Here is a 138,388-nt window from a genome sequence, read left to right as displayed (position 1 = left end):
TTAATAATAACAACAATAATTAAAATAGCTGGTGTTTATTGAGAGCTTACTATGGCATTGTGCACAGGTTTCACAGGTAGCCTCTTAGTCTCTGTCTTTTCTTCAACTGGGATGTCACGTACACTCCATGAGAGAGAGGACTTGCACTGTTCACAACTGTGCCTGGAACAGTGCCTGGAACATGGACGGTGCTCACTGAATGAGTGAATGATTGCAAGGCGCTCTGCTGCGGGCCTTACAGTGAGATGCTGAGGAGGTTTTAGGCCCTTTATGTTCTTCAGAGTGTGGCAAACATAATGATATACCTTTTTATTCTTATAGTTAACTGTTCTGCAAATGACTCTAGGCCTTCTTAGAGTGCTTTTTCTTCTCTTTACCATGCTTACCACAGGCAGGGGAAGAAAAGGTGAAACGGAAACTGTGCCCCCTAGAGAAACAGAAACTGATGGCTAAGAGGAATCCTTGAGCTTGTCTTGCAGAGCAACAGATAGGGGAACAGTCTGTTAAAACCCCTCTGCTTGTAACCTGCCTTCACTGATTAAGCTCACTTAAGTTATTTTGTTTTTCTTTCTCTTTTCCTCTCTTTAACTGCCTTCCCTCCCAGCTTCACACAGACCAGTAGTTTTACAGGAATATGGAATCAGCTCCTGCCCAGCGTGAGCTGGCTAAGGCTGGTTGGGACCACCCACCCTCAAACTGGGCCTGTGGAGGTGTCCAGGTGAATGGCCTTTTGACGTCAGAGGGCTGGAAAACTCCACCCTCAGATCGTGCTAAGCGTCTCCATTTTGAATAAACAGAGCATGTAACCCAGAGGGGCCTGCACAGAACACCAATGACCGCACTTTTTCCCTACCTCCAATCACCTTTCCCCATGCCTAAGACCACCCTGCTTATCCCATAAATACCCCAGCCCTCTCACCTTCACGGAGGTGGATCTGAGACCTATTCTCTCATCTTCTTGCGTGGCTGCCTTGTGAGTAAACTCATTTTTGGCTGTAAACCTCAGCTTCTCAGCATTTGGCAAGCTGCTCATCTGGCAAACAGACCTGGTTTGGTAACAAAGGGAGAGGATGGAGGGGAAAGAAAACCTTATCTTGCCATTTATCCATTACCTCATTTAGTTCTTACAACACCTATTTTACAGAAGAGGAACTGAGACAAGTACAGTAGTTGCCAAGGCCTTATGGCAAGTTAACGCCAAGGAGCTTCGGACTCCAGAGCTGTGCACTTACCTGTCACAGTAGCTGGGAGGACAGAGAACACATGTCATTATTTGGATTGTCTCCACTATCCTGCTTACCCCACCTCCAGGGGCAGGGCAGTATTTAGGGCAGTTTCCTTGCTCTTTAAGGGACTCTTTAAAAGCATGCCAAATCCTTTAACAATTAATTCAGAGCAAGAGACTATGTTATTTTATTTCTTGGAACCAACAGTGAACTGGGTTGAGTTCACTATTACTTATGCTTGGCTCAGTGCTTAAGGAGTATCGGGCCTCCTCAAGATAATTTAGGAGCAGGGTTTATGTTATCACCGTTTGACCTGTTTACCTCCTCTGAGGTTTTCAAGCAACAAGGGTCCATTAATGCCTGTTATGTACTTGGTGCTAAGCAAGTCACTGAGTGGGGAGCAGCAGGAAGGATGAACGTTGCATCAGAAATCCTCCTACCCACTCTGACTGCAGTGATGCTTGACAGTTACTGTGGAAAATAACTAAAAAATGATACTACCTAAAATTTTTTATTTTAATTGTATGTATACATGTAAATTAGTAGATGCACACATGAATTCATATAAATACCTATAAATGTAAATTCACTTGCCGTCTTTTCATGTAAGGCTAAGACCTTTGCTTTGATTATGGATTGGCTGATTGGAGTTCTGTATTGTCTTTCTGGAATAAATGACACCCATGGTGAGTCATCTACCATTTCCAATTTGGGTTTCTTTCAAGTGAATCAACAACCTAAAGACAATTTTCAAGTAAGCTGAGTACAGAACACTTCTAGATTTTGGGGATATTTCTCCCTAATCTTTTAGAGTTGTCTTTATCACAATCTGATTTGATAGCGAGGTTTCTGGGTGTGTGAGATTCAACTTTATGAGTCTTTTCAAAGCATTCAAATTAGTTTTTGTAGAAACAGTTCTTTTTTTTTTTCTCTTTACATGCTTTGAGTTTACCTATCAATTAATTAAATTATATAATTATAATAATAACGCTCCTGGTATAGACGGATATGGGAACAGACATATACTTGGCAGGCTGATCTTTGGCAAACTGTGTGACAAAAAAGTTGGGGCTGAAGACTCCATGAAGGTCTGTAAGTAAGCTCAGCTATAAGGAAGCAGTAACCATGAAGAAGCAGATAAAAAGTTAAGCGAGGGAGGGTTAAGGAGCCTATATGCAGAAAGAAGCAGGGTGTCTGGGAATACTGTGATCCAGGAAGAGGAGGGAATAGCCAACTGCTTGAGCCATCTTACTTCCTGATGGCATTCCGGTTCTAAATTGTGTTGTAATACACATGGATTATTTCAGTACCTTCCTTTTTTTCTACGCTCATGAGTGGATCTCTGTCCCTTGAAGCTCAAAGGACAGAAATGGAACAAGGACCCTTACTGAATACTATGTACAGGCCCTGATGGCCGGGGGGCCAACACTGAAGGTTTCCAGTCTGCTCGGCTCTTTGGGCTGCTACTGTTTTTCCTATGTTGTCTTCTGGGTTTCCCTAAGTCCCTTCTCCTCACTCTTGGGGACTCTCTTTCTTCCTGAATCATCAACATTTCTAGCTTTGCTCTGGCTTCTCTTTTTTGCCACTTGCTTCTCATTTTTCATCACGTTTTTCTGCTACTTCTGTTTTTCTCCCACTTAACTCGCCTGGGCTTTTGAGTTTTGACATTTCCGTGGCTGACTTTTATAACCTTCAGAGGTCCTTCTCTCCTGGATGTGCTCTATTGTCTGGGGGAAGAACTGATTGTCTTATGTCTTCTGTAACCTTCAAGGTTTGATTCTTCCCAGAGTGCTCACTCCCAGAGGCTTTTGGAAATATTTTCAGGTTTGCAGCTGTAGTGGAGAATAGGGGGTGCCAGATGTCAGAGTAATATCAGTTGGCTCAATGCATTATTATTATTATTATTAGCAGCAAAGTCTTGCCTTTGGAGTCCTTTGCTTATTTTAAAGTTAGTTTGCTTTCCACTCGCTCAAACTAGTTGAGCACCGGAGGGCAAATGAGCCAAGGTGTTTGTTGTGCTAAATTTCAGGAAAAAATCAACCTGAATTAAAAACTGACCTCAGGTAATGAACAGAATAAATATTGTTATATAATTAAGAACTGACGATAGTGCTGATTCTAATACTATCTAGAAAACACTTGAACATAGTAAGCAAATATTCTATCAGGAAATCTGAGTCCATTTTCTTAAGAGATTGGAAAACCTATCCTTTGACTAGTTTGGGAAGTCCCATGGGTCTTTTACATCTCCGATAAAGCTGGAAATAGGGATTAGCTTGGCCTAATACCCAGAGAAAGTAAAGTGATCCAACATCTTTAAAACACCACTTTCTCCTCTGCATGATTATAGAAAGAAAATACGAAACAAATTGGTTCAGAGCACAGCTTTCCCCCTTTCCCTTGTCCCACTTTAAAGGGTAGAAAAACAGACTTCTCATCCACCCTGGACCTTACTGTGGAGCATTATTACCCTGGAGTGTAAAAGACTTCTGAGCACCAAACAAATAAACATCCAGGAATGCATCCCTTCTGAGAGAGTCACATGAAAGCAAAGCAAAGGGAGCTTTGGGAGGAAATATTGAAGGTGTGGCACTTTGTTTCATTCAGGGGAAAAGGTCATGGTGAGTTTCCAAGTCTCCACCCATGCCTTCATCCCTCCCTCCACCCCTCCCTCCATCCATCCATACATGTAGTTTAGGATTAAAGTTTAGATGTAATTTTTGCCAAGGGATGTGTATTAACATATTTATTTGAAATGATAAAAATTTAAAAATACAGAAAGCCATATCTGAATGAAAGTAAATCTGACTTTGCTAATTAATTTTCAATAAAGACAGCTTTGCCAATTATGTAACATGGTGGACCATTTTCTATAAATTGTATGAGCTAAGCTTGTAGTTTGTTTTTTTTTTTGGGGGCAGAACAACCTGTTTATTGACAATAATGATACTTCCAGGGAATATACTGGAATAACTAAGGTTCAAGGCAATATTCCACACATTCTAGAATGAATTCCATGGAGGAATAAATTGCATCTCACTGACTCAGAAGCTATAAATATTTTTCAAGTAATATCTACACAGGATGTTGAATTACAAAGAACTTTGGAAAACCACTAATCATTCACATTCTTCCCCATATGTCACACAGTGTAAAACTGACGGATCTTTTGTGACCTGATGACATTTGTCTCCATTTCTAAAGGTATTATAATGGAAATGCAGTCTTCTATCATCCTGCTACAGTTGGTATAAATCCACTAGATACTTTTTGTTTCCTGCATTTTATTTATTTTAAGCTTGTAGTTTTAAAATTTTTAAAAGTTAAAATGTTGATTTAAAACATGGTGGAAATTCTACTCTTTACATTTATTTAAACTGATGATATATCTGTCCTCTTAGCGCAGCAGGCAGCGCGTCAGTCTCATAAACTGATGATACATTTTTTAGATGCCAGCTTAAAAATGTGTGAATGGGTATAGAGTTTTCCAAAAATATTTTACCCTGGGGATATCAAAGCCAAAGAAGAGAGTACAATTGCTGTAGAGAATTGTTAAGGGAGCAATGATATTTTAGTTAGAGAAGATGAAGAGAGGCGAGAAATGTTGCTGGTGTGTGTGTGGGGGGATTGTTCCCAAAGAATTCAATGCAGTTGAACAAATGTTGTAATGACTTGCTCTGCGCAGGATAAGGTGCAATGGGCACACAGAAGTGAGTAAATGCTGATGACATTGCTATGTCCTTAAACTAGGTTAATTCTTATTTTTAAAAGTCTATACAATACACCATTTGGGGAGGAGAAGATGCTCTAATGAAATAAAAATAGGGTATCATAACTCCAAAAATGTTGTGAATCTTGCGAGTGAACCATCTTCCTGGTAGAAAGGGTCAGAGCAACAATAGGCAGCACTGCATCAAACTTTTAAAATATGATCTGGCATGTGCAGGATGTTCATGGCAACACTCTGCATGCCATGGCAAACCAGACTAAGTCAAACGTCCTCTCCCGTAGACTGGATATACGCATCCTGTACGTTTAAGCAACCGAATACGTTTACAACAACCATCGAAAGAGTCAACAAACTACAACTACACACAGCAAGATCGAATCTCACAAACACAAGGTTGAGTAACAAAAATGACAACGAAGAGGATGCAGTGTAGGACTCTAAGTCCAGAAACAGGCAAAACGAATCCTCATGGTCAGAAGTCAGTCAGGGTCATAGTTATCCCCGAGGAGGCAGTCGCTGAAAGGGACTTGAGGAGGCTTCTCGGTGCTGACCATGTTCTGTCTCTGGACCTGGCTGGGTATAAAGCTGACTGCTTATGATCTGGGTGTTTTTGTGTATAAATGTTAGGCTTAAAAAATTAGATAAACCAACAAGAAACAACAGTAGTCTGGTGTTAAATCAGTCTTGGATTGCATGGACAGCCTTGCTAGTCTGAAAAATTGGACCTGAAATAGGAAATAGAAATAAAGTTACGCCAGATGGTGGGAAGCCATTTGAATGAGTTTAGGATTTGGGGGTGCACATTCAGAGTTCTGCTGGTACTGTTTCCACCCCATCAGTTGTGAACCATAGTCCTTCTCCTCCTTATCCCATCCCAGCTCAAGGCTCTCAGACCTCTGGCTCTTATTTAAACTGTAAATCTCACACAATGTGGAGCTCACCAGCTAGGTCAGAGGCTCGGCCATAGTCCAATTCTACACAAGCCTTTCCTCAGTTGTCTGCAGTACAAACATCCATTCCCTTCACTTTCCTTCAGAATCTGAATAAATCATGAGATGGCTGGAGAGGAAGCTTCACCAGCCTGAGTGACCTGATGAGAAATCTCTCCCGTGAAACCTGATGGGAGGGACTTAGGAATCTCAGCTCCTAGACACCCAGCGGGTGATTTTACAAGTAGTAGGGGATCATCTTCGTATGACTGGCAGAGCAGGGAAAGAGGGAGAAGCCCGTTCTATGACTCTCACAGGAGGGTTACAACGAGCTATGCGAATGGAACAGCTGGGCACAGGCAGGGCTGAGAATCCCTTTTGAAAAACCGTGGCTGACTTACCTAAGACCCATGCTGCTTCACAGTATTTTGAAAACACTAGAAATCACCTTCCAGCTTTTCCAGAGGTGAAGTCACAAGCTCCCAGCTGGATGCAGCTCCATGACATCAAAGCCGTCCAGCTCGGATGGCACATGTCCCCATCCAGGCTGTGTTTGGGCGGGTCAGCTGGCTTGGAGAAAACAACACGCCTCAACGTGACCGTCCCCACATTCTGCAGACTTGAAAGGGAAATCCTCTGGATTCTGACTGGGCTCCTGGGGCTCAGCCCTGGCTCTGCCCTGAGGCTGCAAGAGGAATATGAACACGGAAAGGGCTGCATGTTGCTGTCATTGCTTCTCCAGGTGATCAGAGACATTTGCAGCCCGAGCTTCTTTGTTCTTCACATCCCCTCTTTGCCTCCGCTGACTGGTGCCTCAGAAACCCAGCCCAGCATTTCCCTCTTTCTCCTCACTCACCCTCACCTCCCTCCCACCTACTTCCACTTTTCATTGTACATTTCAGCAGAGCGCTTCTTAAACCTCACAATTACTCAAAGGTTTGCCCCCAGTATCGCTGTTGCTCTACAAGGATCAATTCCTATCCCTCCCCCACGCCATTCTTTCATGTTGTTCTCTTGCTTTCTCAGATTTTCATTTTCGTGTTCTTTCCCATTTCTACAAAGGCAGGATACAGAGGAAGGCCAGCAGAGGGCAAAGGGCACCAGAGCTGAATCAGGAGAGAGATGAGCATTTTGGTTTCAGTCACTATGTGTGTGACTTCGGGCAAAGAGTACAGAGTCTTCTCTGGGCGTTACTTTTTTCATCTGTAGATGGGGTTGGATCACCCATGGCAGAAATCCAATGCCATGTGTTGTGTCAGTATTGGTGCCATGGGGATGCAAAGAATAAAACTCTGTCCTGGCTCTTACAAACTTACTGAATAACATTACATTTTTTCTGATACACACACACACACACACACACACACACACACACACACAGCTAGAGACTGAATCATAGTAGCTCCTTGCTGTCAGGTGTAACTTAACACCACATTTTATTTTTCAAACTTTGGTGGAATGGAGACAATTCAAGGCTGGTTTTCTTTTGCTGCCACAGATGTCCACATAATTGCTGAATCCTCTTAGTGGAGAAAATGGTCTTTGGCCTTACTCAAGGCAGACAAGCACATGACAGCCAAATCCAGAGAGATGGAGTAGACAAAGCAAATCAGAGATTTATAGAGCGGAGTCTGGCAGAACCAGAAATAGAATTATACTAGGGAAGAGCACTGGGTTATATTTAAATTTTTGCAGAATCCACTTAACCTACTTCCTACTTGATTCCTTATAGCTTCCACTAACCCTCGTCCTCAAAGGGACAATCTTCTTTTGATTAACCAAACCCAGATTCTTCCTGTATTTGCACACAGGCTCCGATAATGATGTGAGCATATTTTGATTACCTTCAAATATCAAGGATTAATTAGAATAAATATTTCTCACTTTCTAAACAATTTACATGGAGATGGGGTTTTGTTTGGGACTAGGGAATGAATGTACACAGGGATTTCTCTATGAATACTCAAAACCCAAGCCAAAGAGACTGTCAAGTTTATTCTGGACTCAATACTGCTATATGACCTAAGGATTAAATTTCTGTCAGAATATGAAACATGTTGCTTTCCATTAGGAAGGAGAAGAAAATAAATATATCTCAGTGCCTGCTGTGTGCTAGGCACTTTATATTGATATATGTTAATTTATTTGATCCTGACCATAAATCCCCAAGGAGATATTTTATTCTCTTTTACAAATGAATAAACATGAAGAGCATACACAGCAGCTATAGAGCCAAAGCCAGAATTGTAACCCACAGTCCAAAGCCACTGTTCCATGTGGTCTTGTCAAACCACATCTCTGCCATCTTCTTTCACCACATTCAATTTAGTTTTAATTCATTTTGTTCCCGGTACTTTGCTAGTGGTGTGGCAAATACAAAAGAACAAGATGAACCCTTTTTTGGAGAGGTTACTAATTTGAGAGAAATTAGAGCCACAGAAATAAAGTGATTAGAGCATACTATGTATATAATCAACGTGTAGGAAGATGTTGCGTTAATGAGTAAATGAAATTCAACCGAGTGAAAGTAGATGGATGTTAAATGAGATCCTATTAGGGAATCCATCCTAGAACAGATATAAAAGGTGTCATGGGAGAGGTGGCACTAGGCACTGAAAGACAAAGTTGGCAAGATGAGCAAGGAGGTGTGGGCTTACTGGTTGGGGTTAAGAAATTCAATCCTCTGCAGTGTTGAGTAGTTCTTTTTTCCTTTGGCTAGACTGTCAGAGATTGAAGGCAAGAATTGAGGCATCTTCTGGTAATTACCATAGTCCAGCACTAGTCACACAGTAAAAATAATTGAATACTAGTTAGTTGGTTCACTCATGCAATGTATGAAAGTATATATACACCTGCAGGTCCTTTAAATTTAAATAAGAACTCGAAGAAGGAAACGTAAATCGTAGGTCATCTCCACCATGACTTTCTCGCTTATTCAGATGATTTTGCAACTGTGTCAGGCTGTATAGTTTATAAAGCATCTTCAAATGTGATGCTTATTTCATCCTCACAGTAGACTTTTGAGTATAGAAGGCAGGGATTAGGTCTCCATTTCACAGCTGAGGAAACCAAGGGTAAGGAATTTCCACATGGTTATAGGGTAGCATGTTGTGGAGCCGAACTAGAGCGTAAGCCTTTCAAATCAATTTTCTTCCATAAAGATCTTACTACATCCAGTGCTGTGTATAAAACTGGAGTTTGGTTTAAAGTAAATTTAACATATATTCTTGAGCATTATGATCTTCCACTTTTATGACCAGACTTAAATAAGCCCGGCAACGTGGCAATTTTAGCTTCTTTTGCTTAATGCTTAAGAGTTTAGATACTGTTGTCAACCTGCCCAGACCTCACCGCTGAAGCTCTATAAGTTTCAGTTTGCCCAACTCTAAGATTGAGATAATAATTATACCTACCTCATAAGCTCTTTGTCAAGGTTGAATGAGGAAACATACAGCAAAGAATGAGCATAGTGCCTCTTTAAATATTAGCAGTAGTACTTCACTACTCCTTTGTAATTTTTTCTTTTTGCCTTTCTTGTAAATCAGTTGCCACAGTTTTGAAACTTCATTGGCTTAACTATTTTTTAAAAAAACTTTATTGAGATATAATTTACATATAATAAAATGTACCCACCAGTAAGATGTCAGAGTTTTAGTTGCTCCATATCCTTACCAATCCTCCTCCTCTTCATTTTAGCTTTTCTAGAGGTTTTGTAATTATATCTCATTGTGGCATTTCCCTGATGGTCAGTGATGTTGAGCATCTTTTCATGTGCTTTTTTGCCATTGGCATGTCTTTTGTGAAGTGAATGCCCAAATCTGTCTATTTTTAATTGATTACTTGTCTTATTATTGAGTGTAAGAGTTCTCTGTATATTCTGGTACTTCATCAGATATATGTATCATGAATATTTTTTCCCAGTCTGTGTCTTGTCTTTTCATTTTCTTAATGGTATTTTCCAAGGAACTTAAAGTTTTAATTTTGATGAAGTCCAATTTGATAAATTTTTCCTTTATGATTTGTATTTTTGTGTCCTATCTAAGAAATCTTTACTTACTCCAAGGTTGCAAAGGCTTTTGCCTAGGGATATCCAATTGTTTCATCGACATTTATTGAAAAGATTATCCTTTCCTCATCAAATTGCTGTGGCACCTTTTCTTTTTTTTATTTTTACTTTTTAAACTTTTTACTTTATATTGGAGTATAGCCGATTAACAATGTTATGATAGTTTCAGGTGCACAGCAAAGGGACTCAGCCGTACATATACATGTATCCATTCTCCCTCAAACTCCCCTCCCATCCAGCTGTGGCACCTTTTAAAAAAAATCTACTGTCTATGTGTGGGCCTATGTCTGGACTCTCCATTGATCTATATGCGTATTGTTCCACTGATACCAGACAGTCTTGATTACTGTAGTGTTATAGTAAATCTTGAAATAAGGCAGTGTAAATCCTCCAGCTGTGTTCTTTCTCAAAATTGTTTTGATTCATCTAGGTTCTTTGTATTCTCATATAAGTTACAGAACCAGCTTGTCAATTTCTAACAACAACAACAAAAAAAGCCTGCTGAAAGTTTGAAAAGAATTGCATTGAATCTATATATCAATTTGGGGAGAATTCACATCTTAACAATATCTAGTTTCTCAATATTGAGTAGAGCATATCACTACATTTATTTAGGTCTTTAATTTTTCTCAGCAATATTTTCTAGATTTCAGTGTAGGAGTATTGCAAAAACTTTGTTAAATTTACCCCATTTCGTGTTTTTAGATGAACTTATAAATTGAATTTTTAAAATTTAATTAACTAATTCTTAATTGTAATATATATGAGTACAGATGATTTTTTTTTACCTTATATGGCCTTGCTAAATTCACTTTTTAATTTGTAGATTTCTTAGGATTTTCTGTTTACAGCTATGTTTTCTGCAAATGAAGCCAAATTTACTTTTCCCTTTCCAATCATATATTTTTATTGTGCGTATTTGTTTGTGTATTATGTATTGTGTAGTTTGTTCCTTTTGTTGTTGAGTATTATTCTATTGTATGGAAATACCCCAATTTTTTCATCCAATTACCTAGTAATTGATATTTGGGTTATTTTCAGTTTTGAGGTATTACAAATAAAGCTACTATGATCATTTGTTTACAATTCTCATTGTGGACATGGGCTTTAATTTCTCTTTGGTAAATACCAAGGAGTAGAATGGCTGGCTCATGTTATAGGTATACACTTACCTTTGTGAGAAAATGCCAAACTACTTTCCAAAGTAATTGTACTATTTTACATTTTCACTAGCAGAAAATTCTATGAATTTCTTCATTGGTATGTGTTTCCTGTCTGGCAAGTTAAGAGTCAGCTCTCATTTTGTCACTTTCTGTAACGGACATTTTCTTCCTTTTAATACATTCCGTCTTTAAATGCCTCTCTATGCTCCAGCCACATGGTCCCCTCTAAGGGGCTTAAACACATAGAACTACTTCCTGCCTTATAACCTCTGTAAAAGTTCCTTTCTCTCCTTTGAACACTCGCCCTTTGGCTCTTCATGCGTGGTCAATTTCTTGTTGTTGAGGTCTCATGTTGTCTATCACTGCCTCTGAGAGACCTTTCCTAACTGTCTATCTAGTTAGCCTCCCATCCCACACCATTCGTCTCTATTGCTTCTTTTTTTGTAGCACTATTTGGAATTATATTATTATTTGTTTATTTACCTGGTTGTGTCTGCTTCTCTCACTAAATAATAAGTTCAGTGAGAACAGTCTTATCTATCATATATTTGCAAGTGCCTAGATTAGAACGTAGTAAGTGCTCAATTAATGTTTGTCAAGTGAATAAATGAGCTTCTCCCCTGGGAGAACCTCAGAGTCCTTGCCATATCCATGGCCTCTGTTCTACACTTGATTGACAGGCCTTGTGCCACCTGACACCCTTGGTGACTCACAATGCACACTCCCATGTTGAAGGCTCTGAAAAGCCTTGGCAGAAAAAACAGATCTGTTTAACTCAGTATTTCTCAAAAGTATTTAATCATTAAACCCTTTCTTTGTGACTTATGTTTTGACCTCCTATACAAAGTGTACTCTAGAATCTTTATTTGGGAAATGCTAGTTAAATTCATAGTTAAGACCCAACTCAGTTAAGCAGAATTGAGTATATGGAATAATGGTCATCACAACTGACTTAAAAAGTTACGCTCAAAAGTTAGCTCTAGGAAAATGCCATTAAATCTGCCATATCTCTGAGGCTTTGTAGTTTTAATTGGGGAGATGGTTTAAAGAAGATGGAACACTTTCACTATTTCTACTCCAAGTACTTGTTTTCCTTTATAATAATTAGTGGCATATGGTTTTATTAAAAAGGATTGAAACTGCACACATCACAAATAAGACTCAGTAATGGTTAATACTGGGATGCATACATGGCGTTTTGATATGACCTAGAGAAAAAGATTAAACTTTCAGCTTTAAAAATAATTCAGGTAATTTGTTCATTTGTCTCCAGTTTTATTCCTGAATTAACAATTAAGCTTTCTATGCTTTTTAAACCATTTTTAAAAATTAAATCTAGTTAATTTACAGTGTTGTGTAGTTTCAGGTATACAGCAAAGTGATTCAGATATATGTGTATATATATATATATATATATATATATATATATATATATATATATATATAAATAACTCTCCTATTAATGATTACTGGAAGACAGTTGTTTGAAAACACAGTTTAACTTTGTGAACAGGATTAAACAAGGAAGGTTCTTATATTTCTATAAAAAAGAAGCTTAGAGGGTTTAGGAAAGGCAATCCAGTTAGAAGATTGATGCCAGAGGGGCGTGTCTTAAAGCTGCACTTGCCAGAGAGTTGACTGATATAGGGGGATCTTAGGGAGGTGACAATGGAGATTATGGAGATGCTAAAAAAATCCTCAACTTTTGTCAGTGCCCCATATTCCCTTAATTTTCCACCCTTCTCTGGAAAAGATAGCTCTTTTTAAAAAAAATTTTATTGAGGTATAGTTAATATATTACAATGTGTTAGTTTCAAGTGTACAGCAAACTGATTCAGTTATACATGTATATGTGTATATATATGTTCAGTTATACATATACATATATATATAACTATATGTATATACATATATGAATGTTCTTTTTCAGGTTCTTTTCCATTATAGGTTATTACAAAATATTGAATATAGTTCCCTGTGCTATAGAGTAGGTCCTTGTTTTTTATCTATTTTATATATAGTAGTTTGTATATGTTAATCCCAAACTCCTAATTTATCTCTCCCTCCAACCTCCCACCAACCCAGTGCTGCAATTTATGTCAAAGAGTGTTCTTCCTATGTTTTCCTCTAAGAGTTTTATAGTGTCTGGTCTTACATTTAGGTCTCTAATCCATTTTGAGTTTATTTTTGTATATGGTGTTAGGGAGTGTTCTAATTTCATTCTTTTACATGTAGCTGTCCAGTTTTCCCAGCACCACTTATTGAAGACATTTTCTTTTCTCCATTGTATATCCTTACCTCTTTGTCATAGATTAGTTGACCATAGGTGTGTGGGTTTATCTCTGGGCTTTCTATCCTGTTCCATTGATCTATATTTCTGTTTTTGTGCCAGTACCATACTGTTTTGATTACTGTAGCTTGGTAGTATACTCTGAAGTCAGGGAGTCTGATTCCTCCAACTCCGTTTTTTTCCCCCAAGATTACTTTGGCTATTCGGGGTCTTTTGTGTCTCCATACAAATTTTAAGATTTTTTCTTCTAGTTCTGTAAAAAATGACATTGGTAATTTGATAGGGATTGCATTGCATCTGTAGATTGCTTTGGGTAGTATAGTCATTTTCACAATATTGATTCTTCCAATCCAAGAACATGGTATATCTCTCCATCTGTTTGTATCATCTTTAATTTCTTTCATCAGTGTCTTTTAGTTTTCTGCATACAGGTCTTTTTTCTCCCTAGGTAGGTTTTTCCTAGGTATTTTATTCTTTTTGTTGCAGTGGTAAATGGAAGTGTTTCCTTAATTTCTCTTTCAGATTTTTCATCATTAGTGTATAGGAATGCAAGAGATTCCTGTGCATTAATTTTGTTTCCTGCAACTTTACCAAACTCATTGAATAGCTCTAGTGGTTTTCTGGTATCATCTTTAGGATTCTCTATGTATAGTATCATGTCACCTGCAAAGAGTGACAGCTTTACTTCTTCTTTTCCAATTTGTATTCCTTTTATTTCTTTTTCTTCTCTGATTGCCATGGCTAGGACTTCCAAAACTATGTTGAATAATAGTGGTGAGAGTGGACATACTTGTCTCATTCCTGATCTTAGAGGAAATGCTTTCAGTTTTTCGCCATTGAGAATGATGTTTGCTGTGGGTTTGTTGTATATGGCCTTTATTATATTGAGGTAGGTTCCCTCTATGCCCACTTTCTGGAGAGTTTTTATCATTAATGCGTGTTGAATTTTGTCAAAAGTTTTTCTGCATCTATTGAGATGATCATATGGTTTTTATTCTTCAGTTTGTTAATATGGTAATCACATTGATTGATTTGCGTATATTGAAGAATCCTTGCATCCCTGGGATAAATCCCACTTGATCATGGTGTATGATCCTTTTAATGTGTTGTTGGATTCTGTTTGCTAGTATTTTGTTGAGGATTTTTGCATCTATATTCATCAGTGATATTGGTCTGTAACTTTCTTTTTTTGTGATATCTTTGTCTGGTTTTGGTTTCAGGGTGATGGTGGCCTCATAGAATGAGTTTGGGAGTATTCCTTCCTCTGCAAATTTTTGGAAGAGTTTGAGAAGGATGGGTGTTAGCTCTTCCTAAATGTTTGATAGAATTCACCTGTGAAGCCATCTGGTCCTGGACTTTTGTTTGTTGGAAGATTTTTAATCACATTCTCAATTTCACTACTTGTGATTGGTCTGTTCATATTTTCTATTTCTTCCTGGTTCAGTCTTGGAAGGTTATACCTTTCTAAGAATCTGTCCATTTCTTCCAGGTTGTCCATTTTATTGGCATAGAGTTCCTTGTAGTAGTCTCTTAGGATGCTTTGTATTTCTGCGGTGTCTGTTGTAACTGCTCCGTTTTCATTTCTAATTTTATTGATTTGAGTCCCCTCTCCCTCTTTTTCTTGATGAGTCTGGCTAATGGTTTATCTTCTCAAAGAACCAGCTTTTAGTTTTATTGATCTTTGCTATTGTTTTCTTTGTTTCTATTTCATTTATTTCTGCTCTGATCTTTATGATGTCTTTCCTTCTGCTAACTTTGGGTTTTGCTTGTTCTTCTTTCTCTAGTTCCTTTAGGTGTAAGGTTAGATTGTTTACTTGTGATTTTTCTTGTTTCTTGAAGTAGGCTTGTATTGCTATAAACTTCCCTCTTAGAACTGCTTTTGCTTCATCTCATAGGTTTTGGATCATCGTGTTTTCACTGTAATTTGTCTCTAGGTATTTTTTGATATCCTCTTTGATTTCTTCAGTGATCTCTTGGTTATTTAGTAACATATTGTTTAGCCTCCATGTGTTTGTGTTTTTTATGTTTTTTCCCTGTAATTGATTTCTAATCTCATAGCATTGTTGTCAGAAAAGATACTTGATATGATTTCAATTTTCTTAAATTTACCAAGGCTTGATTTGTGACCCAAGATGTGATCTATCCTGGAGAATGTTCCATGTGCACTTGAGAAGAAAGTGTAATCTGCTGTTTTTGGATGGAATGTCCTATAAATATCAATTAAATCTGTCTGGTCTATTGTGTCATTTAAAGCTTGTGTTTCCTTATTACTTTTCTGTCTGGATGATCTGTCCATTGGTGTAAGTGAGGTGTTAAAGTCCCCCACTATTACTCTGTTACTGTCGATTTCCTCTTTTATAGCTGTTAGCAGTTGCCTTATGTATTGAGGTGCTCCTATGTTGTGTGCATATATACTTAAAATTGTTATATCTTCTTCTTGGATTGATCCCTTGATCATTATGTAGTGTCCTTCCTTGTCTCTTGTAACATTCTTTATTTTAAACTCTATTTTGTCTGATATGAGTATTGCTACTCCAGCTTTCTTTTGATTTCCATTTGCATGGAATATCTTTTTCCATCCCCTCACTTTCAGTCTGTATGTGTCCCTAGGTCTGAAGTGGGTCTCTTGTAGACAACATATGTATGGATCTTGTTTTTGTATCCATTCAGTGAGCCTGTGTCTTTTGGTTGGAGCATTTAATCCATTCACATTTAAGGTAATTATTGATATGTATATTCCTATGACCATTTCCTTAATTTTGGGGGGTTTGTTTTTGTAGGTCCTTTTCTTCTCTTGTGTTTCTCACTTAGAGAAGTTCCTTTAGCATTTGTTTTAGAGCTGGTTTGGTGGTGCTGAATTCTCTTACCTTTTGCTTGTCTGTAAAGCTTTTGATTTCTCCATTGAATCTGAATGAGATCCTTGCTGGGTAGAGTAATCTTGGTTGTAGGTTCTTCCCTTTCATCACATTAAATATATCCTGCCACTCCCTTCTGGCTTGTAGAGTTTCTGCTGAGAAATCAACTGTTAACCTTATGGGAGTTCCCTTGTATGTTATTTGTCATTTCTCCCTTGTTTCTTTCAATAATTTTTCTTTGTCTTTAATTTTTGTCAATTTGATTACTATGTGTCTCGGTGTGTTTCTCCTTGGGTTTATCCTGTATGGGACTCTCTGCGCTTCCTGGACTTGGGTGGCTATTTCCTTTCCTGTGTTAGGGAAATTTTGGACTATAATTTCTTCAGATACCTTCTCAGGTCCCTTCTCTCTCTCTTCTCCTTCTGGGACCCCTATAATGTGAATGTTGTTGCATTTAATGTTGTCCCAGAGGTCTCTTAAGCTGTCTTCATTTCTTTTCATTCTTTTTTCCTTATTCTGTTCTGTGGCAGTGAATTCCACTATTCTGTCTTCCAGGTCACTTATCCGTTCTTCTGCCTCAGTTATTCTGCTATTGATTCCTTCTAGTGTATTTTTCATTTCAGTTATTGTATTGTTCATGTCTGTTTGTTTGTTCTTTAATTCTTCTAGGTGTTTGTTCTTTAATTCTTCTAGGTCTTTGTTAAACATTTATTGCATCTTCTCGATCTTTGCCTCCATCCTTGTTCCGAGGTCCTGGATCATCTTCACTATCTTTATTCTGAATTCTTTTTCTGGACGGTTTCCTATCTCCACTTCATTTAGTTGTTTTTCTTGGGTTTTATCTTGTTCCTTCATCTGGTACATAGCCCTCTGCCTTTTCATCTTGTCTGTCTTTCTGTGAATGTGGTTTTTGTTCCATGGGCTGCAGGATTGTAGTTCTTCTTGCTTCTGCTGTCTGCCTTCTGTTGGATGACGATATCTAAGAGGCTTGTGCAAGTTTCCTGATGGGAGGGACTGGTGGTGGGTAGAACTGGGTGTTGCTCTAGTGGGCAGAGCTCAGTAAAACTTTAATCTGCTTGTCTGCTGATCGGTGGGGCTGGGTTCCCTCCCTGTTGGTTGTTTGGCCTGGGGTGACCCAACACTGGAGCCTACCTGGCTCTTTGGTGGGGCTAATGGCAGACTCTGGGAGGGTTCACTCTAAGGAGTACTTCCCAGAACTTCTGCTGCCAGCGTCCTTGTCTTCACAGTGAGACACAACCACCCCCCACCTCTGCAGGAGACCCTCCAACACTAGCAGGTAGGTCTGGTTCAGTCTCCTATGGGGTCACTGCTCCTTCCCCTGGGTCCCCATGCTCACACTACTTTGTGTGTGCCCTCCAAGAGTGGAGTCTCTCTTACCCCCAGTCCTGTCGAAGTCCTGCAATCAAATCCCACTAGCCTTCAAAGTCTGATTCTCTAGTAATTCCTCCTCCCGTTGCCAGACCCCCAGGTTGGGAAGCCTGACGTGGGGCTCAGAACCTTCACTCCAGTGGGTGGACTTCTGTGGTATAAGTGTTCTCCAGTTTGTAAGTCACCCACCCAGCAGTTATGGGATTTGATTTTATTGTGATTGCGCCCCTCCTACCATCTCATTGTGGCTTCTCCTTTGTCTTTGGATGTGGGGTATCTTTTTTGGTGAGTTCCAGTGTCTTCCTGTCGATGATTGTTCAGCAGTTAGTTGTGATTCTGGTGCTCTCACAAGAGGGAGTGACCACACATCCTTCTACTCTGCCATCTTGAACCAATCTCATGTGAAATAATTTTTTATCGTATCCTTGACATTATGAGCAAATGTTATAGAGAATCTTGATTCTGTTATGTTTCTCCAAAGAACATTGATTTTTCTTTTTTTTTTAAGCAGGAAGAACCAGAGTCTAAAACATCAGTTCAGTGCTTTAGTCTTAGCAGCTGGGTTGCTTGGAGTTGGCCCTGCACATGAACAATTCAGAGGTCAGCCAGAAACTTAAGCAGAGTTTATAAGCAGTTTTTAAGGGCTTCTCTTCTCTGCCTCTGCCTCTGGAATTTCTCCTCTCCCTTTCCAGATGCTACAGTTGCCCTCAACTCAGCCCCCTGGTTCTTCAAGCATAAGATTACAGGTTTCTATGACCTGCAGATTGGGGACTGGGTCAGCCCTCAGGCTAAAATTTGTAAAACAAAACAAAACAAAACAAAAGGGACTTCCCTCGTGGCTCAGTGGTTAAGAATCCGCCTGCCAGTGCAGGGGATATGGGTTCGAGCCCTGGTCCAGGAAGATCCCACATGCCACGGAGCAACTAAGCCTGTGCACCACAACTACTGAGCCTGCACTCTAGAGCCCACGAGCCACAACTACTGACGCCGCATGCCTAGAGCCGGTGCTCTGCAACAAGTGAAGCCACTGCAACGAGAAGCACGCACATGCAACTAAGAGTAGCCCCTGCTCGCCGCAACTAGAGAAAGCCCGCGTGCAGCAATGAAGATCCAACGCAGCCAAAAATAAATAAAATAAATTAAAAAACAAAACAAAACAAAAAATAGGATGCTCACCCAGTGTCCTTCCCTTCTTCCAGATTTTATACCCTCTCCAACATCTGCCTGCTTTTTCTTACTCTTCAATGCTTTTAGGTAGTGGGCTCTTAATACCCTGTTACGGGTTTATAGTTATTATTTTCAGGGGGTTTGATTCAATAAGAGTGCCTCAGATATTGCTGGAAGTGGGCCCTGTCCTTGTGGGAGGTGTCCAGTTCCTATAACAATTCAAAGAAGATCAAAGAGGAGAAGAGATATAAATATAGGCTTTCTTATAGGTCATATGATAACTTGTGATAACTCATGTATATGTGAGTCTCTAGAATGGCTTTCCCTGTTTTTTTTTTTGTTTTTTGTTTTTTTTTTTAAGACTGCCTTACATTTAAACAAGTTAATTTCCTCTCAGAGGCCATTTGCCAGGACTTCTTGCCTACTTGCAGGAGAGTGCTCACAGAATCCTCCCACAGGCTAGGACTGGGTATGGAGAGTCAGCCTGCAGAACAGCAGTCCTTTAGAAATGTGTCCCCGGAGGCAAACACAGACCAGGGACCTGCCTCCTCTATGTGCTGGACTGGACTCTCCAGTGGCTGCCCCGCTCCCCGGGAATCCTGCCTCTCTGGGCACATTTTGAGTGACTGATAATTGGTTCACCCAGCATCCAAAGTCACTCTGAGTGGCAGGAGTTCAAAACAGCTCTCCTGCTCAAGGAATGTTACCAGGCATCACAGACACCAGAGAGGGACAGGAAGGACAAAGCGAATAGAGCCAACAGTGCCACTCCCTGGGAGCACATGTTCTTCTCAGAACCCTGTACACAACTTGGTGACTGGTTCTTATGCACAATATCATTAGACTGGAAAGAACCCTACTGGCATCTTTCCACCCACACTGAACAACGTAACACTTTCTTCTCCCCACCTTCTCCTCTGTTCTGCTGCAGGAGTATTACTTGGTTTTTTCCAAAGGTCAGGCCTCAGCAAGTACACTGAGGGATGTTATCCCCATTCCCAACATGTAATCCCCAATCCTTCCACCCCTACCACAAAGGAAAGACCAATCATGATTAACTCTTTGAAGCACAGGGCCACAATGAGGGATCTATTGGAAAACAAGAAGTGGGAAGAATTGTTGAGCAGACAGTCAACAGCACCAACTTCACCTGGATATTTTGTATTAAACCTATTTAATGTTTTAAAGTCGTTGTTAAAAAGGACACCATGAATTTCATAATTTACTTGTTCTCAAACCTCACTGCACAAAGTGATCATGTAAGGGAGCTTTAGAAAATGCGATGCCAGGGTCCTTCCTCCAGAGATCCTGGGTTAATTGGTCTGGGGCACAGCCTGGGCATGGGGATTTTTAAAAGCTCTCCAGGTGATTCTAAAAACAGGAAAATTTGAGAAACATCGTCATAGTACATCATTATTTTACACATTCTACATAGAAAACAGAACTAGATATGTAGTTGCAGTTAAAAGCTAATGTCAATACCTACAGATGGTCAATATCTGGTGTTTCTTATCTGCTGTAATTGTATGGACTGCCATGTGTATAAACAAGGTTAAAACTCAATTTTAGTGTTCAGAATAATCATGTGAGCCTCCCCACACCCCCCCCCCCGGAACCAGCACTAATTCATAGGAAACCCTACATCCCTCTCTAGACCTCCCCCTCATTCTGACCTTGGAATTGTCCAAGAAAACCCCTGCAGCTTACTCAGTCCAAAGGGCCATTCTGATTCTAAGCATCTCACAGAGAAAGAGATGTAGAATTTGTTCCCTCCTCCAGCAGGTCCTCTATCTTTTCCTGTCGTTACTTCTGTTACTGCCACATGACACCCCTTATTTAAGGTAGGTTGACGCACTGTTTGTGGCTACCTTTGCTGGAAGCAACCAGCAATAGCTCTTCAGCTATTAGAAAAATAATAAAGTTAGACTTCATCAGGCACCTACTGTGTCTATTTATCTACACTTCCAAATCTCTAACTGAAAGAAAACATGAAAGGTTTTTTTTGTTTGTTTTTTCAGTTTTGTTTTGTTAGCTGCTTAGATGGAACTTGTGCCAGAAATGCTTCTTTTTAAAAGTAGCTACTGATTTCTTTGCCTGCCTGGGACTTAAGTGTCCCCTCTCAATTATCCAAACATAAGATGAATTGGGACTTAATGCCCTGGAAGGTAAAATGACATTTATGGCCTAAAAAACAAGTTTCTGCCCATCCCAGTGGCCCTTGTTATGAAGAGGTGGCCCATAAAGAGTTAAAAAAAAAAAATTGTAAGGAGGGAGATGAAGAAACTTTCTGGGAAGAGAGATGTAAGATATCTCTTCTGTTTTGAAGTCCAGTGTGATCCTGACTGAAGTACGCACCAGCAGGAAAAGACATCGAGGGCTCTCTCAGGAAAGCCCACAGGGAAGGAGGAGGGTCTGGTTGGTAACCTGGGCTGAGTATCAGGCCTGGATGTCCTTGTGAAGAGACCTGGTCCAGGTCAGCCCGTGGTTGAAGCTGGAACACACCCCCAACTTCCCAGGTATAATGGACTCAACCAAAATGCTTATCTCGGGAGCCCCAGCAGGGGTCCCCACTCAGTCCATTTCCAATCCTGAATGCCCCAGTGAGAGAGGCAGCCCAGTCCCCAGCGCAGCCTGCTGGAGAACCTAGATCAGCAGCCACTAGTCACACATGGCTTTTTTTTTAAAAATTTATTCTATTGAAGTATAGTTGATTTACAATGTTGTATTTCTACTGCACAGCAAAGTGATTCAGTTATGCCTATATACATTCTTTTTCATATTCTTTTACATTATGATGGCTTTTGAACTCTTGAAATGTGGGTAGTGTGAATAAAGATATGTGCTATAAGTGTAAAATGAAACCTGGATTTTGAAGACAATACAAAAAAAAGATCGTAAGATATCGCAATAATTTTTATGTTGACTACATGTAGAAATGATAAATTTTTACATACATTAGGTTAAAAATACATTATTGAAGTTAATTTCATCCTAATGTGGCCACTAAAAAATGTTCAGTGACATACGTGGCCCATACTTGCAGCTTTCATTGTATTCAGTATTTCTATTGGGCAGTTCTGGTCTAGATGATCCTGTTCTCAAGGCTGGAGCCATAGCAGGGATTATCAGTTAGGATGCTTCAGTGTTCAAGTAGTAGCAACCTCAACTCAAAGTGATGTAAATAATAATGAGAAAACAGTACGGGTCCTGGGAAGCACTCGGGTTGATTTTTTTTTTTTTCATAAATTTATTTATTTTTATTTTTGGCTGCGTTGGGTCTTCGTTGCTGTGCGCAGGCTTTCTCTAGTTGCAGCGAGCGGGGGCTACTCTTCGTTGCAGTGCACAGGCTTCTCATTGCGGTGGCTCCTCTTGTTGCAGAGCACGGGCTCTAGGCATGTGGGCTTCAGTAGTTGCGGCATGTGAGCTCAGCAGCTGTGGCTCACAGGCTCTAGAGCGCAGGCTCAGTAGTTGTGGCGCACAGGCTTAGTTGCTCCGCGGCATGTGGGATCTTTCCAGACCAGGGCTTGAACCCGTGTCCCCTGCATTGGCAGGCAGATTCTTAACCACTGCGCTGCCAGGGAAGCCCCAGCACTGGGATTGTTAACACAGTAGCTCAGTGGCATCATTAGGACCTGGTGCTTCTCACTTTTCCACTTTACTCTGATCTGGCTCAGCTCAAGGGGAATATATCTGTGGAAGTCCCAAAAGTCACATCCAGACATTTTTAATGTGCAGAGGAAACAAAAGGGGAAGGGGTGGTTACCTGTCTTATCTCTCTTATTAGGAGTGAGGAAGTCTTCTCCAGATGTGCCCTCCCTTCCCACCTCCCCCCTTGCTCTCTTGTCTAATGGGCCAGAATTGGGTCAAATAGTTTATGCTAAGCCACTCACCAGCTCAGTAATCGGATACTGCATGGCTTGAAGTAATCTGGAGTGAGACATCTGTTAGAAAGAGAACCAGGACCATGACAGGAAGAATGGCTATTTTGGACTAAACAACCCCTGACATTCTTGGACAATTCAGGGAGAGGGCACATGTCTCGCAAGGGTCATTACACATTCTGCTACCCCAGCTGAGCTGATTTAGCTTGAAACACAATAGAGCTGCTATTTTATTTGATCCCCAGGCTACTGAAGCTTAATAAATATGTTTACATAAATAGACCAACAAAGCAAATAAAATCCCATAGCTCAGTGTGGTGAAAAGGAGAGAGCACTGTATCCTAATCAAGAGAACTGACTTTAATAACACCTTGCTGTGGCACCTGTGAAGCTCAACGACCCTGTCTGGGCTTCAGCTTGTTAACCTTCCAAATCAGTGTTCAAAGATTCTGAGTCAAGATAGCAAAATAATCACATGAATATTTCTCCCTACTTTAATACATAGGAATGGTGATATGAATGGAATACAAAACATTAAAAAATATGTCATACCAAAACGTTCAGGACCCAATTTTAATGTGGAGAGGGACGCAGGGGATGGTTTCCACACACCACCAGGCAATTTTGGGGACACCAGCTTAGTGTCCTACACTCAATTCTGACACTGTGTACCTGAAGATAGTGTCAGATCCCACCAGTTAAGGGCTCAGCCCCACAAGACTGCCCACACCCCACTCGTGTCAGACACCACCTGAAAATCCGAGTTGTCACCTGTGCTTCTGACCAAACTGCTAAGGCTCAGAGGTTCCCACCACCCCCTATTCAGGTTCCACTGATTTGCTAGAGTGACTCACAGAACTCAGGAAACCAGTTTACTTACTAGATTACCGGTTTATTATAAAAGGGCCTAAATCAGGAACAGCCAGATGGAAGAGACACATAGGACAAAGGTATGGGAAAAGTTTGAGGAGCTTCCCTGAATCTCAATGTGTTCCTCAACTCAGAAGCTCTCTGAACCCCGGACTTCTGGGTTTTTATGGAGGCTTTATTACATAGATATGATTGTTTAAGTCATTGGCCATTGGTGACTGATTCAACCTCCAGCGTCTCCCCTCCCCGGGGGTGGGACTGAAAGTTCCAGCCCTCTAACCACATGGTTGGCTTTACTGGCAACCAGCCCCCATCCTTAGGTGCCTCCAAAAGTCAAATCCTTAACATAACAAAAGACACCTATTCGCTCACACCACTTCAGAAATTCCAAGGATTTTAGGAGCTCTGTGTCAGAAACAGTGGAGGAAGACCAAATATACATATTTCTTATTACAAATCACAATATCACTCATACTCAGAAACTAAAGGAAAAATCTCTTTTTAAAATTAAAAATAGCAAATGTTTGGAAAGTTGAAGTCATGGAGCATGTGGAAAGTAGGTTCTGTCAAAGTTCCATTGGAAATGGGGCTAAGCGGACTGTATGCATCATGGCGGACCAGGTTTTCTGAGTTAAGCTGGGTGCTGGGACAGCACCTCCACAAGGGAACTGGGACTGAAATAACCCTGCCTGACCACCCAGCAATGGCTAGACATGTCCCACTTGCCTAGAGGACACAGACTGGAACTGGAGTCTCTGTGTGACTTCAGAGCCACTACACCACAGTGCTCAACCCTTCTGGTCGAAGGACCTGTGGCTACTCGGTTCCCAGGTAGCCCTAGGATTCATGTCATTCTCAAGGTCAGCCCCAGGGATCTGGGTTTTAACTAGGCCTGGGGTCTCCAGATTTCTCTGTGTAGTGCCCACTCCCTACCCCCACCCCACCTCCAAAATGTCTGTTTACTAATTATACACACAAGCAATCATATTAGCTTATTATAAAACAAATGCAAAAGAAATTTTTAAAGGATGGGAAAAATTGTAATAAATCATACTTTAAGGTTTCCTGCTAACTACAGTGGCCCTATTCGATCATGAGCGGATATCAACTGATATTAGTTGAGGTTTTCCTTATTGACATAAGGTATAAATCTGTATTTCAAAAAGCTTTCTTGATAGTATTTTCAGCAGGCCTCTTTGCAGATCTGAATAATTATTTTGTTTTTACTTTGTAATATGGATGAAGGCATAGGAAAAAGGTCAGCTCTGCCATTTTCTTGCTCTTTGCTTAAGCTTGTACTATAAATATTCTATTCAATTTGTAATTTTTTGGCAGGAATATTTTTAAGCCAATTGTTCAAATTGTTAGTTGGCAACATACAAGCTGTATTATGTTACAATACACCGAAAGCCAATGAAGGAATGATGGTATTCGGGTGAACCCCTTTCCATTGTGGAATTCCCAGTTTTCCCTCAGAATAGCTCCAGCTCTGTTTGTGACCTGTGACAATCTTACATATGAACCAAGTGAGGGCACCAGTGTGATTAGGTATACTAAATGTTGATAAATCTAAATTTCTTATGCAGGAGGATGAATATAAGTATCTTTGGGAGTTCTGCCCAGCCTTCTTTAGAGACCAATGAGTTGCATCTTTCATTTGCTAACTCAAGTTGGAGATTCTGGCGAGAGTATGAACAGTCATTTAAAGGGTGTTTATGCTACCTTTAACTAAGGCCTCTCCACCTCTAAATATACCATTTCTGTATGCCATCTCAGATATCTTCTTGCCCAGTAGCTGACAAGGGCTTAAGAGAATTCAATTTTATCTCAGCAGAGGGCGTCCCTTCCTTCTAGGAATGTAGCAAGCCCTTAGCAACAAGAGGCTGTCTTAAGACCTAGGACCTATGAAAAGAGGTCATGAGAGCAGTCTCTACATCTGTAAGGGCTGAATGAAGCTCAGTCTCTATTCATTATTCATTTCTTGGGGGAACCGAAGTCCAGAGAACTGCTCAGAATTCCATGGCTAGCTGATAACTAAACCAGCACCTGAATTCAAGCTCCCCACCCTCTGCCCAGTGCACTCTCTAATATTCTTCACAGCCCTCTTATGTGTACTTGTTAAGCAATAGTAACGCCAGCCCATTTTCATTTAATGTAATTATTGATATATTTGAGTTTTAATCTATCATCTTATTTCATGATTTCACTATGTCCAACCTCTTCTATGATTCTTTGTCTTTTGTTTTCTGACTTCTTTTGGATTGACTAAGATTTATTATTATTTTTTCTTATTTACTATTTTGGAAGATTTACACTAGTTACCTCTTCTTTCAGTGTTAAAAGCTTAGAAACTATTTTTTTTTAATATTTATTATTTTATTTTTAACCTTGCATTGTTAACTTATCTAAGTCTAGTATAAATATTGATCTTTATCACTAGCCTATACAATTCAGAAACATAAGCACACTTTAACCCCATTTACCCACATCCCAACTCATTTGCTATTGTTGTCAAAATTTTAAATTCTATATAATTTTAAAATTCCATAGATACTTTGTTTTTTTGCTCTTCATATTTTTCTGTATCCCAAACTTTCCATCTGGATCATTTTTTAGAATTCTGATATACATCTTTTAGAATTTCCCAAACTCTCTCTTTTAAAAAAGTCTTCATTCATCTTTATTATTGAGCACTCCCTCTCTCTCTCTCTCATATATATATGAGAGTATATATATATATATATATATATATATATATATATATATATATATATATACTGGGAATAGAATGCTAAGCAGGCTATTGCTTTCTTTCTGCCTGTTGATGATACCATTTCACTGTCTTGTGACTTCCATTATTGATTTTCAGAAGTCAGCTGTCAATTTAACTTTACGTCTTTGAAGGCATTATGTCCTTTCCCCTATGACTACTTTTAATGTATGGTATATATACAGTTCCGTTTCTTTGGCTTGCTATGGTTTTACTATGATGTGTCTGGAAGTGCTGAATGGATACAATGTGTAGAAACAATTAGGCTTCTTGAATCTATGGATTGATGTCTTTCATCAGTTCTGAGTATTCTCAGTTATTATATCTTAAAAAATTATTACCTTTGGCTCTCTCTCTTCCTCAAACATAAAACCTTCTTTAAACAAGAGTCTCCCTCTTGCTCTCTTCTTCAAACATAGCAAGGTGGTTTTATAGTTTGTGTCTAATGATTTCAACAGATATTAACTCCAGTGCTTATTTTAATTTTCCAGAGCCTATTTTAATTTTCTGTTGTTTCTGCTGGTTCTTGCTCAATGTATTTTGTTTCCCTGTATGGCTATTGATTTTTGATAGTGGTTGGACCTTGTACTTCAAAAATTATTTGTAAGAATAATTTGAGGCTTAGTATTATAGCATCTTCTTCCAAAGAGGATCTTCATTTGCCTCTGCCAGACACCTGAGGTCCTACCAGTCTGGATCCATCTCAAACCAAGTTCAAGGCTTGAGGTTCCTTGGACCACCCAGATAACATAAAGCTAGAAGGAAATTATGTGCAAGGATTGGTTTACTCATGATTCACCTTACCTGAAGCTGCACCTCTTTGGGACCCCAGTTTAAAGTGGAGGTAGTTTATTAGAATTTCTACCTCTGGTAGGTTGCATGTCTTGCCTTTTGCTCCCTGGCCCCAGAAATTTGTTGAAAGTACAGCTCAGTTTTGCAGCTGTTTCTCTAGGACGGGCAAATGCTCTTAGGGAGAAATCAGATTTAAGTATCAGTCCTGTTCTCTGAGTTCTTAACTTCCAGATTTTGGCTTTTAAACTCCTCACTACTTGGTTAACATTTTGATGCTTTTAAGAAAATATTTTTTATACTTTATACAGTTTTTTAGGTTTCCTTGGTGGGAGGGTTGGTCTAAATTTCCTAGTCATCAATTATAGGGAGTAAAAGTTACAATTTATATATTCATCAGAGGAAAGAAAATTTTTCATAGTCTTCTATCTCTACTTCATGCTTACCAATTTGTTAGTTCCTATAAAGCACTTTACACATGCCAAGGATGTAATATATTCTGTAGAACCAAAATTGCTATGTAGGACTCATCAAATCCTTTAAAAGAACCCAATCTGGTATGAAATGAAGTTGTTCATAAAACAATTTGAAGTCATGACTACTTCTGGCCTTTGAAATTCTGTATAATAAACTTATGCCCCACCTACTCATAAGAATATAATGGAAGATCCAGTGATCCATATATAACATATGCACAAAATATATACTTATTGAGGGCACTTGATCTTCCCACTGCATGAAAACCTTTCCCCCTTACCTGGCCTCTTTCAGATATTTCCTCTATCCTCACCTTCTCAATGAAGCCTTCCCTAAACATCTCATTTGAAATTGCAAACTCCCCCCCATTCCCGCACTTCTTTTTTTTTTTTGTATAAATTTATTTATTTATTTTTGGCTGTGTTGGGTCTTGGTTGCTGCACGCGGGCTTTCTTTAGTTGTCGCGAGGGGGGCTACTCTTTTGTTGCAGTGGGTGGGCTTCTCATTGCGGTGGTTTCTCTTGTTGCGGAGCACAGGCTCCAGGTGTGTGAGCTTCAGTAGTTGTGGCACGTGGGCTCTAGAGCACAGGCTCAGTAGCTGTGGTGCACGGGCTTAGTTACTCTGCGGCATGTGGGATCTTTCCGGACCAGGGCTCGAACCCATGTCCCCTGCAATGGCAGGCAGATTCTTAACCACTGTGCCACCAGGGAAGTCCCTATTCCCACACTTCTTAATCTCTTCCTGTCCTGTTCTTCTCTCCATCACCCTCCACCGTATTACATACTATATATTATATATCCTGGCTCTATTTATCACTACCTCTCCAATCTTGATAAATCTGTTTAACCTCTCAATTCTTTGATTTTTCTAGATGTAAAATTGAGCTAAGAAAATTATCTCACCATTCTTCATATGGATGTTTCACAGATGAGTATGGTGATAGATCAGAAAATGATTCTTAAAAAACTATTTAAAAAAATGAAAATTCTAGAACTGAAAATGGCAATATCCAAAAAAAAAATTTACTGGTTGTGCTTAACAGTAAAATAGAAAGAACAGAAAAAAAATCAGTGCACTTTAAAATAGTTCAATAGAAATGATCCAATATGAAGAACAGACAGAAGAGAGATTAAAAAAAAAAAAAGAGCAGATCCACAGGGACCTGTGGACAGTATCAAAAGGTCTAATATATGTGCAATTGGAGTCACTGAGGGAGAAGAGAAAAAAAATGGTGCAGCAAAGAATATTAAAAAAAAATAGATAAAGAATGTACAAATTTGGAGAAAGAGCTGAATTTACGGACTTAGGAAGGAGAGCAGACTCCTCACAGAACAGATTTAAAAACACACACACACATGCCCAGGCATATCAGAGTCAAACTGCTAAAAACCAAAGTTTAGGAGAAAAATCTTGAAGAACCCAAAGGATTTTGTTACAGACTCATTCCGCACCAAGTAAAATGCTGCAGCTAAAGTTTAGTGGACTTGGAGTACTGGGGGGAATATTTCAGGGGAGGAGAAATGGCTGCTTTTCTCTACAGCACATCCTTTATGTGAGAAGCTCGTTGACAATGAGTGCCAGGTAGGATGGAGGTTTGTGGCTGGAAAAGAGATTAGCAGCCCTTCATTTCGATTTTGGTTGGGTAAGGTCTTCTGGAGGGAGCAGGATGCTGCAGGCTCTGTGGAAGACATAAAGATTTTGACCCAAATGACTCTAAAATCAGGGAAAGAGAAGTGAGCTCCTCATGGTAAACTTGAGAATGGTCTGAACAGAAAGTCTAGAGCTTCTTGGAGCCAGGGGAATTTTTGAAGTGGAATTAGAGAAAAGAAATTTGGGGGAAATGGGAAAGACCCAGAAGATTTTGATTATTTGACAGCATTTGTTCCCTTAGCGTGATTTTCTTCCTTTCTCTCACAATTTAGTCTAACCCTTCTTGGGGTGGGTAGGTCTCATGAGCAAGCGCTTTGAAAATATGAAGGCAGATTCTTTCCCTTCCCTTTCACAAATAAATCATGCAGTTCTGGAGGTAGCTGTAGATAAATCAGTTTTCTGGGGCAGAATTTTGGTCCTATTTTGGCAAATGTGGCCTCTTTAGTTCATGAAGGATGATTTTAATGACCGAAAACAAATAAGACCCCCAAATGTAAACCCAAGGTTTGCTGCTTGTTATAATTGTATTTTCCATACTAGACTGGAAATAAAGTCATGGTGTTTTTGTTTGTAATGTAAGCCTCTTTTTCTCTTTTTGTTCCCCTTTCCCCGTCCTATTGGCCATCCCTCACCGTCTTTGTGCTTTAGGATCAATATCCCTGAGGGAAGGGAGGAATAGGCGAAGTTCAAGAAATAGCTGGAGGCGGGTTGCCTGATGTGGAGGCAAGGACCCAGTGTCGTCCTGGGGCTGTGCATGGCGGGGAAGGTGCATCTCTGCAGCATCGTGGCAAGTCTTCCAGACCTGTCTGCAGCTCTTCCTGTAACCAAGAGGCCTTTTCCTGTGTTTGAACTCACCACCAATGGCTGTCCTACCAAAGGTAAACAGCAGCGGTCTAAGCAAACTGCTCTTTTTCCAAAAGAAAGCTTTTAACTTTTCTTCTGGAGGAGACAGAAGGGGGTTGTTTGAGGACTGGGCAGAGGAGGAGCAGGGGGCGGGGAGGCGGGGGCGGTGGTGAGACCAGAGGAAGCCCAAGTGACCCCAAGCCCTGCCCTGCATATTTTTCTTCGTTTCTTCCTTTCTTTCTTTCTTCCTTCCTTTCATTCATTCTTTCTTTCTTTCTTTCTTTCTCTTTCTTTCTTTCTTTCTTTCTTTCTTTCTTTCTTTCTTTCTTTCCTTCCTTCCTTCCTTCCCTCCTTCCTTCCTTCCTTCTTTCTTTTTCTTTCTTTCTTTCTTTCTTTCTTTCTTTCTTTCTTTCTTTCTTTCCTTCCTTCCTTCCTTCCTTCCTTCCTTCCTTCCTTCTTTCTTTCTTTCTTTCTTTCTTTCTTTCTTTCTTTCCTTCTTTCCTTCTTTTTTCTCTTCACCTCCCTCATTATTTTTGGCTAACTCCTTTGTGCAGGCCACCTTCTATTCATGGACAGCAGCTTTGAACATCAGTCAGATCAGGTCATCTGCCAAGCTGTGCGCCTCTGGTCACATCGCTCTGAGGCCTCCTGTTTGTCAGCTTCAAAGTGCCTCACAAGTGGTGACTTGCCTCCTTCCGGGTGAATGTTAAAAGAAGGGGAAGCCTGGACATACTCATGACACTGCTGGAATTAAGGCTGGAAGCTTCTATCTCATTTTGCAGAAGAAGAAATCAGGACCAAAGAAGAGCGGCTGAAAACCACTGCCAGGCCTTGTGGCCAGTTGGAAGAATTGGGGGGCCAGGTCTGCTTGTGTTTAGTTCCAAGGGGTTCTTGCCAGGCCTCACATTTAGAACTGTGTTTCTCAGGCAGTCAGCCTGCCTCAAAAGTGCCTCAGTGATGGTGACATTTGAGAGGCGATGGGGGAAGGGAGGAGAATGCTTACTGGATGGAACTCCACCCTCCTCCTCCAATGGAGTCTCTTCTCTTTGGTCTCATTCATTCATTCACTCATTCATTCATTTAACAAATGTCTATTGAGCAGCTTCCATGTGCCAGTGACTTCCAGACACTGGAGATACAGCAAGGAACCAGCAAAGCCTGGGTTCCCACGAAACTTATATTCTGTTTTCTGTATTAGTTTCTAAGTAAGATTACTTTTTGGTCAAAGGGTTCTGTCAATTTTTTTTTTCTTTTAAAGCAAATAAAATCTTTCCAATATCTAGCTTTCAAAGCATTAACTGGTACCTATCAAACACCCACAACATTAAGTAGAGATTTTGCCACTACATAAAACAAATCAGCTGCTGATCTTCCAGACTCTGACAGTTTAAAATCTATCAAGAAAAGACACCTAAAAAGAAAACTTGCCCAGACAGTATCACTCACTGACAAATGTGGGAGTGAAATAAAGAAAGAAATTGATGGTATAGATGATGAGCTGAACTCTTATAGTCCATTATATTGGTGCCAGGGGGGGTCACTAGTGCATTCTCTTCTCAGGAATTCCATGTAGAATAGGATAAGCATGTGATCCTTTAAAGTTGACCCCCTTTGTTTGGTGGTGAGTGGAGGTGGATGTAACAGTTAACAGCCTTGTTGAGTTTCAGAGTCAAATTGTGATTGCCACGAGCAAATATTCCTACCTGGGGGTTTTGGTTTGAAAAGATAAGGCCAAAAGTCGTAAACTAGCAGCCTTCCTGATGCTAATGTATTCATTATCTTTTGGGGTATAACAAATTACTCCAAAGCCTAGTGGCTTAAAAAAACAAATGTTTATTATCTCACAATTTCTATGGGTCAGGAGTTGAGGGACAGCTTAGCTGGGTGGTTTGGCTCAGGATCTCTGGTGAGGTTGCCGTCGGAATGTGGCAGGGCCTTCAGTCATCTGAAGGCTTGATTGGACTGGAGGATCCATTGCTGAGATCACAGCAGGAGGCCTCAGTCCCTGTCCATGTGGCCCTTTCCACAGGTGGCTTAAGGGTCTTCATGGCATGGCAGCTGACCTCCCCCAGAGCAAGTAATCTGAGAATGAGGGAAGAGAAAACCTTAGTGCTTTTTGTGCCCTGGTCTCCTAAGTCACTCCACATCACTTCTGCCTTATTCTAGTGTTGGGAACAAATCACTAAGTCTAAGTGGTTAGAATTAGACTCTGTCTTTCAAAGAGAAGAGTAAAGAATTTGTGGGCATAGTTTAAAACCGTCAAATTTAGACTCCCTTCAGATTTAAATTTTACTTTTTCATGTAGAGTCTTAAACAAATCACATTTCATTTGTGAATACTTCACTATATATTTAAAAAGCAAACCACCACACCATGATCACACCCCAAATGATGAATAATAATTCCTTAATATCTTTTAAAAATAGTCTGTTTTCAATTCTAAAATTTTAAAATCAAGAAATTCCACATTAAAAGTTCAGATGTTCAGCTTTTTTTAAAAAAAATAAGATGGTCTGGGTCACACTAGGCCTATGTTCTCACCTGGTCACAAACAACTTTAGGTGGGATATGAACTCTTCGATTTGCCTTGATCCCCACCACACCCTATTGTATTACACATGGGGCACTGGTTAAATGAACCTGCTTGGTTTGTTTAACATTTGAGTTTACCCCTGATCTAGGTCCAAGGAGGCTGAAACGTGTGGCAATGGGGTTGAAGAAGGGGGTAGCTTGACCCCTGGTGTGAGTTGGATCCCAGAAGATTAGGAAAGAAGACAGGTTGCAGCAACCTTGGGTCTCATCTATGTAGGGCTGTAAAGACGATAAGGATAACCGTAGAGATCTGGTCAATATGGCCTTGGAAGTTTGGGTGGGCGTTCCTGTGACTGCACTTGGCACTGAGGGTGTAGAGGCACGAGCAGAGCCAGCCACCTCTGAGGGGACCATGAATCAGCCAACATGGATCAAGCCCCAGTGCTATTTTCTTAGGGCTGTGAAAGTCCTGGGTCTGGTACAACCTAAGGAAGAGTGTTAGAGTCATGAAAAATAATGATATAGAACTGTTAGCCAACTTTACCAAGGAGGGGGAACTTTAATCACACTTAATGTAATGTATAAAAATAAAGTTATTTCTTGTCTCTTGTGTGTCACTGAAACATAGGATCTTAGGGTGCTTGGAGAGAGCCTGTAAGTAGAAGAAAAGGCCTTTATGACCACTCTGGAGGAAGACTGTGGAAAAATGAGCCCTACTGAATAATGGAAGTGAGTACTGGAGGAGGACGCTTGCTCACCTCTGGCCTGACAAGAAACCCACAGGTGCTTTTTAATACAACTACTGCCATCCCCCAACTTAAAAATACTCATTTGCTTCTATCAGATATTTGGAGCTCAGAATGCATTTTCCTGTAGAAACCATGTGTTCCTTGGTGATTAAATCCACAGGCCAGTTCTTAAGATTTAGTCTTGTAACTAAATCATAACCCTATCCATCTACCACATCTAACAGACTTTCCTTAGAGAATTTCAGCCCGGGTCCTAACATGGAATACCTAGAGTACATTTTCCCCAACCCTAGTAGTTCAAACACTGAGTTCTGCTCTATCCCTCAGACTCATCCCTCCTGGGCCAGCTTTGAGAATGCTACCCGCTTTTCAGTAGCAGCATGGGTGTGTGCTGGAGAAAAGGGAGCTCTGTTGGGTGAAAATTAAGAAATGCAGGCACGGGATACACATGAGGACAGTGAGAGTAAGGCAAGCCGACCAAGAGGCTAGGGTGGAGCAAAGGCAGGTAGGTCCTCAGCTTCGGAAGCTCTGGAGATTGGGGATGGGGGTGGGGGCATGGTAGAAGGTGCTACTGTTCAACAGTGTGAATCTTTCATGAGCCAGCTGTTTGCGTGCCAGGCACTGCCTATATTCACTCTCCAGTAAACCCTTGTCACACAATGTATGAGGGTGGCGCTCAGACTTTACCACCCATGACCTCTCTAGGCACCAACACGTCCACCTGCAGCTCCTGACGGCCCTTCTCGACACAGCCAGATTTGGGCTAGACTTTACAACTCTTCATCTGCTTCCACTCTTGCCCCTCCACAAGCCATTCTTTGCACAGTGACCAACACAGGCTTTCTGAAATGCAAATCTGATCATGTCCTTCTCCTGTGTAAAATCTTTAATGAATTCCCGACCATCGTAGGATCAAGTTCAGAATCTGAACTCGGACCCCCCAGCTGCCCGTTGCAGGAGCTGCTGCCTCCCCTCCTTGCCTGGCACATGCCTGCTCATTCTTCAGGTGTCCGTTTATGTTTCATTTTCTTAAGAAGACTTTCCCTGACCTTTTGTACAGATTTGGTACCTGACTACATGATCTCCTAACTCTTAGGTTTCCTTCTCAGAGCAGTGACTGCAATTGTAATTGTTCAGATATCCAAGCATGATTTATTTAACTGAAAGTGTCTCTCTCTGCCAGGAAGTAAAATCCATAAGTGCATTGCCCACTCCTAGCATGGAGCCTCTGGTCCATAAGACATGCTCACTAAATGTTTGCAGAATGCGCCTCTGTGCTGTACATTTTTACCTTTTATGTTACACAACATGTTCTCCAATTCCTTTTATGTTATACAACATGTTCTCCAATTCTAGGGACCAGTTTTTACTGTGTGACAGGCAGTGTTTGTTAGCTTTTGGTTGAAATAGGGCTCTGAGCCAGAATTCCCTGGGTTTGGAATCTTACTAATTGTGTGATACTGGGAAGTAGTGTAACGTCTCCATGCTTCAGTTTCCTCATCTATTAAAAAAGAGGAGGACGGGCTTCCCTGGTGGCGCAGTGGTTAAGAACCTGCCTGCCAATGCAGGGGACACGGGTTCGAGCCCTGGTCTGGGAAGATCCCACATGCCGCGGAGCAACTAGGCCCGTGAGCCACAACTACCGAGCCTGCGCGTCTGGAGCCTGTGCTCCGCAACAAGAGAGGCCGCGACAGTGAGAGGCCCGCGCACCGCGATGAAGAGTGGCCCCCACTTGCCACAACTAGAGAAAGCCCTCGCACAGAAACGAAGACCCAACACAGCCAAAAATAAATAAAATTAAATTAAATTAAAAAAAAAAAAGAGGAGGAGATAAAGGGCAACAATAGCACCTACTTCAGAGGACTGTTGTGACAATTAAATAAGTTGTGACATGTAGTATGTTTAGAACAGTGCCTCACACATGGTAAGTGTATGAAAGATTTTAGCTCCTCTTCTTTACTCCTAAGAATATGAAAAATAGGTGTTATGTTATTATTCCCACTTGTCAGATAAGGAAACTAGATGCATAAAACAGGCTTTCTTTAGTAACTTGTTTATAATCTTTCATATCATTTTTTCATGCTAAAAAAAAAAAAAACTAAAAAGAAAGAAAGAAATGAATGTTCTCACGTTTTGGGAGTTGGGACTTGGAGGATATTAGGGCCTGGCAAGATGAAGAGAATAAATCAAAGAAACAAAGGAAGTTTCAAAGCTGTTTCAGGCCCGGGACTTGGCCCTCTCTTCGCACGTTAGTCTAATGCGTGAGAAGCCTACACGAGGGAGGGGAGACCCAACTGCCACAGAATCTGGAAGGGAGGTGGCGAGTCCTTGGAGAGTGACTCAGAGAAGCAGGAGCTAGCATCTCCAGGTTGTAGCAGGAAGTGAGAACCGTGGCTCCCAATCCCTTCCGAAGCGACTCAGGAACTCTGCCAGTGTCTCCAAAGGCATCACCATGTCCTCAAACCAAATCCACTTGAATTAAAGAAAAAAAAAACTATGCCATGCGTCCCATGTGAGAGGAAGTAGGTGCAAAGAAACCAAACAAAAGGTTGTGAATCACTGGAGTGGACAATCTTCCTGGAGAGAGGGGAGTCCTGCACCAGGCTTTAAAAAGACATCTGGCAGCGACAGGATTATTCCTGGCAGCCCGTTGTTAATGGCCCCGAAATAGAAACAACCCAAATATCATCTTCAGTAGAGTATATATATAAATTGTGGTACAGTCACAGAATGAAGTATTCTCCAGCGATGACAGTGATTGAGCCACAAGTACACTCAACAGTAGGGGCGAATCTCACAAATATAATACAAAACAGAAAGTACAATTTGATGCCATTTGTTATGTAAACCAGGTAATATGCATCCACGTCAGGTTTGAGAATTTAGGACCATGTGACCCTTGAGGAGAGGTAGAAGGCTGGAGGGCCACAGGGGGTCTCCTGTTAGGTTTCTGTTATTTAGATGTGTTTGTTTTATAAAAATTCACTGATGAATACACTTACTTTTTTGTGCACTGTTCTGAACATATGTTATATTTCAATTCATTCTTCACTTCCCCACCCTCCATGGCCAGGGGTCAAATTAGTCCTGGGGTGAACAGATAGCCCTAGAGCTCTGGATATTCAGAAGTTGGAGAAGTACCAGTTAGGATGCTTCAGAAGTGGGAAGCCGTTTTGAGTAGAGCTCATGTTTCTGCAGTGCTGGTTCTGAGTCTTGGGTCACTGCTCTTGTCTCAGTGAATTTTAACCTTGGTGTTTCTCCTTGCCCCCTGACCTTGTAGCCCTCTCTCTCTAATCAAATGATCTCTATAATATCCAGTGCAATGTGGAGCTCACCTGCTGGGTCAGAGGCTCGGCCATAGTCCAATTCTACACAAGCCTTTCCTCAGTTGTCTGCAGTACAAACATCCATTCCCTTCACTTTCCTTCAGAATCTGAATAAATCATGAGATGGCTGGAGAGGAAGCTTCACCAGCCTGAGTGACCTGATGAGAAATCTCTCCCGTGAAACCTGATGGGAGGGACTTAGGAATCTCAGCTCCTAGACACCCAGCGGGTGATTTTACAAGTAGTAGGGGATCATCTTCGTATGACTGGCAGAGCAGGGAAAGAGGGAGAAGCCCGTTCTATGACTCTCACAGGAGGGTTACAACGAGCTATGCGAATGGAACAGCTGGGCACAGGCAGGGCTGAGAATCCCTTTTGAAAAACCGTGGCTGACTTACCTAAGACCCATGCTGCTTCACAGTATTTTGAAAACACTAGAAATCACCTTCCAGCTTTTCCAGAGGTGAAGTCACAAGCTCCCAGCTGGATGCAGCTCCATGACATCAAAGCCGTCCAGCTCGGATGGCACATGTCCCCATCCAGGCTGTGTTTGGGCGGGTCAGCTGGCTTGGAGAAAACAACACGCCTCAACGTGACCGTCCCCACATTCTGCAGACTTGAAAGGGAAATCCTCTGGATTCTGACTGGGCTCCTGGGGCTCAGCCCTGGCTCTGCCCTGAGGCTGCAAGAGGAATATGAACACGGAAAGGGCTGCATGTTGCTGTCATTGCTTCTCCAGGTGATCAGAGACATTTGCAGCCCGAGCTTCTTTGTTCTTCACATCCCCTCTTTGCCTCCGCTGACTGGTGCCTCAGAAACCCAGCCCAGCATTTCCCTCTTTCTCCTCACTCACCCTCACCTCCCTCCCACCTACTTCCACTTTTCATTGTACATTTCAGCAGAGCGCTTCTTAAACCTCACAATTACTCAAAGGTTTGCCCCCAGTATCGCTGTTGCTCTACAAGGATCAATTCCTATCCCTCCCCCACGCCATTCTTTCATGTTGTTCTCTTGCTTTCTCAGATTTTCATTTTCGTGTTCTTTCCCATTTCTACAAAGGCAGGATACAGAGGAAGGCCAGCAGAGGGCAAAGGGCACCAGAGCTGAATCAGGAGAGAGATGAGCATTTTGGTTTCAGTCACTATGTGTGTGACTTCGGGCAAAGAGTACAGAGTCTTCTCTGGGCGTTAGTTTTCTCATCTGTAGATGGGGTTGGATCACCCATGGCAGAAATCCAATGCCATGTGTTGTGCCAGTATTGGTGCCACGGGAATGCAAAGAATAAGACTGTCCTGGCTCTTACAAACTTACCGAATGACATTATATTCTCTATGATACACACACACACACATACATACGCATACACACACATCTTCAAGTAGAGAGATAAATTGATAGATAACTACTGGGGGAAGAAAACTGGATAAATGAATGATCTTATAGTCCATTGAATCCAATTAAAGTCTTACAGAGAGACTGAATCAGAATCATTCTTTTCCTGAATTCACTTGATTTGCCCCTTGTGCTCAGGTGTGACTCTCCACCCCATTTTTTCATAATTGGTTGAAATAAGGAAGTACTTAAAGCTGTTTTTTCTTTTGCTGCCACAAAGATCTGCATAACTGCTGGTTCCTGTTCGTGGTGAAAAATGGTCTTAACCAGATGAATGAAGGGCATAAGACACAACAACACAAATCAGAGAATTTTAAACCATGCTTATTCCTAAGTGAAACAAACCCTAAACAGAGCTCATGCTTGCCCACTGAACTCCTAGGGCCCCTAACTTGGTAAAGGATATTCCCTCCATTTTCTAGCTCTTTGTATTCAGCCTCCCTATCCCTTTTCAAAAACTGTGGCTCATAGCACAGGGAGATCAGCTCGGTGCTTTGTGACCACCTAGAGGGGTGGGATAGGGAGGGTGGGAGGGAGACGCAAGAGGGAGGAGATATGGGGATATACGTGTATGTATGGCTGATTCACTTTGTTATAAAGCAGAAACTAACTGTAAAGCAATTACACTCCAATCAAGATGTTAAAAAATAAATAAAATACAAAAATAAATTTTAAAAAATCTACATATTGCTGAAAAAAACCCCACAAACTGTGGCTGACTTATCTAAGACCTGTGCAATATTTAGAAAACAAATTAGAAATCACCTTCCAGTTTTTCCAGAGGGGACCAAATCCAAGAAACATTAAGAATGTAAAGGATGGGACAATGTAAACAACAGTTCTGAGATAACTATGTCCAACAGCAGTGTGGCAAGTTGGTTTCTTTTTTTTTTTTTTTCCTTTTTCATCCACCAGCAAAGATGGAAGCTTGTTTTAGTCCATTGTCTTGGTCCATGGCAGGGACCAGTGCATGAATCTGTTATTTGATCTGGGAAGAACTCTAAGGCTCTAGAGTCAGGCTGAAGAACTGCAGCAACGCTGGCGTTTCAGAGAGCCTAGGAAGAGCCGCGCATTCTGGCTGACCCGCGTGCTGCCTGGCCTCACAGGCTGCCGCTTTGCCTCAGTTAGCATGACAGACCAGACTTTCCCTTGCTCAGAGTGGACAAGACATGATTTGTTCCCCTTTGGCTGTGTCAGTTCTGCAAACTAGATACCAGAGGCTGCAAGCTCAGGAGAGCCTGACTTTCTGGAACACCATTTGTTTGGACAGGCCAAGCCAGTAAGGCTTTTCATCTCTTTAAAGCTCCCAGGGCAGAGAGCATATTTGAGGAATTCCTTTTTTCAAAGTTTTTTTTTTTTTTTTTTTTTTTTTTTTGCCCCTTCCAACATTTTGTTTAAGAGAAAATGAGATGTCTATCTTCTGTTTCCTTATTTTTTTTCAGGAAAGCAAAGGGTTGTTGACTTCCTCCCTCTCCCCTCCCTTCCTTCCTTCTTCCCGAAGGTACTCATCTGAGAAAAAGAGAACGAAGTATTGTTCCTGTTCTCTTTCTTAAGTCATTTGAAACACTGTCCCTGCGAGTTCTTTAAGTTCCCTGCAATCTGTACACAAGACAAGGAGGGAGAGAGAGAGGGAGACAGAGAGGCAAGGGATCAGGTAAAGCACGGGGGCTGCTGCAGCCACTGAGACTCAGGAGCTGGTAAGTTACCCATGCAATCCTTTCTACTTCCATTTCAATGTCCCTGGGATGGATATTGCTGTGGGCATCTTCAACAGAAAATGCTTTACTGGGTGTAATCCTTAATCAAAGTGTACGACTGAAGGATGGCCCAGAATTTAAGCTTATATGTTTTTTTAAAGAGAATACTGATGTTTTGCAGAGCTGAGGCTGGCAGAACTGGGCATAGAATTGCACTGGGCTAAGGAGGACATTGTGTTAAATCTGAATTTTGGCACAGATAAGATGGCCGGGTTAACCAGGAGCCACTGGAGTATGTGATATGTCTCACTGGAGAATTCACTCTTCCTCAGTGCTGTGTCCTGAGAACCTTATCAGGGTGTCTGCTAAGAGCTGTGGTTTGCTCTGGGGATTTTGTTACCCATTGTCTAGATTGAGGTGCCTTCTCTTGTTCTTTTCTTTTCATTCAGCATCCCCCCCAAAGAGAACTGTTAATTTATGATTGTTATTCTGCATCACTGAGGTAGGAGGTAAAAAAGAAGGGAATGTCACTTCGAAGTGTACTTCATGGCAGGGGGGCTTATGTGTTCAGGTTCCACATGAGGGTTGAATGTAAATTTATTATCCACTGTCAGTGGAAGATGTCATCTGCCACGCAAAAGAAGGCGAAGATTTTGGGGCATGTAGCTTTAGTTTTGGAAAACAACATGCCACTAAGAGGAAGATTGAGATTGATCGCTTGTGTCAGTAGGAGTGAAAAACCAAGCTAAATGTTGAAAAATATTTACCCTGCGCCTGGTTTTCGAAGCACCAAATAGAATACAGCAAACTAGTCAAGATTACACACACAACTAGTTTTTAAAAGTCTAACTTACTTAATTAAATTCGGCAGAAAGTATAATGTTATGAAGAAATCATCATGGCAAGCCACAAGGAAGCCAAGATCACATTTTCAAAAACAGGCCAGCAAGGTCACTCTGAAAGACTGTGTATATTTACTAATATTAATCATTCAACTCAGAGAGGTGTTGAATGGGTGAAAGACAAAGGACAGGCAGAGGTTTTCTCTTATATTCATTTCTATGAAATTTACTGATTGAAGTCATCTGGGATGTGAAGAGTGTGATAAAAATAGCTGTTCTCTCATTTATAAATTAACTTGGCCAGACTATGCATTAACCACAATCAAGTAATTAATCTTTATTCGAAACCGAGCCATCATCTTAATAAGAATAAGAAAATATGATAGAACTGGATTGTTATGTGGGTTTTGTTCCATTAGTCAGACTTCTTTTTTCTTCTCCTTTTTTTCAAGAGGCTTTCCTTAGGAGCACTATAAAACGAGCAACGGAAAAGAGATGTGATTAGCGTTTGCCTGCTGAGGAGGCAAAATCATGCTAATAACAGTTGGAAGTGTTCTCCAGCTCCCCTACCACCTACACAGCCACCCCATTTCATAGATCTTCAGGTCAAAAGGGAGCCGGGACTGATCAGCTTGGGCAGTTTTTTTATTTTGCATCTTTTATCAGCAAATGTGACACCAGTAGAAAACTTAGGGCTGCGAGTTTTCTTGCTTCTTTCAGTTTCATTTTTCCTTGATAATGTATTTGATTTTATGCCCAATTAGAACAACATCAGAGAACACTCTCTCATTTGGGTTATTGAATAAAAGCATCAGATGCAACACAATATGAAAAAAATGACAGCAGAGTCACACTGACCAAAGACAAGTAAGGCAAAAGGTGGGTATGCCAATGGCGCAGAAAACAGCCTCGGGCGTGTGTCTCCACTATGGCCCAAGATTAAGGAGCTCAGGATAGATTCTTTCTTTAAAAGAAAAAATATGTATTCAGTATTTCCATTTGAGTCGTTAAGTCATTGCCATGAGAATATTTGTTGGATACTGGGGGGAAAAAATCAGCTCCCTAATGAAAAAAGCCATTGACTCGTTTAGGCTAGTTGCTACCAATCTGTCTTCACTCAACTCCAAGGAGTGAGTTGGCATTTGTGGAAACTTCCAGTGTGTGATTCTTCTTTGGGGTCATCAGAGGCTCTTCTGTGATAACATTAGGGGAACTCCAGCTTGGAATGAGCCATAATTTGACACACAGAGGTTGCATTAATTAATTTGTGCCCAAACTGTACATATAACTAAATTATAAATTTGTCATATAAATGTTAAATTATGTTAGGATGTGTCCTGTAGGTCTGTGTGCTGGGATGTGAATCAAATGAGAGCAAGCAGAACATCAAAAGCACAGGCTTTGTTGTTATACAAATCTGGGTTTGAATTCCAGCTTTGTTGCTTACTGTGTGACACTTACTTCGGCCAGGTAATTACTCTAAGCCTCAGTTTCCCCTAATGTAAAATTGCATCTACGTTATAATAGAGTTGTTGTGAGGATTAAATAAGATTATTTATGTAACATGATTAACACAAAGCATGGCAAGTAATAGGAGTCAACCAATGTCAGTTGTTTTATGTTAATACTTAAGGGTACTGTCTCTTTGGAATGTAGAGAGTAGACTATATCCCCATAATTTGTGTCATTATCCATGATCAATACTATACCAAGGGTCTGTCAGAACAAAAATCATGCCTCATAGCTTTGGAGTTGGGCACACATTGAGTGAAGCTCAATTCTTTTAAAACAAAGGAAAGCAGAGCTTAATATTTTGATGTTCATCTTCACTAATGGCAGAAACGCCAGATTTAGCCTCATTAAAATGCCAGCTGTGTCCAATAGAGGGGAGAGTAGGGAAGAGTTTGTCTTGGGATAAAAGTCTTGAACTTAGATGAATGTTTGAAGAGACTACATGATATTGTAGATATTTCATTCTCCCTTTCACCCACTTCCCCAAGCTCTCGAGCTCTGTGCTCTTGGTGACCTTTTCCCTGGCAGTGGAGGGCTGGAGACTTTTTTTTTGGAGACCATTGTGGCAGTGACTCAGCCAGAGAGAAAAGGACTTGAAGTGACATGTTCTCCCCACAGTGAAGGCTAAGAGATCCCTCTCCTCAAATATTTTAGCGGCAAGCCACTTACTTTATCACCGGTATCACCACTTTGTGGGTGTGTGTGTGTGTGTGTGTGTGTGTGTGTGATCCAACTGCTATTTTTCTCTCACTCTAACCTTTAAAACCTACATCCTGGTTAGTCTGTTAAGTAATAATGATACTTTAACTTAGGTCTTAGTTAAACTTCCCTCTCCATCTTCCAAAAGCAAAACACACAACCACAGCAACAACCAAAATCACCAATAACACAAACCTTTGAGGTTCTTTTGTTAGAATAAGAGGCTCTGATACAATAGAGACTTGTTTGGACACCTTAACCCTCAGAGAGCAATTTGAAGCTGGGTTTTTCTACCCTAATGTGCAAAATGTGTCTTCTAAGGTGGCTTAGAGTAGGAGAACAAAGACCAGTTTGGGAGTCAGAACACTTCTGTTCTGTTTTGTCCAACCTCTGCTGCCCCCTATACGTGTGACCTGATAGGTTTCTTCACTTGCTTGGACCTCAGTTTTCTCTGTAAAATGATGAGGTTGGACCAAATCAGTGACTCTCAAAGTGGTCTGTGTGTGTGAGTGTGTATCAGAATTCACCTGGGGCTTGTTTACACTCTTCTCCCCGGCCCGCTGCACTGGATGATCTGTGAGATTCTTATGCTGACGTCCTGTGATATTCTAAAACAGATGGTCACTGTCTTGCTCTGTCTTCTTCAGGATTGCATTGACATTAAATTAAAACGTATGTTTTAAGAGCCATACTTTTAAGCATAATTCCTTTTCGGCATTTGATGTTCTCTCCAGAAATTAGTTTTGGACGTATCAATTGTTATTCTAGAAGCTGTTAGCATTATGGAGTAAGGACTATGCAACCAATCGGATAAGACTGATGAATGTTCTATAACAACATATGTATCATAAAAGAGCAATTACTTAGAATTATAAATATTGTAATTCTGTGTGAATAGCACTCTTCGATTTATGCATTTATATATTATTTGCATCTTACATTAAGATACAAATGCATTCTTTCTTTAATCAAGGAAAACACAGATACTATTTTTTTCTATTCACTTAAAAAAAATATTTGTAGATTCAATCTTGTAAGTTTTTTGGTTTTGTTTTTACCTTTTTACAGTGTGTGTTGTGCTGAGCCTACTTTAGAAGTTAGATCCTTGTCCCTAAGTTAATACTGACATGGAAAGGCAAAAGATTGATAATGGTGTTTGAAAAACCGGCACCCACAAGTCCTGTTAAATCTGCTTTAATCATAAGAAAAATCTGTAGCTTAGAGAAAAATTTCTGATTTCCCTAATTTCATTTCTACCCAAATCTCTTGAATTTTTTTCTCACATGTTTATATGGCTAATAAGTAGAGCAGCACTGAACACAGGTCTCCACCTGACAGAAGCAGAGAGGCAGCAAATATTTTGATGTGCACTCTCAGAAACAGCTAGCCTAATGATGGCTGTTCTTTTTAACCATTCAAATATCAAATACATTTAGATAAAACAATGACATATAGATAAAAGAATAAGATGTCTTCATCAGAAGTTATGTATAATACATAAATTCACTAGACAGTAAGCACCATGAGGACAGGGCCTTTGTTCGTTCACTGCTATACGCCTAGGGCCAAGAATAGTGCATGGCATAAAATAGATGCACAATAAATATTTGTGGAATAGATGACAATAAGTGGGCTATAGAGTGAAATATGCTATCTTAATATAATGCTAAATACAGCAGTTAGTAAGTTGAAAATTAGTCAAAGTTTCTGGGGTTCTGGACAGTGCCAAACTGCCAGCTTGACATGTTTATTCCCACCTGAATTGACTGGAATTATGGCTTGTTCCACCATTACATGCATGGGGCTGTTACATGTATATTAATGTGTCATCTTGGCAAGGAGCCCACCCACTTGCTTATGGGAGATAAACATTTATCAGATACACAGAAATGACTTTGGTTGCATTTTATTTTCCATTTGTTTTCTGGGCAGATGATGGGTTAGCACATTGTTTTTGGCGACAGAGAGAGACAGAGAGAGAGTGGTCATTTGTTTCTCCTTGACTGAAAGAGTTGTGAGCCAGGATTTAGCCTTGTAGGAAATGCTCAGTGCTCTCAGGTTTTTTTATAGGCAGGGCTGTAAATCCAAGTTAAAGGGATGCCACTGAGTTTACACAAACACGAAGGAGTGAATTCAGGGAGGGAAATGTGATATACTTGTGGCACACAATACCTTTTCCTTTATATAATTAGGCACTGGAGACAGCCAAAATGAACAAATCCTGGACTGAGGCAGTTTTGCACTTATTTGGCAAATTTAAAGTGGTAGATACAAGTATGAATATAACAACATTGGGGTCTTAGGTTTCCATTATCCATAGTAGGAACAGAAAAACCTCTCTTTGTTCACATTGATAAAGCCTGTCTCTTTAGTGCCAAATACCAGGGCCACACAAAGGAATTCTGACCCCTTCTCCTATTTTTCTATGATCTGCTACGGCCCCGCTTTGACCTCATTCTGTGACGGCCACTGGTATTAATGGGAGAATGAGATAACCACAGGATCACCACCACCCGCAACACTTATGGAGGAGTCATGACGATGTTTGGGGACTGCCAAGAACTTTACATACATTATTTCACTTAACCCTCCCATTCTAAGAAGTAGGTGCTTTATTCTCCCCATTTCAGAGATGAGGAAAGGCAACTACCTTGTTTAACAGATAGGCTAGAAAAAGTTAAGTGATTTACTCAAGGTCACTGAATTGATGTTCCTTGTTTGCAGGTTTCTCATTAAGGAGGAAGCAGCTAATAATTATTTTTTTTTTTAATTAAGTATCCCTTAAGGCAGTGTTCCCCAAGTGTAGTCCAAGAACCAACAGCATGGCATCACCTGGGAGTCTGTTAGAAAAGCGGAATCTCAGGCTGCACCCCAGACCCCCTGAATCAGAATCAGCACTTTAACATGATCTCCATATGATTCAGGAGCACATTCAAGTTTGAGCAGCACTGCCTTAGGGCTTTGATCTGTTGTATACACAGATTGACTTCAGAATGTAGGTCCCTGTTCTACAGAGTCCTTTTTTAAACTTTGAACTTGTCCAAGACAACATAACTCCCTCTTGGATAATGGTGTTACTGGACAAGCCTCAAGTCTATTCAGCTCTGAGCAACATTAGGCATGATTTTTGTGGTCTCACCTAGCAAGTTAACGCCATACCAAGGTACCCTAATAATCTCAGAGAGTAAAGGTCTGGGGTATTGTTTTTCAAGTGTGTTCTGAGAACCAAACATCAGAATCACCTGGGGCCGATAACTAGGTCTTTCCCAGCTCTAATGAATCTGGGGAGGGGCCTAAGGCTCTGACTGTCCCACAGGCTACTGGCTCAAGGTAAGGAAGACCCAGCAGGGGCAGTGACAAGTTTTGGGAACATCATTCCAAAAAGGTGTCCAGCTTTTTCAGCGGTTTGAAAAAATATCTAAAAGCAACGGTATGAGACAGAGTATCTCAGAGCCCTTCTGGGAAGAAGAGGTACGCTGCCAGCTTCTCCCTTTGAATGCTGGAGAATGGGGACAAGAAACCCTGCTACCTGCCTCTGGGAGAAGGTTGGGGGGCGGGTCCCCAGCATCACCGCCAAGGAGCAGATGCCAGCACACACCCCTCACTCTTCCCAGTTCGAAAGAATCCTTAGAGCTTCCTTTGCACTGGGGACTCACCGTTCTCACTTAGAACAGAAATCAAGAGGGGCTATTGTTGGAGGGGTGGGGGAAAGGAAGCAGGGCCGGAAGAGAGTGAGGGAGAGGACCGGAATAACCTCTGGTTTGCTTCAGCCTGGACACAACGCCTTTGCCTGGATGGAGATGGTGGCTTCTCCCCCTTAATCGAGGCCCTCTGGCCTTCCTCACGGGAAGTGCAGGGAGAGAAAGAACTCTGCGTTTTCAACGCTGTTTTATGGAACACCCACCACAAAAGCCACTGCTTGTCTCTTACTGTTTTTCTAATTCAGGCAGTTTTCTTCCCCACAGCATAGTGGAGCTCCTTCCCTTCCCCTCCACCCCTAATAGCTTTTTCAGTTAAAAAAATGTACAAAGGGGGATCTTTCAGCATTATCCTGAAAAATGTATGCATTGAAAACTTTTAAGGTGCTAAGGAGCACCATACTTAACCCATCAAGGTGGGGTTCCTGAGCTACTAGAACTTGAAATCTTAGGGTGAAGAACATGCAAAAAGTTCTACAAGGTTACTCCTAGGTATATCCAGAATCCTGCCTCCTACCGGATTTTTTAAGAGTTGGGGGGAATTCCCTGGCGGTCCAGTGTTTAGGACTCTGCGCTCTCATGCAGTGCAGCCAAAAAAAAGAGAGAGAGAGAGAGAGAGAGTTGGGCAAACACCATCTTTCTTAACACTCAGGAGATATTCAGTATGTAATGCAGCAAGCAAGTCGGCGTCTCCTCCAACATCATCCAGAGCTCTCCTGCATCCCAGTCACATCAGCACAATCCCCTGTCTCTGGGTCCCCAGGGATGGAGAGTTCTTATCTCCTAGCTGTAGCCTGGGTCGTGAGTCTTAGAGAGGATGTTGGAGAAGGAGTGGAGAGCCCAGTGTTTGGAAAAGAAGGTGCAGCTCAATATTACATCATTTTGGTTTGTCTTTACAACCTTTAAGTGCTCAGGCATTCCACACTTTACACTGGCTCCTTGTGCTCTCTCTGAGCCTCCTAGGAGAGGAATTTCGGCATCACATATTCAGTACCTGCAGTCAGGAAGGACGTTCTGCTGTGAGCAAATCCTATCCCAGAAGGATTAGGATATAAAGTGCTAAATTTATTTGCTTTACAACCAGTATGGATTTTGGGGGAGGGGCAGTTGGTTTACTTAATAGTGTGTTATCTCTCCTGTACATGGCACATGTGCCTTACACATGTGTGTATAAACACACAGACACACACACACACACACACACACACACACACACACACACACACAGAGACTATCCAAAATCATTGGCTGTTATGGAAGGAAACTGTGGTTTAGCCCCAAACTGTTTATTTGACTCAAGAATGTAGTATCTGATTCTCAGTCCCCTATACTTTCAAACAGATTTACTATCGTAATTATATTTTTCTTAGCTATAATAAAAAAAAGAGCTTGAATTTTGTTAGCTAGTGGCAGTAGGGGAGAAGGTGAGAGAGGACTTAAGTGTTATTGCAAGAAATTCGTAAAGGGTTCCATTCACTTATTGTGTGTTGTTTTGAAAATGTAAGTAATGCAGAAGAGAAGCCTAAACTTGGAGTCAGAGATAGAGGCTTGAGTGTGCTCGCTGACACATGAATAGAAGGCAAGTCAGTGAACCCAAAAGCATATGGAAATTTAGTATATGACAAAAATAGCATTGCATATCAGAGAGGAAAGTTGGATTATGTAGTTAATGGTGTTGGGACACCTAGGTAGCTATTTGGGAAAAAACAAACATATCTCTTCTTTATTTCTTAAGTTAAAATTCCAGATAGATCAGAGATTTAAAATGTTAAAAATAAAAGCATAAAAATAATAGGAAACTGGCAGATTTATTTTTTTTGAATCGCAGGGTAGGAAAAGTCTTTCTAGTTTTATCTAGAAGCCTTAACATTTATTATACATTAAAATTAAAAAGCTTCTATAGGGCCCAAACTCAATAAGCAAGGTCAAAAGGGCAAACAAAAAACTGGGGGAAACATTTTAAACATGTATCACAAAGAACTTAATATGACCAGAAAATGGACAAATGACATGAAACATATTTCACATAAAATGAAACATATTTGGTTCTTAAACATGTAAAAAATAAAAGATACTCAATCTACTTCATAAAAATGGATGCAAATTAAAACTATGAGATACCATTTTTTACCTACTTGATGAAACAAAAGATAAAACATTTATTAGCATATTTGTTTCTGGGGATCTGGAGAGTACTGTCATATATCGATGGTAGAATAGTGAATTAGTAAAACTTTAGAGAGCAATTTGTGAGTGTCTATCAAAATGTAAAAGTGACTCCTCTTGGAAATTATATTAAAAATATACTTGTAAGATGTAAAAAGACATACCTACAATGCAAGACAAGAAAAAAAAAACAGATGAGGTATAGCATAATTGTCCAATAAGGGATTGGCTCAATTAAGTACAGTACATATATATAATGAAAATGCTTCTGATTTTAAATTCCGTGCTCTGATAATTTCTTTAAGGATGATCATTTCACATCCATCTACATTCCTCTTGTCCTTTCCCTGCCCGCATGTCACTAAATGCCACATACAAAGCCACAACCAAAGGCTTTGTTCCTTCTCCTTCAGTTGACTCTCAAATCATAGGGTCCCCATTCCCTTGGCAACATGTAAAATATGGGTGTCAACCAGGGTGAGAAAGCAGGCCAGAAAGCCGAGTTTGAGAGGGGAGTGGCAAGGCAGTATAGAGGAGTGGTTACAACCCATGTTCTGGGGGCAGCTGCTTGAGATCAAGTCCCCATCCACTCGCTTGCCAGCGGTGTGATCATGAGTAGTTTAATTTCTTCATCTGCATGACAGACATAAAATAGCACCATCCTCTTAGGGTTTGTTGTGAGGATTAAGAGTGATAATCCATGCAACTGCTTAGCACAGTGCCTGCCTTATAGTAATATTCAATAAATGTTAGCCCTTTTAATTATTTATCTGAACTCTCCCTGCTCATGGGATCTGGAGCCTTCCTGGGGAAGTGGGGAAGAGAGGCATCTAAGTCATCAAGCTGTGTACTCATTAGCACCACGAACTGAGAGTCCTGGGGTGATTCAAAGGCTTTTTTTCCCCCAATCCAACAACACAAAGGTAGAGATTGGAGTAATTTCTGCTGCACCCAAGCTAGTATCATTGAGGGAAACTACTTCCACAATTCTATCCCCTGGAGTCAATTATATCCTGAAAATGTGATAAATGCAGGCTGGAAAATTGCAAGATTGTGACATTATGCTGGGGGTTGAGCCAGTTAAATTAATCAGCAAGTTTCAATTTGCATGAAAAATGTTCCTTAAATTACATTTGGATCAAAATATCATTAAATATTAATATTAGGGCCATTGTATAACTTCCTCCCCATGGTAGTCATTTAATAAATATGAGTTGCAGCTTCAAACCAAACCAAACCAGGCCAAAAATCTTCCATCATCATGACGTGCATATGCCCGTGTCTCCCAGCTTCGGTCTCAGTGCAGCCCAGCAAGGGATGTATCTGTGCATCCCTGTAACTTCAAGTGTCTCAGCCATAGATAGCAGCCCTACAGCAAAAACAATAAAAAATATTTGACGGCTTTTAAGTGAATTGAATTTCCCGTCTGTGTGTAAGGTGATAGTGAACACTCTTCGCATACACTCACTGCCTTATATATTATCAGATCACATTCTAGAACTAGATTCCAGAAGGCATAGTTTAGCTTAGTGGGTTGCCCTGCCTACTAATTCTTTCATGTGTGTCTGCTCTCCCTAACTACATTGGAACCATATTTGTCAGAGGCTGTTTTTGACTATTTTTGTACTCTCTCAGACAAGAGCCCTCCAAATTCTTGTTGGTCTCACATTAAAGCTCTTATTATCCCCACTTTAGAGATGAGTAAACCGAGACTCAGAGAAGATGGGCGATTCGGCAGAAGTTGTAAGTTCTGTGAATCTCCAGGGTCTGTGGAGTTATTGCAAGGAGTCAAGGGGTCTGTATTTGGATGTCAAGTACCTACTGTTTGCACACTGACTAAATAATGTTTTGAAAGTACACTCTGCTTTCAAATCTTGTTATATAGTGGTAATTAGTAAAATATGAATTAATTTCAAATGTTGCTGAATTAAAAATAGCTTTTGGTTATTTTGTATTTTTTCAAACTTTCTGGGGATTTGCAAAATGGGTTTATTTATTTATTTATTTATGAAATTTACAAAGGGAATCATGCTGAAAAACCTGGGAACCACTGTCTGTAGACCAAAGCTGGTGTTCACTAATAAATTACAGGGCGGTATTTTGAATAATCTAGGTCTTCTGGTGGCAGTGAGATTTTCCACTCTTAAACTGCTACCTATACCTATATTTGATAGAAAGTGTCTGGAAGTAGTCATCATTATTGTTTAATTTCTTCCTTCGTCTAACAACTGTCTCCCTAAAGATTCCTTTCTGACCTGCGTGACATTGGGCAATCTCCTTAACCTATTTGCGTACTAGTTTCCTTATTGACAAAATGGGGAAAAGGGTAGAGCGTACCTCATAGGGTGCTGTGACAGTCACGTGAGTTAATGCACGTGATGCCTTAACACATTCTTGTCACATAGGAAACAGCAAATGTGGTCTTGTTGTGTTAGGCACCACTTGCTGCTGCTTTTTGTCACGTAGTTGGAACTTGATAGACATTTGGGGGATAAATTAATGAATAAGTGAAAATGTGGAATAGGAAGAAAGGGCAATTCTAGATATGTAATTCCTCATCTACATTTCCTTAGTCACAGGCAGGCAGTTAGGACAGCAGCTTTTATGCAGATGCTGTGTTTGGGAGTATTTGCTTCAATGAGCTCAAGCTAGAGAGACGATGATGTTTCTGTATCTTCTGGTCCAGTAGCTGTTACAAATCTATCAACTTTATGCATTAAATTCATCAAAATATGCATTTAATAGATCAGGCAGGAAGAGTTTGGGCTTGGAGCAGATGTCAAGTACAGGCTTTATTCCTCCTTAGAAACTATAAGAGGAAACAAGATCAGTAAACCATCTAGATAGGAGGAGAGAAGCAATGCTTTCTTGCCACAAACCAAAATGCTGAGGATCACAGTTATAAGAGGGTCAAAGGAAGTCAGAATGACCTTTCATAGCAGGCTCAATGTTTATCTAGCTTAAAATTTCACTTCCAGATCATCCCATGGATAGTTATTTAGCTTTATGCCATGAACAACCTTTGAGCCCAATAGAAACTTTTTTTTTTTCAGTGTTTGCAAAGTGAGGTGTTTAAGGTAGAAGAAAAGAACCCGTTGCTAGACTTTTAAAAATGGGCTGCCCTGAGTGTCACTACTGCCTGACATAATTGTTTCTAACAAAGGTCTCAGGCTGATGGGCCAATGAAGAGATAATCAGCTTCTCCAAACCGGCTGCTTTTCCCAAGACCAGGCAGTAATAATCCTAGCAGCTACTCATCGTTGGCTGTACCACGTGGGCAAGGCTCTGTGCTGGTGCTGTGGACACTACATGAATAAAACCCAGTTCAAGCTTTCCAGAAGTTTCCAGTAAATTAATGGTTATACTGAATGGAGGTGAATGTGCTTCCCTGTCACCTCCATCCACTGACACTGTTTCTACTCACTGGGACCACACAAAACAAATCCAGTCCTTCCAAGTATCGGCCCTTTGAAGTATTCAAGTAGAAGCTATCAAGTCCCCAGACCTCCAACACACCTCCTTCTTAACACTCCAGGTTCTGTCAGCCATCTCAGTAAGGTGTGGTTTTGCATCTCCTCACCAGCAGGTTGCACTCCTCTGTGTGCTCTCCAGTGTGTCCCTGTCCCTAAGGTTTGACCCAGAATGCGCCGCCCCCCATCCCAGTGGTTTGGCCAGTGCACAGTAGAGAGAGGGGCTCTCTGAGGCCCATTTTCAGAGCTGCAGCAATTGCTGAGATTTTCCCTCAAAATATCCAGATGAAAAGGCCTGCAGTAACAAACTAGCAACTTGGAATGAGCATTATTGATTTGTCTTGTTATTTTTCTAGATCTCTAGCCCTAATCTTGTTTCAGGTCTTCCTCCTTCCTCTTTACAACCATGGGAATCTCTTCTTACTAGTATTGTTAGGAAGCCAAAAATACTAGTATAGTTATATTTATTGAGTGCTTTTTTTTCAGTCAAGTGTTTTGTATATCCTATTTTATGAAATCTCATAATTAACCCCGTGAGGTGGTTTTCTTTTTTTTGTTTGTTTCAAGATGAGGAACCTGAGGCTCAGAGATTAAGTAACTGGTCACAGCTGGTAGGTGAAAGACCTACAGTTCAAACCCTGGGCTGCCTAACTTCTCAGTTTATGCTCTTTCTACCTCACTCAGCCTTTCTGTGATATAGCACATTGGAACATTCCTAGCGCTTTATCTGACCATACTAGGTGCTCAATAAATGTTAGTTTCCCTTTCTCTTATCAGCCTTTCTCGTCCTCCAACTAATGCAACCTAAAAATGAGGAAGAAAGTTGTGAGTTGCCAAAAGTATGTGCCAGACCCCTGAGGTGGCCGTGCGCCATCAGTTCCAACATGATGTGCCTTTAGCCGTCTAAGCTCCTTCCAAGGAGCTGTGGACCAGCTCTAAAGGGCCCCTGTTAATCTACTAGCCAACTAGCTTACTATTGAGGGATGTCTAGCGGTTCTTTCTAACCAATCCGCACCCCTTAGAGCTTCCTCCTCCTCAAATAATTCTATTCATTCCCCAAACTTCAAGTAAATTCAGAGTATCTTCAGAGCCACCAGCACCTCAAAACTAGTCCTGCCTTCTTTGGAACTTCGGATCTGTAAATCAGGGCAAGATGTAGGCAGCAAGTGCCATCTCAGGATGAACTTCTCTTTGGCTCCTTCTACTCTCACTGGGGTCCTTTATGCCCCTTTGAGAGCTCTCTAATGTAGCACCGTCAGCAACTATCATACTCAAGTTCAGTAGTTCTCAACTGGGGACAGTAGAGTTCCAAATGCCCCAGAGGCATTTGGAAACAGGGAGATTATCACAATGACCAAGGGGCGCTATTGGCATCTAGTGGTTGGGGGTGGGCAGGGATGGTAAAGTTCTGCTGTGAACCCACACAAAATAGCAATAGTGTCCGCTCCCCTTGAGAAAGTCAGGACCATGACTTTTCTCACCATTGTCTATCCATGCCCAGCACAGCACCTATCCTTCCACAGATGCTTAATACAAATCTCTGAATGAATGTTCTCCTTTGTCACCTTTCCTGTTTTTCTGCATGTCTCTTCTCTCACTGGAGGTTCTGAAATAGAGCTGTCTTGCTTGCCTCTAATTTCTGGAAGTGACTGCAAAAGTGGAGGACTTATTAAGATCTGTCTCATATATATTCTCTTCCTCTTTCCTTCTCTTATGCTCGAAATTTTCAACAGTTTAGAGAACCACGGACCTAATGAATGCCTTCTAAATTGATCAATAAACATTTACCCTTTGAATAGGTCTCAAAGACATGGCTTTCTAGGGTAAATTTAGGTAGGAAATTTTTCCCTCCAATGTGTAGCTAAACACCCTAAAAAAAGTATTAGGTTGATGGCCTAATTCAATGAGTTGTTAATGATTAAGTCTAAGTGATTTGGCTAAAGCAGCAGCAGTGGCCCATTGGCTTCCCCTCTCAGACCCATGAAGCTACAGCCTGGATTGGGTAGAGGAAGGGAGAGGCCTCTTAAGAAGCCAGTGAGGAAAAAGCTAAAAGTTTGAGCTCTGACCATCTTCATCATTCTTACTGAAATGTCATAAAAGCAGGTACTAAGTAGATCAAGGACTCCACCTCCCTCCAGGACAGATAGCCTGTTAAAGGAGAGTCAGAACTGGATCCCCATGAAAGGTCTGTGCTCCCAGCTCTGTGATAGAGGCATGTTGCTGTCGGGTGGAGCATTCTCTGTGGTTGGAAATTTTCAGAGTTCACTGGTTTTACTTTCTGGCTGATTTCCTTGATAAGACACTTAGCTCCTTTCTCTTTTATAAATTTCAGAGAGGAGGTTCTCTTCCCATCATGGGAATTCCCAACTCTGCTCCACTCAAGGGCTCTCTCGTTTTCTTAAAGTGTATGAAGGAATACTTTTAAAAGTCTTAAAATGAAGATTATTTTCATTCTTCTCAAATTGAAAACAACCATCTGAAGAGCAGCATAGCTCAGGGCTGATAAAGAAGGGCTGGGAAGGATCACAAAGCAGAGAAATTTAAATTTAGTAAGGGAGGAAAGAACTAGCATTTATTTAGCACTTGCTATGTGCCATGCAGGTACATAGCAATAGTAACAACTATTAGGTATCTCGTTTTAGTCTTTCCCCAGATCCATGAAGTAGTGTATTAGTCAGGATAGACTAGGTAATGTTTCAGTGACGAGCACACTCTAAATCCCCACAGCTTAAAAAAATAAAGAAAAAAGAAAGAAAACAAGGATTTATATCTCCCTTCCATTACATATCCGTTTCGTAAATAAACAATGGCTTTGACCCAGGTCACCTTAGCTTTAGGACCTAGGTTGACAGAACAGCTATACTGGAAATGTTTCAGGTTGCTATGGTAGAGGGAAAGAAAATTATGGGAACCATGGACTGATTCTCAAAGATTCCACAAGGAAATGACATGTCACTTGTACTCGCATTTTGTTGGCCAAAGCAAGTCACATGGCCATGCCTACAAGTAAAGGGAATAGGGACGTGCAATCTGACTATGTGCTCAGAAGAAGAGCTAGAAATATTTGATAAAGTGTTATTATCCTGTTATTACAGTTAAGAAAAGGGAGGCTTAGGAAAGTTAGTAGGTGGGGGAGCTGGGATTCTGACTGTGTCCTGAGCTCTTTGCTCTTCTATAACAAGTGCATTCTACAGGCACGTTACATACATGGTGCTATACCTTATCTCCACATGCTGTGATGAGCTTAAGTATCCTTGGGGCTTGAGAGTATGTGCACCTCAGTGTGGACAGGTTAAAGCCAAATCCAAGTAATCGTGGCTTAGCCTTTATTTCACATATTTCCATTCTCTTTAAAGGTCTTCAACACGTTCAGTGTGAAATCAGTTTGTAATAGAAATTTCGTCCTTGAACACATGCCAGATTTTTCTTTTTAATCATAGTCTCAGGTATGATAAGTTTCCTTGCTTATTTCTTTTATTTGTTGAATAATGAGAAAAAGGCCACTCTGCCCTCAGTTTGGTAAGGCTGCTGCCTGGTGGATGTTCAAGATCCAGAGGAAAGGATCCCCAACTTCCCTCCATCACCTTCCAGACAGTCCCCAGAAAAAAACATTCCTTGCTCAAAGGCACAGTAAAATAACAAGACTGATTCTACCAGCCCTTAGAAAATCAATCCTGATATTTCACCTCCATGGAGCTCAGAGGAAGTGCCGTGTTATATCAGTTCTTCTTAGACTTTTCTCATCCAAGTACTGCTAATGGGAGAGAAAAATCTAGAAAAGAAATCCTAAGTAATCTGCTTAGGTAGAATTTCAGCCTTTAACCTGTCCTAATTTTTGCATTCTGCTCCATAACATATCCATATTGGTTTGCATTTTAAATGTTTTAAATTACTCACCACTAAAACTGATAAGCCAGAAAGATATTATACAACTTATTCTTTGGTTTTCTCCACCCATTGGAACTTGACTTCAAGCCTTCGTAATCTATTAATGACAATATGCTTATCTCCTGAAAGTAGGTCCCAGAGAAACAGGGATAAGGGTAACTGTCAGGTTGGGGATATGGTGGGTTCCTCCTGGCAGCTGGAGTATCCCAGACCCAACAGAGAATAAAGACGAAGAAGAGGAGGAGGGGTAGGGGTTGGGGACAAAGAAGAAGAGGAACATGGAATGGTATCTGGAGACATGGAGGAGCTAGTACAGCCAAGAAAGAACTCCAAACATGGCCTTAAAAAAACACACAGAAAGAACTCAAAACTAATTGACTGATCATGACAGTTGCTAAATAACTACAATTTTTATTAGTTATATTTTCCTCAGCTATTAAAAAAGACAAAGTACTTTGTCCAAAGCACAGCTAGTCATGGCCTTAGGCAAATTAACCTTGCTGGGTTCTCAGCCATAAAGCATGAACTCGAATGCTGCTCAGCTTAATAGAGTGTAAAGTTTGCAAAACTCTTCGAAGGCAGAGAGTACAATTTAAGTATTACGTATTATTAAATAAAATGCCTATTTAGGAAAGGAACTCTCTATTAACGTTACCTTAACTAGTAGTCAACACCCGGGAGAGCTCCTTGTCAAAATTTTTATGACAGAAGGGATCCAGGTGTCCATCACTTAAAATGGAAAATCAAAGAACAAAGAAACAAGCCCAGGCAGTAACGAATGGAATGCACCATTAAGGCATTGGCTTGGTTCAGAGATAGATTCCTGAGCTAAAGAAGGCCTCATTTACTGGAATGGAAAAATATAGGGCCAGGAAATTGCTCAGAGGTCTCTTGTCTTTTCCTGTGCACATGGAGATGCACTATGTGTTGGCTACTGTTTTGGATCAGAATCTCAGTTTTAGAAATAGCCTGAGTTGTGTCCTTGGAAAGGGAGACGGTTGTGTGGTATATTTGTGTGTGGTGGGGATGGAGGAGGGGGAGGTGGAGAGGATGTCGGGGGGAGCCATTTAGATGCTCTCTGGAACCATATTGCTTCCTTGGCCTCACAGACAGTTACCAGAACTGAGCTAGGACATTGGGCAGCTGACCTGGGCTTAGAGAGCCTCCAAGTCTCCTGAACTAGCTCTGAGGCAGAGCCAAGCTGGCCCTGCTGACAACACAGGCCAGTTCTGCCTGGTCACGCTGGATGGCTGGGTGCAAGCCTGCCTGTTTTTCAACAGACATTTATCCGGCAACAACCTCTTGATAGACAGTGTTTTAGGCACCTCTTGTTAGACAGTGTTTTAGGCACTTTAGAGAGATCTGATAGACAGATCTCTCGAAATGTAGAGATCTGAGAGGTATTTTGAAGGTAGAACTTGCTTTTAGATTGGCCATGAGTTAGGGGATATAACAGGAAACAGAAGACAAACATCCCTGTCCTCTTGGAGCCTGCATTCTAGTAGAGGGAAGTGGACAATGAATAAAATAAATAAGTTATATAATATGTTAGAAGACATGGAGAAAAATAAACAAGGGGGCTTCCCTAGTGGCGCAGTGGTTAAGAATCTGCCTGGCGGGGCTTCCCTGGTGGCGCAGTGGTTGAGAACCTGCCTGGTGGGTTCGAGCCCTGGTCTGGGAAGATCCCACATGCCGCGGAGCAACTGGGCCCGTGAGCCACAATTACTGAGCCTGCGCGTCTGGAGCCTGTGCTCCGCAACAAGAGAGGCTGTGATAGTGAGAGGCCCGCACACCGTGATGAAGAGTGGCGCCCGCTTGCCGCAACTAGAGAAAGCCCTCGCACAGAAAAGAAGACCCAACACAGCCATAAATTAATTAATTAATTTAAAAAAAAAAAAAAAGAATCTGCCTGGCAATGCAGGGGACACGGGTTCGAGCCCTGTACCGGGAAGATCCCACATGCCACGGAACAACTAAGCCCGTGCACCACAACTACTGAGCCTGTGCGCTAGAGCCTGTGCTCCACAACAAGAGAAGCCACCGCGATGAGAAGCCCACGCACCGCAACTAAGAGTAGCCCCTACTCTCCGCAACTAGAGAAAGCCTGTGTGCAGCAACGAAGACCCAACACAGCCAAAAAATAAATTAATTAAAAAAAAAAATGAATAAAACAAGGAAGGAGAAAGTATAGGGAGTGCAGGGGTGGGGAGCAGGGCGGGGTTAGGGTGGCCTCGTTGAAAAGGTGATATTGAACAAAAACTTGAAGGAGGTAACGAGAGAATCATGTAGGTATCCAGAGGAAGGGCTGTCCAGGTAGAAAGGGCAGCAGGTGCAAAGGCCCTGAGGCGGGAGAAAGCCTGGTGTGTGTAAGAAAACCCAGAGGTCATTGGGATTGGAGTGGAGTAAGCCAGGGAGAGTGTGGTAGGGTATGAGGTCAGTGGGGTAACGACATCATGGAGATACTTGCAGACCACAGGGTGGATTCTGGCTGTACTCTAAAATAGAAGATTGTTGGAGAGTTTTAGGCAGTAGAGTGAGAAGATCTGACTTACACTTTAATATAATCAGTTTGACTATTGTGTTGAGTAGGCTACAAGGAGCCAAATGTGGAAGTAAGGAGAAGAGTTAAGAGGCTATTATAAAACAATTTTCCATTATTTCAGAGTAAAGCTCAAAGTTCCTAGAAGAAACCTGTGGCTTGGACCACAGTAGAGGCAGTGGAGGTGGTGAGAAGTGGCTGGATTATGGATAGACACTGAAAATAGAGCTCATAGAATTTGCTAATCCATAACTGGGGTACTCAGGTAGTCTGTCCAGGAATAAGTTAACGAGCTGTGAAGGAATGGTGATGAGGGGTGTTCCTCTCCACTCAAGAGTAGTAAAGAAAGAAGAGCCAGGATTCTGTATTTTTTTTAATTTATTTATTTTTGGCTGCATTGGGTCTTTTTTGCTGTGCGCGGGCTTTCTCTAGTTGCGGCGAGCAGGGGCTACCTTTCATTGTGGCGCACAGGCTTCTCATTGCAGTGGCTTCTCTTGTTGTGGAGTACGGGCTCTAGGTGCACAGGCTTCAGTAGTTGCAGCACGCAGGCTTCAGTAGTTGTGGCTCACGGGCTCTTGAGCGCAGGCTCAGTAGTTATGAGCTCTCAACCACTGAGCCACCAGGGAAGCCCAAGACAGGATTCTTGTTGGTACAACCACCTCACCTTTCTTCCTTTGTCCTTCCTGTTAATTGAGGGCCTATTATGTGCCAGGAACTGTGCTGGGATACAATAGTGAATGTGAACTAATGGGATCACTGCAATTATGGAGCAAACAATTTACAAAGGGAGTTAGACATTAAGTGAATAATCACACAAATAAGTGAAAATGACCACTCTGATCTGTGCTGAGTGTTGAAATTAGTATACCTGCCCTGGTCAGGAAGTGCTGAGGAAGGGATGCTTTGAACTGGATCTGAATAAATATGTATTGATTAGATAAAGGTAGATGGAGGGAAGGGAAGAGTTTTCAGGCAATAGGAATGACATGTATGGAGATTCTGAAAGGAGGGGCAGCACGGTATGGATGAGGAACTGAGAGAAGGCCAATATGAGTAAAATGCAGAGAGCTTGGGGAACATGGTCAAGATGCAGCCGAAGAAATGGATCAGACCATGCTGGGCTTGAAGGCCATGTTCAGATTTTGAATTTTATCCTGAAATAAATGGGAAGCTACTGGAGGCCTTCAAGGAGGGGAATGACATGGTCATATGTGCTCTCTGAGAAGCCACTGCACTGCTTCGTGGAGAATGGATTACAAGAGTGGAGTAAGAATGGTGTGGAAGACTAATTATGAGACAAACGCCGCAGCTAAGGTGAGATCGTGGTTGCTTGGACCAGGCAGTTGGTTGGGGAGGTCACGATGAGGATAAATGTAGAGATCTGAGAGGTATTTTGAAAGTAGAACTTGCTTTTAGATTGGCCATGAGGGTTGATGGAGGGAGAGTTCAAGAATAATTCCTAGTGCTTTGTTTAAAATACTTGCACAAGTAGATGTATGACTCTCCTACTTGTAGAACTCACCTACTTATATTAGGCAACGCCATGGGAAGTTAGAAGTTTTATTTTTCTACAAATATTTAAAAATAAGATTTACTGTAGGGTGGTTTAGTTAGTTTCCAGCCTTAGTGGTAAGAGATGGATAGGATAGGTGACCTCCCCCAGCCCTCTCCAGCCCCAAGGCCTGGTTGTGTAATGAGTTGATGGAATCCTGCCTGGATCAAAAACACAATCTTTAAACCAGCATTGTCCAATAGAAACATAATAGAATGTAAGACACAAATGTAATTTTATATTTTCTAGTAACCATATGAAAAAAGTTAAAAGAAACAGGTGAACTTAATTTGAACAAATCTATTTTATTTAACCCAATAACTCAAAAATGTTATTTTAACATTAATCAATAAAATAACAGTTAATGAGATATTTTACTTTTCCTTTGCCAAATTTTTGAAATCCAGCATATACTTTACATGCATAGCATGTCTCAAATCAGATTAGTCATATCTCATGTGCTCATGAGCCACGTGTGGCTGATGAGCACTGAATAGGACAGCACAGCTCTAAACCATCAAAGCAGCGACACAGACCTTAAATCCATGCACAAAGCCCTGGAAATAGAGGTCCTTCTAAAACAACTTTAAAAACAAAATAAGTAATATCTTAAATAGAGCCTCTTAAATTTTAAAATTGAATACTTTGTCGTTAATTAGCTGTGTGAATTTGAGGAAGTCAGTTTACTCCTCTGTGCCTCAGCTTACAACAAGGAAGTGTGGTGGAGCTGGATAATGTGTAACAACCTTTTCAGTCTCAACACTCAGTGACACCAGGTTAAGAAAGTCCAAGTAGTTCTTCCTTCTCTTCATCAGAGCTCCCAAAAGGATCTTTCTTTTCAACCTTTCAAACTCTTCTATGATATCTGAAAGGTGGAAAACGGGCTAGTTTACTAGTAAACTGACACAATTCCAAGAATGTTTTTCATTCCAAGGCAAAAAATTGGATTTTCTGGTGAAATTTGAATACTGATTGGATATTTAATGATTAAGGAAACTACTGATTTATTTTAGATATTACATATAGTATTGTAGCTATGTTTTAAGAAAAAAGTGCTTATATTTAAGAGATACATCCTAAAATAGGTATAGATGGAATAATAAGATGTCATGGATCTACTTCAAAATCATCCTAGTTGGGAGGTAAGGGAGTGAGTAGGTATAGGTGGAATAAGCTTGGTCATAATGGAAACTTGGTATGAGACATGGGGATTCATTATATTATCCTCTTTACTTTTATAGTTTGATTTTTCCACAATAAAAAGTTTTTTTAAAAGATAGATTTCCAAACTTTCTTAGGTTCTACTACTGGTAGGATTTTCAAATGTTCCCCTTAAATACTGTGTATCCTTTACAGTACAGATGTAAACGCCTGCTTCAGCTTTGAGAACACACCATTCTTATTTAATACTGCAGCAGAACGAAGCCCCAGGCACAAAATTCCCATCATAGTTTAAATATGTCTGGTGGTTTTAGTAGTAATGTGACCTTGCCCTCTTGTCCTTCCCTTTAGTATGGGTTTTGGATCAATATTTATAAGCAAAAGGCTGTGCCCCCTGTGTGTCAGGGAGAGCCCCAGACTCTGCCCAAGCCATAGAGGGGCTCAGGGAGCATAGTGATATAAACACATAGGCAAAGCACATTGCAAATCCAGAACAGTGCAGATGCTTGAACCATAGGCATAAAGATTTACTTCTTGTTGGCACCATGGAGGCCATATGCTGCAGAGGTAGGTAGGGGCAGAGGAGCAACTCAGAGGGAGTGTGACCTCAAAGGTCACAAGGCCCACCGGCTGGGACGCACAAGGGAACGTGTGAGTATAGGTCACTTGTTGCCCTGGGTTGCCAGGGCATTGTCTAAATTTCTGGTGTAATGCCCTCTCTAAGTTCAGTGAAAGATTTCTGGCCTCCTCCTCTCCCCCTTGCCCTCTTGAACATAATGATGGTGGATGAGTCTGGAGTCTACCTCCAAGTTTCTGCCAAGACATTGTCTGGAGCTGAATAGTAAACTAAGAACACAGGACTATCTTACAGGGCCAATACCTTCAGGCTCCCTTGCCTTACAAGCTGGATCTTCTGGCTTCCCCGCCTTTGGGTGTTTGACCTCTCACCAAGAATTACAGAGCAGGCACTCATCATTTTCTCTCCCCAAGATAACTGCTAATGTCTACATAAAACATTGTCTACAAAGAAAGAGAACAGCACTCAGTCTGAGAATGTTTTCCTTTTGCATTTTCATCAGCCAAAGTAGTATTGATTTTAGGGTACCAACATATGGCATGAATGTTAATTTTAAGGAAAATCTGGTACACTCAACGTGCTGAACCATGCTACTTTCTATACACATGATATTTGGCTTCCGTGGTGGCAATACAGCACCAGATTTTCTTAAATGTCAGGCATTTTAAGAAGTGGTTCCTCCGAATTTAAAATTACAGACACACAAAATAAATGGAAATGCTATGGAGATGTTTTTAAATAAAATAAATTTGACCCCGGGGGAAAACAAAGCAACAACTGACCAGAGACCATGATAGACCATTGGTTGATCATCAAACATCAGCAGAGTGCTGTTTTAACTTCTATGCAATATGTTGTAATCCACACTGATTTAGGCAGATGATAATCTGTAAAGAATGTCCAAATATTTGGGGTGGAAGGAGGCTTGATGGTTCTTCTTGAGGATTCTTCCTGTCTATTGACAGAACTCACCTATGCTACTTAAATCGCGTGAGCAGGTGAGAATTACTAGCGGAAACGATTCCCTCTGAGTCTCTGCATACTCCAGCTCTCAGCAGTCCTCATGGTCAGAACAGTACAGTACTAAAATATGTTGAGCCTGGAGCTCTAAACTTGTTCTCACCAAGTTTCCCTTGCCCACTTTGGTTTATCAAGTTCACCCCAAGTTCTAACCTGACTCTCTCAAGTCCATTGGCTCATTTTCATCTACATACTCTTGGGGATACTTTTCTAGGTCATCATCCACATCATAGATAAAGTGCTTGTTTCAAGTTTGCTTTGTCTCTGCTTATGAGTCTCAGTCCAGATTTCCAATTATTTGCATATCCCTATAATAAGGAGAGATTGAATGGTGTAGTTCCCAATACATTGATAAAACAGTGCAGGGGGAGGAGGAAATTGGGAGTGACACAAAACCTTACATGGACCAGTATAAAGTCAAGGTCATCCAGTGGGAAGGTAATATGTGAACTGAGATTCCAAACACTTAGGCTCTAGAACTTTAAAAGTCTCATATCCTCCCTGTGCCTTTGTCAGATGGAAACATTAATAAAATCTGAACAAGATAATGCCTGAAACCCTCTCCCAAAGCTTAAAACATTCTCTAATTAATTCTATTCACCTTATGGGATTTTTTTGTGGGGACTAAATGTAATAACGTGTATGAAAGTATTTGAGAAAGTTGAGAATTATCTCAGTATAAGTTACCACAAAATCACAAAATAATTCTCTCAATAAACCTGGATTTGTTTTTTATTCCTATTACAATACTGAGCCAAGTTTAGGAGATTATTTAATTTCAAGGGGAAAATGAAAGGCTCTATAGAAGGTAAAAAGATGCATTTAAAGAAATGGATAATTTAAGAATAAGTTAGGTTGACCCTCCCAGAAATCAATTTAGTGATACGTGTTAAGACCTGAAAATTCATATCTTTTTTTTTATTGGAGTACAGTTGCTTTACAATGTTGTGTTAGTTTCTGCTGTACAACGAAGTGAACCAGCTATATGTATACATATATCCCCCCACTCTTGGGCCTCCCTGCCCCCATCCCACCCGTCTAGGTCACCACAGAGCACTGAGCTGAGCTCCCTGTGCTATACAGCAGGTTCCCACTAGCTATCTATTTTACACGTGGTAGTGTATATATGTCAATGCTACTCTCCCAATTCATCCCACCCTCCCCTTCCCCCCATGTCCACATGTCCGAAATTCATATCTTTTGACTCAGTAATTCTATTTCTAGAAAATCTAATCTAAGGAAATGATAGACACTCAACCAAGATTTACGTACAAAGTTGTCTACTACAGAGTTAATTGTATATTGCATAGAGGTATATAGTAAATAATCAGTGTTGTAAAAGAAAATGTATTCATGCATAGAGGTATATAGTAAATAATCAGTGTTGTAAAAGAAAATGTATTCATGCATAGTAAAAGACTTGAAAGAAACAAACCAAAATATTAACACAGTTACTCTTGGTGGTGGTATTATTGATTATTTTCATTTTCTTTTTTTTTTTAATTTATTTATTTTTGGCTGCGTTGGGTCTTGCTGCACGCGGGCTTTCTCTAGTTGTAGTGAGTGGGCTTCTCATTGTGGTGGCTTCTCTTGTTTCGGGGCACCACGGGCTCTAGGCGCACAGGCTTAGTTGTGGCTCTCGGGCTGTAGAGCGCAGGCTCAGTAGCTGTGGCGCACGGGCTTAGCTGCTCCGCGGCATGTGGGATCTTCCCAGACCAGGGATCGAACCCGTGTCCCCTGCATCGGCAGGCACATTCTTAACCACTGCACCACCACCATTAAGAATTTAAACATTGCAGTATTAAATTGTAAAATGGTAATGAATTTATATTATTTAAAGGTTATTAAAAATAAAGTGTGTAGAGTTGCTCATCTTAATCTAATTCTGGTGTCAACTCATTTTGTCTTTTAGTCCATCTTGATCAATAGCCAGCTTATCTCAACTGCTTTCATGACTTTCTCCCAGTTTTTCTGCTAACCACGACACTGTATGGGCTTTGTATTATGCCTGTCATTTGCCAGCAGCCTAGATAGCGCCAAGAGAGCTGAGTCACCTGTCAATTTTAAGGTGTCCACATATGGTGCTCACTCCTTCTTTGAATATCCCACACACTCTTCACATGAAGTTCAGAAAACATGAATTGGCCCAGGACTCGTTTCTTCTAGAATAAGATATACCAAGGGTCACTCTTACATTGTGGTTTGCTTGATTCTCCCTAAGAAGTTCTAAGGCAGGAACGTTCTCCACTCATGTTGAATTTCCCGTCAATCCCTACAGAATAGCTGAAACTCAAAGATTTTCGAAATTATAGGCAATTCCCTAACCTCTAGATTGGATTTGTTCATATTTTTGTTATCATTAAATGGACCCAAATGAGCTACCTCTTACCAGGTGAGACCCTCAGTAGAAAGGTGCTTACTTCTGTCTTAAGTTAGCCTCACCAGTTCTTCAACCAGGACAAATGAAGATGAACACTTGAAAGGGGCCATTTCTCAAGTGCCCCATTAAATGATGTTATCAAATGCACTCTTTTTATAAGAAAGAGAAGGTTAATGATCTAACAGAATCAGCCTGTTATTGGAGGGGGCGAGGGGAGTCAGCCTGTTGTTGGTAATGGAGGGGGAGAGGGAGAGAGAGAGAGAGAGAATGCGAGAGGGCGATTGAGATCATCAAAACCAATCATTCCCAACCACTCAAAGTCAAAAAGCTCCAAAGGACAGAAAATAGGCTTTGGGAAAGCACTCAAAAGAACTCTTTCTTTTGCTAACCCTTCCAAGGAAACATCTTTACCCAGAATCTTCTAGATTTGGTCTTGTAGCATTCAGATTCTCTTGACAGGCCCATCAGTACCTTAATTGGCTTTTCCTCACCACCTCATCGATTTGTCACACAATTCTTATTCAATTTAGATCCAGCTATTTCTGCACACTTTTACATTGATTTAGAAAATGTCCTTCACACTAGTTTCAGTCTCTACTCATGAAATGTCATTTGCATTAAGATGACTTAGTTTCATGATTTTGCCTTAGATGGAGTCTCAGGCCTTATATACTTCATTCCAGACACTGTTGCAAAACAAGAGTTTAAGAGGCTGCTTCCTCCCTAAACATATCTGCTTCTTTCTCCCTTTGTCAAAATTCTCAGAGTTGAAATCCTGGCTATGTTTGTATCTGTGGTTTTCATAAGTTTTAAATCTGACATTCAGTCCAATCATCATCTCCAATATCATTCTCTCCAGTCATCCAAATTGTCTCAGACAGGTGTAGGTTTATACAGAGAGATTACACACACCCATGTGAGTGCACACACGCACACACACACACAATTTAAATATGCCAGTGTAATTCTGTATGTTTTGTCTAAACATTTCCTTTATTGATGCTTCCATAAGAATTGGATATCTGGTGTTACTTCAAACTAGGCAAAAAGTTTTTTATAATTTGTCTTTAGAATTGGTCTTGTGCATTGCCTTTTGATGGCTTTTTCCCCGTTTTCCACTTTAAGTTGTCACTTTTGTGATTGATTTGTAGAAGATCTTAGATACCGAGTAATACTAGTTCTGTGTCCTGTGTTGCAAATATTTTTCCAGTTTGCCTTTTCCTTTTGAATGTTATGTGATTTTTGACATACAGACATTTTTTTCCTAATATAATCAAGCTATTCCACTTTTCTAGTTTCTAACTTTCAGCCAAGAGTTTTGAAAAGTCACAGGTTTGAGGCAAAGACCCATGAAAGCCGTCTCACACCACGTTCCTTACCACATCGTTGAAACAACTGGGCAGGGGTTAGAGCTGGGAGAAAGGGTTGGATTTATACGTATCCTGAGGAGAAAGAGCCCTTTTTGAAACTAGAGGAATAGAAGTAGGAGGAAGGTCCCTTGGGAGGAAGGCGGTGTGGGGAGAGATGGTGACGACACTTATGAGTGCCTTCGTAAGAGTCATTTATGTGAATAGAAATTGGATGACAATTCTGTTAGTTTTCCAAGTTCCTGAGCTTTGTGCTGACTTCAGGGGATTTTAGGGGGCCAATTCCTCTCCACACTTGGGCAATCTGAATGATTCAGTGGCCCAGAGTCCCCTGGGGGCAGGGGAACCCTCTCAGTAGCCAGCAGTGTGGTGAGGGGGTGAAAGCTGCTGCCTCACCGCAACTCTGACCAGTCCTCTGGCACATGCCACCATGGCACCTTGGCAGAGCTCCACGCTTTGCAAGGATCTTTCACGTACTCTACCTCGCTTGACTATCTTAGCAACTATGTCAAGCAAGTAGGATACACCAAGTTTCCTATCCTCATTTTTACAGAGTAGAAGCAAACAGAATTTCAAATTGAACTGACTTTCCAAACTCATTCAATGATTGAGTTATGAAGTGAGGTGAGGCGTGCAGTCCACTGCAAAGGGGCATTGTAGCCAATCGGAAGGTGTACCGGCAAAGAAACTGGGCACGTCTGGGGTGAAATGCTCAGCCACTTACTCGCTCTCTGACCTCAGGCAAGTAACTTCCCTTCTGAGCTTCTATTTCTCACCTATAAAATGGAATAATGGTGCCTGTCTTGCAGGATTGATGTGGGGATTAAATGATACAGTGCTCCATCTTCTTCAGTTCTTTTATCTTGTTGACGTTGTGTGTTTTTGAGGGCCTCCTTGAAGCCTGTATGGAAAGAGTGGTATATAGACATTCTGAGGACATGGAGAGCATGAAGAGCCTCTGCACAGGGCCTGGCACAGAGCAGATGCTGCGAAACCCAGCTCCTCTCCCACCGTGCCAGCTTATAAGCTCCCGAGAGCTAAGATGCACACGGAGGCTCTCCTCTGAAGAGTCCTGGTTGGCTTATAATCCCACTCATCCAGAAGCTCTTTCCTATAACATTTAGAGTATTGCTGGCATTAAAGAATATGACTTATTAAAAAATCACAATTATTTGCTCAGTAGGTCATTGTGTAAGTAGGCTCAATGACTAATACGTAAATGTAAAAGATCTTGAAAGAGGATTATTGAAATAAAAGAGTCCAGCAACAGGCCTCAAAACAGAGCTTAGCATCTTGGCTAAGAGCAGGAGTGAGCAAACTACTGCCCCAGGGCCAAATCCAGCCCACCACCTGCTTTTTTTTTTTTTTTTTTAACATCTTTACTGGAGTATAATTGGTTTACAATGATGTGTTAGTTTCTGCTTTATAACAAAGTGAATCAGCTATACATATACATATATCCCCATATCTCCTCCCTCTTGCATCTCCCTCCCACCCTCCCTATCCCACTCCTCTAGGTGGTCACAAAGCACTGAGCTGATCTCTCTGTGCTACGCGGCTGCTTCCCACTAGCTCTCTATTTTCCATTTGGTAGTGTATATATGTCCATGCCACTTTGTCCCAGCTTACCCTTCCCACTCCCCATGTCCTCAAGTCCATTCTCTGCATCTGCCTCTTTATTCCTGTCCTGCACCTAGGTTCTTCAGAACCTTTTTTTTTAGGTTCCATATATATGTGTTAGCATACGGTATTTGTTTTTCTCTTTCTGACTTACTTCACTCTGTATGACAGACTCTAGGTCCATCCACCTCACTACAAATAACTCAATTTCATTTCTTTTTATGGCTGAGTAATATTCCATTGTATATATGTGCCACATCTTCTTTATCCCTTCATCTGTTGATGGACACTTAGGTTGCTTCCATGTCCTGGCTATTGTAAACAGAGCTGCAATGAACATTGTGGTACATGACTCTTTTTTTAAAATTTTATTTATTTTTTATTTATTTATATTTGGCTGCGTTGGGTCTTTGTTGCTGCGCATGGGCTTTCTCTAGTTGCAGCAAGCGGGGGTTACTCTTCATTGCGGTGTGTGGTCTTCTCATTACGGTGGCTTCTCTTGTTGTGGAGCATGGGCTCTAGGCACACAGGCTTCAGTAGTTGTGGCTCGCAGGCTTCAGTAGTTGTGGCTCATGGGCTCTAGAGTGCAGGCTCAGTAGTTGTGGCACATGGGCTTAGTTGCTCCACGGCATGTGGGATCTTCCTGAACCAGGGCTTGAACCTGTGTCCTCTGTGTTGGCAGGCGGATTCTTAACCACTGCTCCACCAGGGAAGTCCAACTCTTTTTGAATTATGGTTTTCTCAGGGTATATGCCCAGTAGTGGGATTGCTGGGTCATATGGTAGTTCTATTTTTAGTTTTTTAAGGAACCTCCATACTGTTCTCCATAGTGGCTGTATCAATTTACATTCCCACCAACAGTGTATGAGGGTTCCCTTTTCTCCACACCCTCTCCAGCATTTATTGTTTGTAGATTTTTTGATGATGGCCATTCTGACTGGTGTGAGGTGATACCTCATTGTAGTTTTGATTTGCATTTCCCTAATGATTAGTGATGTTGAGCATTCTTTCATGTGTTTGTTGGCAGTCTGTATATCTTCTTTGGAGAAATGTCTACTTAGGTCGTCTGCCCATTTTTGGATTGGGTTGTTTGCTTTTTTGATATTGAGCTGCATGAGCTGCTTGTAAATTTTGGAGATTAATCCTTTGTCAGTTGCTTCATTTGCAAATATTTCTCCCATTCTGAGGGTTGTCTTTTCGTCTTGTTTATGGTTTCCTTTGCTGTGCAAAAGCTTTTAAGTTTCACTAGGTCCCATTTGTTTATTTTTGTTTTATTTCCATTTCTCTAGGAGGTGGGTCAAAAAGGATCTTGCTGTGATTTATGTCATAGAGTGTTCTGCCTATGTTTTCCTCTAAGAGTTTTATAGTGTCTGGCCTTACATTTAGGTTTTTAATATATTTTGAGTTTATTTTTGTGTATGGTGTTAGGGAGTGTTCTAATTCCATTCTTTTACATGTAGCTGTCCAGTTTTCCCAGCAACACTTATTGAAGAGGCTGTCTTTCCCCCATTATATATTCTTTTTTTTTTTTTTAAAGGTAAAGCTATTTTAATTATTTATTTATTTATTTATGGCTGTGTTGGGTCTTTGTTTCTGTGCGAGGGCTTTCTCCAGTTGTGGCAAGTGGGGGCCACTCTTCATCGCCGTGCGCGGGCCTCTCACTATTGCGGCCTCTCTTGTTGCGGAGCACAGGCTCCTGACGCGCAGGCTCAGTAATTGTGGCTCACGGGCCTAGTTGCTCTGAGGCATGTGGGATCTTCCCAGACCAGGGCTCGAACCCGTGTCGCCTGCATTGGCAGATTCTCAACCACTGCACCACCAGGGAAGCCCTCCATTGTATATTCTTGCCTCCTTTATCAAAAATAAGGTGACCATATGTGCATGGGTTTATCTCTGGGCTTTCTATCCTGTTCCACTGATCTATATTTCTGTTTTTGTGCCAGTACCATACTGTCTTGATTACTGTAGCTTTGTAATATAGTCTGAAGTCAGGGAGTCTGATTTCTCCAGCTCCGTTTTTCTTTCTCAAGATTGCTTTGGCTATCCAGAGTCTTTTGTGTTTCCATACAAATTGCGAAATTTTTTGTTCTAGTTCTGTGTAAAATGCCAGTGGTAGTTTGATAGGGATTGCATTGAATCTGTAGATTGCTTTGGGTAGTATAGTCATTTTCACAATGTTGACTCTTCCAATCCAAGAACATGGTATATCTCTCCATCTGTTTGTATCATCTTTAATTTCTTTTATCAGTGTCTTATAGTTTTCTGCATACAGGTCTTTTGTCTCCTTAAGTAGGTTTATTCCTAGGTATTTTATTCCTTTTGTTGCAATGGTAAATGGGAGTGTTTTCTTAATTTCTCTTTCATATTTTTCATCATTAGTGTATAGGAATGCAAGAGATTTCTGTGCATTAATTTTGTATCCTGCTACTTTACCAAATTCCTTGATTAGCTCTAGTGGTTTTCTGGTAGCATCTTTAGGATTCTCTATGTATAGTATCATGTCATCTGTAAACAGTGACAGTTTTACTTCTTCTTTTCCGATTTGGATTCCTTTTATTTCTTTTTCTTCTCTGATTGCTGTGGCTAAAACTTCCAAAACTATGTTGAATACTAGTGGTGAGAGTGGACATCCTTGCCTTGTTCCTGATCTTAGAGGAAATGGTTTCAGTTTTTCAACATTGAGAACGATGTTGGCTGCCACCACCTGCTTTTGTTTTAAAGGATTTTTTTCAAATACACAATACAGTAGCCTTTAAAATTTAATTTCATAATTTTAAATTTTATTTATTTTTTTAACTTTTCTTCCAGTTTTATTGAGATATAGTTCTCTCTCTCTCTCTCCCATTTATATACCTATCTCCAGTAAAGTTTTACTGGAACACAGCCACTCCCATTTGTTCACATGGTGACTATAGCTGCTTTCGTTACAACAGCAGGGTTGAGTAGTTGCAATGGAGTCTGTAGGCTTCACAAAGCCAAAAAAATTTACTCTTTGACACTTTACAGTAAAAGTGTGCCAACCCCTGGCTACGAGCTACTACTTCCAGGCTATGTGACCTTACACGAATTATTTATACTCACTATGCCTCAAATTCCTTATCTATAAAATAGGGATAATGATAGTAGTGATTGAACAAGATAATCTATGTAAAATCCTTGCATACGGTGAGTCCTCAGTTAACAATAGCTATCATTATTAATACTTAAACCATTGATTTACAGCAAAGCTCCTTGGGTAAAACACTCACCCAGACTCAGGAACAAAAACCTGTGTGTTTACCCTAGTTTCAAAGGTCCCCCATGCAGATATCAACAGCAGCTAAAATAGTCACCCTTTCTTGGCACAATCATGTTTTCTTAAGATCAGACATTTCAATGCCATTAGCTCAGCTTCCAGGATATTAAAAGCATACTCTACCTTTTCTCCACACTTACTGTGGACATTTGGATCAGTGTCATTGAATATTTTCCAATTGTCTGTGTACCCTATCTGGGAGAGGGGGAATTGAATGAGGCATTTTGTTGGAATTAAACGTCAAGAGTACCAGCTGCTTCCTTCTGAAATTATGAGCTAGATATTCCAAAAGGTGTGAACCACAAATCAAAGTACAAGGGAAGATTTTACATCTAGTTGTTTACTGTTAGAAAATTAAAAAAAAATTTTTTTTTAAAGAAAATCAACCTTGACAAATAGCATTGAAAGCCATTAAGGAAGCTGAAAAAATAGCCGTTCCACTTGTCTCCTAAATATAGTGGGAAATGCTTTCTCAGTGTAAAGAAGAAGTCTTATCCTACAGTTCAATCAGCATATGGAGGTGATTTCCAGGAGAGAAGTGAAAAAAAAAAAAAAATCCCACAGCTCAACCTTTCAGAAGTATCATAATCATGTGGGGAGAAAATCGTCTCATACCTCTTCCTTATTGTCAATCTTTGCAGGTTAAAAGAGCCAAGAAGAGCCATCCCTGTGGTGGGGGGTTGAGGGTGGGTGCAAATCTCCAGCTCAGCTTCTTGCAAGGTGGCTAGGCAGGGCCCTGGGGTGGGTTGGTGGCCTGGGAGGAGGAAAAGGGGTCAGGAGGGTTCTCCAGTCTAGGACTTGTATGTGTGCAAATAGGGCACTGTGGTGCCCTCCCTCTCACCAGGTGCAGCATGACCTCTCCAGGATGCTTTCCTTTGTGGATTACCTGGACCCCAAAGTGGCCACTGCCATGGGCTATGCTTCATCAACTCAGCCTTGGCATAGAGGAGAATTTTCTCCTCACCCTCACACCCCATCACTAGGAGCCTGGGCGGGAGGCGGAAAGGCAGGGATGACTGCAAGTCACAGGGATTCTTCCATCAGAATCCCTCCTTTACCGCCACCCTCATGCCCGCTTGTGCTTCCCTAATTGTGTAGGCTCTGTATCGAGCACCTCCCTAAACTAGTTCTTAACCTTGAATGGCCATGAGAATCAACTACAGAGCTCTTAAAAAACACCAATGCCTTACCTGGAGCCCCACCCCCAGAGATCCTGATGTAACACAGGTCTGGGGAGGGGTCTAGGCATTGCATTGATTTTGGGTGTGTATGTGTGGGGGCGTGTTACATGTTTAAGACTTCCCAAATGAACCTAATGTGTCAGCCTGCTATGTGCCAGGCACTCTTCTAGGTGGGTAAAACAGTGAAGAGCATAGGCAAGGTACCTGGTCTCACAAAGCTTATGGTCCAGTGGGGCAAGACAGACAATAAATAAATGAATGGCCAAGATATATTCTAATAGTGCTGCCAGGAAAGTAAAGCTGGGACTGTGAAAGAGAGGTGGAAGATGGGGAGATCTGTAACGTTAGATTACATAACTTTAGATTGACTTAGGTTGTTTTCATACCTTGGCTATTGTGAATTATGCTGCAGCAAACATGGGAGTACAGATACCTCTTTGAGATAATAGTTTTGTTTTCTTTGGATATGTACCCAGCAGTGGAACTGCTGAATTGCATGGTAGTTCTACTTTTAATTTCTTAGGGAATCTCCAGGGCTCCATGAGATGACACAGTAGGATTTATCTTCTTGGGAGAGATAATTGGGCACAAGAGTAGGGAAAAAAGTTTCCAGAAAGAAGCTGAATCTAAGTTCAGTCTGGAAGAAGAGGTGGGTCAATAGAAAGAATATTCCTGGATGACCAACCAGTCTAGGTAAGGGAAAAGAGGTAGGAATTAGTTTGCCCCATGTAGAGAATAGTGAAGGCCTGGTCTCAACTGGGGTTGAGAGAATTTTAGAGAAAAGGGGAATTGAGCTGGACCTGCTTATAAAGGACTTTGAAGGTCAGGGAGCGATGTTTACATTTGATTTGCTCTGTGTATCAGATGGGGAATGTGTTTAGTTACAAACCACAGAAATCTGAATACATTTTCTTAAGCAAGTAAAGGATTCATTTGCTCAGAAAGCAAGAAGACTAGCACCAAGTGGGTTCAAGAGTTCCACAATGACACTTTCCCTCTTCCCTTCTGCCATAATTTGTGGAAGGCATTGTCATTAACTTTATTGCTTCACGGTTCCAATATGACTGCTCCACCTCCAGCTTCATAACCACATTTCAGGCAGAAAAAAGAGACAGGAAAGGATAAAGTGGGTGGTTTCTGCATTAGGAACGCAAAGGCTTTCTCAGGTATTCCTAGCAGTCTTCTGCTTACATCTGTTTTGGCCAGAACTGTGGCACAAGGTACCCTAACTGAAAGAATGTCTGGGAAGGTTAGTGTTTTTGCTGGGCACATTGTCACCACAAGCAAAATCAGGGTTCCATTTCTCAAGGAACGGGGAATGGATATTGGAGCAGCAATTAGCAATCTCTACACACGATGTACAGCATCTCAACACACGATTGTTGTAGGATCCTGAACAGAGAGTTGTCTTAGGAAAAGTGATGAATTTTCAGGGAATTCCCTGGCGGTCCAGTGGTTAGGACTCTGAGCTCCTACTGCAAGGGGCCTTGGTTCAACCCCTGGTCGGGGAACTAAGATCCCGCGAGTGTGCAGTGCAGCCAAAAATATATTGAAAAGTGATGAATTTTCAGAAGATGGAATTGGCATTGGTATTCAAGGGATTTGGAAGGAAGGAGAAGGAAGATCTGGAAGAGTGGATGGAAACTGTTGAAAGTAACCCTGCAGTGATGTGGTGGGCACTTGAACTAGAATACTAGGTATGGGAATGGGAAGAAGGTGAGAAGCTAATAGTCATGTCCAAGGAACAATGAACAGGATTTTGTAAAGACCATCCAAGAATGAATGGTCAAGATGGAAGGCGTGGACAAACTGACTTCTTGATCCTTTTTTCTATGTAGAAAGTTAACATTTGGGGTGGATGAGACAGAACTTATTAGAAAGGAGAAATTGATAAAGAAAAATCCCAGAATCAGAGACATGTTGAAGCAATAACAAGTCCTAGAGTATATTACATTATATATTATTACATATAAAAACAGAATGAAGTCATTTTAAGACTAGAAAATTATTGCGATTTGAAAATGTATCACTTAAAAATGTTGGTAAGTACCAGTCATTGTACAAGTCAGCGAAGACACAGAAAAGTCTGGGAATTAGTCCCGACCGCAAGGGGACCACAGTGTGTTGTGGAGGCAGATGGCTGCAATACTCCGGGCGGAGGCTACATCAGGAGCGTGGGTACAGACTCGGGGGCTGAGAGGAAGGAGGGACTAATCCCATCTGAGGGCTGGAGCATGCTTTGCGCTTTGACATTTTATGATTCTGCAGTGGCATAAATAGGATCATACTTTTATCCTTAGCTACCTTGAGGCCCGGGGGGAGGACCTGACATTGCCCCCAATCCAACAATCTCATCCTTAGCGTCTTAGTGTTCCCTCTCAGCATTGGGGAAGGAGCCAAGGAAAAACTCAGGGGTGGGTAGAATGGAGAAACTGGATTAGTCATATTTGCAGTGTGATTCTGTAATTACTGTGAATCTTCAAGTCAGACTCATCTTTATCTTAACTTCCAAGGTTGAATGTAGTTTATTTGTGACTTATACACACCTGACTTTCTTCATGCGGTCTTTGTGGTTGCTTATACTTATTTCCTTGTTGATATAAGCCTGGGTCATAAAGCTGCATGCCCAAAGTATAAAGCAGGGTAAACTCTGCCAGGGGCAGAAAAATGGAGAGTCCAAAGAAATGCTTCAAGAGAATTGTTCAGCATTCAAAAGGAAGGGGATTTCAAGACTAATTTTGTCTGAATGTTTGCTGTTTGAAAGACAATATGCATTTTTATATTTTAAATGCAAGTATTTGAATAGCTAAGGCAGTCAGAGTGTACAAAAATTTAAGTTGAAAGGGTATACATTTAAAAGTCTCCTCTCTGCCCAGGGAGCTGTACAACTGAGCAGCACCTTCCTACAGACTCTGATGGGACTGGTTCCCCCTAAAGTGGGTAACCTGGCTGCCAGATAGACTCCCAAGCCTTCCACCCTGAGCCATACAGTCTTGTAATATTACAAGATTCCTGTGTTTCTTGCCAAAAATAGGTTATGGGTACAAGCACATGAGGAGATAAGTCTATATGTTTTGTAAGTATATATATTTTCCAGGAATGATTTTAGTGGGCAGAATCAATAGAAAAATCAACATAAAGCAGATCAGTGAGAAGATCTTGAACTAAAAAGTATAAGGGATAAAAAGAAGAGTAATTATTCATCAGAAGGCAGAAAAAGAACAGGAATCCTACCCATGTAAAAATAAAAAGAAAGGGTGAGGTCACAGATCCATCTGCCCATTAGGATGGGTGTTTCCACAAAGCTAATGAGCATTTGCCAGGAGAGCATGGGGCACTTGCAGTTGTTGAGTAAGTGAGAGAAATGGTGCTGGCCTGCCCCCCTGGGATATTGTTTGCTAGAACGTGGGCATGTTGTGCTCTACGGTGACACGTTCCCTGGGAGTTTCAGCGGCATTTGATCACTGTGTCCTTGGGCATTTGCAGAGCCCTCCCACAATCATTCATATTACTTCAGTGTAATAAGACATTCCATCTTCCAGGTCAAAGGAATACAGCACATACTGGCCAAAGATTCTGAGCCAGGATAAAGCAGAGGGGGCCATGTTTTCTGAAAAGCACAACCCTAGTCATTGCTACACATTCACTAAACCCCTCTCCTCACTGGAGATGTTCTTGGCAGTTTATTGATGTGAAGTTGGCTCAGGATGAATTGGGACAGGCCAAGTAAAGCAGTTATTCCTTCTTTCATGTAACACAAAATTCTGCTTGGGATCACGGAGCAAGAGCAAGCTAGAACGTGGCATTTGTCAAATAAATTCCCAAGTAATGATTAGATCCCAACAATAGATAAGGCAATAGGCAAGTTTCTGACTTTCTACCAGATTCTGTTAGAAATATAAGCTACCCACCCACACAGAAAGGTGACTAGCAGCACGGGACCCAGTCAATGAGTGGAACATCAAACAAATGTGATAGACTTCAGAGAAGTGAGGACTTTTCTTCCAGTTCTGGTGGAATGGAAAGTTTCACCTCTAAGTCTCCATAAAGCCACCAGTCGGTGAGGTTCTTTCCACCTCCTGCCCTGTAGAAACTTGGGACAGTCTGGCTAATATAGTCAGTGAAAGGTATCAGAGAAAGAAGGCAGCTGGCTGCTCAGGTAGACTTCATGGGGTAGCAGCTCCTGGTGGGGCTGCCATGAATCAGGATTTGGTCAGTGGGTTTGGAGATTCATGAGTTCCATTTTGTAAGAGCACTCAGTTAATCAGTCTCAGGGTAAATGATTCATTCATAAGAGTGATCTATGGACCTAACTGTCAATATCAACCTATTAATTGACAAGGGGTAGGAGTATATTTTCTAGTCACCAGAATGATCTTATCCACTAATAGCAGACTACTTTACGTTCAAAGGGTGTTGGAGGAATTAAAGATTATTTGCTGAACATCCAAGAAGGGCCAAAGATTAGAAGACCTTGAAGTATAACTTAATGCACAATCCCTGCCTCACAATGTTCTTGTTGAATAGAATACATGCAAAAAAAAAAAAAAAAAAAAAAGCTAGTATCTGCCATATATAAAGTCTCCCCTTTGGATAGAGCAGGAATTTAGATCATCAAATTCTTAAAACCCAGTACCCCTCTTTATATACCATATGCATATTATTGGATGCATTCCAAAGATATGAATTGATTAGAGAGTAGAATCTGGTCACCTTAACTGTTGTTGGATATTTCCCATATATCCTCAATTACTCCTTTTATAATGTACAGAGTAACATTTGTTGTATGCTTCTTTTATATTTTTTAACTTATTTTGAGTTTATATACAGTAAAATTCATTTTTTGAGTTCTATTTGAGTTGTGTAACCACTACCACAATCATGATACAAAAGAGTTTTTTACTCCCCTCCCCACAAAAATATTGCCTTGAGTGACATTTTTAAATAGGTTCCTTCCACAGATGGCTAACCTCATCTATTATGTGTTGATTCTTACTACTTTTGCTTGCCAGACGTCATATTTTCTGGTATTATCTACCAATTCTAAGGCCCACCAGACCATGTATGCAGTCATCCTCAGAGACAGACAAAATGAAGCTTTTGAACATGCATGTGTTTATTTGCTTGGCTAGGAGTGGGTGTATCAAGTTTACTTGATCTGTGAACATAAAACAACAACAACAAAATTGAGATATATTCTAAGGACATTACTCTAAAGAAATTAGGAGAAAAATTCTAACATTCCAGTTGGAGCTCCATCCCCAAGAGATATATTAGCTCTGAGAGATGGGAGAGAGAACTGCTAAGTCATATCTCCAATTCATTTCCTTCCTTTAAATGGGTCATGAGGGCAGTGATAACCCCAACATGCTAGCAACTGTTCCAGGGCTCAAGTAATTATATTTATCCCTGCTTTTCAGAAACTAGACCTAGGCATTAAGCACTTTCCTAAATGAAACCCATATCCATTTAACCTATGCAAGTTAGTAGCTGAATTTCTTGTTGCTGTCTTAATAAGGGCTCTTTACAAAATATATCTCTATCTATATGTAAATGGTATATATGCATGCTCATTATGGACAATTTAAACAATGGAAAACTAAACTTGACTTTATGTTATGTCTTGGTGGTATTTAGGAACTTAAAAAAAATATGTGAGTTCAATTGACTGTTTCACATGTGAACAGGTCTCATCACCAAGTAATATTTTCTGACCAACCTAGAAAACTCAGCTCATGCCATGGCTGACAGATCACATTTTGTAACAAAACGCAAGGAATTCAGGTTTATAAATTAAACAGGGGCCACAGGGGCATCCAGTAGGGCTCTGCGATCTGGCTACCAGGCTTCTGGTTCCCTCTTCTTGACTCTACCTCTAACCCAGGGAGTGACAAGGCAGACCATTTATCTCTTTAGAACATATTGCTCTACCTGCCAGATGCATATGGAGATCCTTCTATTCCTGCCAATATCAGGAATGCGAGACTGAATCATTACTTGCCAAACACCTGCAGATGAAGAACTCAACAGTACAACTACATACATATTAAAACAATTATGTTGAATCATTAGAATGTTTAATTCTACGACTCAAAGTCTCTTTCTGTTGTCACAAATTCAGAAAGAACCAGGTGATCCAATAAAATCCCACTTTGGAGGAGCCTTATAACAGGATCCCTTTGTATGAACAGAGAGACGTTGGCAGTTAGTCCATACATTTCCCATTCTGTCCTTCTGTTATCCTCCCACAACTCTCCACCCTTCGCTGCTCTCAGCACTGCTTCTTATTCTTAAACTTCTCCTCCACTTGCACCTCCTCACTGCTTCCGTCTTTGTTGAGGGCAGAGCTCCAGGGCTGACCACATAAGTAAAGTGCTATTCTCTCAAAGTAAAAGGCAAGTCAGTGTCTCCAGTAGTAAAATGTAATGTTTTCCAATGAAACACTGGAAACCTTCAAGGAATAAAGAATGTGAGAGAATATATTCTTTCATGAATTTCAGAATGAATAGAAATCAGTGTTGTAGAGTGGGGATAAAGAGATCTGCCCCTGGGATGCTGACTCACAGTGACTCTTCTAATAGCATTTACTGGACTGACCTCCGATTCCAATGAGAACCACAAAATACCAGTAATTTTATCTGGGGAATATTTATATTTTGGTGCAGTAGGTGAATTCCCAATTAAAGGGCATTATTAGAAGAATTTTTTCCCCAAACTAAAAGTAGTTTCATCTTGGTTAAGCCTTGCATTTCTAATTGGTATTTATGGTTCAAAGAGATTTTGTTTTTGTTTTTAAAATCCATTCATTCCCCATTTCCTCATAACTAACTCTTATGGATAATACCTGTTACAGAAGACATCCTGAGTCCCATTTTCCCCTAACACGGATCAACCCAATATTTTCCTCCTCAAACCATTTGCTTCCTGACTTACAGCCTATTGGGTTTGGCGATTGAGTATATATGGAAGAAAGCCAGGAACCTTAGAGCATTGTCTGACTCTAGCAATGAAGATGCCTGATTATTCGGAGGCCTCTCCCTCTCCACCCCACGTTAGTACAAAGGGTAGATGCTACCAACTTCCCAAACATTTCCTTGGGGTGGAAGAGTGCGGGGTGACCACCCACTCCTGGTTTATGTTTCCCAGTTTCAGTCCAGGGGTCTTTCTTTCTATCTGCTGCCTATTGGACTTTTCAGGCATCTGTTTTCTGACTGAGGTGCAGAATCTTGTATCCTAGCATTAGTATAGCCAGGATTTAGGGCTTACCCTAAACCTGAGGGTCAATTCAGAGAGTGGTATCCTTGGGAACGGAGCCAAGCAAGGGCACACACAAGGTGTGTAAGTCAGGTTCTTCCCACAATAACTACCCGAGAATTTATGAGTGTGCTCATGATCTGATTAGGGATGTCCCCCAAAAGTCACCTGCAGTCTAGATAATGTAAGATAAAATTAAACATTTAAAGTTCCATATGGAGACTTTAAAAACAAGAACCATTCATTCCTTCTCTCATCCCACAGCAGTTTATTGAGCATCTACTTTGCATCAGGCATCATGCTGGGGACTGGAAACCCAGCAGTGAATCAAACAGACCCAGTCTCTGCCCTCACAGTCCCACAGGCATTGCAAGAGCTGGTTTGCCAGTGTTGACCCAGCACTGTCCCAGTGTCTGAGACTTTGGGTTTGACAAACAGGTCCTCTTGTCTCTGGGAAGGTGACCTCTGATATTAAAATAGGGACAATTCCTCAGCTTCCCAACGACTGACTAAAATAGCTCATGAGACCACCCAGTCCCCTTCGTCCCCACCCAATCCCCAATCCCTTTTGTAACCAAAGTCATCTGTTACTAATGCAGGCTTGAAGATATGTCCGTAAGAGGAAAGAGCCATAGCGAAGGGATGGGGGAGTATTCTTATACTAGAAGGTTGATCTCCACACTGAATAAATAAACTCATCCTGGCTTTACCCATTGGCCTTTTCTAGTGTGGTTCACATTCACTGCTGGGATAAGACCAGCTCGGGGTAAATGGGTAAAGCCTTGGTTTTGAGGAGGCCCAGATACCAGTCACTGTTGACCAAGAGCTTCAGCTTGGAAAACAGAGATGAGGTCAGTCAGCTTCAATCCACTGATCATCACCCCAACCCTCCTCTCGTGTCTATTCTTTCTTACCACTCAAGAGTACTACCACATTGTCCAGTGTTAATAAGCTTTCACGTACACATTCTATTTTAAGTCTCCAACAATCCCATGGGGATATCCCAACCCCTATTTCATGGATGAGAAAATCAAACCTCCAAATTAATTTGCTCATTTTCCCACAGCTGCTAACACAAAGCCAGCGTTCAAGCCCAGATCCTCAGGCTCCAAACCAATGCTCTTTGCACTCTCCCATAGCTGTCTACTTTGACAATTTCAGTTCTTTATTTTTGCACATTATTTCAGCACATCCTGGTGGGGAATGGTCTTCTAACCTGCTGGTTTTCTGGGAGCAGCCACAGATTACTGGCCAGGGGAGGGGCTGCGGTTCCCCCACCCCCTACGCTGCCCCCAGCACTCTCTTGCCTCCTACATAGGAATCCCACATCTGTCATGGATGCCTGCGGAGCTATTTTTAGAGACAGAGGGGAGCGTGGGGTGGCACACATTCAGGTTTTCTAGGAATCTGTTAATATTTTTGTAGAGGCCGTTCAGAGTTTTAAGTTGACTGATAAATGACCTCCAGAGGAAGACATCCTTTCCCTGCTCTTCCCTTCAACACTCTCCATCCCTGATATGGATTTGTTTTGGGGGTGTAATTCTTTTACCCACCCCCCAGGGCTCTCCTTGGCACCCTGGACTCAAAAGACAGGGATATTAATAACTAGCGGCAGCTACAGCTGACTTATGTCTCAAGAAGTTCAGGAGGAAGCAGACCTAGTTCTCCTTGACCTCTGTAGGGATTGGGAGTGCTCCTTCAGATCTTTATGCAGAAAGGGGCTGCTGTTTTACAGGTCTGGGAAAATGTCCATGGATATATCTCAATGCTTTCTGAAACCTCCTGAGTTACTGATTTTATTCTAGAGCAGGCAGACTACTATTTTAGAGGTGGGGTATGTATATGCACAAGTCAGAAACTGGGTAAACATTTTTACCATATTAAAATAGGGAGGAAATTAAAATGTACATATGTAAAATCTCTGGATTTGGGAGACATAATTCTGCCGTTTATGTTAAAAATCACATCAGCTCTGTTCAACAATGTTTCTTTGCTTTACTAGGTCAATGGTGACAAAATAAAAATGTAAACACTGACAATAAATATGCTTTTGAACTTAACATTATATTAGAAGTGTCACTCCTAATATATTAAAATGAGTGAATTAGTAGACTATGTCACAACTAAAAACAAAAATATTAAACAAAGACCATAATAATGTGTACAAACCAAAATAATTTCAGTTTCAAAATTAGTGATAACACTCCTTTCCAAGTAAGTAACTTTCTGGTATGATACAGCACATGGTATAAAGGTACCAGACAGCATTAGCCGTGCACTTTCAAATAGCTTTTTAACAATAAAATACACAAAAAACTCAATAAGTTATGGCCCATGTTCTGATATGTGTCTACTTTACCAATTCTCCAATCAAGCTCTCTAATATGACGTAGGAACCATTGCCATTTTTAACCAGATAAGAATAAAGCAAAACCTGTTTGCATTTGGATGGGCTCTGCTGTGGATTGCCCTAGTCACTGCAGCCTGGAACATTTCTCTCCAGTCTGAGCAGCCTTTTTGCAAATAGGATCTCCTATACAACCAACTGTGGCCAAAATGAAATTCCAGAGAAAGGAGCTGCCACTTTTTCCCCTCTATTTCAATAGGACATATTAGCTTTGTCTGAAAGCCAATTATTTTTATAGATGCAACAAATTCGTGGACCAGGGCCACCCCCTCGTTAGCTGTGTGTGAATCCAGGGCTCCAGACCTGATGAATTAGGCAAGAGATGATCTAGGAAATGATCCAAGAGCCTCTGTCCTCTCCGTCCTTGTCCTGGTCCTTTCATAGCAGCTGCACTACTCCCCTCATTTTGATGGCGTCCCCACACCCCTCCTGGACTCACAAAGCTAGACACTGCATTCTTGTACTGCTCTCATCCCTTCCTACAAGTACGTGGTCCTTGAGGCAGCAGTGATAGAAGACCTAGCATTTCAGTAAGAATTTTAGGAAGAAGGAAAAAAAGGATGGGGCACAGGCTGGACAGTCAAACTCCCCCTCTTAATTACTAAGCCCCAAACCCACAGAAAGAAGACAAGTCCGGGCTATCTTCCCACTCACAGAAACACAAAGCAAAGACTAATTGACATTATGCTTTAGTTCTCTAACACTTTCACATAACAGTTTTAAAGAATGTCCAAATATTCATATAATAAGGGCACATATTTTTTCCCTCAGTCAGATTTCTGTGTATGAATTGGTAATCCAACAAAAAAAGACCCATTTCTGTTCTAATTGTGCTGTGGTTCTCAAACCTCTCATAAAGACACACATGCTATTTGGGAGTATCCAGGTACTTGTAAAAACTGCATTTGCCTCACCAGGGACTACAGAAAATCACTGGTCCTCTCACCCCTGGAACCCTCACCCTGCACTGCTCAGCATGTAGTCATTCCCGGGGCCAGAGACCTGAGTTAGTCCAGAACCTATCCCAGCCCTGTCTTCAGTGGCCTGAGGCCAGACCTGACACCTGACCAGGCTGAGTGGTTCTGTGGGAGCCTCTGCTGAGCAAAGGGGACCAATCCCATTCAAGCTCAGAGGATCTAGGTAGAAAGGGCCTTCACTGGAAATGTGAAGTCAGCCACTTGGCTCTTTCCACTTGCATCCAAGTGAGGAGGATAGAAAACTGGCAAGGAGATGTGTGAAAGGAAGCATGGCCCCTGGTTTAGATTCTGGCCCTACGGGCTCTCCTAGATATACCTGATGCTGTCACCAGGACACAGTAACTGGTTCAGCAGGGAAATGACAGGCACCACAGGAGTCACCAACACCAAAGGCCAAGCTTTATTCTGAATGACACCTACGTGAAGGAAGAGACACAAGTGCAGTTTTAGAGACGCACGATCTTGGATTTTTTTCCCTGAAGTTGCTTCAGGTGGAGGATTAGAATGCATAAATTGCCAGGATGACTCTGTAACATTGGATTATATGCTTTTCTTAATCACATTGATCTCATCTGCTCGATATACCCCAGCAGCACACTTTGCTGGGGGTGGATACTCAGAAAGTCTGAGATCTGAGTTAAGCAGTAAAGTCCCTTCTCCTGTGTGGCCTTCAATATCCCCATCCTCCAGCAGCAAAGGCCCCTAGACAGGCAGAGGCAGTGGAAATCAATTCACTTAGAGAAGAACTGACCCTAAAAGACATTTAAAGCGCCATTTGGCAGATGCAATTCCATCTCAGGCTGAAAAGTCGCAGAAGAATGTGTCCCAGTTCTGACTCCTGTTCTGAGTAGCTGTGGGACTCAAGCACGTTGCTTCATCTCTCTGGGCCTTGGTACCCTCATCTCAGATGGGGACAATGGCCAGATGAGGTCTCGGGTTTCCTCCCAATCCAGCCCACTCTCATACCTCCCCTCCTCCACCCCCAGCTATGGTTTTGTGGCTGTGATTTACACTGGAGCCCTAGGGTCCCACTCCAGGAGGCCAGTGCTTTCCACATTAGTAACCGGGTTTGCAAGGGGGAAAATATGATATTTTAAACAGCCTTAGGATAAATGGGGAGCGGTATTAAACAAACATTACTCTTCATAAATTAGTACTGACATCTAGCCACAACTCTTCATGGAAAAAGGGATTTTTTTTTTTTTTTTTTTTAACGATAAGTTTCTTTCTCTTTAAAGGAAAATTGCCAAGGATGCAGAAGGAAATGAAGATGGTCAAAGACGAGGATGTGCATTTCAGTTTGGGTGCGAAGAGGGCCCCCTCCTTCCCCCACGGCCTGCAGCCAGTGGTTTCCCGAGGAAGAGCTCCTCCAAGACACCCCTTCCCGGAAGCTCTCCGGGGGCCGTTTTCCCAGTTCCGGTATGAGCCTCCTCCAGGAGACCTAGACGGATTCCCGGGGGTCTTTGAAGGAGGAGGGTCTCGCAAACGGAAGAGCATGCCCACCAAGATGCCCTATAACCACCCCTCGGAAGAAGCCGCTCTTGCCCTGCACCCGGAGGAGAGCAAGAACCCCGGGCCCCCGGAACTCCGCCTGCTCTTGCCGCCGCCGCCGCCGCCGCCACGGCCCAAGTACGACTCTCGGATGATCGACCTTTGCAACGTGGGCTTTCAGTTCTACCGCAGCCTGGAGCACCTGGGGGGCAAGGCCGTCAAGCAGGAGCCCGTGAAGCCCAGCGCCACGTGGCCCGCGCCCACGCCCCCTCCGTTCCTGCCCACGCCCTACCCCTATTACCCCAAAGTGCCCCCGGGCCTGCTGTTCCCCTTCTTCGTGCCCTCGGCCTCGCCCTTCCCCTTCAGCCGGCACACCTTCCTGCCCAAGCGGACCCCGGAGCCGCTGCTGCCCCGCAAAGCCGAGCCGCGGGAGAGCGAGGAGACCAAGCAGAAGGTGGAGAGGGTGGACGTGAACGTGCAGATCGACGACAGCTACTACGTGGACGTGGGCGGCGCGCAGAAGCGCTGGCAGTGCCCCACCTGCGAGAAGTCCTACACCTCCAAGTACAACCTGGTGACCCACATCCTGGGCCACAGCGGCATCAAGCCGCACGCGTGCAGCCGCTGCGGGAAGCTCTTCAAGCAGCTCAGCCACCTGCACACCCACATGCTGACCCACCAGGGCACGCGGCCCCACAAATGCCAAGTGTGCCACAAGGCCTTCACCCAGACCAGCCACCTGAAGCGCCACATGATGCAGCACAGCGAGGTGAAGCCGCACAACTGCCGCGTGTGCGGCCGGGGCTTCGCCTACCCCAGCGAGCTCAAGGCCCACGAGGCCAAGCACGCCAGCGGGCGGGAGAACATCTGCGTGGAGTGCGGCCTCGACTTCCCCACCCTGGCCCAGCTGAAGAGGCACCTCACCACGCACCGGGGCCCCATCCAGTACAGCTGCTCCGAATGCGACAAGACCTTCCAGTACCCGAGTCAGCTGCAGAACCACATGATGAAGCACAAGGACATCCGGCCCTACATCTGCTCCGAGTGCGGCATGGAGTTCGTGCAGCCCCACCACCTCAAGCAGCACTCCCTCACGCACAAGGTACTGCGGGGCCCCAGGGGAGAGGGGCGAGTCCGGGGCTGAGGGCCCCGGAGACCTGCGCCGCTCCCCACCCCTGACACGTGTAACCCTGGGCAGGAGGCGTCCCTCACCTGAGCCCAGACGTTCTTCTTCCTCACCTTGAAATGGGGGAGAGTGAGGAGACTAGCCATCAAGCCCTTTCCCGTCTCGACTTCTGGAGTCTCAGACCGTCCTAGAAAGAAAGAATGCAGTTTGGAGAGGAGGGTGCGGAAAGATGAAGGAAGCAGCTGCTGCTTGGGCTGTTGCTTCTTCACCTCCCAGAATCCCTAAAATTTTATTTGTGGAAACTTCATCCGGGGCGCTAGCATGAGGGTGCATCAGTCCCTATCTACCCAAGACCAGCTTTGTGCCTGGGATACACTAATCGGAGCCTTCTAGAAGACTCTAGAAAATTCTCTTGGTCTTTTTCTGCTAAAGCTGTGGCTACCTTTTGCTTTATTTTCTGCCTCAACTGCTTCATTTGCAGGTGGCTTTGAGGGCAGCAGACCTGGCCTGGGTCTGGCGGGGTCTGTGCTTCCCCCATTGAGCTGCCTAGTTGGTGGCAGTGCTCTATGGTTTGTATTATAGGAGGCTTGAGAGAGCATTCTTCTCTGTTGGGTTTGGTTTTACCTTCCCCAGCCTCAGGTCTTCAAGGAGAAATATAGGCCCGTGTGTCTAAGTTCAGCCTAGTTTGCAAACAAAGCCCTGGAGTCATTCAGCATGAACTAAAACAAGGCCCCAGTGCATTCTTGAAATCTTACCCAGCTAAGCTAACTTGGGTCTGCTTTGAGCTTCCAAGAGGGGAAGTTTGCCCCACTGACCTCTACTCTCACACCCTTGACCTCAAGTGGTTTTCTTGGCAGAAGAGACTTCTAGCAAGCCAGAGTTTCTAAAACATTCTTTCATTCTGAAAGGTCAGTGGAGGACTTTGCTCAGCCAAGATAATATTTCTGCTCTGGCATTGTGGGTTTCATTTGATAGGTTAGGACCAAATATGGGCAAAATGCGTGACTGCCTTGTGGGCTCTGCACAAACAGCTGCCCTGCAAAAGGCACCTGAGATGCATCCAGAGAGGAGGTGCCCGCCTAGTGCAGGAGCCGTCAACAAAGAGCCTGAACTGAGAGTCAGCCAGCAGGGGGGCCATGTGCTAATTTCAGGGACTCCTACATGTGTGGAAAAGGAATCAGAGATGCATTTTAGAACAGATAAAAATTCTGTAAGATGGTAGAAAATGAACTCAAAATGGAGAAAACAGCCTGGTATCTGAAATAGGTCTTGTTTGAATTAGGAAGCAAAATGCATTTTAATTAAAGGAGTCAGGAAACAGTGAGAGGTAGCATTTACTGAGCACTTGCTAAGTGCCAGGTACTCTACTTCTCATTTAATCCTCTTCAACAACTGTAAGAGCTACCTATGGGTATCGTTACTCCAGATTTGCAGATGAAGACACCAAGCCATGGGGAAGTCACCCAGCATCTCTGTCTCTAGCACCTGAGCGCTTGAACACAACTATCAAGACTACTCCCTCCTTCCCTTCACCCAGCAGCTCCGCAGGTCCCCTCTCTGAGATTTCATTGATCTTATTAAAGACACAGCAGCTCCCTTTGTTCCTAAAGCTGTGTCCAGTCTCTCATTTACTTGAGGTCTAGGCCAGCCCACATGTGAATTTTACTTTGTTCACAGAATTCTCTTTAGAGAATTCCAAAAACAGTGATAAGTAGGTACTAACTAGATCATAACCAAGTATAGGGACAATCTTGAGAAGAAAGATACTGAAGTAAATTTTAAACCCATCAAGAAAATAGTTTTTATTAATTTAATACTTTTAAACTCACTGTTTGAATATGCAACACATTTTAAAAATTCATCTTCTTAGGAGGACATTAAAATTTAGATCTCTTCATTAGCATAAATCCATGCTCATCTGCAATCATCTAGACTAGACAGTATTCCAGTTAGAAAGAGCCCCCGGGGTCTCATGTCCCAGCACTTCAACTTGAGATGAGGAAGCCTTCACCAGGAAAGGCTGCGGGACTCATTTAAGGTTATGTAGCCAGTAAACAGCTGGGCAGAGACCCAAACTCACCCTTTAGTGCCATGGGCTCACCTAAACTGAGGAGTGGTACTCTCTTACCATGTCCCAAATTAAAGAAATGAAAATATAGGCAGAGGGAACCTTGGAACCCCTCCTGCCTTAGGTCACTATGAATATCAGGCCATATGGGTTTTATAAGATACAGTTGTTAGCCAAATGACTTGTTCTAAACCTGTAATAACCTTAGTTTTAATACCATGGTTCTGGGTCCTTCCAAAAAGTCATTCTGGGTCAAGATTTCTTGTAACAGCCGTTTCAGAGAAGCACTGGTTAGTCAGGATTAGGTAATGCTCTACTCACGCCGTGAGTCCCTAGAAATGCTTTCAGTTGAGGGCATTGATGCTTAAGTATTAAAACACTTCACAAACAGCAAGGGAACTAGAAAATCTTCTTCTTTCCCGTTTTCTAATTCAGAAAGCTGTCCTCTGCCAAATTGCTCTGTCGGACAGAAGCCGGCTTGGAGGAGGCTCCACAGCCGAATCACATAGAGGCCACTGTGGCCCGTGGGAGCCCAGGGGACCATCTCAAGTGGCGATTATCGAGTTGGAATTTTTTGCAGTGTGGATGTGAGTTGTTCTTCTTGGATTTTCAAGTCCATTAATGAGAACTCAAGAGAACATTGGTTTTCATATGGGAAATGATATTATCAGTTTAGGGGGCTTTGTTTTTTCATTATCATGAAAGCCGGATTAGACTCATTTCACATACCATTCATTCCATGGTGCTCTTACCAAAATCTTATTAATCCCTGAGAACTGTTACCATAGAATTAACCCCAGCAGCAGCAGGAACAACAAAAGCAGTAGCTTTCTCTTCCTCTAACAGTCTGGCTAGTTTATGGTTTTTAGGAGAAAAAAAGGATTACGTAATCAACACTTTTCAAGAAAATAGTAGTTTAACAAGGCTACAGCCACACCATTTGGAACTCAACATCTTTCACCAAATCCTTCGTGGATTTATGTGGCAGAGAGAAAAGCAAAGACCGCTGTCCTGATGAAAGTCTGTTACCTGCTAACCACGGTTCTTTCACCTCTTGCCCCCTTCCAGGGCGTGAAGGAGCACAAGTGCGGGATCTGCGGGCGGGAGTTCACGCTGCTGGCCAACATGAAGAGACACGTGCTGATCCACACCAACATCCGCGCCTACCAGTGTCACCTGTGCTACAAGAGCTTTGTGCAGAAACAGACCCTTAAGGCGCACATGATCGTCCACTCGGACGTGAAGCCCTTCAAATGCAAGGTGGGCGGCTGCCCGGGAGGAGCGTGGAGAGGGAGGGCTCAGAGGGCTGTGCAAATGCGCAGGAAGAATCTCCAGGGAACCTTCTACTCAGTCTCATCAGAGGAACCTCTGCGGCTCAGAGTAGGTCTGCGGCCAAGCCCAGGCCTGTCTGCTGCTCTGTGCCTCTCTCTGCCGCAGCTGTGCTCAGCTGAGCCCTAGGAGCTGCCCTGTGGGTCTCGCGGCGGAATCAGTGCACAGGGCGTGGAGACAGCCAGTACAGGGAGCGCTGAGGGTGGAAGGCCCATTTGGTGAATGAGGTCGTTAAAGGATGAAGGTGGTGTGAGAGCTGGTGCTCTAGAAAGCAGCAGTCAGGTGTAGCCCTCTTCCCCTTACAAGCCAATGAGTAGAACACAGAGAGGAGTCAGAGAAGCTTCCAGCCCTGTCCCCTTCCCTTCCCACGGCCCCCGCTCCTGCCCTCCTGACACTTGGACTGAGCACTGTAATTTGAGGGGCAGGTCTCCCGGAGGGGATGGAAGAGATTCCAAGGCTAGTCCCTCAGGTGACCTCAGAGATGCTTGCGTCGGCCGAGGAACAACTGGGTGCAAGGTCAGCTGAAGTGCTTCTCGTTTATTACTGAATATGATGGAGCGTCTTCGTTACAATCTCTGTGTCACATTAACTTGGTGGGGTTTTTATTTCATGCGCTAAGGTAAAGTGTGAGCTGGAGATTTGTAAAGCCCAAGGCACTGACGGGTATGACGCAGAAATGCTCAGGCTTCCCAGGCTGGCTCCCCTCCCCCCACATTGTTTCTCTTCTCCACTTCTAAGATGAGAAGGAAGCTTGCTCAGGATTGGGCAGTTTAACTCAAGGAAGGTACTGGCAAGTGACACCTCAGTCACGAGGAGAGGGCTGAGGGGGAAGCAGAGGGAAATCACCACGTTCAGATATCGTTAGAGCCTTTCTGTTTGAAACGGATTTGCCTTCTCTCTGTCCTGCGTGTCTGATGGGGTCCAAATGATATTCTTTGTCAACCCCTGTTTCTGGAGTAGGGTTCCCTGCTTCCAGGGGCTGTTCCTGCCTTAATCCCTCAGCAGCATGTCCCCCCACTTGAAGGAACCCCCTGTGAAGCTGACTTCTTTCCTGTGCTGGCCACTCCTGGACGGGGTGAGAGGGGTCAGGAGCCAGAGCTTCCCTAGACCTGTGTGGGCATTCTCCGGAGGTGGGGGAGGGAGGGGTCTCCCTCCAGCCCTTTTCCTGCCACCTACTTGTGTTTCCCCTCCTTTCCTTCAAGTTCCCAGTGGTTTGAAAGTCAACTTATGTCCATCTTGAGTGATCTGAGCTGAAGGCGGAGGCAGCTGCATGCAGGATGGTGTACATAATTCGCAGGGCCTGGTGGAAAATGAACACGGGGCCCCCTTGTTCAGATGCTATTCAGAATTTCAAGACGATGAAAGCAGAGCGTAACACCAAACCCGGGACACTTCTGAGTTCAGGGCCTCGTGTGACCACACAGGCCACACACCCGTCAAGCCAGACCTGACTGCGGGACCCTGTGGACTCCACAGGCCAGCTCTTCTGTCTCCCTTTAGACACGCCTTTGGTTTCCCTTCCGCCTCACTGAGTCCCTTGAACACTTCACTTTTAACAAAGCTGTTCCCGCCTGCCGGGGGTTTACTGTCTCCTACAGTAGAGGTGCCATCAGGGGCTCATCGCCCCTCTTCATTCCTTGTGTTGAGTTTACTCTTGGGCTTCGAGCATGAACTGTATTTTTATCAGCTGGTGGCGGGGCACATAAAGTCGTTAAAATATTCAGGAGCCATTGCATAGCTTGTAGTCCCCTAAAAATCCACGTCCATCCAGCCCAGCCGACTCCCTTCTCCACCTCACCAATTCAGGGCCAGCAGTAGTGGTTAAACCAGGCAGAAAACATCTCTGAAACAGAGGGATACATCAGGGCAGAGCCAATGCAGGAGAAGGGCTTGCCAGCTGTGTGTGATTTGGGGGCACAGAGGCAGTCCTGTTTCTCTACCTCAAGGGCCTCAGAGGGGCCTGGAGGATCTTGGACCAAGTGGTCCTTGAGGATTTAGAGGGTTCTCTCTGGTACCAGTGCATAGAGACCGGACATGATGAGACATGACGGGCCCAGTGATGACAGGCCTCCCTTCACCCCAATGATAGCACACCACACATGGTTCAAAGGGTGTCTGCTGGTCAACTACACAGTTCAGAAACTCAATCTGACGTCTCCTTGAGGGTGGATAAGGCTCCAGATATCTGGTCACACCATCAAACCCCATAAGAGAGGGGCTTATAGCGTGAAATGCCAGCTGTGATAGAATACAGTTTAACTCTCCAGTGGGAGTTGGGCCTGGCACAGGAATTGGACTGGTCATCTGCAAAGGTCACTTCTTCCTGAGCAGCAGTTTCTCTCAGGAGACCACAGGAGGTCGGAGGCTGCCTAGAAGGCAGTATGTATCATTTGGACAAAAAGAACTGGATGTTAAAGTGTATGTTTGTCAAACTTAGGTGGCCCCTCTCCATTCTTAGACATTCCTGAAATAAGAACAGGTGTCAATCACCTCGATCAGGAGCCCTCTGTCCCCTGGCGAGTGCCAGAACATACTGCCAGGTTCTTCCTCTCTTTGTCCCCCTCTCCCTGCAAAGTGCCACCTGCTTGGTGTCCTCTTCATACCATCACCCTTCTTCATTTCAAAGGAATTTCAGAGCATGTCTGAATTTACAGATTATGTAATGGGGCCCTGTGTATTTATAAACTAGCTCCAGATCCCACTGTGGGATAGGCCATCTCCAGATGGTGTCCTGTGGACTTTGCTTCTTACTCATGTTGTTGCTGTCTTCTTGGAAATCTGGCCCTGGGTAGGGGATCCTGGGGTCTGAGAGTTGGGAGAGGAATAGAGGGCCATTTGCTCATCACCATGCAATTCACAGCCCTCAGAGAGGAGTGGATGGCTGGCTACACGGTGATGCTGGAGAACGGGCCCAGACAACTAAACCCGAGCTGTATTGCGGTAACAGGGAAGGGTTATTCCATTTATGTGACTGACATGGCTGGAAAAAAGAGGCAGACCTTTCTCCAGCCATATTCCAAGAGTTGACTCCATCTCCTTTACCCCAAAACTTGCCAAAAAAAAAAAAAAAAGGGAGAGTCTTTAAGTAACAGATTCTAATTTCCTGGGATTCTCACCACTAAAAATTCTTCCTAACATAAATCCCTCCCGCTGTGGCCACATGAACTGGTTCTCTCTGGCCCTGGCTCAGTGGAAACAGCTGTCCACAGCAAACAGAAACATTCGTTTACTGCGGGATTAGGCATTAACAATAGGATGGAAAATTCGAGGAGAGGAAAGGTTTCTGTTTTTTTTTTTTCTTATAAAAAAATTACTGCCCTTCTGGGTTCTTTTGCTATTGGCTCGACTTCTGGACTGCTTGCTTCTTGGAGCCAGCTGGAGTTTCTCCAGAGACCTGTGCCTGTAGACTTAAGCCATGTTTCAGAAATATGCTTCCCAGATCCTGCGTAAGCACGCAGGGGTTGATTAGGATGCTATCCTCGTAGCAGCCACACTCCATAATAGCAAAGAACCAGCTGCTGTCTTTGGGAAACCTGTCCAGGAAAAGTAGTCATCCAGAATTTCCGGGACAAATTCTCCTTTGAGATGGGTGAAGCCGGGAGCTGCCTATGTTATGAATCACCAGGTCATCTGCAGCCTGGCCCGAAGCAGAGGGCTGAAGGCTGAGGCAAGAACAGATAGAAAAGGATGAGGTCTCCTTGAAAAGGGTCCCCACCGCCTCTGCCAAATTGGCTCCATCTCCCCCCTCCAGCTCTTGGATGCTCCATCAGGGGAGAAACCCAGTGGGGACTTGTAGGGGCCCAGTGCTTGGGATCAGGGTTCTCAGGCTGGCATTGAGGGGGTTAAGGCAGTGACCAGATAGCAGCCTTTTGGCAGCAAAGCCCTCCTCAGCAGAAGGAAGGATATAGCTGTATGAACTGCCTGCTTAACAATGCCCCGCATGTCCCCAGGGGCCCGCCTGCAAATAGATTTCATCTTGCTTTCTCTTGTACTTTTCAAAGCTTCCTGTTTTCTCACGGTCCTTTTGGACAGTTTACAGTCTCTCTCTCCCTCCCTCCCTCTCTCTCCCTTTGAGGAAAGGAACACCCTTCTTATTAAAAGAGAGAGAGAGAGAGAGAAGGATGTAAGGGAAGGGCAGTTTAGCGGAGGCCATTCTCCGAGGCTGCAGGCTGCAGCTCTTTGACCTTTCCTCTCAGAATAGGGAAACACAGGCTTCCTGGTGCATCGCAGTCTCAGTAGCGTGCCTCTTTCTGGCTTTGTGGGCCTCTGGCCCCAGCCCAGTGGTTGCCCACTGCCATCACTCTGCCCCTGTGCACAGAGACTTCTCTGTGACTCTGGCTGTCAGTGCTGTCTCTGGGACTCACAGGAAGTTGCCTGGACCCGGGAGGGAAGGGGCGTCAGGAGGCCAGAATTAGGAGCTTCTATGAAGATAAGGGGACAGGGCCTCTGCCAGCTGTTTAAAGGGCTGACAGAGGATCAAAGAGCCAGATAATAGGCTCCCCAAAGCCTGCAATCTAGGATGAATCTTCTCTTTCCATCCACATTACCAGGGCTGCGTCAGCCACACCTGCTTCCATTTCTCTTATGCCTCAAGTAACCTGGGAGGTATTTACTGAATACCTTAATATTGAGGTCCTTCCTTAATATTCCTTCCGCATAATTTGGTTTAAAAAGACAGTACCCTTATCCACAAAGAACTTGCCATTTCTAGAATGTAAAATGTACATGATAATGATAGTAATAAGAGCTAATATTTATTGAGCTCTTACTATTTGCCAATCCCTTTACCTGAATCAAAAACCTTCATAGGAGGGGCTTCCCTGGTGGCTCAGTGGTTAAGAATCCGTCTGCCAGTGCAGGGGACACGGGATCGAGCCCTGTCCAAGAAGATCCTACATGCTGCGGAGCAACTAAGCCTATGCGCCACAACTACAGAGCCTGCGCTCTAGAGCCCATGAGCCACAACTACTGAAGCCCGCATGCATAGAGCCCATGCTCCGCAACAAGAGAAGCCACTGCAGTGAGAAGCCCGTGCACCGCAACGAAGAGTAGCCCCCTCTCACTGAAACTAGAGAAAGCCCGCGTGCAGCAACGAAGACCCAACGCAGCCAAAGATAAATAAATAAAATAAATAAATTTATTAAAAAAAAAAACCTTCATGGGAAACTAAGATTATCATCAACATTTTACAGAAGAGAAAATGGAGCAAGTTCTGTATCCTTCTGGGGTCTCCCCACTGCCTCTCTGCTCTGCCATCTCAAAGCCTAATGATCCATGCAACCCATTTTTAAAGGACAGTCCAAAACATTTGTTCCAATTTTCTATTACATTTTGAGGTCCATCTCTCTCTCTCTATTTATGTATTTATTTTTGGCTGCGTTGGGTCTTCGTTGCTGTGTGTGGGCTTTCTTTAGTTGCGGCGAGCAGGGGCTACTCTTCGTTGCAGTGCGTGGACTTCTCATTGCGGTGGCTTCTCTTGTTGCAGAGCACAGGCTCTAGGCGCAGGGGCTTCAGTAGTTGTGGCGCACGGGCTCAGTAGTTGTGGCTCGTGAGCTCTAGAGCACAGCTCAGCAGTTGTGGCACACGGGCTTAGTTGCTCCGCGGCATGTGGGATCTTCCCAGACCAGGGCTCGATCCCATGTCCCCTGCATTGGCAGGTATAATCTTTTTTTTTAAAATATATTTAATTTGCCTATCTTATGACCTTATTACATATTAGAGATCTTAACTCTTTTTTTTTTTTGAGCTCCTGACTTATTTATTTATTTATTTAAAAATTTTTTTTTGGCTGTGTTGGGTCTTCGTTTCTATGCGAGGGCTTTCTCTAGTTGTGGCAAGCGGGGGCCACTCTTAATCGCGGTGCGCGGGCCTTTCACTGTCGCGGCCTCTCTTGTTGCGGGGCACAGGCTCCAAACGCGCAGGCTCAGTAGTTGTGGCTCACGGGCCTAGTTGCTCTGCAGCATGTGGGATCTTCCCAGACCAGGGCTCGAACCCTGTCCCCTGCATTGGCAGGCAGATTCTCAACCACTGTGCCACCAGGGAAGCCCGGCAGGTATATTCTTAACCACTGTGCCACCAGGGAAGTAAGCAACAGACTTCCACCTCTCTCTTTAAAAGTAGGTATAAAAGTGGGTATTGGTGGAAAAACTGGTATTTAATGTCAGAAGCACACTAATACTGCTCATTAGAGCAACTGAGAGTTCAAACAGGCTGGACTGGTTGAGATGACCACCTGCAAGATGAAATCTGACTCCTTATCACTCCAGCAGCTTCCTGTACCAATACCCACCCTGCCTTTAATCTCCACAGACCTTGGCAGCAGGTGATTCAGCAAGTCTTGACTTGGGCAAGCTCTTAGCCGCATGTCTCATGATTAAAGGGGGCCTTGTAGATGACTGCTTTTCCCAGGAGAAGAAACTAGAGTTTTGATGCTCCCTCCCAACTTTTCTTCCTTCCCGTCTACTCCTCTCCTCTACTACAAGGATTCTGCTTAGTGCTCACACTCAAACCCCACCTGAGGGTGCCATCTTTAATTGTCCCAGTCCTCCTTCTGTGGCCCCTCTTCACTGATGGTGACTGAGAGACCTCTCCAAATTTCACAGACACAAAATATATCCATACATTTGTGTATAGTTATGTGAGGACAATCCTCTGAGAAGGATGAAGAGGCCAGGTGTTCTGGATAAGGACCAAAGGGCTTTGTGGAAGGGTCAGAGGCTGAGAGGAAGAAGCTAAGGGTACCAACCGCTGAGATGTGAGTGATGTCCAAGTACTTCAGGTCCTGAGTTAATTGTTTCTATCCTTCTGCCACTGAGGATTTTGGTTTGCAAACTAATGTGTATAGCTTTAAAGGGGGCATGAGAGAGAGTTGGTGATGGCTGCTTTGTGAAATTTTTGCATAAGGAAGTGATATTTTTCCTGACTTGGTTGTTTATTTCCTAACCATATAATTAGATATTCATTAAGTGTTACTATGTGTGTAGCCCTGTGCTTGATACTGGGGTTGGCCTTAGAGAAGAGGAAGGTAGTTCTTATGTTTCTGAATACTACCTAGGATACCTTTTAGTGCCCTAAACATCTTTCAGGGTTGACACATTATTGCTTAGCCCTGGGAAAGCTCTCCATTGGCTATCGGTAGGCTATCATAAACCATGAAGGGTAACTCTGGTATATAAAAATTAAATTTTATCAACAGCAACAAAATTAGTCTTCTTTACCAATCACACATCAGATAATATAGCTGACCAGCCATGTTCCACAGTGGATCTTCTTCCCTGAGGCTGTAGGCCTTGACTTCAGGAGACAACATCATTTATTAAAATGATAAAACATCCTAATGTCTCCATATACCACTAAAATGTCCCAGGAAGTTCAGTACTGAATGAATTGATCCAGAAAAGCATTAGAGTAGAAAACACACACTCAGCTATGATGATCATAAAAGGTTGCTTTTCTGAGGCTGAGGAAGAATCTGGAAAGTACCCAGCAGTAGCCCTCTTTATGTGTGCACATGTGTGTTGGGTGGAGGTAGGGTGACGGGGGACGGGAGCTGCGACCTCAGGCAGGTGAATTACAGGATCTGCTCTAACCCCAAAGTTACAGCAGTTGCAGCAGCAACAAGCAAGCAGTGGATGATTATCACAATAGTCATAGTTACTGTGCCTGTAGTTTAAGGTTGATTGAAGTGTCTGAAAATATTTAATGAGGAGACTTTATTCTTGTGTCAAAACAAAAACAAAAGGCACTCCACATATTCTTCAAGGTTAGGCTAAAATTTCATCTCCTTTATAAAACCCTTTCAGCCCAATCCAGCTTCTAATACCTCAGCAACCACAGATGAATAGCTAAAAGTGGAATATCACCCTCCACGGAAGTCACTGAAGGAAGAAGGCACCCATTTCTTCCTTCAGTTCTCTCCGTCTGGCCTATAGGACCATGAGACCCATCCAGGCTTGGACTAGTGCAGTGGCCTAATTGACCTTCCAACCTCTATCTCCCCTCCACCTACATGTCTTGTGCTTAACTACCCGTGGCTTTTGCTGTTTTCAGATCTTCTGCTGCGATGTGCCTCACCCCTTCACTCACTCCACAGAGACTTACTAAGGAACTATCATGTGTCAAGCCTGGTGCTAGGCAGGGACTGTAGCCGAAAGGCAGGCAGAGCCTTCAGGGATGCTGCAGTCTAATGAAGGACTGTTCAGCTCAGCAAGTCCAGCAGCAGCATTGCTCCGAGTAATCAGAACTGTCCCATGAAACCAAATGAGATCTATCTTTTCCGGAATGACCCATGACTGGAAATACCTAATGTAGAAGCTCTAGATACAAATTTTTTTTTTCTTAGCCAGGATGGAGAACTGGATAAACTAAGCTAATGAAGAGCACTCCACCAGAACTCTCACACATGGGCAAAACTGAGCCACAGGCTGATATATCTTTATAAATTGTCTCGGTTGAGAATAAAGAGAAAGCAAGTATCCATACTTTCCCCTAAATTAGACCCACTCTCTCACCTTTTCCCCTCTTGGGTCACCTTTTCCAAATGAATGTGGTGAGGGGTGCTCTGAATACTCAGTGTGGGGTACCAGTATGCTGAGTTCATTCTCGCTAGTAAGGAAGTAAAAAGGGAAAAAGTACGTAAAACCCCCAAATAGGAATCATTTAAAAATACAGAACCAGCCGTTTATTATCCATGCATGGATTATCTGTGACAAATCTGTAATCCCAGGATGGCTTCCTCTTACTGCCCCGCATTCTTTTAGGCTAATCTCCCAAGGTCACAGTTGTTAGGTGTACCCATTCTTCCAAGTTCAGCTCAGCTCTCACCTCCATAGCCACCTGAAGAAAACACTGTCTTCATTAATAAAAGTTCAACCCAGAACCTCCACGATGGCCCTGAAAACATCTCTTGGTGAGAAAGGAGACCGGTGTCAGCTTCGGAGGATGCCGTACCCCGCATGCTCTCTCTGGGCACCTCTTGCTTCATATCACTACCCTCATGACATGGGCCTCTGAGGGTGGGAAGGGAAAAGGGAAGGAGAATGTGCCTCCCGTAATGCTCTGGTCCCAGCACAGACACAGAACCCTCCTTTGCATTCCTCACAGCACAGTCAAGGAAGGGCTGGAGTTTCCAAACCCTGCTCTGCTGAAGCTTGGGGACAAGAAAAGAAAGGAAAGCACCCCAGAACAACTGCTTCTGTCTTACACCATCTGCATCTGCACACATTGCCTTTGGAAAGGCAGTTCTGTTCTTCCCAAAGGAGCTGGAGAACCACTGCTGTGGTCCTTCATGTATTTGCAATTTGATGGAAATAGAAATTTTAAAAAAGTGAATAAAATATGTTTGCTTTTTGTATACCTAGGATGATATTTTCAGTACTTCAGATCTCTACCCAGAGAAAAGACACACTCCTTCCTTTTAACTCTGAAAGCCATCCCCAAAGTTAGCAAATTTAAAAATTAGAAAAGCATTGCCTGAGATAGTCTAACAGAAGAGTTGTACTGGGGGGACACAGTAGGATGTGGTGATTGACGGTGTGGCCTCTGGTGTCTGAGGACCTGAGTTTATTATCCCAGCTCCAGCTGTGCACCTTGGCCAGTCTTTACTCTTAATCCCTCAGTTTGTCCATCTGTAAAATAGGGATGAGAACAGCACCCATCTCATAGGACTGATGTGGGTTAAATGAGATATTCCATGGCAGACTTGGGACAGTGCCTTCCATATTGTAAACGCTCCATAAATATTAAACAAGTCATCGTATCCTTATCATTCAAGTGAAGCACACTTTGAGCAATTGCTTTCAGAGCAGCTTTTCTCCTTTCCAAAAGGTTGCGTTCAAAAGAAGCTTTAATAGCTTTGCAATTTTTACCTTGAGTTTAAAAATCCCAATACAACAGGAATAAAATCTCATGAATCCATCCCTACCTGTTCCACCTCTGAGCCTGGGCTCAATCCAGCCCCTCTTTGACTTCCATGGGGACAGTTTCTTTGGAAGCAACTTAAAAATGCCAAGATCCAAACAAAGTAGCAACACATCCATCCTCACACAGGCCTGGGTGTGGTCACCTGGGCAGGGTCCCCGCCTTTGAGTAACCTGTGTTCTCTTCATCACTGTCTTCACAGCTATGCGGGAAGGAATTCAACCGGATGCACAACCTAATGGGCCACATGCACCTGCACTCTGACAGCAAACCCTTCAAGTGCCTCTACTGCCCCAGCAAGTTCACCCTGAAGGGGAACCTGACACGCCACATGAAAGTGAAGCATGGGGTCATGGAGCGGGGCCTCCATTCTCAAGGTAATCACCCTTCCAGGCCCGTGAGTAACAAATGGGAGCTGAACTTGTCTTTAGGGAGCTTTACTTTGGGGGGTTATTCTTACCGTCATAAAAGGGAGCATAATTTTCAAGCCCACAGCAGAGTAGCAGGAGGAGGTTGGCAGAGTTACTGTAACAAACGTAAAGCTGATATCTGAAGGTAGTAAGTAAAAGTGAATTTTAGGGAGTAGATTAGAATATCATAATGATGCCAGTCGTTACCACTGTTAGTTCTTTGTTCCAGACCCTGCAGCAGGTGCTTGGTCTCTGTGAATCTTTATAGTAACTCCAGGCTGGAGGAACTTCTGTTATGAGGCTTTGAAATATTAACTTGCTCAACTGAAAAGTAGCAGACCGAGAATTTGAACACAGACCTTTCTGACTCTAAAGCCTTATTGTATCCTCTTTATCACACTGCTGTTAAGGGGCAGGTCTGCAAGTTCTGCTGTCAGCAGAAGTGTGTTTGTAGCAGGCTAGGTCTCGTCTATCTGTTCACAACCAGAAACTCGCAAGGACAGTTTTCCTGCTTGGTAGGGCTGATTGGCCCATAGGCAGAGCACTGAGTCTCCCTAGCTGAGTCCTAACTGAACTGATGAAAGTTTCTGCCTCCTTCATCTTCTCGGTCGCTTCCTTAGCAGTGAAGAGTTTATGTTCCACATGTACTGGGTTCGTAGGTTGTCCTTCAATAAATGGGCAGTAAATGCTCTCTGTCCAATGCAGTGTGCTATATGCCATGGCAGATACCAGGGGAATGAGACCATCTTCATTCGTCCTCTGGGAGCTCTGTGTGTGGGGAGAGAAGACACACATATATGTAACTTACAATATCATGTTAACTGGCTGACATGTTCTGATTCACATATGATCCAAGCACAGGGTGATGCACTTAGATATTATTGCTCATCCCCAATGTTCCACAAAGTAGACTGTGTTATTCTCATTTTATGTAAATGGAGACCAAGGCCAAGAGGTGTTACATAAACTGCTCAAGGTCAAACAGCAAGTCTGAAGGCAGAACTGAGATTCTAACTCAAGAATTTCTGGCTCAAGCCAGTGCTTACTGCACTGGGTAAAAACATGGGTGGTTTGTTCATGTTTGCTGCTTCTCCCACCCCTTTACAAAAGAGGTGGTCGACTAGGCACCCGTATTCATGAATAGGATGCACGCGTGCACACCCAGCATGAAACAAAATGATTGTAGCTTTCAGATTTCTCAAACGCCCACTGAGTTTATGGTGACTCTTGGTTGAGAGGAAACTGTGATCATCATAAAACAAGGCCTGGAGTTTGTACAAAAGCCCTGAAAAAATTCTGGTTAAAAAACAAAAGCACTTTATTTCGCTGAGAATGTTCTTTTTCTGAATCATTCTTTGCATCTCTAGTTGCCTGAACTACTTCCCAAGCTAGGCCTGGATTTTTCCAGAATAGGTGAAGTATGCTCAGTCACCAGGGCTAGAGACATAGAAGGTGATGAGGAGACAGTCCTCCATCTGAAAGCCTGACTTGGTCACCAGGACTTACCCCATATGGATACTCATATCCTAACAGGCACCTAAAGACCATCATCCTTCTGGAAAAATCAAGAGCATCACCGTATATCAGAGAGTTGCTTTGAAAGTTTTTAACAGACTTTCAGCAATTTTAATGTTTTCAACTACAAAAGGTGTTAGCATTTCTCCACTCTAGGTTTTGAAATGGCTCAAAAATCAAGACCCAGATTAAAAAGATCCTCCCTGTGCCCCTGACAAGATTAAAGCTACAGACAGCTTCACCGCCTGACCCCACCATAAAGCAGGCAGCACTGGACATCGGCTTTCTTTGTGCATCCCCACCCCAGAAGCCTGCTTCCGCCTGTGCAGCAGGGTCTGGCCGCACCCCAGCCCCCTCCCTCCTATCCCTCTCTTCAGTCCTCCCCGCCTGGTCCTCAGGGCCTGGCTGCTGGCTTACCATGGGCAGACAGCTCCAAGATCAAATCAGGTGGAGACCTACCACATGCCTGTTGGCCGCGGAAAAGTCCATCCCTACAAGGGCCTTCAAACTGAGACTAAGAATGAGACCCTCTTACATCACTGTGCCCAACAGCAAGGACCCTTGTGGTGGGACACAAGGGCTTTTGAGCTCCTCAGAGGACCTTCCTGCGCCCTCCCTACTCTGTCTATGCTTAGGGGGCCCAGTTATGGGGTGGCCCCCTTGGTCCCAAATGGAATATCTGGGGGGTTTTTCAAGATGAAAATATCTTTATTATTGTTTTATTTTTTTTCTTATGGTACAATATGTGCTCACTGTTAAAATAAAAAGAAATATATTTGAAGTGAAAAGGGAAATGTAAAAATCACCTCATAGTTAATCATTTTTGAGATTTTTGGCATATGTCCTTCCAGATATTTTTTGATATATAAAATAGAATCTACACTATTAATATATATGATAAATAATATATATGATAAATATATATTTCTTTTACTTAAAGTATATAGAGAATACCTTTTATGGTCAGTAATAGGTCTCTACATCTTCTACACATAGAAGCACCTTCAACACACATAATACCTTCATTGTATGGAGGTACTATTATTTATTTAAACAAACCTCTATCGTTAAATTGATCATTGTTTTCACAGTCTCACTATTAAAAGCGTGGTGATGAGCATCCTTACATATACATTTTGTGCATCTGCCAGACAATTTTCATAGTTTAAATTCTCAGTAGTGTAACTGCTAAGTCAAAGGTGTGCTTATTTTTAAAGCTTTTCTTGCATGTTGCCAAATTCCCCTGAAAGGAGTCCTACCGATGTAGACTCCATCTGTGACAAGGCCCATCTCTCTACAGCCTTCCTGGGGATTTATCTATTTCTAAAATGCAAAAGCAAGCTACACTAACCGGCCCTGGGTTCCACCCAGCGACCTGAACGCTTCCCGGGGCCTGAACGTGCCTTTGCTCCAGCAGGTTTTGGAAGGGGGAGAATTGCCCTGGCGCAGACGGCGGGGGGCCTGAGGAGCCTGGAGCAGGAGGAGCCCTTCGACCTGTCCCAGAAGCGCCGCGCCAAGGGGCCGGCCTTCCAGTCGGACGGGGAGAGCGCCAGGGGCAGCTCCTGCCACGAGGAGGAGGACGACGACAACTGCTACGACGTGGAGCGGGACAGCCCGGGCCTCGGCCACCGCCGCCCGCCGCTCTGCGCGCCCCAGGACCTGTCCGCCAAGCCCGAAACGGGCCCCAGGGCGGACGCGCAGGCGGAGGGGGACGCGCCGCCAGGGGACCTCCAGCCGAAGAGCCGGGACAGCCCCGGGCCCGAGGGCGGCCGGGAGAGAGAGTTTGCCCGCAGAGACGAGTGTCCCGGCCTCCGGGCCCTGCAGAGCGCTCGGCGGGGCCCCTCCTTTTCTGATTACTTGTACTTCAAGCACAGAGATGAGAGTTTAAAAGAATTACTGGAGAGGAAAATGGAAAAACAAGCAGTGCTTTTAGGGATCTAAGTGGACGGTTGAAAAATTACACTTGGAAAATAAGCACTAGGCTGTGCAAGTACAGCTTTCCGCATGAGCTCTCATTTGCTGGAGACCAGAGAAGGGCACGAATCTTTACAAATGGCTCAGACTAAATGAGCAGGGGCGTCCTCAGTCATGTAAATGCTTCTCAGGTCATGCATTGGGCCCTTGATTTTTAACACACATGCAAGGTCTTCTTCAATGTTATTTCATGGATCTCCAGTGTAATAAACTGTACATATTCTTCTAGACATCTAACTGTAAGCTGATGCTGAGGTGCTTTTAGAAATTATATTTTCCATTGACTAATACGGTAAATTTCTTTCTAGTTGCAAAAATATGGTGCTTGACATGTTACCTTATTAATGACTCTTTAGTTGAATGTGTAAAAGGTATAATATTTTTCCAGATAGATGAAAATATTAGTAGTTGTATATATTTTAAAATTTGCTTCATTAAATAATCAAAAAATGCCAGAAAGGACACAGGAGGGTGAGTTATTGAAGAGGATGTTCTCAAGTAGTTGCTGCAGATGTAAGATAACATTTCAAGAGAATAAGAAGAATTTTGACTAAGGAAAACCCAGCAATACTTAGATTCCTGCCTGGGTCTGCCTCGTTTGGCTTCTGCTACGTTCATCAGATGTGGCGTTTGGAGCATATTTTTAGATGGTCCGACGGTGCTCAGCGTCTGCAGGCTAACCCCGTGTCCTGAGCAGAGCTCCCTCCTGGAGACCTTGCTCGAGGCTTCATGCCCCATAAAGCAGCTGCAGGAAGAGTTGTCACCCCATGAGCAGTGGATTTCTCCTCAGTGCTGGAGCTGGGGGTGAGGGGGAGGAATTCTCCCTGAAATTTAAGCTCTAACTTATTTAGAGTATTAGAATAACCATCAGCTAATCACTAGTAAAGGAGTTTCTGGACTGTATTCTCAATGCTACCTGAACATTAGAATCATCTCAGGGAGCCTTTTAAAACATGCCAATGCTGGGGCCTGACCGATTTAATTGGTCTAGAGTGGAGCTCTAGCACCGGTTATTTTCCAAGTTACCCCAGATGATTCTTATGTGCAGCCAGGGTTGAGAAAGATTGACTAGGCTAAAATAGTGGCTCCCAAGACCCCCTCCCAGGGACTCCATAAATATTTCAGCTTCTGGCTTTAGACTCATTAAGATAGAAAGCAGGAGACCTTGAAATCATACTGCTGACTTAGGCCTTCTTACATGTTCTGTAAGAGCCTCACGAGAGGAAACGCACACACACACACACACACACACACACTGTATAAACACACACTTTTTGTACTAGAAATGATGCCTGTGATGCTTATGGTCACTTAATGTTTAAAAATACATAGCCAGCCTATAGTGACTAATTATTTCTTCCTAGATGCGTGAATCACGAGTCCAGTGAGTGGTAGTGACTGTAAAGGGTGGGTCGAGCCCCGCAGGTAGGCTTCCCTTAGGCAGCGGCATCTGACAAATAAAGCAGTGCTGACAGGATGTCACATATGTGTGACTGACCATAAGCAGTGACCCTCTGGTACTGTGTCTGTGTTTATGTAAAAACTGTCCCTTGGTAGTTTCAACTCGTATTTGTAGAGCTAGGTACTGTTTATTATTTGCTTCTTCTCCTCCCAAAGTTACCAGTACATTTCTTTAGACGACCCGGCCCATCTCTGCCTGTGGGATGCTGGCTTTTTCTCTTGGCCAAGGTGCTTCGCCGTCAGCCTCATCTAGTTCTCATCAGTCACACGTGCGCTTTGTCAATCCCTGATGCGTTCCTCCCGCTGCCTTGCTTAAGGCTCCTTCGTCCAGCCTCACCACCACTACAACGTGCCAAAGCTGCTTGGGTTGGCTACTGCCATCTGTGCCCCAAGGTCAGAGCACCTGCAGAGGGGATGGTGAAGGGAAGAGTGTGGTTTTCTGCGGTTACCAGCACGACTCTGGGCCAAGAACCCATCCAGATCTTCATAGGGGCAGTTTGCCTTCCACCCATTATTATTAATACAGTTCATCAGTGCCTCTGATGACATCACTCTGGGGCTGGCAGAGTGTCCTGTGAGGCCTCCTCCTAGGGTCCTGTTACATATTCATTGTTTCAGCAGCAAGGTGTTGAGGACCTGCTACAAAGGCTGCAGATTTCCAGTTTGTTCTGGGTGTGCTGAGCTGGAATAGGAACTAGAAAATCTAGAGTAGCAAGCTGTAGACTTTTCCACCCAAAGCGAATCATGTGGGAGTGTTTGAGGAACAAGTTAATGTTGAGATGGAAAGAGTATGGTCTAGAATGCTGGTTTCCACATTGTGTGCTGAGAAGCAAGAGGCCCCTCTTAGGCCCTTCTAGAGCTGCTAGGGGAGGGAAAATTCTCAACCCACATCCCCACTTCACTCAGAGCTGCTCAAATTCCATCTGTTTTATGTTAGCCTTCCAAGTAAAATTTCATTTGGAGGAAGAGAAAAGGGTCTAGGAAAAGTCATAAAAAATTGTTATGGAATGTATTCTAAAACCTGTTTTTCATTCTTGACTCTGGATGTGAGAGACTTCATTAGATATAACCCACTGGTTCATATGCATTGACCTTCTGAGAACCAAGGCTAAAACCTTGGTTTTGTATGTGACCAACATCCTGGTTGGCCTGGGACAACCTGGGTTTATACCTGTTGTCCCCAGGTAGTTACTAAGAGTGTCACCTTAACTCTCAAAAGTGTTCCAGTTTGGGTGATAAATTATATGGGCACCCTGTGCATTAAGTGCAGAGCTAAGGGAAGGGTTGGCCAACCTTGCCTAGAGCTAATTAACCAGAATGCAAGTCTGAAAGAGAAGCCATGAGGCCATCCTCAAGAGAATTAAGGGATGAAACCATCCAAGGTCATCAGCAATCCCAGGACCAAGATAGCATGAAATCCATCACATTGTGACACTCTGAAAATAGGTCACTACCAAATGCTTTCCAGGCTTTTGACCACTGTCTTTGAACCAACCAACTGACCCAGCCAACTGGCATATTTTTCTGTTATCCTTTTTATTCCAGCCTATGATTACCCCCTCTTGTTGCCTTTCAACTCGTTCTCTCTTTTTAAAAATTTGACTCCCCACTGGCCATGAGACTGAGGCTGACTTTCCATGACCCCAGAAGGGTAACTGGTATATTTGTATATGAGTAGTTACATGAGACAGCCCAATGTGCATACTGTATTTATTAAGCCCTGAGGGCGTTTAATAAAATATTAACATCGTGTTTTGAATTATGATCTTTGTCTGCTTTGCTGGAACAAAATGTAACAGAGCTAACATTTAAAATCCTTCACATATTTGGACAACATTACACCAAATGTTGATTTTGTACAGAATTCTGGCTTGCTATTTAAAAATAAAACTCGAAGTGTGTAGCAACCCAAGTTGTGAATATTGCTTTCTGATTCAGTGAAAAAGCAGTTTACCTGAAAATAGCATGTAACCTATATTTTGTTAATTTAAGCAAATAAAGACGTGTTGAAAAAACTGAGTTAATTATTTGTGAATACCTGAAATTTTGCAAGAAAGCTGCTACTGTCAACGTCTTACTCCTGCCCTCAGACGCTCTGCCAGAGCACTTCCTACTGGTGGGCGTCTTGGCCCCAGGGAGACACGGGTGATGTCTCCCTCCCTCAAGGCTTCAAAAAGGATTAATGAACTTCAGCTCATCAGCAGGCAGGTGACATCTTCCTCATGCTCTTCTCTCCTATTCAGAAAAATTAGTTCTGGAAGGGTGTCATGGAGAAGTGGGAGGTTAGAGGCAGGATTACTTTATTCTGCGTCAAGTTCTTTGTACAATATATGTTCTCGTGGGCAAGAGCACAGATTCTGGTGCCAGGTTCCTGGATTCAAAGCCCAGCTCTCTCACTTCCAGTCTTTGGGACCTGAGACCAGTTTGTGAGCATCTCTCTGTGCCTCAGTCTCCTCATCTGTAAAATGGGGCCTGGCACAGCACCTTCTCACCAGATTGTTTTGTGGGTTAAATGAGTTAGTATATGAAGACACTCCTGTGCCGGGCTCACAGTGTACGCCTTGTAAGACGTAGCCATCATTATTACCATCAGTGAATTGGCCAGAAAACTGAACGCTCAGCTCTCTCTCTTCAACAGAGCACTCGCAAAGCTCTGTCGGCATGGGAAGCTGTCCATTTCCCAGGAAGCTTCCCTTTTAAATGTTATATGCTGTTATTTGCCAAGCACTGTGCCAGGTGACTTACACACTCGATCTCATTTAAGCCTCATGCAACCCTGAGAGGCAAAGGTTGCTATCTCCATTTTACTGATGAGGAAATGGAGGGTCAGGAGAGTGAAATGACTTGCTCCAAATTACCTAGTTAGCAAGTTCCTCCTTTGCCCTCCGAGCATATAGCCTGTAGCAGGTTGGGTTCTCTGGAAGTAGATGCTGAGACAGATTTGGGTGTAAGATGTTTATTAGGGATCAGTACCAGTGAAAAGAAGGGGGAGGAAAGAAGATTGAGCAAAGAGAAGCCAGACTGTAATGCATGCCCGACCAAGCCTCACCCAACATGGTGGGCAGCTCCGGGGCAAGGTCTGCCCATCAGAGCTGTGCCACACTGGGCAGAGACGTCCAGGCCTTTGCGCACCTGCCTTGCTCAGTCACCAGATGTGAGCTGCCCAGGAAGAGTGTGACCTCAGGAAGGTGTGACCCTGCAGCGGGGACAGACCCTGAGGGGGTCAGGGAGCTGGTGGCTGGAGGTGTCTGCTGACTGCATTCCCCACAGCTCCGCACAAGGCCGGCTTTGAAGAGAGACTGGGTCACTCATCTCTGCGTCTGCCGCAGCCCACCTTTTGCATCACTCCAATCCACTTCTTCACATACACTCACAGAATATCTTCTCCAGGATTCCAGTGGGCCTCTCTCCCTGAGGGAAAACTAAGAAAAGGGAGAGTAGTGGATAAACTTCAGCCCCATCGCTGCAATTAGTCTAGGAGACACACTGATGTTCATTTTCTCCTTCCTCCGTTACCTGTCTAGATCCCTCTCTGCCAGGCTCAGTGGCTTTCCAGGTGACTTGACCCAGACCCTCATCTCCAAAGGGTCTGAGCCTTGGTCATCATGTTGCCCTGGACCGAATGGTTTTGTCCTCCCCACCCTCCCGCCCCTTAAGCCTTAACCCCTAGTGAGATGGTATTTGGAGGTAGGACTCTTGGGAGATAATTAGGTTTAGATAAATTCATGAGGATGGGAACCCCATGATGGGATAGCTAAGATGAGAGTCTTCTCTCTCTACAATGTAAGGACACAGCAAGAAGGTGGCTATCTGCAAACTAGGAGGAGGGTCCTCACCAGACACAGGAGCTGCTGGCTCACAAGTCTGGATCTCAGACTTCCCGACCTCCAGAACTGTGAGAAATCAACGTTTGTTGTGTAAGCCACTCAGTCTGTGCCCAAACAGACTAAGACAGATGTCCTTCTCAGAATGGAGTTGCTGTACCTGTTTATTTACAGTCACAGGTGGGGAAGGAAATACCAAAAGAACCCTAAGTGGGTTCCACGTGTATTCTTCCCTGACCCCTTGTGTGACAACAGCTTTACTCTCTCCTGATGATCAGGTCGTTTACCTCTGCCAAGATGGTGACTCCTTTCCTCATCTGCTGGTCCCTGGAAGCAAGGACTAAAAAGTGCCCAGGCGACAGACATGGCTTATCATTCAATGGTCCTCTTGCTATGCCCCAGGTGGAAGTGTACCCTCTTTGAGGAGGAGAATTGCTAATCCTGCAGAGCTCAGTGCCACAGGGACGAGAAATACTAAGTCTCCCAGCATGTCACTATGAGTGAAGGGAAGTAGGGCCACTCCTGCTTCCAGCCTTCATCCCTGGACCCATGCGTTCTTCCTGTTGAGGACATAGAACCATATAAAAGTCTTTGATTCAATGCATGCACTGGAAGGTGACACCCCATCCTTGTGGAGCATTTCCTCCAAGAAGAGCTCTAGGGAGCTAGCCACTTCTGGGTGGTGTGTATCTGATATGACCAATAGATCCTGTGGTCATAGGCCCATCTCTCACCTCATTTACTGTAATGTGAATGCTATGGTTTGATGTGATATTATATAGGATTCTGTGCCAATAGAACAAACACTCCATAAGCCTACCCCTTGCAGAGTAGTGCTGGCTGAGGTCCTACCCGCAGAAAGGGCAAGCCTACATCTGAAGTACTATGCATCTATTCCTGAGGCAAAGACCTACTGGCTCTTCAAGTCAAAAGGGACTCGATATAGTCAACTTCTCACCAAGTGACTAATTGGTCTTCTTGAGCAACGGTGCCACATTGGAAGCTCAGCATCAGTCTTCATTGCTGGTATGTTGGATATTCAGCAATAGATCAGCCTTGGTAAATGCAATTCATGCTGTTGTGCTCATGTGTAGCCTCCATCTCTGCCACTGTGGCCACTTCATTCATATGCTCTTTGTTACAGCACTGGAGTGGCTGTTGACAGAGAGCTGAAGTCAACTGGCAAGGTCACTTGTCTGTCTCACTGTTTAATGTTCATCCATGGTGGATGCTATCTGATGGGTGTTAGCATGTGATACAAAGATTTTCATACTTTGTGTTCACTCCCATATGTCTATCCACACACCTCTACTCTAGATAGACAATAATAGTGAATATCTACTTTAATTAGAGTGGTCAGGGAGTGACATTTAATTTGAGAACTGAAGGATGGAAAGACCCAGCCGTGGAGAAAACAAAGGGAAGAGCATTTCAGGCAGAGCAGACAGCATCTGCAAAGGTCTGTGATTTACGGGAACATGGCCAAGGAGAGAAGGACAGTGCGGAGAACACAGCAGGAGAGGGAGGGAGATGCAAGGTGAGGCTGACACGGAAAGCCACTGCGCGTGGGTGTGAAATAATGAGATTTACATTTTCTAAAACTCATCTGACTATCGTGTGAACGGTGGGTTGGGAGGAAGCCAGGATGATGCTGGGAGACCATTAGGAGGCAGTTTTTTTTGCCCATGTCAAAGAGCTTTATTCCTATGTTTTCTTCTAGAAGTTTCATGGTTTCAGGTCTTACATTTAATTCTTTTTTTTTTTAACATCTTTATTGGAGTATAATTGCTTTACAATGGTGTGTTAGTTTCTGCTTTATAACAAAGTGAATCAGCCATACATATACATACATCCCCATATCTCCTCCCTCTTGCGTCTCCCTCCCACCCTCCCTATCCCACCCCTCTAGGTGGTCACAAAGCACCGAGCTCATCTCCCTGTGCTATGTGGCTGCTTCCCACTAGCTATCTATTTTACATTTGGTAGTGTATATATGTCCATGCCACTGTCTCACTTCCTCCCAGCTTACCCTTCCCCCTCCCCGTGTCCTCAAGTCCATTCTCTACGTCTGCGTAAGAGGCAGTTTTAATAGTCTGTAGAAGATAATATTGGCCTGGATTTAAAAGGTAGCAAAGAGGAAGTTAGAAATGGATGGTTCCAAATCTGTTTTGGAGGTCCAATCGACTTGTTCTGCTTAAAGCAAATTTTAATTTTAATAACAAGATAAACACATATTTTTCTAAGTACAAAATAGAATGCCACTTGATATAAAGTCCCTCTCCTCACATAATGACAGAAAGGATGAATTAGATTTTGATAGCTATCATAAAACCCATGATCTTTACTCTATTGGCAAGAGCATGTTTGCCAAGTAATATATGTAAAAGTAAGTCCATCTGGTTTCTCTCAGTTTTGTTCTGGGTTATGATTGGCGAAAAAGAAAATAGTCAAGACTGAAAAAAGCAGTGAACCTTATTACACGGATCCTGGGAAGAAATGGCAGCAGTGAAGAGAAAGGGACACAGAGTTAGAACTCAGTAAACCAAGGGAAGGAGGCTAGAACTCCAAGACTGTAAGGTGAGGCTCAGAGTCCTTTTCATCTCCCCAGGCCCTCGGGACGTCTCTGATCCAGCCAGTAAAATAATACATGTTCTTGATAATGGATTTGCACAGTCAAAGAACAGTGCATCCTCTCTACCATATTTACTAACTAAATATACTCCAAATCCACTTTCATTTTAAACTATTCAATTCTCAAAGGGTGGCAGTCCAGTTATCTGGAAAATTTTATCCAGTACACACATTATTTTGCAACACTGCAGAATAAACAAGATGTTGTCATATTTTGCATCCCAAAGTGAATTGGTCCATGGCACCACAGACAGTACCTTAAGAAGAAATAAAAAACAAAAATGTGTGGCAGGAGTCTGTCCCTGCCCTTAAGGAACACACAGTTCTTACAGGCCTATGGAGGGTGGCAGGAACAGGGTTTTTCAAACCTCCGTATCCAAATCTCCAAAGCCTTACAGCTAAAAACTGTCTTCCCTGTAAAAACCCAGGTGCGCACGCAACCTGGTTCCCTGAAGCCCCATGGCATTTCATTTTTGCACAGCAGCCCTGAGCCAAGAGTAACTTCCAGTCCCATTAGGAGCTTGCTCTGCAAGCGGAGGAAGAGGAGCTCATTTGAGAGCTGGGGAGTGACCCTTACAGGGTCTCTGGGGACCCAGTATCAGTGGCGCTCACTGTTTCCTCTTCCCTGGATGCAACAATATATTAAGAGAGAAAAAAAAGGAGGTTGGCTCTTTTCATGATTTTCCTTTTTAATTTTTGTTGAAAATGGAACTGTGTTCTCTTGATCCTTCAAACAAATGGAGGGGAAGTGGAAGCCCAAAAGTTTCTCTTAGGTTCCCCGGAGAGGGTGTCTGTGTTTGTAGTGTGATGTGGGAAAAGTCCTTGTGTATCTGCTGCATTGTCACGTCGTACCAGAGTGATTTGCGGTAGGAAGTGTGGGATGAATACCATTTCAATGTAAGAGAAAGTGATGGAGCCACAGTCTTTGAATCAAAGATCTCAATTTGCCCTTCATCTCCAAGACGTACTTCCGCTGACCTCCGCCCCTCATCTTTATTAGATGATGAAAGAAACACAAGAACACTCTCTGAACTTGACCCAAACAATAAGTCCAGCCAGAAATCCTTGCTATTCAGCATGCACGTGGGCAGGGAGGGGGAAAGGGGGAGGGTGCTTGGAAGGACATGCCGGAGATCACAGAGGCAATGTGAAGGGGGGCTATTAGTTTCTGGCATCGTACCTGAAGAATCATTTTAAACTGATGTTTGAAATATGCATTGCAAGTCTCTTCACTGGGCAGATGTTAATAAACAAATGGCCTTTGGAAGGAAAATGGAGAGATACATTAAGAGAAATCTAAAGGGGTTACTTCGTTCGTTTTAGCAATTCATCACATTGAGCATGCTGGCAAATAATTTTATTTCTTCTTCTAGAAAGTAGTAATAATGAAACTGGTCTCCAACCTGTGTCAGATGAGGGAATAGATGAGGTAAAATCTATCAATCATTCTGGACTTGCAAACATGATGGCTGTGTCATTTGCCATTGTTGAAGGGCAGTTTCCCTTCCAACCTGTAGCAAGTCTAGTGAAGAAAACACCTTCACTTAGAGTGGCAGTTTATCCAAGTCAAAATATTATTTAATATCCTCAGCTGTGGTTTTGCAAGACTGTATATATAGAACATTGAGTCAGCTACCTCTTCTCACTCTTTAAAGACCAACTAAAAATAAAAGAAGTATGAAATCCCCAGCAATAGCCACATCTTTACAGGAAGAGAAAGCACAAATCAAAACAAGGTTATTCAGAGCCTTAGAAACAGATAATGACAATGTCACTGTCCCAGGGGACATTCGATAAACATTCATCAAATATGATGATGCATCTCTGTGAAGCAAGCACTGCAGACAGGGTCTAATCCCTTCAGAAGTCACTCTGAGTGCCTATCTGCAGAACACAGGTGATTTTGTGGATTTCAAAGGACTTGTCTTTCCAAAAGCTCTGTGTGCCTCCAAGATGCTAATCCTCTTACCTTCCAGCAGGGACACTTCACTTTTGATCTCAGATTTATCTAATCAGATGCTTCTCCTCATTCAGACTGTTAGCTCTCTGAGCCAAGGGCTTGGCCACCACTACACCACCTCCAGCAGGGTTTTAGACAGACTTGAGATTGGATGTGGCCATTATCTCTGCTTCTCCTTGGAATACTGTACGAAGGGTATAAAATCGGCACATGAACTTACCAGGAACATCCTTCAAGGGGACCTGTACAAAAGGCTGCTATTCAAATATATGCATCTTTCCATTATGGTTAAAACTCTGTGGAGAAGGAGGGGCTCCCAGAACAGTGGTGTGAGGATCCCAGTGCAACCTCACTCCCAGAGAGACATTTATTAGCCTGGTAAAAATTAGCAAAGATAACCATTCAAAATCTCTGGAGACTGACCAAAAAGCTTACAATTTCAGAAATGTTTATTCAACAAAATCTGCAGAAACTCAGTAGGAACAGTGGTAGGCATGTCTGCACCGCCCCTGCCCCCCACCTGCCCAGATCCATGTTGTGCAAGACTGTTGCCATGGGCTTGACAGCCAAGTGGTAATTCCCATCTCCCCAGCTCCGTGCAGAAGACCTATCCTGGGTGGGTGACCAGGCGGTGGTGTCAGTTCCCCCCACCCAAACCTTTGCTCACTAAGGAGGAGCTGAGCGGGGCAGTGGTGAGTACAGTCCCTCCTTCCCCACAGCCCTGCGTTGTGCAAGAGCTAGTCCAGGGGATTTAGAAGCCGAGGGGCAGCTCCCATTTCCCCCAGTTCCTGGTGTAGGAAAACTATTCCAGGCCAGCTGAGCATCCAGTGAACACCAGCAGATCCCATTTCGCCTGACTCTGTGTTTTGGAACACCTATTCTGGGGGAGGTGGCAGCAGCTGGTGGTGATGTTTGTACGATATTGTGAAGATACTTAATATATTCACAGGTTTTACAATATATTCTTTTTTATTGTGGTAAGAGATGGGTAGCATAAAACTGGCCATACTAACCATTCTTAAGTGTGCAATTTAGTGGTACTAAGTACATTCGTAATGTTGTACAACCTCACCACTATTCATTTCCAAAAAATTTTCATCATCCCAAACAGAAACTTCGTACCCACTAAACAATAAGTATCCCCTCTCCTTCGCCTCTGGTAACCTATATTCTAGTTTCTGGCTCTACAAATTTGACTACTCTAGATAACTTCATATAAGTGTAATCACACAATATTTGTCCTTTGTGTCTGTCTTATTTTACTTAGCAATGCTTTCAAGGTTCATCCATGTTGTAGTACATATCAAAATTTCATTCCCTTTTAAGACTGAATTGTATGATAAACGTTTTGTTTATCCATTCATCTGTCTTGTAGTGAACAGTAGTGTTGTTTCTATCTCTTGGCTATTGTGAACAATGCTGCTATGAACATTAGTGTAGAAATATCTGTTTGAGTCCCTACTTTTAATTATTTTGGATATATACCTAAAAGTGGAATTGCTGGGTCATATGGTAATTTTATGTATAACTTTTTGAAGAACTGCCAAACTGTTTCCTACAGTGGCTGCACCATTTTACATTCCCATCAGCAATGCACAAAACTTCCAATTTCTCCACATCCTCTCCAATACTTGTAATTTTCCATTTTTTGGATAAGAGCCATCCTAATGAGTGTGAAATGGTATCTCATTGTGATCATAATTTTTTATTTATTCCTTTATCTGTTCAGCTGCTAATGCTGAGATCCATAATTCATTTTATAATCTACTTGTTTTTTTCTCATGAATATAAAAATAGAAAATAAAAGATGGACTGGAGCTTTTTCCTTATAAACAGAAAGCGGATGCTCCAGTGATTTATATGGGGTTTATTCCGGTTGTCTTGCTGTTTTTTGGTACCTCCTATCCTTCAAAGGACAAAGACTCTGCTTGAGTTTTGAAAAGAAGTCTTTATCCCAGTTGCTTTATTTTGTTTTACTAGTCCATTTTCTTTTTTTGTTCCCTGATCCTATTTTCCCTTGACCCTGAATTGCCAGGTGAGCTAATAACTATAGTAAGCTGGATATACCTTGGGTTGGCCCTTGTAAAACTTGTACTAAAAAGATTGGGGTTAGTCTTTGCTGGGACTTGTCTGTGAATAGTGGGCAGAGCTGAACCTTCAGTTTGGGTGAGGCTGGGGGGTGGTGACACCCATGCCCACGGGAGCAGTAGAACGTGCATCCAACCGGGAGCCAAGTTGCTGGGAACTGTCTATCCCCTTGTCCAAGCTTACAATTTTACACTGTAAAAACTTTAAAAAAAATTAACAAAACACCTCTATGAGACTTTTTTTTGTTTGTTTAGAGAGAGAGAACATGTTTGGCTACTTTAGTACTAATATGAGTCATTTAGTGATAAAAGTCTATACTTAGCCTCTAAAACTAGGGAACAGTATCCATTCATCAAAACCTTGATCCTTACTCTTAAAATTGAAAATCTGTCTGTAGTATTACCAACCATTATTTTCCCATTTGAAATTTTAAAAAGGGGCATCAGCAACTTCATTTATTCATTCAGTGAATGTTTACTGAGTGCCTGCTTTGTGACAGGCACTGTGCTGGGAGGCTCTGGAGATGCCAGAATGAGCATCACACAGTCACCATTCCCCACTGACCTCGGGAGGCCATTTTATGAAAAGGCCATTGGCAACTCTAGATGTGAATGTTGGCTGGGAGGGAGGACCCCTGGGTTCCCTCCTCTGTGCCCTGACAGTGATCCCTGAGCAACCCTGGACCTGTCACCCAGCCTCTCTGGGCTTCACACTCCTTCTCTGCAAAGGGACGGGTTGCCTTGAACAGAGAAGATACAAACACTGACTCCTGCAGGGTCAGGCAAGTAGCATAAAATCAGAATCGGGGCTTGTGTGAGATAATGTAGAGCTGGGGGAACTGTGACCAAGTGGGAACTACATCCCCACCTAACATCATTGAAATTCAATTTTTTTTTAAATTCAATTTTAAAAAAAAATTATTAAAGTATAGTTGATTTACAATGTTGTGTTAGTTTCTGGCATACAGCAAAGCGATTCTGTTATATATACATATATATGTATAACATATATACATTCTTTTCCATATTCTTTTCCGTTATGGTTTATCACGGGATATTGAATATAGTTCCCTGTACTATACAGTAGGACCTTGTTGTTTATCCATTCTCTCTATATAATAGTTTGCATCTGTTAATCCCAAACTCTCAATCCTTCCCTTCCTCTATCCCCCTCCCCCTTGGCAACCACAAGTCTGTTCTCTATGTCTGTGAGTCTGTTTTTGTTTCATGGATAAGTTCATTTGTGTCATATTTTAGATTCCACATATAAGTGATATCATATGGTAAAAAAAAAATTTAAATAAATATATAAAAAGACCATTGATATGAGTGCCCTAATAAACAGCTATACATCAGCTGTATAGAAAGTTCTCAAATTACAAGCAGAATAATTAAGTTCCTGTTGAGGGGATGATTCTAGAATTCTACTCATGTAAATTAACTATGTATAATGTTAACAACTATTACTCAAATGCCTTCAGTGGAATTGGTAGAGGTTACCTATCTAGACACCTCTCCCTTCCCCCACGTTTTAAATGTCTTCCCTGGCATTAGAAATTCCTTTTCTGGGGCTTTAGAAGGTAATAGTGCAGAAAGACCTGAGTACTAAGTATTCTAAGAACCAAGCAGCATGGTTCCTGCCCTCCAGCGATCTGCTTCTATTTCTCTAAGCAATGAAGTATAACTTTTCTCTTGGCCTCTCAGAAGGGGCCTGGTTTAAGATGGAATTTTAAGTCAAGGCTTTAGATTGAGTTGAAAAATTTTCAAAGCCATCACAACTTTAGGTTTGACCCTTAGGGAGCTCAGAAATGTCCACGAGCTTGCGCTGCTATTTGTCTGAAGACATGGGATGATTCATCTGAGACTTGCCCCCTTCCGCCCCCCGCCCAGCCATCGTATGGAGAATCAACAGCGGTGTCCGCGTTTCTCAGTAGCAGCCCTGGGGTCGGTCCACCCAACCACATTCATGCTTGCATTCCTGGAAGAACCGCATTTCCCCTTAGATTATTCCAGGTCACTGTGGGCTTGGGATGCAGCAGTGCTGAGTGCTTCTATTAAAAGAACACGGTGTCAAGGCAGACTCCATGTGAATCCTGGCTGTGTCACCTCGACAGGTGTGACCTTGGGCAGACTACTTAACCTTTCTGAGCTGGTTTCCTATCTGCCAAATAGAGATGATGTGGATCAGTGGTGACAAGCACAGGCTCTGGGCTCGGACAGACCTGGGCTGTGGTCCTGGTTCCATCTTACACCAGTGATGTAACCTGGAGGAAGTGATTCTCCCCCTTTAAGCCTCAGTTTTCTCTCTGCAAAGTTAGGAATCACATAGCATCTGCCTCATAGAATTGTGAGATTTAAGGGAGATAATGCTTATAGATGCCTAAAGCAAAATAAGCACTCAATACAGGTTAGCTCCTATTACACTTACTACAGTGACCACATGGGACTGCGCCTGGAAAAGGACCTGACACACAGGTGACTTACAGAACATGTCGGTTTCTCTCCCCCATCCTCCTGAACTGACCTGAACACAGATGTGGCATCATTTATACTGCTTTGGGGGTGATAGCATAAGGTTAGGGAGAATTCTTCCACACCTGCACCCTTTTCCTTGCTTCTCATTTTACTCCATTGCCTGGCTTCCCCTTGCAAGAAATCACTCTTGCGAGTGACAGAGACATGCACATGCCTCTCTCTGCCACGGGGCCCAGTCAGGGAGACAGATTCTTGGCCCAGGCTGACTAGCATTTGCATTCTCTTCATTTGAGCTGTATCAAAGGGCATCTAGAGGGATGCCCCAACTGTGACAGAGAGGCAAGCAGAATGGCAGAGCCAGGTGTACTTACTGATATTCCCAGCACCGGCACCAAATTACAGCACATTAATGCCAACTTCTGAGAAAGGCAGATTTCTGTTGCTTCCTGTACATTTAACGAGGATGACTTTTAACTTTTAAAGAAAGAACAATTTAGCAAGCAGACAGCACAGGCTTTTAAGGCTCTTATCACACAAGGCAAACACCTGAGTTTTACCCCAGGCCTATGGTGTGCCCTGTTTTTCAAACTACAGATCTTGACCCATGAGTGAGTCATGAAATCAAGTGGGTTGAGACCAGCATTTTTACAAAATGGAATAGACTAGAATAGAAAATATCCTAGAGTCTTATGCACAATAAAGCTAAATGCTTTTGGTGGTTGCTACTTTTTTTTAGATATACGTAGATGGATAGATTGTGTTGTAAATGTTTTTATTACCGTTGGTCATAGTCAAAATAGTTTGAAAGCCACTGAAATACTAGATGTACAGAAATACATATGTGCATTTTATCAAAACAAATGAAAACACCCACTCCGGAGTAAAGAATTATATGCAGATAATGGGAAACCCAAACCATTCAGCTAGTGTCTTCTGTTTTGTTTTTGTGTAATTTATCATAAAAAGTGTGTGTGTGTGTGTGTGTGTGTGTGTGAGAGAGAGAGCGAGCAGGTGAGAGGGAGGGAAAGACCTCCACAGAGTGTGGTCTTTCAGTGACCTCAGGGTAGCCTCTCCCCTGGTAACTGGACCTGCCTCAGTGAGGGAGAAAACCCAGCTGATTGGATGCAGCTCTTCTGGGTCCCACTGAGTGGGTAGACTTGATCTTCAGCTCCTGAAGTCGTTTCTTTCTTTCGGCTGTCTCACGGTGTCCTAGCACAGAAGGTGTTTGAGAACTTTGTATTGACCTGAAAGTCTGTGCAGGACACAGCAGAGGACTTGTTGAGACAGTTCTCTTTTAATGTCTTTGTATAATGCACCCATAAGGTTTTCCAGCATCTCCTCTGAGCTCACATGAAGTGCCCCTTGTGTGATGGGTACAGTGGGGTCTTCAGGCAGTTCCCAGGTCACAACTCCTATAGATCAGTGCTGGACCGTGAGTGAGAAACCTGCATATCAGCAATTCGAGTTCTAGGGTTTTGTTCTGTGCTTTGACCTGTGCTTGTGCATGAAAAAGACTGTGTACATATGTACTGTGAAGCATGCTTTGAAATATCAGAACAATCTAAATGCCTACCAATAGGGGATTTCCTAAATAAATGATGGTACCTACCTCCACACGATGGAATACTATATAGCTGTGGAAAAGAATAAGGAAGCCATTTATATACTTACGTGGAGCGGGTGAAAAAATAAAATTGCTATAGCTTAAAAAAGAAAACATGTTACTCTAAAGGGTCATGCCGGCTTCAGAAATTCTCACAGGGACAGCTAAGGCTCTCACAGCTCAACTGCTCCCTCTGCCTGGACCCACCTCCCTCCCTCCTGCCCCACAGATTGCTGTTTTGGTTCTCTGTGTGTGTAATGAATCACCCCCAAACTTAGCATCTTAAACAACAATGTGAATTGTTATCCTGTAGGTCAGGAATTCAGGCAGAGACTGGTGACAGGAGCGGGGTGTGTTTGGTTGAGGTGAGCTTACCACGCCCGAGGCAGTGAGGATGTGTGTGAGTGAGGGGCAGGGGCTGCAGCTAAGCCGGAAGCCGTGTTAGAACAAGAGCATCCCTTCTGCTCTAAAGACCTCCCGAGGAGGAAATTCTACTACCAGGTCAATGTCCCCTCTGGCTGTGGCTGCAGTCTGTTTGCTTTTATTATGTGTACCCTGACATCACGGAGAATATGTGCTCATTATTTACCCAACATCCCTTTTTGACTTACTCATTAACACTTTCTCTCTCTTTTCCTTGGTATGATGAAATAATCTCGTTCTTATTATATCTTTTTCCTTCACCATCTTTTTCATTGTGTTTCTATTTGCATGAGTGAAAATGGAAATATAGACTGCAAATCTGAATTGTATTCCCTTACAATCATTGGTCAGTTAAATTATTGGGGTCAGATGATTTGTGTGTCCTGTTCTCCACCACCATCACTGCTCCCCACGAACATCTTTTCCACAGTTCCCTGCATCTTTCACATGCCTTAATCATCAGCTAATTTGACTGTGAAAGGAAGTGGTTCTAAGAGGTGGTTTGAGGACTGTGGCCTCTCCATAGCCATCAGCCCTCATTTCCATCAACTTTAGAGCTGACCCCAAATAAATATACAATCTGACTCAATCTAGCTTCAATTAAGCCTCCTAGCCCCGTCTCCCAACGACGTTTGCATCCCGAGGCTGTCCTACACTGTTCAGGGGTAGCTGCTGGTTTGGGTACACTGTGTGACAAACCATGCCTTTGATGTTTCAGCTTCTATTGATAAGGGGATCAGCTGACTGGCTGGCATTCTAGGAGAAAGTCTCTTGATTTTTACTTTGCTGTCAGGTTAAGAGAATGAAGGGTACTTCTTTCTTTGAAAACAGTGGTTCTTATTCAATCTGCCCAGTACCTTTAACCCAGGCTGCCCTACCCACACCCCAGAGGGTCAGTCATATAAAGAGAGAGAGCTCCAGTCTCCCAGACCCACTCAGGACAAAATGGTCTTTCCTTATTCCTGCTTTTTCTCCTCTCTTCTTGTGTTGTTCTTGAATCCCTGGACCATGAACCTGGCTTCCCCATTTGACACTTAGCATTCTTTTAGACAAACGTTGTTTCACTCTCAGCTTCCTTCACATCTAAGTACCCCCAAAAGCTACTTTGCCTAGTAAGTGCCAGAGCCTAGGATCCATCCATGTCTGGTTGTTTAGCCATTGTCAGATCTCGTGACTTCATTAAAGACAGTTGAAAGGAAAGGAAACTGAGTCATGGGCAAGTTTCAAATTTCCAGATTAGTGTGTCCTTGAAACTAAAAGGGCATCCCAATGACAGGTTCCAATATAAAATCTTAACAGGGCTCCCGGCATGTCTTGGCTGCTGCGGTTTCTCAAGTCACCAACTTCTCTTATAAAGCCCAAGCCTTTCTGGGGTTGATGACACCACCTGTGTATGACATGTAGACTATTTGTGTGCCCTTCCTCAGTTTCAAACACAGTCCCTGGAAGTATGAAGTTTTAAAAAATAATCTCCCAGTTCTACTGTCATTCTGATTTGTTAGGCAGGGGGAGATCTCCAGGATGACATGAGAAAAACTTATCAAGGAATTTTGCTGTTCTACTACCCCGTTACTCCCTTAATCTCATTCTTCCACCAACTGTCATTATCTTTTAAGATTTTGCCTCTGAATCAATGATTCTAAAAATTGCTTACTCCTCCAGTATCTATGTGCTCAATGATTTTCCAGGTGAAGGTGTCTTGTGGAGCTTTTCCGTGGTGAGGGATAAGGAGATGACTGTAGCTGACATGTCCTGGTCAAGTTAGAACTGGGTTATCTGTTTGGAGGGTGTTTGAAAAGGAAAGCCTGTCATAAGTCACCTGCCACGTGGGAGCAAATGGTAAAATTAGAAGAAACTTGCATATCTAGATGGGATTCTAGATAGGAAACTGAGAAGAACTAGGCATCACAATACTTTTTTATTCCTTCTTGTTGAATAGTCTCTCCTTAAAGGAAGACAATCATGAGAAATGAATGGCTACACACATGACTGGCAGAAGTTCCTGGCAGAGGTTGAGGGCCACTTATAAAGCCTGGAGGGAACACATTTAATAGGTTAATAATAAATGACATTCCTGAAACAGTAATGAGGGGAAAAAAAGTCTAAGAAAAAAATGTAACATCGAATATTATGAAGGGTACAGGAATGAAAGAAAGATGAAACAGAGTATCAGCAGGTCCATATTCAGCACCATATGAAAAAGGTTATTAATGTTATTAAGAGGACAAGTAATAATTTTGAGGAAGAAATAATGGGAAAGGTTCAGGAACAACATTTATGATTTCCCAGTGTCTACATAATAAGCCCAAACTATGGTTGTAATTTAGTATTTTAATATGAGGTAAATGCATTTGTTTGTTGATCCTCTTTTCTAGAAGATTTGGGAGCACAAGGGAAATAGAATCTCAGAGATATTATTAAAATTGGCAGAGATTACTGGTATTCCTAGGATTTCCTTCCACTATTCAGATACCTTTGGGAAGTCTCTCCTTGCTCAAAACAGAGCATCTCATAAATTCCTAATGCCCCCTGCTAACAACATCTTTTTTTCAGAAGCAGATAAAATCAATGCTGACCAAACCTTAATTTTGAGAAAAAAGCTAGATCCTATTGGTAAAGTGGAAGTGAGGTTATCCTTGGGAGACGGTAGCTAGTGGACATTTGTTATTCTTTAGCACTCTATTCACCCCACTACAGATAATTGCACCCCAATCCCCTGGGGAGTGATTCCCTCCCCCAGCGTTGCATGCAATATTTTGGGGCATGTCAGTCAAGGTTTCCTGCCTTCCCCTAGCCAAGGGATGGCTGTCGGACCTAGCTAGGCCAATCAGATGCACTGTCTCTCCTAAGACTTTTAATTTTAAGTGGATTGACACAAGGAGAGAATAATTCCTGGTAAGTGAACTTCTGGAGCCATCCTGGTTCTGTCAGTTTCAGAGCCCGGTTCCAAATCTTATTAGTCTGTGAGCTTCCTGATAACCCTCTCAACAAATTCCATTGTTGTTTAACTTAGCCAGAGTTTGTTTCTGCTGCTACTAACCTAATAACCATATTGAATATGATATCCACACACTCTTTATTGAATATTATACTCTATATCATCCTTGTGATAGCCCAGAGGAAAACAGAGGGCATGAATGAGGCATCTATCTGATATTTCAAAAACTCAAAGAGATAGATATGTTGGTATATCTAGATCCTATAAAGGAGGAAGTGGCTTAAGACTATAAAGAAATAAATCTGAAAAAATGATTTTAAAAAATGATCTTGGTGTGAAGGAAAAGAGAGAGGAATATAGGAAGCAAATGGGCTACTTCAATGAAATCAGATTGTAAAAGAACTCATGCACACACACACACACACACACACACACACACACAAGATCAGAGAACAGTGCATTACTAAGGGGAAAAAGAAAGGTTGGTATAAAAGAGTAAAAATTGTAGCTGGAAGGCTGAAGCCAAGAAAACAATTTTTTTATGGAAAAATCTGGAGTCATCAAAATGGCCTTTTGTTGGATATGATGAGAACACAAATGGCCAGTTTGTGAGGCTGATGTCCTAAGGCCAGTGGATGACAGGAGAGGAAAGGAATTTCTTCACAACTCCTAACTGGCTTCCATCTTCTCAATAAAAGAGAAAGATCTTCAGACCTGATTGTGTGGAATAAACATGGTTAGGGGGTCATTGATATCCAAGATAGGAGCCAAGATAGTAAGAGAACAGGATGTCTCTCTGTAAAAGACTGCAGTCTCCAGACCTGAATGAATTCTATCCCAAGGGGCTGAGAGAACTAACCAAAGTAACTGCAGAGTTATTGCCAGTAATTTTTGGAAAATCAAGAAGAATGAAAAAGGTGCCTGAAAATTGGAAATGGAATGGAAAAGGTGCCTGAAAGGAGGTAGGATAGTATAATATTGGGGTTTGTAATCTACAAATAGTCTACTTAATATGAAGCCTGGTGTTTTGGGAATTACAAGACTTAGATCACACCTGCGGGCTATATAGTGATTATCACAACTTAGGTGAATCCCCTCACGCCGTCCATCAGAACAAGATGGAAAACTGGATTAAAAGTCCTAATACGTGGATTTCTAACTGGTTGAAAACTGCTATACAATACATGTTGAATGATGATCCAACAGCCTTCTGGAGGGCAGGATCTTGGACTATGCTGCAGGAGTCTGTTCTTGGCCATCTTGTACAATATTTTTTGACAACTTATGCCAAAACACAGAAGCCACTTTGTGACTGACTCAGGGCTAGAAGAGATATATACTAAATATATTGGATGTAAGAATGAGTCTAAAAATGATCTCTATTGGTCGTCTATGTACAGAAGTTTATTTATGGATAATTTGGAAAGATGTTTGTTAAGGGTCTGGGAAGATATACACCGAGGTATTCATAATGATTAACTCTGGGTGGGTGGCATAATAAAAGTTTGAATGTTCTTCTTTTAGATTATCTATATTTTATGACTTTTTTTGGTAATGAACAAGTATTTCTTTCATAATAAGAAAAATAATAAAGAGACATTTCAAAAAGAAAAAATTCCATTGTCTGGAACAATATAAAAACAAACCAGATGAAAATTAACAAGAATAACTATACAGCGTTGTGTTAAGGTAAAAAAAATTACATAAGCATAAAATGGGAAAAAGATGGGCCTGAGAACAGTTTATACGAAAAATATTTGGAAGTCTTGGGCTCAAAGTCTATATGTGCCAAAAGGGTAGATGAATGCAATCATAGGCAGTATTAATAAAATAGAAGACTCTGGGAGAAGGGAAGTGATGGTTCCAGTGAATTCTGGTCGGATCCCATAGGGGCATTGTTCTGAGCTCCACACACTAGAGACAGGCATTGATGGCCTAGAGGACGGTCAGAGGAGGGTCATGTGAACAGTGACAGATCTGAAGACCATGTCACTTGAGAACACAGGACCTAGGTTAATTGTTCTAGGTCAGAGAAAAGTTAAAGGTTATGTGACAGTTGTCGGCCACAGCTCGGTCAGTCGTAGGACAGGACAGAGTAGAATCCACAGACCAGATAAACCTACCACAGAGTGGCTATGATTGGGGAAGTTTCTAGCATCTGAGAGCCCAGGAAGGTGGATGGAAACAGGAACATCTTGCAGATGACAGAACACAGACAGAGGTCCAAGAAAGCGAGTAGTATCAGGGGCATCTGACAGCAGAGAGAGGAGACCCAGCCATATTCTGGTACTTGGAGCTGCCCAGTTCCTGAGGGGCTGGGGTACCAGGCAGGCATCAAAATGGGGATCAAGAGAAAGAGTCAGTTAGCACCAACTAGTGGTTCTCAGGCCAGCAGCATCAGTACCACCCAGGCACTAGTTAGACATGCAAATTCTCACACCCACCCCAGCCCTACTGAATTGGAAACACCAGCAATCTATGTTTGAATAGGCCCTCTGTGATTCTAATGCATGCTCAAACTTGAGAACCATTGGCTTCGTGTTTAAGCACCGGAACTCTAGAGCCAGAATGCCAGAGTTTAAATCCCAGCTCTGCCAGTAACTAGCTGTGTGATCTCAATTTCCTCATCTATAAAATGGTGATACAAATAGTACTCACCTCATAGGGTAGTTGTGAGGATTAAATCTCTCACATACACAAACACACATGCAAAGCACTTAGACCGGCGACTCTGGCATATTTAAGCATTGCGAACATTGCTCTTAACATGAGTCACTAGAACTAGGGTATATTGGTGAAGTAGAACAAACCATCTTACTGCTTGACGGGAAGCACAGAGGCTGAACTTCAAGGCTGCTTTTCTCGGGGTCTCTAACTGGCCTGCAGTAAGGAGGAAGCAGTTCCAGCTGTGGAAACTGGGGTGCTCAGGGAGCCAGGTGGGTTAGGGTGATAACTGACTTTCAGCCTTCAAGCTGTGCTGCCTGCTTCCACATTACTCCTGAAAAGCAAAACGAAGGCTAAGGGATGAAATTTAGAATGTTTTGATTTAAGACATGGAATAAACCTCCTCCAAAAGAAGAAAGCCCTTTCCTACTATGTGTAGATAGTCTGAGACTAGGTCATCACTTGCAAGGGATATCATGAAATTGGTTTTGAAATGGGGAGGGAAGTTGTGTCTCAATGATTCCTTCCACTTTTTAGAATCTAGGAGCCTAGATCTTTGAGCGTTTAGGCCCTGCCCCCTCTCGCTGTGAACGCCTTTTCTATCGACATAAATTCTCCCCTCCTCCCACCACTCCAGTATTTTCTTTTGGCTCACATTTATTTCAGCTTTGGAATCCAGATGTAGCCTGATTTTGAGTCTGGAATGAATTAATATGTAACAAGATGAGTTCTTATGATATGAATTGTTGCCTTTTTGTTTGTTTTTCTCTTCCTTACTCTAGACATTTGGAAAGAAACAAAGGGAATTTTACCCCCTTCTCTCCACTAAGAAAGGCTAGGCAGTTAGCCCTTTATTCTAACCTTCAAGGAGGAGTTAACAGTGGTTTTGTAAATTTTATATGTGATGCTACATATACACACATACACACACACACACACACACACACACACACACACGCACCTAAGGAAAACTGCCGGACAACCCCAAAGAGGCCTTACTCTCAAAGTATTGCCTTGCATGGAGAATGCCTTTTGTATTTTGAAGATAAAAGAGAGCACCTTTTCTTATTTGGGTCGTTGGTTTCCAGGATACTAGGAGAGAGGTAGGGCCCGCGTTCCTCGTGGGCAGGGTCTGACCAGCAGGGCCTGTGTGATGCCTACAGAGGCCAGATGCCAAATGACTCTGCTGGCCTTCAGAGGTGAGCTGGGCCCTTATACCCAGAGCTCTAGTGAAGGTGGAGATCTGCTGAAACAGGGGCCAGTGAGCAGCAACAGTGTGCAGCATAGGCGGAGTGATGCCGAGGGTAACCGGTGTGGAATGATAACCAGACGCCTTTCCTGTCCCCTATACACACACTCACACACACACACAATCACACAATAACACACGTCTTTGGAGACACACCTGTAAGGAGCCAGTGTCCAGGTGCAAGCCAAAGGAAAGGGAAAATATGGAAAATGACAGATACTATACTGACATTGGGCTGATATTGACTGATCCCCCCAAATGGGATATTGGGGTCCGAATTTGGTTCGGACAGGCTAAGTACTCAATAAATATGTGAGGAAAGAATGAATTGCCTAGTTTAAGACTTCGTTTTGTAAAAGGAACTCTTCTTACATTTTCTTAATTCTTAAAAATCTTTCAGGGTGGTGGGATAAGGCGATGTTTGAATGAGGCAGAGCAAGGAAAAAGAGCTGTAGCCCCTTCCCCTGGGAGAAGGTCCACTGCAGAGATGCTGGCGTGAAGGGGAGCACGGAGCAGTGGAACCCAGCTAGGCTGTGTCCCAGGGCTTCCAGTCTGTGTTGGGGCCTTTCAGCCTAGGCATCGATCGCTAATGCTTCCCATTGAACAGTATGGCTTAAAAATGGAAGGAAGGAAAAAATACTTTGGAGGAGCAGCTGGCCCTAGACCACTTAAGGAAGATGAACTCGATCCCACGGCAACCCCAGACAAGAAGGGCCAAGGGTGTCTGAGGCGCGAATGGCTCTCGCTCCCCCTCTCCTACTTTGGGACAGCCACGCTTCTGCAACCCTTGTGTCTAGATTCTCTTTTCCTTTGCCCAGCCGTGTTCCCCTGGGTCCCCCATGAAACACCTGGATTAGACCTAACACACCAGAAGGCAGCTTCCAGCTTCCTTCATAACTCACAACCTCGTCTGACGTAACACCGATCATCATGGTGGACTACGCCTGTCTCTTTTGGGAAAGAGGGTCTGGAAATTATTTCCAGGACTCAACAAAGTTGCAAAATGCCTATCTTTTATGGGGCCTGTGGGGCCTTTCTATCATCACTTTAGTAATGTAGGGGAAGTAAAATACAAAGCAGAGTCCAGTGATGAGAACTTAAAGGCAGTCTCTGCCTTTGATTTGCCTGAGCCTCTGATATTGTGAGCCGAGGGCTGGGAGCCGGGACAAGCTGCTGTCTCTACCTCATCTGTCTGTAAGTGAATGTAAGCAAACTGTTTCCTCTCTTTCTGCAGGTCCTATAGGCTTTTATTTACTTAAGGCTGCATTGTCTTTGGTCTGAATCTTGGATGTGTTCATGGATTGCCTGATTTGAAATCTGGTTAGACAGTAGACCTAGGGAGGCTGCCTCGGCCGAGGAAGAGTAAACTAGCACCTATGGCATATTTCATAGCCTGAGACACATCTCCATCATTTCTGAGAACACGGCCAGAGGCAGTAATCGTATTATGTTATTCTGTGAGAAAATTATTCCCTATCTTACTTTTGAGTTTGTATAAGGCTGATTGTGCTGATGTGGTTAATTTTAAAGAAGCTACTGGTGTACTCATTCTCTCATCATTAAACACACACACACACACACACACACACACACACACATACACATTTATATATAGGGTACCTACTATGAGCCTCACACTGGGCTGGACTTGGGGATAGGAAGCTGAGAAGGAAAGGTCTGAATGTTTGCCATCCAGCAAGATGAATTACTAAACCAAGGATCAGAAGGCAGAATCTGTGGGGTTCCTTGCTGGATGTTTGAGTTGCATCATACTGCATATTTTAACAGTGATGTAAGCTCAAGAATTCAGGAGAGCAAATGCTCAGAAAAATCTTCAACAGGGACATTCATGGGCAGCTCTTACTTTGCATATAATAGGGCAATTAACAGATAATGCCACGTAGTTTCTGGAGTTTCTGGAATATTTATTGAGCTCTCACTGGTGTGTATGAGGCACTTGTTAACAGTGGTTGTCACTGAGTGACAGCGTTAGAAGGGATTTTCATATTTTTCTGTTTGCTTTTCTACTTTACAAATTTCTTACAGTGAATAGGTATTGCCTTGGAAACTAGGAGGAAATATTATTTATTAAATTTAAATACTCAACACTAGCGAAAGCTTTAAGAGACAGGCCCTCAGTTATTACTGTGAGAGTGTACATTGGTAGCCACTTTCTGGAAAGCATTTAGCAACACATCAAACCCATAAAATTCCACGCATCTGTTCTAGTCTTGATCTGTTTGCCTTCAGCTTACTTTCTCTGCCTGTCCCTAGTCTGCTCTGAATTGCAGGGGGCTGATCCCCATGGACTGTGTGCTTCAAGCTCCCTGGTCACCTGGTCATGCACACACTAGTGAGGAGCTGGGGGATGGGAGGAGAGGATGAGGCAGGTCCCCCCCCCCTCAACCTTGGGCGGCACCTCTAAAAGCCACTGCTGCGGATCCAGCTCCTGCCCAACAGTCCTGTCCTAGTTCTAGATTCCATCAGATGCTCACAGAGGGCGAGTGGCTTCACTCCTAAGCTCTGGGTAACCTCACATCCCCTGATGGCTCCGCGGCTGCTTCTAGAACCTGTTTACACAGGTTCAATTTTTTGCATGAATTCCCCAATGTTAGAAAAACTTGAGTGTTTTTTTGTTTCCCTGATTGGACTTTAACTGATACTCCATTTGACCCGTCACTCACTTCTAGTAATCTATCATAGAGAAATCATCAGAGAAGGTGACATCAAAGATTTATACAAAAGAAGTTCACTGTAGCATTATCATTTGGAAGAAAATTAGAAACAACATAAATATCCAACAGCAAGTGTTATAGGTTAAACGGCGTCCCCCAAGAAGCTATGTTCAAGTCCCAACTCCCAGTACCTACAAATGTGACCATATTTGGAAATATGGTCTTTACAGACGTAATCAAGTTAAGATATCTCATACTTAATTACAGTGGGTCCTTCCTCCACTGAATGGTGTCTTGGTAAGAAGAGGGAAATAGGGATACAGACACACAGAAAAGAAGGCTATGTGTCAATGGAGGCGGAGACTAGAGTGATGCAGTTGCAAGCCAAGGATGGCCAAGGATGGCCAAGGATGGCCAAGGATTGCTGACCACCACCAGAAGCTAGAAGAGAGAAGCAGGATCCTTCCCTAGCATCTTCAGTGGAAGCACAGACCTGCCTATACATGGATTTTGGACTTCTAGCCTTCAGAACAATGAGAGAACACATTTCTGTCATTTTATGCCACCTAGTTTGTGGTCATTTGTTTAGGTAGCCCCAAAAATCTAATATAGTAAGCCAATGATTAGTAAATGTTTTTTAAAAATTGGAATTACCCAAGATAACTGATATATATAATCCATCTAAAAAATAACAGAAAACTTAATAGGAGAGCTTGTGTAAAATGCACATTCCTGGGTCCTAGATCTTCTGTAGCTATTCTAATGTAATAAATCTGGCTTAGCAGCCAGTAGTATGTTCTAGAAATCTTAGCTGTCATCAGGTGGTAGGCCTCTCAGCCACCCCTAGCTGGAGTCAACACAGTTGGACCCTAATCTTGTTCCCTGAGATATAATTTAAAGGATTTGAGAGACGGGGGGTGGGGGCTGCACTTTTCTTGGTTTCCACTCTCCAGTAGTCTCAGACTTCATCGAAGTCTTAATTTGCAGCCGAGTAACCTGTCAATTTTACTTAGAAGAAATGGGTTTCCTTCAGTCAGAACTGGGCAGACAGCATTGAAGCCTGAAGAGGTGTTTGCCAGCTTTCTGACAGCCTCAGATCCCAAATCACAGAAATCGACCCTAGCTAACTTAAACATAAGTAAGTAAGTAAGTAAATAAGTAAACGAATGAAAAAATAAATAAGGCAAACCCAGCAGGAGCTGAACAATCAGCTTGAGGGGGTGCTGGACCCAAGGCAGATCAATCATACACGTTAGCAACAGTTCAGGCCACCAACCCCACTCAACAGCATGGATCCTGATATCTGCGCTCCTCAGTTCAAACTTCCACATTCCTCAGAGACAAATCTGATTGGCTCCATTTAGTCCTGGGGTCCCCTGGACCAATCCGCTGCGGTCAAGAAAGAACAGGGTCAAGGAATTCAGACGCAGCAGCTGGGGGCCCATCCACAGTGTCTGTGATTAGGGGCCAGTTCTCAGAAGAGGAAATGAGAGCATGGCAACTGCCCCGAGAGGCTGCTACTCTCCTGACTCCCCTCCCCAGCTCCTACCTTCGGTCCCTCTCTGAGAATAGATTGTAAAACTTCTCCTAGGATAGACCCTTTCTGTCTTCCCTTCCCAGTCCACACTCCACTCCAGACCCACCCATTTCTGAAATGCCCCGAGTCCCCTTCCCGCACAGGTCCCACCCATGTGCAATGTGCATTCTTGTTCATCTTACACATTTGGGTGCTTCTGTGAAATCCCCTCTCTAGAGGGGATTCCTTTAGGATCAGTGAGATGATACTGCTCTTTGGACACCAGGAAATCAGAGCCCATGAATCTTGGTTTGGGTGATTTTTCTAGTGGCAGTTATGGGTCATGCTGAGTCATTCAGACTAGTTTCCCTTGTGACCTCACGCATTGGAGAGCAAACTGGCTGATTGGGAGGTATAGTCTTTGGCCGACTGCAAAACAGGGCTTTTCCCAGTGGAAGGGTTGGGTGGCCAGTGCAGGGAGTGAAAAATTAATCCAGGCACAAGAGCACTGCACCCTAAATGGAATGCATTATCAGTTTTGAAATTGACTTATGTCTATACCACATTGAGTCTCCTCTCCCCAGTCTCTCCCTCAAGGGTGATCTGACCACGCAGTTAAAGTTCAAAGCAGTTTTTTTGGGTACCTTCATATTTTATTCTTTCTCCGCAGACACTACTCTAGCTACCACATCATCAAACATTAGCTACAACAACACAGTTAGCTCTTAAGTGTCATGGCAAGGTGCCACGAGACTCGGCTATGTTGTCCTCTGAATTGAACTAAGAAAACACATCATGGAAATGCTTAGCTTACATTATAACTGTGTGCCACTGGGGCCAGTTACATAACCTCCCTGTGACTGATGGCATAATAATAGTCCCTCCCTCAGGGGATTGTTGAGATGATTAAATAAGTATAAAATAAATTAGGGCAGTTCCTGGCATGTGGCAAGTACTCAGTAAATGTTAGCCATTATAACCATTTCCTACACCCTCGGGTAAAGTTTGATATACCTAGTCTCTGTGAAAACATCCTGCATTGTAAATACTAGTTTATAAGTCTTTTTCACCCCTAGCCGAGGGCACCAGGTGGGAGCCCCTTCATACCTGCATTTCTAGCAGCCAAGGAGCCAGTGATGCTGGATACATGCGTGAACAGGTGCTGGAAAAGTAGGGGGTGTCATTAGGACTGGGATGTAATAAAAAAAAAACTGTGACCCCAAGGTCCTTTAGCCTGTGAGAAGAGTGAATCTGTTAATTGGAGGATTTGCCCAGAGATCATAAAGAGAGAGTGGAGAGGACTAGTTAGGAATTCTGTGTGACCTTAGGCAAGTTGTTTACCCATTCATAGCCTCAGTTTCTTTATCTGTAACATTCAGATAAGACCTCACAGCCTTGTGTGAGAACTGAGTGTGGTAACAGGAGTAAAGTGCTCGGCACGTGACAAGCATTAAGTAACAACTATACAACAAAAATATAGCTAGTATAAAAGGAAGAGTTTGCCGGCCAGCAGTTGTGAGTAGCTCAATGACAAAAGCCAATAATACCACCACCTGATGCCTCAAGCTCTAGTTTTACCAAGTACCCTCTAGATAGTGATTTGGTTTCCTGTGTACACTTACCTAGAAAAAGAGATGGGACTCATCAGCCAACAGGAGTCCACTTGACTCTTTGGGGGTCTTGTTTAAAATGGGCACTTATTTTCTCTGAGAATCCTACTGAGGTGGAACAACTCGTGGTGAAATAAAGGGGTGTTTCTGGACCTGTAAAGGTTCATGATACCCCACCCCCCATGTGCAAAGGCACATGGTAGCCCCTCTTATTAGGCCACCCAGCCCAAGTGTGTTCACTGGAAACAACAGCTCACCTCCCCCTGTCTCTCTTTCACAGCAAGAAACCACCAATAGATGACAAAGTTAGATAGAATGAAGTTAATGAATGCAGCACTAGTTCATAGAAGAACAAGTTATATTGAAATACTCTTTTATTCTGGGAATACTCTTTTGGAAGGCACACTGATAATTCTGGCTCCTATTTTTATATAAAATATCATATTTTTAATGGTTTGAAAGATATATTATTAGGTTTTTAAAAGTCAAATGCAGAAGACTGTATATTATCCCGAAATTCAGGTAAAAATGTTTAAATGTGTAAACTATCTCTAGAAAGATTTACGATAAACTTGGTGGCCTAGTGTGAGAGGAGCTGGGTGGCCGAAGGACAGGGACGGGGAGATTTTCATTGTGTGCCCTTTTGAATCTTCTAAATTTTGAAGCATGTGAGTATACTTGCTTGTTCAAAAACATTTTTAAAAGGCTAAGCAATTTATTGAAAGAATCCATTTCTGCCACACTTAGTAATTTTCTGAAGTTTCTTATATGCCTACGGTTAATTTACGCTCATGAACTAACACAGTTCAAAAATTGCATTTTAGTCATTCCATTCTTAAGGATATTTACTTTCGAATTCTCTTTTAAACCTCGTGTCACTTAGTTATTGATTTCCATTCACTCTTGTTTTTTAATCTCAACAAAATTTTTGAGGGGAATTTTTTTTTTTAATTTGAAAGGGAGCAAGATAGTTCCAGTGATGGCCAGATAGTGTTTTCGGGGTGGCGGTGAAGGGAGGTGAGGTAAAAGCAAAAAGAAAAGAGGAACAGTTTTTAATGCAGGTTTTCTGTTTCCATTCATTATGAGATCATTCTGATACTTGGTTGAAGATTTTCTTGTTGAACTTGCCCTAAGTCTCTAGTCACCTATATAAAATGAATGAACGATTAGCTCAGAACTATAGCAGATCCTTTGATTTACTGAAGACTCTCCCGACACCATTTCACTCCTAGGCATGGGGTGTGTGATGTATAGCCCCACCCTGCCTGGGGAATGAGACACACAGAGCAAGTTGGGGAGGGAAGGGGAGCATTGCCAGGTCTCCTACCTCTGCTTCAGTTACCTTCCCCCTTCTCAGGTCACCTCCTACCTCAGGCCGCCCCTCCTCTGCACCCTCCCAGGGTCCTCCCCACAATAGGGACACACACAGACACACACTCACACTCAGCGCCTTGGGTCTACCGGAGAGGTTGTCAGACGTGCGCGTGCATTAGAATCACCTGCAGGGCCTTTTAAAACCCAGATTTCTGGGGCCCGCTTCCAGAGTTTCTGATCCAGAAGCCTGGGGTGGGACCCAGGAGTTTGCATTTCTAACAAGTTCCCAGGGCGATGCTGAAGCTGCTGACCTGGAAAGCACACGTTGAGGACCTCGTGTTTATATCTCTCCTCTTCTACAGGCCTGGTCTCTGCTTATGGTTCCTTAGAGAGGATCCATACCTATCAGTGATGTAACTCTAGTACAGCGGGAAGAGTTTGGTCTTTGGAGGCAAGTAAAGCAGGTTCACAGACCCTGTTGTTTGATGCTGAACAAGACCCTTCACTTCTCTCAGTCTCAATATCCTCATCTGTAAAGTGGGAATACTAATATCCACCTCATACAGTTAAATAATTTAAAGTATTTAGTAGGCCTAGACCATATTAGATATTCAATAAATGTCAGTTTCTTTTTTTTTTAATTTTTAATTTTATTTATTTATTTATTTATTTTTATGGCTGTGTTGGGTCTTATTTTCTGTGTGAGGGCTTTCTCTAGTTGTGGCAAGCGGGGGCCACTCTTCATCGCGGTGCGTGGGCCTCTCACTATCGCGGCCTCTCTTGTCGCGGAGCACAGGCTCCAGAGGCGCAGCCTCAGTAGTTGTGGCGCATGGGCCTAGTTGCTCCGCGGCATGTGGGATCTTCCCAGACCAGGGCTCGAACCCGTGTCCCCTGCATTGGCAGGCAGATTCTCAACCACTGCGCCACCAGGGAAGCCCCTAAATGTCAGTTTCTTTAACCCCACTCCCTTTCTTGTTGTGTAACAGGCTGATTACTACTTGAAGTGTTAAGCCTTCTAGGAGTGCCCAGGATGATAAGAGCTATTACTTATATTTGTACGACTCTTCACGTTTACAAAATTAGTTAATACACGTTATCTTCTGAAGGAAGTCTGAGAATCTACATTTTTAACAAACACCCATGATAATTTTCATATGCACCAAAGTTTGAAAACAGCTAATATCCCATTTAACCCTCGCAACAACCTGAAAGGTGACATTATTTACCAGATTTTATAGACGAGGTTCAAAGTGGTTAAGTGCCTTGTCACAGTTACAGAATGACACAGTCCCAAACCTCTGGCTTGTGAACTCAGTTCTTCAGTACAAGGATATTGACTGGTGGTATTTTAGGCATCAGAGACTGGAAAGTAGGACAGATATTTTTGCCTTGAAAAACTATTTTTGGCATCACCTGATGCCTGATGTATGATTTGCAGGGGAATTTGAAAGGCAGGTTGGTCAGTTCACATTCAATATTGTCCAAGTATGTGGCTCCTGTGCCGTCAAGGTAAGGCAGGAAGCACCTGATCCAGGTGTCCTGTGGCCTTTCAACTCTGAATGGCTGCCCAAGCACCTTAGTGACACTGTTGACAGACAAGCTTCCTCCTTTTCCATTCTTCTTTCCATAGCCCGAGCCTTAATAAGGGAAGGATACAGTTGCTCCTAAATATGGTTCTGGAAAAATCTTAATCCAGGAAAGAGCAAATCTTGGCTTGGACCTTTACAAGTGGGTATGGCCATAAGCCAATACACCACCAGTTGGGCTATTTCCTGCAAAAGGAAATAATTTTCTTATAAACTACCTCCTTTCAGCTTCTGCCTAATTCACAATGTCCCAGAAACCAACCGTCAGAGCTGAACTTAATGAAACAACATATTTACTAGACATCCACCTGGCTTCTTATAACAAAAGTGAAATTCCATGTGGTTATCTATGTTAGAGTCTCACTGTTTAAGTGGCCATTTTTTAATCAAGATTGACTTGATTTTCTGCAACAAACTTATCGTCTTTTGTACTTGAGCTCCTCACCTCCCTGTCTTTGTTCTATAAAAGAAACTAGCATCCAAACCCAAGCAAGATGGTTCTTTGGGACACTAGTCCACCATCTTCTGGATCTGCTGGCTTTCCAAATAAAGGCGCTATTCCTTGCCCACCCAACCACCCACCGCCACAAAAAAAAAAAATTGACTTGATTTTCTCTCTGACCTTCCCATCCCGGAACCTCATTTGCTTTTTGCAAACTCCTCTTGTGCTCATGTGTAAGGAATGCCCCTCAGTCTACCGTGGAGATTTTTCTGTTATATATTTTGAGTAAAGGATGCTTGAGAGAGAAACATAACTATGGACAAAGGCAGTGAAACTAGTCAAAAGAGAAATTAATCCCTGGGTTGGTATAGAGTTTGACAACTAGAAATTGATTTCTTATACTGTACTTAAGGACATTCTACCTCCATGGCCGTGGCAGCAAAAAAATAAGCCAAAAATTTCCCCATGAGCTTTGGGAGGAAAATCCCATTTCCACATAAAAGAAATGTTCTTTATATCCTTCTGCCTCCAATTAGAAAGAGAACATGATTTTTCTTGATGTTGATGTCCCAAGAATTCACAATAAGCCCCTCTGGGAATATGATACCTGTAACTCAGCAGTTAGATCTGGTACTTATGGAAAAGAGCTTGAATAGGGTTATCTACACTGGACCTTGAAATACTTTAGGGTTCAAACCCACTCTTTTACCCTCCTTTTACAGGTGAGCATGAGCCCAGATTGAAGTGGATAGTAATGGACTCTTGGAGGAACCAGTAACTATAAAATAGACTACTTTTACATCATAGACATGGCCAATTTGCAGTGTTCACAGACTATGATGAAATCAAATCAGAAATGTTAAAACCAATTTCTGCAATCTAGCTAAAGACCCGAAACAAAAGTTTATGAGCCTGGTAAGAGGATGAACACATAAGGTGCCTCCTGGGAATATTCTTAAGATCACAAAAATATAAATCACAAGCCATTATTTTCTTTATACACTGTGAATTTCTCCAGTTGGGAATGGAAACTTTCAAGAGGAGTACAAACCAGTTCAGTCCTTTGATATCCAAAGTGGGACTTGTCTTATGGATGTGGACAAAGCCACTCATCTTAGCCATCTTCCTGCAGGTGTGCTGCTTCTTTGCCAGCTGGAATTCTCAGTCAGAGAGTCCAAGACTTGAGTCAGGGTCCTTTATGTTCAGTTCCAGTACAATTTTACTTAGTGCTAGACCTGTACTGATTTGCACTATAAAATTCTGGACTTCAACTCCAGTCCCAAGTAAACCTGATGCATGCTATGATGAGGAAGACAAAGATGGGAAGACTAGGTCCTGTGACAATACAATTTACGTGTAATCCAGAAGTGTGAGCAATAGATCCACTTATTTACCCGGTCATCCATTCAATAAGTGTTCATTGAGCTCCTGGTCAGAGGGCACTTTATCGCTCCAGGGCATGCCATTCACAGATGTTTCCACACTCTGCGTAAAGCTCCAGGGGAGCAAGGGACAGTCCCTGCCTTCAAGGGGCTCAGTGCAGTGAGAGAAAGGCACCAGTGGTCAGGCAATTACAGTACAGAGTGGAAAGATGTAAGGTGGAATAATTAGCACCGGCGAACCTGGAAGCTCAGAGGTGGGACACTTATCCCAGCCTTGGGGGGACCAAGGGCAGCTCCCTGGAAAAGGCTGCACCTGAGAAGGCTGCATCCTGCACCAGGTGCAGACCGGATGTAGCCAGGCCAAGAAGAGGAAGCAGAACAGTCAGGGTGAAGATGCAGCACGTGCAAATGCAGAGGGATGAGGGAGAGATGGTGGGGTAACCAGAAGAAGCCATTTGGACCAACTGAGTAGACAGAGGAAAGAAGAAAGTTGCCAAGAAAAGGAGAGAAGAGAAGGGGGAAGGGGCAGGAGGAAAGGAAGGGGGAGGGAAAAGAAAGGGCGAGCAGGAAAGGAGAGGAGAGAATGTAGCCAGGGCTCAAAGCTGCCTTGATTCTCATCCTCCCGGTGGCCTGGTGGTCAGACTCCCAGGGGCGTCAGCATGTGTCTTTGTTAGCATGTAACCACACTGTTTCTTATAATCAAAGGAATTCTAACCATGACAGGGATTCTTGATATTCAACAGACTGAAATGCAAGTAGGTTTTTTTTTTTTATTGTTGCTGTTGTTGTTTTTTTAGCATGCAGCTAATAAGCGTATATAAAAGAGTAGGAAGACTGGAGGTGGAAACAGCTAGTTTTGCTACTTTATTTACACCACTTTCTATTAAAAACTCTTTCTGCCACTTACTTGCTTCAGTCTGCCCACTTGAAGAAATGCTTGCTGGATAGTCCTCTTCTAATTGTTAGGCTCTACAGCTGGGCTTCCATCAATGGGATGATTAGGGTAAATATTGGTTGCTGACTTTTCAAAGCCAGATTTCAACTTAATGACCAACATACTCTAGTAGGAAAAGTGCTACAAAGGAAGTTTAAAAAAATAAATAACGAAACATGTGTTACGTCTTCCTATGCCAACTCTTTTAACTTCATAATTCCTATACTTAAAAAAAAAAAAAAAATCCACCCAGTTCAGCGACTAATAACTGCCTAACAACAATAATAACAAAAATAGCTTAACCTTATTTTGGAGGATCGATTCTTTTTCTCTCCACTTTACCACTTCCTACTCAATCATCATCTATTAATTTTTTTCACACCACAG

At 42.7% G+C, this 138,388-nt stretch overlaps 1 protein-coding gene across 2 annotated transcripts; it reads left to right on the top strand.

The window, feature by feature from the left end:
• The first annotated feature begins 39,625 nt into the window (after positions 1–39,625).
• ZNF366 (zinc finger protein 366) lies at positions 39,626–106,650 on the top strand. 2 transcript variants are annotated; one of them, XM_059916557.1, is made up of 5 exons: positions 39,626–39,791; positions 84,635–85,989; positions 89,150–89,341; positions 99,531–99,705; positions 102,671–106,650. In XM_059916557.1, exons 2-5 carry the CDS (start codon positions 84,649–84,651, stop codon positions 103,192–103,194), a joined length of 2,232 nt encoding a protein of 743 aa, XP_059772540.1. In that variant the 5' UTR covers positions 39,626–39,791; positions 84,635–84,648; the 3' UTR covers positions 103,195–106,650. The 2 variants fall into 2 exon arrangements, with proteins under 2 accessions (XP_059772540.1, XP_059772539.1); XM_059916556.1 differs by having other exon boundaries at positions 102,668–106,650.
• The last annotated feature ends 31,738 nt before the right edge of the window (positions 106,651–138,388 follow it).

This window comes from Balaenoptera ricei, chromosome 3, assembly GCF_028023285.1.
Source record: "Balaenoptera ricei isolate mBalRic1 chromosome 3, mBalRic1.hap2, whole genome shotgun sequence".
NCBI lineage: Eukaryota > Metazoa > Chordata > Mammalia > Artiodactyla > Balaenopteridae > Balaenoptera > Balaenoptera ricei.
The sequence above is the reverse complement of the archived record's forward strand: the minus strand, read 5'-3'. Positions and strand labels throughout refer to the sequence as shown.

What these genes read in the sequence shown, in the direction of transcription:
- ZNF366 (XM_059916556.1), top strand. Translation starts at nt 84,649, where the DNA reads ATGCAGAAGGAAATGAAGATGGTCAAAGACGAGGATGTGCATTTCAGT. An exon ending in AGCACTCCCTCACGCACAAG is followed by an intron (nt 85,990 to 89,149) that starts GTACTGCGGGGC and finishes GCCCCCTTCCAG; the next exon opens with GGCGTGAAGGAGCACAAGTG. An exon ending in TGAAGCCCTTCAAATGCAAG is followed by an intron (nt 89,342 to 99,530) that starts GTGGGCGGCTGC and finishes CTGTCTTCACAG; the next exon opens with CTATGCGGGAAGGAATTCAA.